Here is a 118159-nt window from a genome sequence, read left to right on the forward strand (position 1 = left end):
TATAAAGAAATATTTCATCTCCTCGAGTGGGATCGAACCCACAACCAGTCAGTTTTACAGTCACACTTTGTGCGCCAAGACTGGCCTCTAAATTATGAGAGATATGTTAAAAATATAAAGTGTTTCAGTTCCGGTCAACTTATTTACACTTTCTTGTCGTTTACTTTGGCGTCCTAAGATGCCTTGACTTAAAAATTTAATAGGAATAGGATAGTAACTCATGCGTATAAGTGGTTGATATGAAGTTCATGTAATCATTTTCGTTTTTAACTAAAAATAAGTGTATTTTGCCTAGTTTCATATAAGGAATATATTTTATATTACTCATTAAAATTATAAAAGTAATAATTTTTAATTGTCAATATTAAGATTTTACAGTGCCTTTTTTTGTTATTCATATACGGTACAATATTTCTTTTTATACCGTCTTATTTTGTTAACTTATATTATAGTCTATGGTTCAAATTGGTGTTGACCAAGTGTTGACGACTGACATATAGCAACGCCAAGCGGCTAAGCGTTTATGCCGGTTGACATTTGACAGTTAATGGCGTCTATGTGAAATAATATTTTCCCGCTAACGAAATACCAAAAATTAATCTGTAATTTCGTTTATAATCATTTCGTAAAGATGGTAAGTTTCAGAGTCTTTTCTCTATATATAGAAAAAGAATTTTATTTGTTGTAATATTTTTTACTTCAGCTTTGTATATTAAAGTTTTATAAATAAATGTAAAGTGTAAAGCGTTTTCTTTAATTATTTTCAGACTATCGGAAAGAATAATAAAATGCAACAGCATATAAATTACCGTGTAAGGGTAATTTTACAAGATTCACGTACGTTTATTGGAACTTTTAAGGCTTTTGACAAACATATGAATTTAATTTTGGGTGACTGTGAAGAATTTAGGAAAATCAAATCAAAAAACAGCAAAACTGCGGATCGTGAAGAAAAACGTACTCTAGGATTTGTGCTTCTTCGTGGAGAAAATATTGTTTCTCTGACGATTGAAGGTCCACCCCCTCCAGAAGAGGGTTTACCCCGAGTTCCTCTGCCCGGCGCTATGGGTGGACCGGGTGCTGGTAGAGCAGCAGGACGCGGTGCAGGAATCGGTGGCGCTCCACCAGGTCTACAGGGCCCTGCGAGAGGCGTTGGTGGACCTTCACAACAGCATATGGCTCCGGGCGCCCGAGGTCAATTATCAGCACCTCCACAAATGCGAGGCGGACCCATGATGGGAGGTCCACCTCCCGGCATGATGGGTGCACCACCAGGAATGGGAAGAGGTGGACCTGGAGGAAGAGGCCCTCCTGGGATGCGTCGCTATTAGTGTATTTGTGTAGATTTAATAAGTGAATTAAACCACAAATTTCTAAAGTTGTGATTTAATATTCCAATAATGTTTCACAAGTTATACTTTGTACTGATTCATTACTAAATATTGTAATATTAAATGTAGTTTCTCATTTTATATTAAAAGGAAATTTACATAACAGAATGAGTGCTTTAGAAATAATATAAGATAAGTATTTTTCATGCAGATGAAAATTGAGCTCAGGTATTATGCCTTACTAAAAATATGTTTTAAACCAAGAGTAAGTATCTGGAATTGATTAAACTTTTAATACACAGAATCTGTTTATACTTTATACCTCACTAAATTAATAATTAAATTAAATAATTTAACTTAATTTAATATTTTTTTGAAAGAATTATTATAACTTTATTACATCAACTAATCTTATAGAAACTTGACAATTTTCTCCATATTATTATCTTTTTAGATTAAACAGATCTTTAATTGTATATGACAATGGAAAATGCTTATTATGCTCAATAATTTCTGCTAAAACTGCATTCTACTATGCTTAATAAATAGCTTTACAAAAAAAATGAAATCTGTCCAGTAATTCTGAAGATGCATGTATACTAACAAATCTCTATAAAATACTACAATTGGACCATGGACCACCCTGTCCTTGCTTAAGGCTGAGCTAATAAATAAAAGCCTATAACATTGAAAAATTTATTAATTAAACAATTTAGAATAAAATAAACATTGAAAGAATTGTACAGTAATATTCTGCACACTTGATATGAAATAGATGAAGAAGAAATATACCAATAATTTAGATGTATAGAGTATTTTTAAGATCTAGTGGCAGTAACCACAAGATGGGTGACATCGTTTCCCATCAACTCCACAACGACAGCCTCCACTAGTGTCACCCTTGCCTCCCGGTCCCCATCGACGACCTTTAGTCACCCAACAGATCTCAGTTTTACATGCGGAGCACTTAATCCAGTCGCAACCCCATTTTTTCATTATAAGTGCTTTACATTCAGGACATTCGAGTGCTTCCCCTCGGTTTATTAAAGACTTCAGTAAGGCCTGTGTTCCTTCATCGGTATTGTTAACTTCCACAGCCGTCATTGCTTCACGCAATTTCGCTTGATATTTTTCACAAGTTTCGCCTTCATGCGCTGCCTATAAATATAAAAAAACCTTTATTTATACAAATAAGATTACGTCAATATAATAAGTCTTCATTCCTGATATTAAAACAAAAATACTAATAGCATTAACATAATAGAAGGTAAATTACAATGGGATGTGATTATATTCCAGTTTTAATTCATTAGACCGGCCTTAGCGGAAACATTCTGCAACTCAAATTTATGTGGAAAGTGAAGTGTGTTGACACAACAGGATTAACTTTCCCGTACGTTAGATTAAACATGTCAAAAAATCGGTTAAATGACACTTTGCAATTTTCTATTTTTTTTGCAGAATGCAAATATTATTGTACCTTATTTATTAGAGATAGATAAAACGTGTTGAGGACTTTTTTTTAGAACTAATTAATTGAATATTTCTGCCATACAATGTACTCATATATATTTAAGTATTTAGGCAGTCTATGCGCTTAAAGAAATTCGATGACGTCCATTATTATTATTTCGTTACTTATGGCTAACAATGACTTACATCGTAATGTTACATAGCCTATAGCACTCATGAAGAATACAGCTTTCATACAAAACAAAAGAAACTAAATCGGACCAGTAGATTCAGAGACCTTAGTGTTTAAACAAACAAACTCTTCTGTTTTATTATATTAGTATAAATAGTAATATAATTTAATAACTGAATACATATGTTATTCTTTATACCTGACATGGCAAGCAATTTGTGTGCTTGCACACTGGGCATGGAAATTTACGGACACCCGGTTCACAGAAGGCCCAACCAGTACAGTCTCGCGTACGGCAGTGAAATGTATTACGAGTACCACTCTCTGCTGCTGCTAAGCCCCGAGCTAACCACTTTTCATATTCCTCGGACGATAGGAGTGCTCGAATTTCTCGTTCCTGCAAAACACCAGGACAGCCGATAGCAGGACACACGACAATAGGCTCTTCACAGTGCCTCACGACATCACGAAGGCATTCTTTACAAAATGTATGTATACATTCTCGAAGAACGACACCCGCTGCGACGGCATATTGTTCAATACAAACGCCACATTCGAAAGCTTCAGTATTATGCACTAGAGCTTGCTGCTCCAATTTAACAAGTTCTGTGTAGAAATCACCAGATTTAATTTTTTCTACTTTGTCTACTTTTGTTGACTCTTTACCATCTTCAGCTGTTTTTGTCTGTTCATTATTATTTGTTTCTAAAAGGAAGAAAAAAATATGAACGGCTGTGATATGACCATTTTAAGCCAATGAAGGTATAAACTTATACATACCAGCTTCTACCAAACATAAATAAAAAGGAGCTACAAGATTGGGACCAGCAAGTGAAGTGAGCGGTGTGTTGTTATTGGAGCACAATGTTTTCCCTATAATCCAACGTTGCAATCGAATTTCCAAACCTAAGGATATTTCAGCTTGTCGTTTTAAATCATTAACTACGGCGTTTCGAGGAACGAGTAAGCGAATAGGACCTCTTGCTGCCTCCTTGTCTTCAACCCAAACTTCAATTCTGAAATCCATAAAAATATTGAACTCTAAAAGCATGGTCATTTCATTTAAAATATATTTTGTTACAAAAATGCTACTAAACTAAAAGTTACCTTTGAGAATGATATACTGATTACAAAAAAAAATAATAAGATATTATAAAATTATATCATAGATTAAAATAACAAAGTATTTAGTACATAATTGAATATACAGATATATATTGTTTCTCTTCTCAAGGAAATCTTAACTTACGGGATAATTATATTAGGTGCAAAATCTTTAGATGTTGATGGAGTTGGACTCGGCGCATTTTCTGCTTTATTAACAGTTGTTGAGGAAGCAGATAATTTCTCGTTATTATTTTCACGCTCACTTATGGTTTTCGATGTTTCCCTCACTTGAATTATATTATGTACTTTTTCTTTTGGTTGTAGAATATCCTTTTTTTGTATATTTTTACCCAGACAATTGACTTTGTCCGAGTTGTTATTTGTTTCGTTTAAAATTTTTGCTGAAATCGTAGGTTCTGAAACGATTTGAGAAGAAAATGACAAAACTGAACACGATAATTTTAACTTGGCAAGTTTGGCAGCCGCTTCAGCTGCGGTTTTCTCGTCTCCTTTAGCAATTGCTTGCTCAAGTTGACCTATTAAATCCCTGCGACGGGCATGGTGATCTAAATTTATTTCTTTTGGCACATTTGGCCGCTCAAGTTCTGTTGATTCTTTTAACAATATGTTCTTATTAGTTTTGATAACCGAAGTGGCTTTTACGTTTTGAGACTCTTTATTGGCTGGCTCTGAAGAAATACTTGGTTTCACAGCTTCTACAACTATTGCATTGAAAGTATTAGATACGGCTACAGGTTTATTAATTATAACTTTCATCTTTTCTGATTCATTCAGTTTCAAATCCGGTTCACTTGCTTGGGAAGCCTTACTGAGACTTTCTGACATTTTCTCTTTAGGACAATATAACGGATTTAATAAAGACGAAATTTTTAGAGGCGTATGCAAGTTACTGCTGTTTTCTGTATTTGCAGGGTCATTTGAATTAGAGTTCATTTTTTTAATATCACTAGTTGAAATCACATCTCCTAAGCGAATACTTTCTATTTTATTTTTTGTCTCTTTTTCCGAACTTTCATTCAAAACATTTACTTCTTTAATAGAATTTAAAATTGTTTGTAGCTTAGATTTATTTTGAGGTACATTACTGTAGTCATCTTTAGAAGAAATTGAAAAGTTTGTTTTCGAAGTATTGATATTTGAACTTATGATACTTGTATTTGTTTCTATAATATTTTTACCTTCTTTTTCCTTAGTATTTAGTTTTACGTCTTGATTTGCTGGACTAAGTATTATATTTGCCACGGTACAATTCTCTTTAACATTTCTATGCTCAAATTCTTTATTTTTTATAATTTCCGTTGCTTTGTCCTTATTTCTTTTTTCGCTATCCATGGCGGTTTTGTTAACTTGACTAGAGTTATTTAATTGTTCTATATGTAATCCGTTTCTAAGCTTCGGTCTATTTAAATTGCTAAGGACAATATCACGCACAATTTGCTTCGACGAAGAAGGTTGTGACAGCAGAAAAGATGTTTTTGCCTGATGAATGCTAGCTTTCGTATTCTTTTCCTTATCATTAATATTTTCCGAGCGTAGAATGTCATCAGATTCTTTTTTCTCTTGTTTTATCGTTGATCCTATTCGTAATGTCGGCGTTTCGGTCGCTGATAAAATATTAGAATTACCCATTGTATCTTGCTTCGATCTTTTTGGCAGTGAATCTTTCATTTCTTTTAGCATTTCCCTTAACTTTTTCTTTTCATCGACATCATTTTTAAGACTTAACTTACATACTTTTTGTTCAGTTTGTGTGCATGTGTTATTAGCAGAACTATTACTTTTTTTTCCCTTTGTAACCTTAGTAATAGCACAATATGAACATGAGGTAAAATTCATTGTATATTTTCTAAAACAAATTGTACATATCCAGCTACCTTCAGAATCCATAATTTTAAAACTATTATTGTTAATACCAGTATACCCACTATTGGCACGCATTGACCTCTTCGTCTCAATTATTTCAGCTGCTTGTTTATCGAGTTCGCTTATACTTGGTAACAGCTTAACGTGGGTTGTATCTATAGCAGAATTTCTTTTTTTACCATCAAAAATTTGCTTAAGAAAACTTTTATCAGATCGTAACTTAACATTTATTTGATCTTGTTTCAGAGGTTTTTCACATTTTAATACAATATTTTTTTGAGATGCCTGTTTATCTTTTATAGATTTTGCGCTCATTTGCAAATCCTTATTTATATCGATGTTTTCTTTATTTTCTTCGCCCAATTTTATAGGTGGCTTTGGAGCTGGTCTCTTTCTCTTATAATTTCGAGGCAGAGAAATAGAAAGATTTGTATTCGGTGGTAATGGAGCACGCCTCTTCCCTGGCACGTATGCAGCTCGTCGTTGTACACCTTCGCTTGTTGCCCGCCGGAGTCTAGTAGAGTCTTTTGGTATCTTTCTCGCTGGTGGTAAACTAAAAGCGTCGTAACCTAAGCCTTCTTCAGTGTATAAGCCGTATTTTCTACGTAACGTGATGTCTCTATCGTTTTGCCTACGTATATTTCGTTCTAGTAATCTCTTTTTATACGTATCGGTAACTGGGTTGTGAGGCAATACAAGAGGCTTGTTGTGGTCCTTATAATGAAGAGGTGCTAAGAAGTCGAAGCTGGCTACAGTGCGATCAGAACCCACACTAGTAATGCTCTCACTGGAAGAAGAGCGGTCTGTGCGTCGCAACCAGGAGAAGAGGGTCCAAATTCCCGCGGACAGGGGACGAGGGCGCGGCGCCTCCACCTCCACGTCGTCATTCATCGCCCCTAAAAGAACACAAATACTTATTTGTTACTTAGTTTTTACTTTATTTCGTTTTACATACGTTATTTTGAGAACAAAAGAATTCCAAGACGACAAGAAGTTGACATGAAAGGTATTTTGAATAACTGAAAAATAAAGTTCTGCTGTTCATTTTATAGTATTTTACTCGTTATTCGCCCTTGTTTGTAGTTAATTCATTTTTATTTTTACTGCTCTTATATATCTTGCAGAGCGATCCTACATCATTCCCCATCTAGTGTACAGACTGTACTAGATAGGAAAATAGGTCAAAATGAAGTCATTATTAAAACCATAAACTAGTCAGTAGTTCATAGTCGTAACTAGTTCATTAAAACATGTAACACATTTCTAAATTTGCTGTTTCAATGTGTATTATGATTAACTAACACTGATTATTAACTGAGGCTAGTGAGGCTCATTGAAAAAAAAACTGGCCATTAAAACATGATAAATATTTACATTATACTCACAAAATGTCGTAAAAATTGAATGTGCGATGATCTCTGTCTAGACTCTACAGCTATGAACACATATTCATCTTTATTTAAAAATACACACTGACAAAAAGTCGTAGGTGTCAGAGTTTAATCACTTCATCTTTACACAAGAATTGTCCACTTTAAACATAAATTCAAGTAAAATAAAGTTTACAATTAGCGGGTTAATTAATGAGAGTATTGTGTACGGAACGACTCGATACGCGGCTCAGAATATAAAGCGAGGTCGCGTTCCAAGTGTCGACTGGCGCTCGCTCTCCGCCCGCCCATCTAAATTTAGCAGAACTTTGCGATACAGAGTTTGCTATTTCTATTCGTTCTCCTGCGCCTGACCTCACATAAATTGGACACCTAATTCTTATATGTTTATGCCTTTGTGTAAATAAAGTTGTGAAAATTATAATTAAAAAATACTTTTAGTTTTAACTTACAGTGATTTCAGAAGGAAGGCGCATTGTCTTTTGTCTATATGTCCTTGTCGGTCACTCGAGTATAGCCAATTGCATCAAATGGACGACTTCCTTTTGCTTGTTAACTATAGGCAACAGAAATCATTGTTTAGCAAAGTGCGGTTACCAATTATTATATTCCAATTTCTTTCTATCTTTTTCGGTTTTTACTAAATATTTTTATACTGAATATACAAAACAAAAGAAAGTGACGCGACAGATGAATCATACCTTCATAAGGTAGATTAATTACACGATGTAATTATAATTCTTTATATACAAAAATAAAACACCAAAAATTCTATATTTTTTATTTACTACGCTATAATAATAAATTATAAATAGTTAACAAATTAAACATTTTGCTCGTCCTTCTTTTGTTTAGCGGCGGCGGTATGTCGTTCGCTAGAACTCTGTATAACGAGGATGGAGGCAGCAACCCGCGCGGTCAGCTCCGCCTGGTTGAGCTCGTGGGCCCACGGAACCCGACCCCAACGGAGTAACTATGAAAAAATATACATAATTTTTTTTATGTTCACGCTATATGTAGTGTGGTAGGTAGATGTTAAGCTTAGGACTCCCCGTTCTCTATTTTTCATTCAATTTTAAAAAAATAGTGCATTGAGTGGCGATACTCTACGCTACGTCTACTTACTAGAGTGAAGAAATGAAAATTATTATTATTATTTATATATTATTAATTATTATAGAACCTGCAACGGTCGTGTTTACAGTCGGACGCTTTGCCGCTGGGACGGGATGGTCTCACAGATCTATCTCGAGGTTTACAAATGTCAACGCAACTATATTGTAAACAAATAAACGTAACATGGATTTTTATACAAATAGTAAATAGCAAATTATTTTGCGCTAAAACTGTTAAAGTAATATTTTTAAAGTTCTCGCATGCAGCAGGACTTAGTCCTCACTTTCCGCAAAATTTCAGAGGTATTAAGTGTTGAGTGACGAAACTCAACGCTGAGCTGTTTGCCAAGACGTGAAATGTATAAAATGTAAATTAATGTATAGTAATTCATTCCCCTAAGTGGGAATCGAACCCTCAACCACCTCAGTGACACGCTTGTGCCCCTGCGCAACGACGGATGTTACCTTTATTTCCGACAAAATTACCTCTATTTATTATAAAAATAAGGCTATTATACTTTTTATTTACTATAGTTTCTGTTTACTTATATTACTGAATTCTTAATTCATAAACATTAATATAATTATAGAATAGATAAAACTGACCTGAAATTCTTCCTCTAGCCTGGCTAACATTACAGCATCTTTTGGCTCTAAATATCTGTCTACACATGATAGCATGAGAATGGGCGATTTTAGAGCTTCTACACCAAAGGAAATAGCTGAAATTAAAAAAAAACACACACACACCAAATACATTATGTCTGTTATACAGTTGTTATAGAGTTGTATCTATGCCTGAGCTAATATAATAATACAGTATGATCAGAGCCATGGACACTCTGAAGTTGGATATAGATGGCTATGCAATTTGATTATAGAATTTTTTGAACATAATCCATACTGTAATAATTTATTGTGCACAAAGTTTACAATTTATATTGGATTATATACACACATGGTACTCTTAAGTTAATATAAATATGCAAAGATGGCTTATCACTAAAAGTGATTTCTTAATTCCAATATTAAAGGTTCTACTTAAAAATAACACACAACAGTGCAAAATGGAAATATTTCCTTGGGATCCATTTTACCATATCCATAGTTAAGTTCAACTGCAGATAATTAAATTTACCCATCCCATACTTATGTTTGTAAAAAGACAACAGTAAGTACAGTAGAGTCAATGAGGTATGGTCAACCTAAAGTTAGCTGTACATGGCTGATTAGATTCAAGTTTATGTTTTTTCTTATTTTTGATTATTTTTTTTGAGTGTAAAATGTGTAAAAGTCCAAAAAGCTTAACTTCTAGGTGTCCACAATACATCAACCATACTGTAAGTAGAGAATGGGGGATGTTAAGATTGGATTTTTTCTGCCTACCTTACTTAATTCAATTTTTTTTTTAGCTCCACACTGTATCCAATATAATAGAATAGGGGTGAAAGTGAACCAAGTGTCAAGACACTTTGTTTTACTCTTTCTGCCCAAATTGGAAACATTACATATTGAGTTAATATCATGTTAAATCTTAATAAGGTAGGCAAATGAAAATAATTCATTATAACAATTGTATTTATAATCACACTCCACTGCACTACAATCTATATGCAAATAAATTGGAATATGTAAACATACAATTATTAAATATGACTAACCATTTAGAGCTGGAAAATCATAAGATAATAAATGTCGAGCCAAAACAGCTCTTGTTTCAGTAGCTATTGGAGGAGGCTCTAAATTTTGAGAAACCTGCTGATTTACACCAAATCTTTTGTTAAACCAATCTAAGACTGGATCCCATTTTTTCTCTTGCAATATTTGAAGTTCTTCCTCCTGGATAAAAAGTTTTTAAATGTTTTTTTTTTTTATATGGAATAGGCTTGCGTTTGACCGCATCAAGTCTGGTGAGCGTTGATGCGGTCTACAGTGGTGCATGCCTGTCTAGAAGATACCTATTCACTCTTTCTTTGAAAACCGGCCAGCAGTGAGTTCCAATCTCTCGCAGTGCGGATAAAGAATGTAGCCTCAAAGCGTTATACATTATACTTATTGTTATATTATAGCTAAATCATATGAAATCTTTAACTTTGAGACTGTTGTGACACAGGGGCACAAGAGTTGTGACTGTAATGCCACAGGTGCGGATTTGATCCCACTCGAGGAAATAAATTATTATTTATTAATATTTTCATTTCTTTTCCCTGGCACCAAGGCAAAAGCTGGGCATTGTGTTTCACCACTCAACGTGCCTAGAAAAATTCGGCAGAAAATCGTGAATGTGGTGTCTTAACACTAGATTCTCTCTGCCTACCTTACTGTGTAGGGAATACAGCATGGAGCTAATTTATTATATAAATTATGGCCTATGGTTGATTCTCATGTATGAGCTATATTATTATAGTTTCATCTAAAATTGTTCAATAGTTTTAATATGACAGTAGAACAAGTATCCTTACAAACTTTCACAGTTATATTATTTTAAATATTTTAATGAATATTAATATTAACTAACCTCCGAATAAAAGAGTAATGTGTCTGTTGCTATAAAGTCAAGTAAATAGCTAACAATATCATGAGAGGTAAGTTTTCCAGGATTATCTAAAGCTGTATTACACAGTGCTGTCTGAAAATAAGATAACGGTTTATTTTATCATTTAAAAAATACAAAAAAATTAGTAATATTAAAATAAAATGAGGTGTACTATGTGCATTGTAGGCTGGGCAATGTGTTCTTCTTGAGCATCCCATTCAGCTGCAATAGCTCTCGCAAGTGGTTCTGTATTAACTGTTAGTACTTTACCATTAGGGGTCTTTAATCTTTTATGATCTAACGTAACCTCCCATTTTTTTTCATTTTGTATAATATCAGTTCGCCGATAAAAACGTTTGTGTGTAGCTAAAAATAATATTGGCAATTTAAAATACAAGTAATCAATTCGGTATATTTAAATTTAATAAAATAACTAAATATTTTTACCATAACATCGAAATTTTACCAAGTTGAATGGTTGTTTATTTAAGAAATTCGGAGTAACTCTATTTAATAAATTGTACATTTGTAAATTCAGTGACATCACTATTTTGTTCATTATTGATATTTATCTAATTTTATCTATAGTAACTAATCTATCATAAAGTATTATATTTAAATTCTGTGCCTTTTTATAAACAACACATTTTTCAATTATTATATTTATCTCATTTAAATTCCCTTCTTCACAAAATATCCAAAATGATAATAGTCTACAAGACCATAACTAATATAAACGATCATTATTTATGGTCTTGTTAATTTGGTATCTCTATTAATAAAATAGCATAGATTCTCTAATAATGTATTCTTTTTTTAATGGACCGATTTCTTACAAGAATAAAATAAAATAATTCCACTGTTTACATCATAAAAGTTACATAAGTACGACGTACCATAGGACTTATGTACTGTCATTTCCATCCTAGAATCGATCCCAATATTTTTTTTCTGTAGTTGATGTTTACATCAATCTAAGTAATTTGCTATCTGTGAATTGTCCTGGGTGACTTATGTATTATCTCGTATTTGTGAATTTGGCTGAGAATATATTGAAAACAACGTTAGTCTTAGATTTCCAAAAATATTGCAGTGTTTTTTTGTATACTTAACGTTTTTAATCATTTTTAACGATGTCTTCTATGGATTTTGACTACTAGCGATAAGTATTGTGTGTGTTTAAGTGCCCTTTCTAGGACAGCTAGTGAACAGACGCGCCATTGTTGTGTTCAAGCCAATTAATAGCTTTAAATATTTTGTTATCAACAACTGCAATTTACAAAGTAAACCTATTCTTCATATTTGTGATGTACCCGCATCCCATCAGCGCGGAAGAAGAACAGAAGACGAATTTGATACCGAGTGTGAACCTTCTTCATTCAAAAAGGAAAGGAATATTCATACACCCCTCTGCTATGTACAGAAGTAGTGCCCCGTGTAAATATACAAGTTTGATATTGATAACGAGAAGTTTTTGTGGGTAACTCATCGGTAAAATATAAAAGAGATTAAAAATGAAACTCTTAGAGAGTGGACGCCTTGAGGCTATTAGTAGTGCACTGTCGATCCTGAATGGCGATAGTGCAGTTCAAGGCCGAGTGGAGAGCTACAGCTGCAAAATGGCAGGTGCTGAAAAAGCTTTTTATAAGCGATTCACAGCAGATGGAGAAACAACTCACGACCTTCAGGCTTTATCTCCACCTGAAGGTATCCTGTACAGGTACTGCCTACTTAAAAATCTATATAATTTCTTTATTTGTTATAGATTTTTATATAATATAGTATTATACATTCCAGCCGTAGCTTTTCTGGTGATGAAGATGGTGTCTTATGTGATACTATATCTCGGAAGACCCTGTTCTATTTGATTGCTACGTTAAATGCTGCTTTTCCAGATTATGATTTTTCAATGGCAAAGGTATTTGTTATGCACTTGTTATTTATGTTCCTTTTGTTAATAAAATTTTTATAATTTGTCAAATTATGTTTATTATCAACATATTCATTGTTATTTAAAAATAAATGTTTATTACTGAGTGTTGTGAGTCATATCTGTAATAACAAGATATACACCTTGTGATTTATGTATAGTGATAAGAGCTGATTATGACATATATATATATATGGACCGTTTATTTTGAGAGTGGTGCAAGTCCATTTTCTTTTGTTTCGAGAAAATTAAAGGTTAGTATGTCGATGATTATGCAATTTCATTCACCGACCGATTTTAAGTTGTTCAAAACATGGTTTTTTTTTGAGAAATTAAACACAGGCTAGTTATATATAAAAAAATTACATTAAATTAAGCATGAATTATGTGATAGCTCATTTTTCTCAAAAATGGACTTACACCACTTTCAAAATAAACGGTCCATATATATCCTGTATATAGAAGAGTAGGCAAAGGAAACCTAGTGTTAAGACACACACTTCTCCACTTTTGGCTCAATTTTCAAGACATTGTAGATTGAGTAGAGGAACTTGTTACTTGTTATCAGAGAAAATAAAATGAAGTTAATTTGTACCTGCTGTGGGAATAAAATGTTTTTTTGTTTGTGTTTATAGTCACACCCTATTCATTTACATGACAATAGCTGCAACATCTTTTTTATATTTAAATTTTTTACTAACAGAGTAGTGAATTCAGTGCCGAGTCTTCACTCACTTGGGTGCAAGGTGCTGTAGATGCAGCACTGTCTGCTGTGGGTGGTGTTCGTTGGAGACAATTGCGGCCAGCCCTATGGGCAGCTATGGAGGAAGAGATACAGTTACCAGAGTGCAGAATATATAGCTACAACCCTGATCTAGCTAGTGACCCGTTTGGCGAACCTGGTTGCCTCTGGACTTTCAATTACTTCTTTTATAACAAAAAGCTTAAAAGAATTGTTTTCTTTACATGTAGAGCTATGAGGTGAGTCAACCAATAAAATTCTTTCAAATTATTAACAATTGAGTGTGTATTTGGATACTGTCTTTGTGCCTTAATGGTACATGTATGGATTGATGTGATGTATTATTATTAAAATATTATTCTTTTTTAGCCCTGTTTATGCAGATTCAGGAGTAAGCTTTGCAATGGATGAAGATGAAGAATATAATTAATTCTAATTATTTTTTTTGCATTATCATTATAATTTGTTTTCTTATTTTATCATATAATTTGATTAGTCGAGCCTTAGTTATTACAATCTTCTAATTTATTAATATTATTGATTTTATTAAGTGAATAGTAAAAGTTAAAGTAAAGGTTCAGTTAGATAGTATATTTTTTGTACCTGTTGACTTTATAATAAATAAACTATTCAATTAATTATTGTCATATTTAAATAAGTATTGCAAACAAAGGTGTTCAAAATTAAAGTATGATTATAATTATTTCATATTAATATCAAAATATTTATGGCAATTTATTAATTGCAATAATAACAATAATTAAACAAAAGCAATGAGGCAAATTATTTGTATTAATTTAAGACAATTAGGTACTTATATAGTTCTGTCGTGTTCTAGCTAAAGAATTATATTTAAAATGTTAGGTTCTGATATGTTTTTTTCAGTTTTCCATTGCAAAAAATATAACACAAATTACAAGACACCGCCTGAATGTGATCTTTCAATGCTACAAATTATTATATTTTTAAAGTAGGTACAAAGATCTCAATATTTTCTTTGCACAAATGTTTTCTCATTTATATAGTAATATGATATAATAATTAAGGATGTTTGTCTTCTTTATATTAGCAGTAAAAAAACATAACACACTAATGTTTAGTAACACTATTATAATACATAAGTTGCACAGCTAGCTATGGTTCCAGAACAGTACATTTTGCACATTTAAAATGCAAATCATTAAATTGTCGGTTATATAGAAAAGTGGTATATTTCAATGGAGATCATTAGATTAATGTCATTTATTTTTATGAATTGAAACTCTCTAGATGATATAAGTGTCATTTCGTTTAATATGGAAAAATAAACATTTATTGCTGCAAATCTTTAACCTTTAATTCTTTCCAAAATATATATTTAAAAAAAACTGGTTGACAAAGTTAAAACATTTAAATTAGTTACAATAGTTACATATATATTTTTCCAAAACTGTTGTTTACAATAAACTTTGTTTTTGTTTTGTGCCACTTTTCTATTTAACTGTCGAAATGCAACTCAAATCACTTATTCATTTTAGTGTTGCCAAACTATCGAAAGTTTTAATCTAAAAAATCCCATGGGATCGTTATTCATTTCGTTCATTGTTGTGAACTATCGATCGCATGCTAAGTTGCGATACTATAGTTTCCTAGACATTCAATAGTATCGATATTTTTCTGACTGGGAGATACGATACTATCGATAGTATTGTACCCTTTTGAACTATCGATAGTTTCGATACTATCAATTATAATATCCAGTCTTTCTGTCGGACAACTATCGATATTCTATCGATAGTCCACTATCGATCGGCAACACTAATTCATTTTGTATTGTGATGTAGTAGAAGTCTCATTGATGATTTATACCTTAGTTTTATGTTTATATTTATATGTTTAGGTGCTTATTATACTTTATTATTTAATTATTTTTCAATGAATTTATTTTGACATCAATTTTAAATTATAAATTAGCTAAATATTTAATAAAAAGAAAAAAATTTTTTAAATGATTATTGTTTGATGATTATAGAAAAAAAATTGTCACTGAAATCCGCCTATTGTTTACGGCGTTACTTTATTATATTTAAATTAGTTTTAGTGGATACACTGAATAAATTTGTTCTGGAGTTCGAAGAAAAGTTTTATTTTACGAAACTTTTTTTCCCTTTAATCAAACTTAAATTATTTAGAAGATGTTGCATTGTCAAAACTAAATATTTCATTTTTAATTTATTTCATTTTCAAGGTTTTTATATTATTATTTTTTTTAAATGATGTCACTTTATGCAAAACTTAATATTTCAATTTAAGATTATTAATTTAGTAGTTTTTGAAGTGATGTGCTGATACTGGACATTACCAATTGCTGGAAGTGTTATTCCTTAACATTTTATTATAACTGGATAACGTAATCTCTATACGCACGCTATAAAAGTAAAAAAAAAATAAGAAACATTTTTTTTTCTGAAAAATATAATAATTAAACAATCAAAATATAATCTTTATGGAACTATACAACAGTAAAAAGGGCTTCTTAAAAAGAACTTACTTTAAGTAAATAACCAAAATCTTTTACAAATTTATGTACATTACGCGCACCACTATACTATGTACAATTCTATATATCGCATACTCTATAGTCAACATGATTTTAACTAAAAATTATAATCAACTAGCCAATGCATTAAAAATTATAAAAAAATATATATATTATATCGGCTTAAAATGTAAACCTGCCATAAGTAAATTCTCACGAGAGAAAAAGCGTTTAAAAAAAAGTGAAATTGGTTTGTATTGTATATAAAATAAAGGATTTTGTTTTTAATTTTACACTTTCGAAAGGTATAACAATGTACGAGGATATAACGACATAAACAGATTTAGCATTTTATACTTTTAGCCGACGTTATATTAATGCATTTATATAGAGAAATAGATTTTTTATACATAAAGTATAATTATGAAGTGCATAAAAGAAAAAAACAAAAAATATATTTATTTTCCTATAAAATTGGTGAGATCACGATAAATATAAATGATTTATTTGTATGGATGGATATTATAATGGCTACATTATAATTTCATGAATTATATATCAAATAACAATAATAGTATAATTTCAGTAAAATATATTTTTTAAATTGTTCTTTGCAGAAATTCATAACTTTGGCGGCAGTTTCTTATTAGAATATTTACTGAAAGACGATAATGAAGAACACATTCTTACAATATAGTTTCAAGCATCTACAGCCACATTGAATATTTTTTTTGTAATCATATTTCTTATGCATATTTAAGTTACAATTTTTCTCATTTATTTACCTTTGAGCTGTTTGTAATAATTTATTTGGTCAAAAAAATACATATGCTACAAGGTTTTGTTAAAAATATTTGGTTTGTCTAAATTATATTATATTTAATTTGCCTTAGCTAACCAGATATGTTACAAAATTACTATAAACAACAAACTAGTTTAAATTATGCTTGTGACCATAAAATTACAAGTACTATCATAAACAATAAATCTGATATATTTTTTCTGTGATATATAAATAAGGAAAATATATATTTTTTTTACTTAACCTGCCAATTGATTAGACAAATAAAAAATGTTAATAGAAGTTGTTCTAGAATTTCATACATTATTAAGAATTGACATGGACATTCATGCTTATGTATACTTAATAATAAACATCGAATATATTTATTGTGTATATAAATATGCTGGGTGGATTTTGAAAATGCTGAAATCAGCTTTGTCATGTAACTTTGTAAATTATTTTTAACTACAGTGGAGACTTGATTATTTGGACCACAATTTTGAAGTATTTACGATTATTTAGAATATTGACAGGCCGACTTTGAAGCAAGCTTCATAAAATAAGAAACGAAAATTTATTAACATCTAGTTCATAATTATACAATTAAAATATTTAAAAAGAAAATATAATAAAAAAATAATTTATAAATGTATATTATATGAAAATTCTTTATTGAAGCTGTAATAGCTTTCTATATTCTAATATCCAGATAATCGACTAGAAAAATTAGTCCGGATAATTTTGTTTCCTCTGTAGTTATAACTATGACCTAGTTGTAATGTGGCTTACCTTACTGTCCTCGTTTATCATTTGTGTGCAGGGAAGACGCCTCTATACATTTGTCGATAGCCATAATAGCACATTCTTAAGCCACTACTAAATGGATGACTTGATTGCGGCCATTACTAGTTTCCACTGCTAACTTATAACAGGTTGGGGCCCTCGTAGAAACGCAAATCTCGGACCCATTTTGAAAGTGGAATTATGAATGATTATTTAGCAGTTGTAAACAGGCCATTTAGAGGCCAGTATTCGTCCAGATTACGTAGCGGCAGTTAGCAGGTCATTTAGGAGCCTCTGTGAAGTTGTGGGCCCTGTGTCTCTTTTTAATAAAGACAGAACTACTGGTCTATACCTCTTTTTTACCTATTGTCGTTTATCAGGTGTCTGCTGGGGGGGGTTTGGAGGGTCATCGGGAGTGTCATCGGCTCTCAGTTTGGCTCGCGGCCGCCAAGCGTCTAATAATGCCTCTACACGCTCGTCAGTTGGTCCCCAACGAGCGAATCCTGCGGCATTCTGTAGCCATACAACAACTGTGCCTCCACCCCAACGGAAATATACCTCATTTCTGAAATTAAAAATAATATAAACTATTCTAAATACGTATGTATATTTATACTTAGTATACTAATGTAAAATAAAATTAATAAAATACTCTTTACGGTTCAATAGAAAGACAAGACACATATACATGTATTAATACATAAAACAGTACAATAGGCGGCCTTATCGCTAAGAGAGTGATCTCTTCTAGGCAACCTTTGGGTAGAGGAGAGAATACATTGTCTGAAAAGGGAAAGGGTGTACAGCGCTGATATCTAGTTTTACATGCACGTACATAAATACATACATAAATATATAAATACATACTACTTTGCTTATATACATAGATTCATAAAATACTCTTTTTTATTATTTATTTGAAGACAGAAACAAGAACAAGAAATAAATACAGAAAAACAATCGAAAAACCTAGGCACTTATAGCATTAAATAATATTTTTTCAGTCTCTGCAATGTAACATAATGCATTATGATTATAAATTCTAATATTTTAAATAAATATATTTTAAATAGAAAGATTTTATTATAAATTTGTTTGTATTTCCTCTTGAATTTTCAGAAGTCACTTTGGAACAATTGAACAGTGCTAGCTCAACCCAGAAATACATTTAAATTGTTTACATTTCTCAATCCTGATAAGTCCAAGTTTGGCGACCCCAAATTAAGATGGAAAGTAGAAGCTCCTTACTATTTTATATAAAACATGAAGCTACATTTAATATTAGTTCATACATATTTATAAAGACGTGCAGTTAAAAATACGTTCGGAACTCACTTTGGCATAACATGTTGAAAACCATGACGATATTCATGTTCAAACGCTGGTATTACAACCTGAAACAGCAATACATTATATCAGTGCTTTAATTTAACGAAAGATATATTTAAAATAAAACAATATTTAAACATTTATTTTGTTCTTTTATTATTTTGTATTGCCCAAAAATAATTATTTACAGTAGGTACTTAGAAAGTACAAAATCTAACATACCACCAATTACCTATAAATTATATATAGCTCGACAATCATATAAAGGAAACAAACATTATTCAATCTCTTAATTAAATACTTTTAAAATTTCAAATTCCAAAAAACAAAACAAACAAGAAAATCGTAAAAGATTCCAATTTGAATGAAAATAAAAATAAACAGATAATAGTTTCTAAATTTTAATTATGAGAAAATTAATTTATATTCTTGCTACTACTACTTATATTGGATATATTATTATTTGTTTATATTAAAGCTGCTTTTGTGAGACTGAGAAGTAAGTATACTAGCAACAGTTATGGGTCCTCAGTGTAATAAGTGCAGTATTCATTTGTACAACATAAAGGTATATAACTCAACAAAATCATGAAAAAATACAAAACATACATTTTTAAAACTAGGTTATATTAGGTAAAATATTAAAATATTTTTAACAAATAAAACATACCTGTTTCCGCTTAAAATGGCTAGCCTGCAACTTGTGTAGGGCATGCGTATGTCTGTCAGGCCACTCTGGCAGTACAACCACAAAACTTAGGGGTTCCGCTGAATCTTGTAACAAACGCTCCATATGCCGTAGTGTAGCCTCGAGTAGTTCTTCACAATATGGCGGGTGGGCTACTAGTGATCCGGCCACGGGTCGCAGTTCTAGAAATGGCCTGGAAATGTTTTGTGTTACATTACATTTAAAATTATATGTAAACAGAATATCTATCTATTGTTAGAACCGTCAAATGAGGAATAATTTAGTCATCAGCTGGTAATTTGGGATTGATCTTAGATCTACTCAGAGAAAAAATAAACTATCAGATTACAATTGATTAGATTAATATCTAAATACGATTGGAGATAAATTATAAGTATCACTTTCTTTACACTATATATCTCTAGTAACTTTACTATGTGAATATAGTGAGATAGATATTTGTTTGATGAAAATTAAATTTTCAATTTGAGCATTATTTATCTATTAACACAAATAAATATATTTGGTGACCATAAAACTTAGTTGTAGATACTTTATTTGAATTAAAGTTGCACAACAAAAAATATTCTCAAATATATTACACATATACAACCTACCCTCTCGAACCGAAATACGAGTCAGTATCAGCAAACGCCGAACAATACTGTCTAAAATAACAGTCTAGGGGACTCGCAAAGCACTCAAAGGTGACTCCGAAGCATCTGTGCAGGCACTCCAGTACAGGCACGGGCAGCGCCATCTGGGAGACGTGTGCGTCCGCCCCCGCACCCGCGCCTGCCCCCGCCCATGCCGAGTACCGCCGCAACACGCACCACACCCGCGAGAGGAACTGCTCGAACTTCTTGTCATCGAAGCAGCTGTATCTATAGAGGTGTTCCTGTGGGTGGAGTTTGAGGTATTTGTAAAGATATACTTTACTATACAGTATGGTCGACGAGCCAAAATTGAAAAATTAAATGTTAAACATATTCATGTTTTTAAAGTATTTTCTTCTATTTAAAAATACTAATACTCACAAGTTTCTGCAAATACGACGCATTGAGGACTTGCGTCTCTCCTAGATACCGTAGTAGCGCTTGGTCGCGATCTAGGAAATGTTCGACGAGGGGCGGTCGCGGCGCAGGAAGCGCGAATTGTACTGGATAGCACCATACTTTACGCAGTGCCGCCTGCTGGAGAGGCGCTGGTAACTCCTAGAATTTGTATTGTATGTATAAGTTCTATATGTAAGTTTCATATATAGATTGAATAGATACATATCCATTATATAAAACTTTTCCGTTACATAATGATTTCTCGAAATTCCATCGGGAATTAGAATACATGAGTTTTACTTACTGCTACTGTGGAACAAATAAAAATACATACATACCGTACATACATCAAAATTATAACCCACCTTTTTGCTTCGCGGTAGTATTAAATATTAAAATTTATATAAAGGATCATAAAATTCACGCAGCATTATGCATTTCGCGCATATAACAGGATTGGTAAAAAGAACCTAGTGTTGAGATATGCCAATCTAAACTTTCCACCAAATTTTGAAACAATGTTAACATACACACATTTAAGTATATCATATCCAACTTTTATATGACCAAGTTTTCAAGTTCTTATATGACTTTTATTAAGTTACACATTTGGTATTGCCTTCAAAACGAAGGTGAAGAATGGAACAAACTTAATTGTTTGTATTTATTGTTTAAATTACTGTAACTAGGATAGACTCTATAAAAAGAATTAATATTAATAACAAATTATTTTAATATTATTCCAAGTAGTGCCTATGCTATCCCATAAAAAATCAAATAATGATAGAAGGAAACGGAAAGGTAGTCCAGCCAAGTGGTTGGGCTAAAAAAATATTTTTAGGTATATTAAATTTGAAAAGTTTTTAAGGAGAAATAAAAGGAAAAGTTAGTACTCTCAAGAAACAATATAATCAAGTACACAGATTTAAATAACTATATAGGAATCCAATAAGAATTATGTGAGAAAATTTAGATCTTACTACAATTTTATAACAAGCTACAACTAATTATGGTGATTACATTGATTACAATGATTGTTCATTTTTTTTTTACTCCATGCTGTATCAGGGTCACCAAGGGAATATGGACCCATATTTATAAATGGCAATTCAATTGTAGATATATAATTTGTTAATGAAAATAGCATCTCATGATCAATTTGAGAGTAGTTTTTAAATACTGGCCCTAGTATTTCGAGACTTTAGTTTCCTACAATATGTTACTATGGTGCCCAATTTTGTATTGAGTGGCAGACTACATAATGCCATGCATAGTGTTGTTACCAGAGCATGACATGAAAATAATTCTTTCCCCTTGATGATAATCAAACACACAACCATTGTGTTTACAGTAAGCTATTAATAAATAATTACTAAAATATTATTTAAAAATTAGTTATTAATTACAAAAAAAACTGTATAGGTATTTTTGAGGCATTCTTATATTTTCATGTTAAATAAACACTAACCTGTATACCATTCTCCTTTAACAATACACTATGTTTTTCCCTTATTTTACGGGCATACTCTGCTGATAAATGATAAATTTTTAAACAAATTCCTTCCACTGATGCTTTTGCAGTTTCAGCTAAATGTGGTTGACATTGTCTCTGTTAAATAAATAAAATAATAAATCTCTCTCTCATAAATAAAAAGTAAATATTGCTTCAAAATAGTCATATTCAAATGCTGTAATACTGCACCATGACAACCTCTCACAGTAGAAAAATATAATGATAATTCAAATTATGTATATAATTTTGAGGCCTTAACTGAAAACATGACTGGTTGTGGGTTCGATCCCTATTTGAGGAAATGTAATATTTAATATTTTCATTTCTTTGGTCTAGAGTCAAGGCAAGGTGCGGAATTGAGTTCTGTCACTCAACATGCAATGCCTCTAAAATTCAGCAAAAAATAGAGAATGGAGTGTCTTAACACTTAGTTCCCTTTGCCTACACTGTTGTGTGCAGGATACAGAGTCAAACTAAAAAAAAACACTATACAAACTTACTCTCAAATGTGCTAATCTGTCTTGGAAATCATCATAATTTGCTCCAACTGTGCGTCTTAGCCATTGAAATGTGTCTTCAGCATTCCATTTAACTACTTTTCGACTCTCTGGTGAAGCATTTCTAGATTCAATCATTTTCTTTGCAGCCTCAGCATATCTCGACAATTGCTTCCTAGCATCACCAGTAAATTTTGGATGTGTCAACTTTATTGGTATATCATTCATAATTTCCTCATACATAGACCTTGAAATTTCTGGAAAACAATGACTCGGAAGTAATGGATCAGATCCACCTTGATCATTTACTTTTCTTTCCATTAACCATCTATTAAATGAATCTTTTGGAGCGTCTATACTTTCTCTTGTGTGGCATAGTTCCTGATAACACTGTCTCAATTTATTTGCTAAAGTAAAGCGAAATCCTTCAATATCTGGATGTGGATGCGGACATATAGTTGGTGGACGTTCATAAATTACAACATTAGTAGGTACTTCAATATCCCATGGCCCAGCCAGAACAAATTTTTTTACTGGAGGGCCATTATCTTCTGAAGGCCGTCTCTTTGTGGCACTCGGAGTAACATTACCAGCATTAGGAGGGCCAGTGTGACATATACCAAGGGGATCAGTAATCGGATCAAAATCTCTTTTAACTGCTGGTAGTTCCCACATAGACTCACCAGATACCTTATTCCAGAAATATGGTCTATTTTCTCGCCTCGACCAATATTTGCGCCAACCTTGTTGTAATAAATCAGGATGTAACTCAGCAGCAAGATGTGGAGCTAAAGGTGCAGGAGCACCAGGTGTCTGTGGAGTCTCACCGCTACCTCCGGGAGATGATTGTATTTCTGGTGAGGAGTCACTCAGGCTTGGCGCAGTCTCCCACGACGAGGATCCAGCAACAACTTTATCACGAACATCATTCATGTTGATACTTTTTACTTTTTAATCAGATCTCGACAATATTCACAAATAGTTATAAAATATGTGCATATACAAATATGAGTTGAAATAAACTAAATACTAATATGCATTAGCTAATAAGTTTCTTATAAGCACAATATTTTTGTTGGTAATCATGATATTGTTACCGCCAACAAATTATATTGGACAAAATTTAACTATTTCTTAAAAACACATAGTGAAAATTATTAAGTAGCATGTTAGTAAAATATTTTTATAAAGAAATAAGAACGATGTATCAAAATAACTAGAAAGTATTAAAACAATCGTATGTTTTACGAAACAAAAAACTTTGCGTAGCTCCCCAAGCACCGCCATCCACAGATTAACTACCACAGATCATTTAAACTTACAGAAACACAGTACAGTAAACAAATAAAACTTAAAATTATAAAGAATCACAAAAAAATAACAGAACACCTTGCATGTGAATGACATGTTGTCATTGAAATATTCACATCTTGTTTTCTATTCGATTTAGAAATTTTATAAAATCACTTTTATATTAATGACTAAAAAATGTGAAATACTTTTTCTAATCATATAGTAATAAAATAAAAAAATGGCCCATCTTAATATTAATCATTTTGAGTGATATAATAAGTGGCTGAACTCAACGTCAACAACACCCTCGTCCCCCTGAGCAAAAACGGCCCCAAATATTTATTAGAGTTTATTAAAAGATGGGAAACTTATTCAGAGCTAAATACACCCATTGAAGAATATTGCGATAAAGAAAAAGAAGATAAATAATTTAATATTTCGTTTTTTTGCAAAATAGCGTACCGACGAAATATGACATGCTTAGGTGTAAGATCAAAACGGGACGTCTGGTCTCCTCGTTAGGTATGGTATCATGATTCATGGTTCTTTGATAATAGCGTTCCGAGCGTGCCAGTTTAGCATGAGCACATATCACTTCGCCAATTTAAACAGAGTAAAACCACCGATAAAGTAACAATGATAACGGAGTGACAGGGGGGAGGAGACAAGCAAATAGCAATGCCTTGCCCTTTGGATATATGTGTTCTGTGGCTTGACAGCGTGTGTCATGCGGCATGTCATCTGTGTGCTGTTTATTTATAAACATATGTCATTCTCCTTTGTGTGTTTTCCATAATTCCATTCAACGTGACCAAATAAATGAAATAAATGAATGAGTAAATGTGTTCTGTAAACGTGACATTGGCGAAGTGATAAGTGCTGAACTGGCACTAAAGACCAACAACATAAACATATGTAATATGTTTATATAATAAAATCTTTTCATTTTCAGTCTTCGTTAAAATTAAAAATCTAAAACAACAAATGATTGAAAACTTTAGTATAGATGTCTATGTTGAAAATAAAGAACTACTAATACACGATTACTCTTTAAATGAAATTAGTACTCTTAATAATGGAGAATTACAGTACGATTATTTTTACAAAAACTATATGTTAAAAAATTTACCTTGTGTTATTAAAAATATATCTTCTAGTTGGCAATGCAATGATCAGTGGGTTAAGAATGATATGATTAATTATGATTGTCTTATAGACAAATATGGGGACATAGATGCACCTATTGCAGATTGCGATAAAATATATTTTAATGCACAATGCAAAAATGATATGAAGGTAAAAGATTATATGACCTATTTGAGAAGCGAAAAGAAAGAAAAACTTTTATATTTAAAGGATTGGCACCTAAAAAAGCTTTTACCAAATGACAATTTTTATGAGGTTCCCAAATTTTTTGCATCAGATTGGTTAAATGAGTATGCGTCAGATCGTAAGGATGACGATTTCATGTTTGTTTACATAGGACCTAAAAATACATGGTATATCGTAATAAATTTATAAACCTGAACATAATAATGTTTTAAAAGATATTACTTTTTAGCAACATTTATATAGTAATTAATAAATTCTAAAATTTAATTACAGGACCCCTTTTCATGTTGATGTTTATACATCTTACAGTTGGTCAGTTAATGTGGTTGGACGAAAGAAATGGATATTGCTCCCTCCAGGAGAAGAAGAAAAGATAAAAGATGCACTAGGAAATTTACCCTTATTATTTGAACCTAAAAATTATGAAAATGTTAAATATTTTGAAATAATTCAAGAAAAGGGTGATGGAATATTTGTTCCGTCTGGATGGCATCACCAAGTTTTTAATTTACTTGATACAATTTCTATTAATCATAATTTCATAAATGCATGCAACATTGAATTTGTGTGGAATTCCCTGAAAAATAATTTGAATTCTGTAGAAAATGAAATCAAAGAGTTTAGTCATACTCCGGAATTCACATCTCAATGTCAGCTTATTCTTAAGTCAGTATTTGGTATGGATTTTGAAGCTTTCATTAAGTTAATTATACACATATCCCAAAAAAGGTTAAACTACATTAAAGGAAACAATTTTTTATTATTTAATAAATATTATTTTAAAGAAAATCATGTACATTTTGACCTTTACCAAATTAATAATTTAATTAATTTAATACAAAACCATCCCCTATACAAAAACAATTCATTATCACATGATTTATTAATAAAATTGCTTGATATTCAGTCAGCTTTACATCAAAATTGCAATTTTTTACAGCTTTGATTTACTGTTAGTATAAACATAGTTATTTTTAACAAATTCTTTTATTTTCTCAACAGAATATCCTAATTCTAGTAAAATATCAATTGTGTGTTGTCCTCCTTCAGCTAATTTTTTTTTGCCACTTGATGAACTGGGTGTAGCTGATAATTTTGGTGCTGGTTCTGGTACAATTAAATTGTCATTATCTATATAAAAAGACTTTCTTGATGAATTACATTCATGTGTGTATGCCATTTTAATGTCTAAAACTGGGGTCACACATGCATCTAAATCTTTGAATATAGAGCACCATTCACTTTGGGTTTTTGTTAAAAATACTTGTGTGAATTTTTCCTTACACAGCTGCATTTCAACTTGAGTGTAAACATCTTCCGAGAGATCTAACCCTTTCAATAAATTATGATAAAATTTTGGTTCTAAAGCTCCAACTGCCATAAATTTATTATCCTTAGTTTTATATGTTGCATAAAATGGTGCACCACCATCTAATATATTAGTACCGGGTTCGCCACTCCAAATTGGCAAAGTCCTCGACTTAAACAGCCATGATGCAACATATGCTGATCCTTCAGTCATACTTGCATCAATTATTTGCCCTTTTCCAGTTTTACTTCTCTCTAACAATGCTAACAAAATTCCTAATGCACAAAGGACACTTCCACCAGAAAAATCAGCTGCAAAATTAATTGGAGGTTGTGGAGGTTCATTATTTTTAGAGAACATAGCAAGTAAGCCAGACATTGCTATGTAATTTATATCATGTCCAGCTTTATCTCTGTACAATCCATGTTGGCCATACCCTGTCAATCTTGCATAAATCAGTCTTTTGTTTTCCTTTAAAAGAACTTCTGGTCCAAGTCCAATTTTTTCTAACACTCCCGGTCTATAAGTGTCAATTAAAACATCTGATGTAGCACAAAGTTTTTTGAATATTTCAATACCATTTTTGCATTTTAAATTTACAGAAATATTTCTTTTTCCATTACACATTGTATTTAAAGCTGATGGACCCAACTGTAAAAAAGAAAATAGTAAGAAAAACCACATGAAACTTTTTGATATAGTAAATATTATTTTTACCATTAGATATATTTTTGTAATAATGTATTTTTTTAATAATTATTTTAATAATACAATAATTCTATTGATTTCTAAAGTAAAATTTTGTATGTTAATGAATATCCATTCATTCTGAGTAGCTATTACTTTGTACATTTGTTATCTTTTGTTACATGGTAATTTAAAGTTATATTAATTATCAATATTAAATACATTCTAGTGTAATATTTTAAATATAGTAAATTGTGATGTAAAAGTAGTACTTTTTTTCTTAAATGCTTATTAGCTGAAAAATTGAGTAAGTGTTCAGAGCATCAGTATGTAATGATATATTATTATATTTGCTTTGGTAATGATTGAATGATGACTTTATTTTTAAACAAAAATAGTGAAAAAAATACCTTTTGAACAACCGTCACAGTTGCTCCAAAATCTGCTAATATTGTTCCACAGAAAGGACCAGGTGCTAGTCCTAACATTTCTATAACTTTTATTCCCTTTAAGGCCATGTTAAATAATTAAGTTATTATTTATTCTTAAAAGAATCTTTTTAACAGCTTTCGTGGGTACAAAGTTCTGATAAGGATCAACATAAACAAATCGAGTACAACAACAACAATATAATCGATTAAAATTATTAATAATTGATTGAGAGTTGAAATTATTAAATATTGTAAGTGTACAAATAAAAATATTTCTTAGTATATATTATATTTTTTTACTAAAGCAGAGTAAATTCAAAAACTGTGACGAACTGAATTACTATTTTGAATTCTTAATTACAATATATTACCGTATGTATGTTTTAATCTTTGCAAATTTAAAATTGAAATGTAGTAACTGGCAACATTTAGAATTCACTTTCCCCCGCTCTTGTAGCGCTGACGCTATCTTTTGTATTTACAATTACAAGTTATAATATAGTGAGTTTAGTAAATTAAGTAATCTGTTCGTCTATTAGAATATGTAATATAATATTGTGCCCATTTTATTGTAGTTTTTTTTATAAGGCCTATAAGAAAATCGAAATATGTCGGTCGCTTTTGCACCTAGAGGCAATCGACCTCAATTGACACCAGCCCAAATTCAGAAAATGCTAGACGAGAATGCTCATCTTATACAGACTATTCAAGAATATCAAGCAAAAGGTCAGCTCATGGAATGTCACCAATACCAGCAAGTGTTACACAGGAATTTAGTATATTTAGCAACGGTGGCCGACACTAATCAGAATCTTAACATACTCTTGCCGGTAAATATAAATTTATTTGATTACAAGAAAATTTGATAAATAAAATATGATAAAACTGATTAACATATGCTTGCAAAATATATTTTATCCATATGATGTAGATTATACTCAATAAAATATAACTTTCTTTCGTATTTGCTACGTTTATGCTAGGAATTGAACAAACTTATATTTTTTTATAAACTACATATGTCTTAATAAGCAGTATTATAAATTAATACATTTAAGCGTTTTGAAATACCCATACCGCCATAAGTAAGGAAACAGGAAAAAGGTTAATTTTTTGAGTGAATTTATTTTATATAATTTCTTGCTGTCACAAAATAATTAAAATGTCTAAGAATAACTTAGAATAAATTAATCAAAAATAACTAAAATTAGCTTCAAGACACAAATTATTTAGAAAATAAGACTATCATGAAATTTACAAAATTTGTTTCAATTGAAACACTTTGTTTTGAAATTTATTACTGCCACGGGCTCTTAATAGAGCTTGAATGCCATTTACTATGCTCTGAATAAATCTGTCAATAATTTCATTATGCAAATTGGAAGAGTTTCTACAAATGCCTATTTCAGTTCTTTAACATTCCTGCGAACTGGATTTAGCTGCCAACTCTTCTTCCCAGAATATTCCAAGCATGTTCTATGGGGTGCATGCTCAGTGATTACGCTGGCCACTTAAGTAAAACTAACCCCATGGAGCTAGCTATTCACAATAAGTGTAGTGTGGGGTTGTACATTGTCATGCATAAAAATAAAAGTTTGGCTTATGAATGGGTCAAATGACATAACATGTGGTTCTAAGATTCCAGTTACATATTGTTGTGCAATGATATATGCCCTCTTTAATTTCTAGAGAGGGTACTAATATATAAAAAACAACTTGTACAGATACCTAAAATTATTCCTTTGTTATGTTCCAATAATTGTACTAGTGTGTGTAGTTCAAATTATATTTAATTATTTTTAGCCACCTCACCAATTAGCTGCTGGAAATGTACAACAAGGCCCTTTGAATCCACCCACTAGCGGAGCAGAGGTGCCAGGTTCACAACAGCCCTACAGACCACCATCAGGTGTTTCTTCTACACCTACAAGACCAACACAGTCATATGGACAAAGGCCTTATCCACAAAACCAATATCAAGGACAATACCAAGGTGCTCCTGGCTATCCTCCTCAGGGTGGATATGGACCACCAGGACAAGGTTATGGACCACCTAATCCACCTCAACAACCTCAGGGCTACCCTCCTAACTCTACATATGGACCACCTATTACTACTGCTCCTAGTAATTACCCTCCTTCCACTCATCCAGGGCCAGGATATCCACCATCATCTAGTCAACAGCCATATGCACCTCCACCAGGCAGTCCAGCTGCAGCAGGGTCACCCTATCCAGTAAGAGGGTCAAGTCAACCAGCATACACGGGGAATTCTGGTTATCCACCTCCACAGTCTGGTCCTAATTATCCTAATGTTGGTGTTAGCTCATACAACTCTACCACATCACAACCACAACCTTATCAGTCACAACCATTTCCAAATACAACACCAACATACAGTGCAACAGCAGTGTCACAACCTAATAGGTCCCCTCAACCACCTCCCAGTGGCTACTCCTCGCAAAATCCTACAAGCACAGGTTATGGTTCTCCTTCAGCCCAGTCTCCAACTTATAACTCTAGTTCTCACGGAAATAATGTCCCACCTTCAACAGTGGCATCGGGTGCACCTCCTCAGAGTGGCCCCCCTGGACAACAATACCCTCCTCCAGGTCAGCCATCGCCCTATCCACCAGCCACTCAGCCCCCCTATTCTAATCCATCATCACAGCCTGGGAGTCCAGCTCCGTCCGTATCGACTGCTCCACCTCCTCAGTCTTCATATCCACAGAATCCTCAAAGCTATGCCCCGGCAGGAGGAGCTTACCCTCCACATGCATATCAACAAGGCTATCCTCCTGCTCAGTATCCCCCGTCACCCTATCCATATGCTAGAGCTCCTGCTCCAGGTGCCCCACCACCAGGAGGCCCACAACCATATCCAGGTTATGGGTTCCAACCACCCAATCAGCAGTAAAGTAATATAGTTTAAGAATACTCTATTAATTGTTGGAGTTATTATAATTATGTGTGCAAGTAAAATTAGCTTGATCTCACATAGTTGAGTCATATATTTAAAAATGGAAATGAAATTTTCAAGTATGAGTGAAAATTTTACATATGAATAGCAATTATGAAACCCGATCTGTAATACTGAAAAATGTATTGACATTGCTTAATTACTTTTAGTATCATACTAATTACAATTAATTAGAATATCATTTTTTGTATTAAATCAAGTATAAGGTTAAGTTATTTAAGTAGATGCTGTAATAATAAATGACATTGTATAAAACAAATTTATTGTTTAACTAGCGACCCTCTTGCGGCTTTGCCCGCTTAAACTACTGGATTATTCATGTAATGTATGTTTGCAAAGCACTTAAGATAATGTGAAAATTAATGAAACCCTAATGCAACCCGCATTTTTGTAGTTTCAATAAGGATTTTCCAATTGTTTTACACAGCAAGGATTTTTTAGTAGGTACCGTAATTTTAAATCTGTGCTACTAATCTTTTCAAGTACTTATTAAAATATATTTAAATGACTATTTTTAGATAGTTAAATGACTATTTTTAAACGTAAGAAATTATAAACAAAAACCTACCTACCAATAACTACTACAAAAAATAAGAAACAAAATATATCGCGCTTAAATAATACATTAAACTCCAATTATCCAATACGTGCAAACGCATCTAACTAAATTTTCGTTGCTATAAAGGCAGGCGGGTTTTTTTTTCGAGCTTGTGGTTAAAGCTGAAGGGGGTATTCTGTCCCTGATGAAAAGCAACCACGACGTGGCTGCCTGTGAGGAAAATTAAATAGAATACATGGGCCGGGGATCGAACCCGGGCCGCCCGCGTGGCAGGCGAGCATTCTACCACTGAACCACCGATGCGTGTAAGGCAGGCGGGCGCGGCGGACGCATGGCGAGTGCCGAGCCGCTTCGCAGCAAGGATTTTTTTTGATATTGTAACAACTTCTAAAGTACTTATTAAAATGAAAAACAGTAAAAGACAGTCTTGGTCTACATTAAATGGCCAACGTAACTAATGTACTTAATTATATACTGAGAGTAAGGGATAAGTAAAACTTGAGTAACATACAGCTGATGTGTCAACGGCGGGATGAGTCAACAATTAAATGCGTTTTTCTGTAAAACTATTCGCAATTTCGAAATATTGTAAAAAGCAAATTTTATCTTCGTTTAACGTAAAAAATTAATAAAGTATTTTAAAGGATAAGGATTGATACCGTTATGGAAAAATATCCCTCACAATAAAAAATATATTGAAATTATTATTTTTAGACAGAAAAATGATCACTACACGTTATTCTTAAAAGATACGAATATGCTCTCGCGGACTTTTTTGTAGATCTTATTAAGAGGAACAATACTCCAGTACATTTTTTTCATGTACTACTTACCATTAGAGCAGCGCATGCGCGAAAGTGTCTAACGGGTAGGACTTTATACACATTTATCGTATTTATGTTAATTTACATAAGAATGTACAAATAATAAACTATATATAAACCTTCTACGAAAAACACCCGACTTAATGGTGAAGACCGCATCAAAATCCGTTGGGTGGCTTAGAAGAAGAAGAGTTAGAAACAACAGACAGACACGAAAAGCGACTTTGTTTTATAAGATATAGGATTTTTTATTTTCAATTTTTTTTTTACATAATATGAAGTAACTAATACTAGAACAGAGATAGCATTTTAAGAATCTTTTTTTAGGGAATTCTAGCAGTTATTATTCTTAAGTTATTATTTTTACACAATATGATGAAAAATTATACAGTAAAGTTATATTTAATAAATAAAATGCCTTTTTTAGACGTATCAAAAAGCAAAATAAAAATATGTCAGTAGTATTACTCTAAATTTCTCTAAGATTCCTCGAAAGTAATTGTAGAGTCTTCAAATGGATGTATTGATTCATCATAATATTCCAAAGGTAAATCATCCATAAGTGGTTGTGTAGGGAATGGAGGAGGCGTTTTTAATTTCTTTAATGGTAAAACTGTATCAAACAAATAACACATAGCTCCAGTCTCACCAGGAATACCTACTCCTAATGTCCAAAGTACATTATACTTTGTATTTATTCTAAGAATTTGTACACCTCGTAGTGTTCGCCATCTAAAAAACATGTAATAAATTATTGCTATATTCATAAATGCTCATAGTTATCGACTGATCGCAGATCATCTAACAAAAAAAAATATATATTCATAAATTCAATTATTTGTAAAACTAGTAAAGCTTTGACTAATTTTGAGGATCAGTTAGAAATTATTTTTATAGAACTTGTTTTTGATACTTGTAAGTAGCATACATTGTACTTTTATCAAAAGCAATTTCAAAAATTTACAAGTACTTACTGCTAGTAAATTTGTATTGCAAATACCAACCTGTTTCCCATAAAACCAGGCATTTTGGTACCAGGCCACACTCTAGCTTTATTTCCTCCAGCACCTATATTTCCTGGACGCCTATGAGTTTTGGTGACACCATGCGACGCAGGCATACCCTTGAAACCCCATCTTTTCATTACTCCTTGGAATCCACGGTCCATTCTAAAAACAATATTAACTATCAACAAACAATCTCAATATAGAAAAGTTAATTTAGTAAAATCTGTATCTATACTAATATAATAAAGCAGAAGAGTTTTTGTCTAAATGCTAAGATCTCAGGATCTACTGGTCCGATTTACTTTCTTTTTATTTTGTATGAAAGGTGCATTCCTTAGAAGTGCTATAAGCTATATTACATTACGGTGTAAGTCGTAGTTAGGCTTAAATAACGAAATAACAATAATAAGGAATGCTATTGAATTGCTTTAAAATTCCTTTAAGCACATGCGCTGCACACATAGTTAATTATGTTTCAGTATGTTGTATGACATAAATATTTAATTTTATTAGAGTTGAAAAAAGTCTGGGACATATTATATATCTATCTCTTATAAATAAGTGACAATAAGGCATTTTGTGACAAAAAAATATTGAAAATTAAAAGGTGATATATATTTCCTCAATTTTTATTTTACATGTATATTGTAAACTTACGAATGAAAGTTATTTCATCATCAACAGTGCTGTAACGAGCTTAACTAGCTCCCGGGGCAGAATACTCTTACAGTACAATTTCATATGTATGTTTAATAGTTTTGCGGATTATTTGACGCCCTTTTATGAGCAGTGCCTGGGGCATGATGCGAATAAGAATACTCACGTTTTGGCTCTGACATCTAAAAAGTCACCAACTCTAAAGTGAGTAGCATGCAAGGGTGTCCCAGTAGCAAGTTGTGAATGAGGTGAGACCATGAATCTGCATAAATGTCTTTTTGGCAACATTCCCACACTGTTGAAGAGTCCGCAATACTCTTTAGTTACTGTGCTGGGGTCAACTGTTTCGGAACCTACTAAAAGGCAGCCTAGTCTGCGTTTTTCCTTCCAGCTAGCTTTAGATATTTTCATTGGTTTAAATTCTTCTGGGGGTATATATTTAATGACATGATTGTCTACTACCTGAAAAAAAGAAATTGTATTGTATTTTATATAAAAAAAATGTTTTTCGTGCAAAATGTAGAGCAAATTCTATGCAATTTTTTTAGCTTTACTTAATTTTGCATGAACCAGAATCTATACCCACCTAGGGTATATATTCTGGAGTATCTTAACACAATTTTCTCTCAGATAGATAGAAAGAAATTTGAATTGATAGAAATTTGTGGCCAAGTAACAATACTCGAGCTGCCTCCAGCAATCAATGCCATGCAATACATTCAAAATGCTATCCTAAAGTACACAGCAATTGTAAGGGAGAAAAAAAAACAATATTAAAACCCACTCATTGGGGATATCAATAAACTGCCCTTTATCGACAGATTTCTTTTACTACAATCAACATAATCGATGACAACAAACAACCAACCCAAGGACAGGGGAGCAGGATTCTAACGCAGTAAATTACCTTCAAATGGACTTTCCTAGCCCTTTAATTACCATAACATTTAATTGAAATTGATGAGGACACTACAAGCCCACATGAACACAAGCTTTTTATTCAATTTTATTGATAGACCAATTGATGTTCACTTTACAGAAACCATTTAGTGATACGGGAATAATACAAAACCTAAACTTTAATACAAACCATCGTATGGTACGCAGCTGCCTTAACGAAAAAGATCCAAAAGCTCTTAGACAAAAAGCAAACAATATGAGCTTTAGGCAAAAAATGAACACACAAAGGGACACAGACAACACAATAGAAGAGCTGATGGAAGCTGTTGATTCTGATATGGATGTAAATGAATAAATTAATTTTTAACAAAAACAAAAACCGACTTCTAACAACGAACTAAAAAGTGAAAAATAATTATATAAAGATTTTATAATTTTCAAGTCGGTGCCAAGTAAAACAAATAGGCTTAGTAATTAGATATTGTAGTAAAGGTGTTGTAGCATTAGTTTGACACCGACTTCAAAATTATAAAATCTTTATATAATTATTTTTCACTTTTTAGTTCGTTGTTAGAAGTCGGTTTTTGTTTTTGTTAAAAATTAATTTATTTTACGATTTTTAGTGATGGGTAGATCTTAAAATGATGCTTCTTGAACGAGTGGTGATGGTGGTGGTAGTGGTTGTCAACGAGTGGTTGTGATTGTTCTATGTAAAACTTCATTTAATTAGCTATTATTTTTGTGCAAAGTTACATTTTGGTATATTGACAAGAACAAACATAAAAAGTATTCGGGTGAATTCGGAATCTCCCTTTTTTGAAGTTGGTTGAAAATGAGAACATCCTCTTTTTTGAGATTGGTTGAAAAGAAATGCAACGATCAGGAATCTCACTTCTGACATCAATTTAAAAAGTTTTTGCTTGTAACTACTACAGTATAATTAATTTTTGACCAAAAAAAACAAACTTTCTCAATTTTCTCCGGATTCCATAATCGAAACCTAACCAAACTTTCACCAAATTATCCTTGAAGTGTAAAAGGATAAGAAAAATAACCAAAAAAAAATATCTCACTTTAGCAAAAAGATTCGTGAAAATATGAGGAAAGATAGAAAAATCAGATGAAATAAAATTCTAGAAAATCACATCAACAAAACGGGAGGCACAAAAAAAGCGCTCAAGGAACTTCGGGAAAAGGGGAAAGTTTGGAAACCCAAGTTAAGAGACAAGGAACTGCTAACTACTACTCGGAGTTCAAAAAATAGCAACAAACTATTATCGCCTATTATATTCAAATCAATCAAGCACAATTACATATGATAGTGGACAAAATCAGAAATATATGAATGATAAAAATGAAGATATACCAGAAATATTAGTATCGGAAGTAGAAAAAGCTATAAAAAGCCAAAAAATGGAAAAAGCCCCTGGCCCAGATAGAATCACGAACGAAATTATGAGAGGAACAATTATAGAACTAAGCCCGATACTAACTAAAATATTTAACGAGATTCTATATACCGGTACCATCCCTAGTCAATGGGCAGAATCCCACATAATACTTCTTCACAAGAAAGGTCCAAAGGATGATATTAGAAACTACAGACCCATATCTCTCATTTCAAATATATATAAAGTGTTTGCCAAACTCATCTTGGACAGAATCTCTATTAAGCTCGATGAAAATCAACCTGTGGAACAAGCAGGTTTCAGGAAAGATTTCAGTACAATAGATCATATACATACTATAAAACAGCTATTACAAAAATATAATGAATACAGAAAAACTATTTACATTGCCTTTATAGACTATGCCAAGGCTTTCAATAGCCTCAGACATGAGGTTGTATGGCAAAGCCTTAAAGAGCAGGGTATTCCAAACACCTACATCAACATCATTAAAAATATTTACAGCAAAAGTAAAGGCAGTATAAGACTGGAATCTACAGGAGATGCTTTTCCAATAAATAGAGGTGTCAGACAGGGTGACCCACTCTCACCAAAGCTGTTTACAGCAGTACTGGAACAAATGTTTAGAAAGTTAGAGTGGGAGCATCTAGGTTTAAGCATAAATGGATCACAATTGAATCATCTTAGATTTGCGGACGACCTAGTCCTATTGGAAGAAGATCCAAAATTACTGGAATCAATGATACAAACCTTAGCTGACAGAAGTAGAGAACTAGGTCTAGAAATGAACTCCGGCAAAACCAAGATGATGACAAATGCAGTGCAGATAGACATAACCGTAAATGGACAGAAACTCGAATATGAAGAGGAATATGTATATCTTGGCCAAATCATATCACCAAGAGACCAAATGTCAAAAGAAATTGATAAAAGAATTGCAACAGGCTGGAAAGCCTTCTGGGCTTTAAAAGAGATCACGAAAAGCAAGGAAATAGGCATTAAAATCAAGAAGAAGACCTTTGATACCTGTATCTTACCCTGCATTACATATGGCTGCGAAACCTGGGCTTTGACAAAATGCCACAGGGAAAAACTTGCAAGATGTCAGAAAAGCATGGAAAGGAGTATGCTAGGATTAAAAGTAAGGGACAAAGTGAGAAGTACAGACATCAGGCAAAAAACGAATATAACAGACATCCTGGCTCGAATTGATAAATTAAAGTGGAGGTGGACTGGACATATGCTCAGGTGTAAAAAGGAGAAATGGAGTAAACAGGTAACAACTTGGTACCCAAGGGATGGCACTAGGAGCCGAGGACGTCAAATGAGAAGATGGGAGGATGACCTGAAAATGACGCTAGGTCCCCTCTGGATAAGAGTGGCGGCAGACAGAAATCAGTGGAAAAAGTTGGAGGAGGCCTATGCCACAAGGGACACCGAACTGAGAGACCTATTATGATTTTATTATAAGTGTTTTTTTAGTTATAAATGTGCAAAATGTCTTAGTTTGGAAATAAAGGCTCTATTATTTATTATTATTTACAGAAACCATAAGTTAATTAAGATAAATGCAAGAACATTTTCTACAATCTGTACATCCACTAAGGGATTTTGAAAAATTTTAACACTAAAGGGATAAAATAGGGGTTGAAAGTTTGCATGATTTTTTTTTATATGTACATCAATTTCTATAAATTTTTAAATTCAATCTTAAAAATATTTCATTGCACATGTGTTTAATGGTTTATTAAAATTCACCCCTAAGGGTGCAAATAAGCAGGCTAATCTGCGCGCTTCTGCAAGTATTAAATAATATCACAAGAATATTTTCAAGTACCTGCAGTAAAGTTGTTTGAAATTTTTTACCATCTTTAGACCATAATGGATAGTTTCCTATTTTACGTGCTATCAAACCAACTCTACGAGTCTGGGGATCCCATTGAACCAATTCTTGTTGGTTGTGTTTCAATATAGGTGATTCTAATTTTTGTTGCAAGCTTAACTTATCTTGCTTCACTTCCTCAATAAAATCTCTATTCTCTTGTGTTAGCATATCCTCACTCATCTATAAACAAATCATTATATTTTCAATGAAATTAAAAAAATACGTATATAAACGATTATGATATTCAAAATATTTTAGCAAATTAATGTCTTGACTTCACAGAAACATATATGATCTCTACTATACATGATATTTTCTATATGATACATACTACGCGTTCTTTTGGTAAATACCAATGTGGAGGTCGAAACTTTGGTTTATAGTAGCATGTCCTTGTTGTCATATGCTCAATTCTGAAAATTATTTAAATAATCATTATGACGGGTACTCTAAGTATATTATGACACACAATAATAGGGTGCACTAGTAAAGAAAAACATTATATTAAAATATTTTTCATTTATAGTAGTATTTGTTTTATTATTTCTATACATATTTGTTTGTAAGTGTGGTTATAAAATACAAACCTCATTTTACTAAGTACATTACATAAAAGTTTCATATTTAAATTAGACATTGTGAAAATTTCAAATAATAAAAAGGCGAGTCTTCCGAGATTGATATATTTTTATATTAAAACTTTTCCATCTCTTTTCTCAACTTAATAGCATGTAAGCATGATAGAAAGCCAAAAATTACTGCACAGAAATAATGTCTGTGTCTAATGTCAACTGTCAACCTTAAAATATTATCTGTTGTGTTAATGTTCATTCGTTCGTTTTTAACGCTAAATTTTGTATTTAATTTCTGCAATAATACAATATATACGGTACCATATTTTAAGATTTTTTTGTAAATATATTTCTTTTAGGTAACGTATATTAACATTTATTAACGCTGTTGGTCACGTGAATATATTTTTAAAAATTGTATAGCAACATTTAAACCCGAATATCATAAACATAACGTCAGTCTCAAAATTAAAAAAAATGTAAACAAATAGAATGTCTACTTGTCGAGTACAAATTTATCAACTATATTATTAAATATTTTATATTTTATATTTAGCGAAACTTTTGAAATGGCTCTTTGCAACTTATTTTTATCATTGTTAATATTATTTTCTTTATCAAATACAATTGTTGGTCACGAAATTAAAATACATGGTCCTGGCTTACAACCTAAAAATATTGTGATGCCGGCGAGATATTTTTTCGTAAATTTCACTACATTTAACGAAAAAACGTAAGATCATATTTTGTATACATTTTAAATGATAATGGCATGTTTATAGCATACTTTTACGTATTGCAGATATTCCACAGAGCTTGCAAGTAAATTTGCTGTAGAAATAAGTGGGAAGTCTTTCATAAATAGTCATTGTAGAATATGGATTAACACTTTGGATCGCAAGGATGGCACGTTTATTGTGCGTTATAAATTATATGAAACTTGTTCTAACCTTGTCATTAGTATTTATTATAAAAACAAGCATATTCACAATTCTCCCTATAAATTTGAAGGTAAGCATTAATTTAAAACTTTAGTGGACAACAATTATTTTATAGTATAAAATTATATTTGGTTAAATTATTTAAAAAAAACTCAGGTCCAATACAACCAGATCAATGTAATTGCCCTCAAGAAGATTTAGATACCTGGCTTGCGAATTATGAATGTCCCAAATCATATGATCAAGTAGAAAATGATTTAAAACCATTCAAAAATGTACAAATTAGTACTGAAATTGATAAAATTATTGAAAAATACCATAAGCCAGAGAGTATAAGTTTCTGTCATTATGTTATAAAAGAAAACCTTATTCATAGAGATTGCTATGGTAAACATGTGGGATTTAATATGTTTGCTGATAATATTTTACTTTCATTAACAAGAAAAGTTATTATACCTGATATGGAACTTGTGATAAATCTTGGAGACTGGCCATTAATACATAAAAGGAGTGAACTATTACCTATATTTTCTTGGTGTGGTAGTGATGGAACAAATGATATTGTGATGCCTACATATGATATCACCGAATCAACATTAGAAAATATGGGAAGGTAAATTGTAATATTGATTTTGTTCCTTATCCTCATCATTAAGCAGGTTGGGCAGACAAGACCTACAAAAAACCTTGATAGGATCAATCATTGCATGAATTTTACAACTGTACAAGGGACTATTGTGATGCAGAGGAGTATTATCTGATTGTAAATGCAATGATTATTTGATCCTTTCTTGAATGATATGAAATATGTAAATTATTTTCATTGACCTGCATTGGTAGGCAAAATGTGGCAAAACTGGATAGCAATATAGCAGCAATAATATTGATAAATTTCTAATGTGTTTTAAATTAAAAAAGTGTTTTAAAATAAAAAAAGTTAAATAAATCTAATTTAGTGTTAATTATATACTTTTAGGGTTACCATAGACACATTGTCAGTACAAGGTAGTATTGAATATAAATGGAGGGATAGAGAAAATCGTGCATTTTGGCGTGGACGCGATTCCCGTGCTGAGAGATTACAATTGATTGATATTGCTCACAAACATCCTGACCTAATTAATGCTTCTCTAACAAACTTTTTCTTCTTTCGAGATAAAGAAGCTGAATATGGTCCAAAACAGCCACATATTTCATTTTTTAAGTTTTTTGATGTATGTTATTTAATATATTGAAATGGTGTTATACATACTGTCAAAGAAATGGGTTATTGGTATATTTCTTAATTTTCAGTACAAATATCAAATCAATATTGATGGGACTGTAGCAGCTTATAGATTTCCCTACCTTCTATCTGGTGGTGGTTTAGTTTTAAAACAAGATTCTTCATACTATGAACATTTCTATAAACAATTAAAACCTTGGGAACATTATATACCTATTAAAGGAGATTTGTCAGACTTAGTAGAAAAAATAAAATGGGCGAGAGAACATGAAGATGAAGCTTACAAAATAGCTAGAAATGCAAAGGAATATGCAAATGAGAATTTGTTGCCTCAACACATAATTTGTTACCATGCCATATTGTTTAAAGTAAGTAATGACGTCACTGTGATAAAGCAACTCAATGTCTGAATTTAAGTGCTAAGGTTGTGGGTTCAATTCCAACTTAGAGGAATTAATTATTTTCATTTCCTTTACGACACTGTAACAAGACAAAGCACGGCATTGAGTTAGCTGGGAAATGAAGAATGGAGTGCTTAACTCTGTTAAGGGGAGTGTGATGCTAAAAAAAGTATTTTAAACCAAAGGTTAATAGTTAGCTGTATAGAAAAAAATTAATTTCACTATATACTTTTTGTCTTTTAGAAATGGAGTAAAAGGAATACTGGTGAAGTGAATGTAAGGGAAGGAATGACTCATGTACCCCAACCAAAGTTTGATTGCCATTGTGATACCAAATATTATAAAGATCATGAAGAGTTGTAGAACCAGTATAAACTAACAATTTTTTCCATAAAAAAAAGATCTGCGTAAATTACTTCATCATATTAATATATTTTAATGTGTTCTTACTTTTTTAGTGTATAAGTTATTTAAGGGACCAATAGCAGTCTATTATTATAGAGATGTTGACTACTCTAAGGATAATATTCTAAGTCATTAATATCATACTGTAGGAATCTCATGTTTTATTTAGGTTCACACTGTATTAGCATATGGCAGTATAGGCAGAGAGGAGAGAGGGAAAAAGAGAGAGAGAGAGTAGACTCTGTCTCGCACTTTCCGTCGCTCAAGGCATTACGTATCGAGTGGCGGAACTCAACGCCGTGCTTTGCCTAATTACCAGAACGAAGAAATTAATATATTAAAAATTTTATTCCCCCAAGTGGGAATTGAATCACAATCACAACCGTTGCACATAGTCACTTGTATGCTTGTGCCTCTGTGTAACGCGTGTCTAAATATTACGCACTTAATTGTACTTTAGTACTAATATAAGGACTTTTAGTAAATTTATGTTAAAAACACTCATTACAGTGACTGTGGTGCATAATATATGAAGTTGTTGTTATATTTGTTTACCAGAGCTTTCTGAACATTACCACAAATACTTTAAAAAAATATATGGTATATAATACAGTATCCATTAAGAACATAGTAGACACATTGAAATACATAACTAATATAAAAGTACATTTTTATTGAATAAGTCAACATTTTATATTAAGTGAACATAATTTAAAGTGTCCACTTTACTGCTATACTTAAAAAGTAATGAGTATATTTTTTATAATAAACTTTAATTTAGATATCTATGTGAATAGTTGCTTTTTAATATTATGTTGTTATATTTAAACAATAAAAGTATTTAAAAAAAACACTTATTAATTTACTTATTAATCATTTAATGAAAAATTAACAATAGTTTAGATATATTTAGATATATTAGATATATAATAGTTTAGAGACTACAAGAAATAAATGAATCTCATTCAATTTAAATTCATTTACTATATTATTAATATAAATAAAATGTAACTTTAAAAAATAATACTTTATTCATAAATTCAAATTCTTATAATCATTTTAAATGAATTTCCTTTAATTATAATTCTATAATCTATGAAACTACATTTGAAATATCGTTATTGTACATTTTTAAATAACAATATAAAAATGTATATGAATTTGGAATGATAATTTCTTAAGCCCAAGAAAACAATTATTGTAGAAAAAGTAACTTTAGATTTAGATATTAATTTATTATAAAGTGGCAATGCAACATTGTGCTGCTCGTAAACGCCATAGTTGTGGATTTGAATATCTTTCGGTAAAATTAATTATTTTTATTTCCTCGTTCTGATTAGAAGACAAATCGTGGCGTTGAGTTCCGCCATTCAGTGAAAGAAAGATTACATTTACGAAATAAAAAGAAGACACTTTATGCAACATGGTTCCTAGCTAAATTTTCTAAGTTTCTAACTACCTACATGTGCTCTCTTGACACTATTAAAAAGTTGTAAGCATGCCCTTATATGCCCATATAGCACATAGGCGACCAAACGATTGCTGAGCTGTTACTGCTACTACCTCGGTGATATTGTAGCTATTGTCATCTCCTAAATACTTATTATTTTAATGTAAAGAAGTATGAGTTCTGATTTTGGTAGTAGACATGTGATTTTTGACTGCACTATATTATCATCTAGGGCACTAAATGTAGAGTAGTGTAAATGCATCCAGAGGGACGATCTAACGGTACATAGCAAGGTCTGGGCTCCTATAGAAGCACATATAGGCATCGGCGAGCAGGCGCTTGGCGGGTGCAGGCAGGTGGCGCTCCAGCGCGGCGGCGTGCAGCGCTCGCCCCTCTGGGCTCAGCCACGCCGCTAGCTCCTCTATCTGCACCACTTCCGGGATGTTGTAGCCGTTGCGTTCACCTGGATACATTCATATACTACATCAATCTATACATTTAATAAATATGTAACTGATTATTGGAGGCAAATATTTCTATGTAATAAACAATGACTTATTAATTCTCGGCATGTTCGTTTGGGCATGCTAATCTCAGCTCAGAACTCATGTCAAATCTGTATAAAGTATTTGACATGAGTTCGAGAAAAATTGTATAAAATATTAGCTTGTTTAATGAATTGACTTAGACAGCAACTTGTTGTGATTTTAGAAATGACTTAAATAAAAGCTAATAAACAAAAATACAATTTTTTGAAGTTGAAGTGGATTATGGCACCGTGACACAGCTTTGATTATAAACAAAGGTGGAATTCGATTCCCTTGATTTCGCCACTAAATAATCAATGTCACTAAAATATGGCGGAAATGTGGAACGGAGTGTCTTAACTATGGGTTTTGATTCAAGATGCGGCGTGAAGATATAATACCTTTTCTATCAGCCATCGAGTCAAAGAAGCACCATGGCGCATCATGTCCTGCCCCCGTCTTCACAAAGGCGACGTAGTGACTCGTCTCTATGCATAGCACCGCAAACAGTTCCATATATACGCGTGGAATGGGACACGACTCTAGAATGTTCGCGTATTCCTCACATATTGACAGCGGGGTTGCCTGTGAATGTTTTGAGATACGTTGATATTTTTAAATATAATGTTAATGAGGCCGTCGCGCTCAGCAGCACAGTTGTGGATTTGATTTTCACTTGGGGGGGGTAATAAATTATTTTCATTTTGTCGCTTTGGTAAGTACAGAAGAAATGAAGCTCAAGATAAACAAAACTATTAAAGCATAAAAGAGTGAAATGATTGGCTTATTTTTTATCTAATTGTACATATTCTTATTAGTTTGAAATTTTAACCGACAATACACGATATATGTAGATATATCTACATACTTACTTGCAATGTCCCCAGAATTCGGCAGAAAGTGGGGGACGGAGTGTCTTGATTCTCTCTACTTGACCCTGCTGTGTACAGGATACAGCGTGACGCTGATTTTATATACTTACTTAAAGTAAAATACTTTTCGATAGTTATGCTTAAAAATTTTCAACTACACATAAAACATGGCGCAACATCTGGCTGTAAACGCGATGGGTCAATCTCCACGCGCAAGAATTTATTACCATTTCCCGCTCTGGTAAAACTAAAGAAACAAAAAACAGAGTTGAGTGCCACCAGTCAACAGCTGAAAGTAGAGAACTTAACTAGGTTAACTCTGCTTACCCTACTAAGCCTAAAAAAAGAATATGATAATTTGGCAATAAACAGTACCTTATGGGAGGGGCGTGTAGAATGCGCCAGTCGTAGACACGCGTTGCAGAGCGCACCTGCGTCCAGTGCGCCCGCCGCGCACGCGCCGCACTCCCAGCGGGCTAGAGCGCCGCACACCGTGCACTGGCGGGGTACTGGAAACAACTTGGATATTTCATTTATTTAGCATATGGTAGGGTAGAATTAGGGAACTTAGTGTTAAAACAGTATCCCACGCACCGTTTAATTTGTGAGACATTGCATCTAAGTGGGGCAACTCAATGCTTGGTCTTGCTACCAGAACGAGGGAATGAAAATAATTCATTGCTCGGAGTGGGGTTCGAGTCAACAATCGTCACGTTTTCAGTCTGACCCTATGCCGATACATCACGACGGCCTCAATAATATTAAACAGTTTTTTTTCCCCCAAATACAATTTAGATAAACAAACTTATTTCTGCAAAGAATTTAATTAGCGTAATTTTCATAATTTTTTCCTATTTTTAATATTTTAAGGTTGTAAAAAAAGTCTGTGGAGAATTAGACAGCTTCTAGGTATTTCATTTTGTTAATATAGTTTTAGCAATTAACAAACTGAAATAAATAGACACAGAGTAAAGGTGTAAACAAGCTCAAATTATTTTTAAAATGCATAAGTTTAAACTCATTTATCATTACAAATTTTTGAAAATAAATCTTTAAGCTCTACTTAAATAATATCGTTTTTTATTTCGTAATAAATGATATATATAATAATACTTTATTGCAATAAAAACGAAGAAATAATAAAATTACAGTTCATGATATTTATAAAAAGAGAGTAAAAAGTGCAATGGCGACCTTATCACTTAAAGCGATTTCTTACAGGCAACCATTTGAAAGGATTTATTACATAAAGATAGAAGAAAGGTGCAAAAAGTAATCATATTATTTTAGAACAAGTATGAAATTATTAAATATAAATAAGTTATTTATCACATAAACATACATACACACATTAACTCTATTAAGTAAGAATTTATACTCACATCCCTCAATGAGGTCAGTGACATCCAAGAGGGGGGATGGTTGTACGCGCTGATATAGCTTATATTGTTTACCAAATCGGGGCATTTGTATTATAAAAGCAGCTGGAACCTGAAATATAAACCAATATTACAATGTGGTCGAAGAATTGTGGTTATCCTGAAGTTAGGTTTTTTGAACTTCTGTATACTGTACACTCAAGATCTAAATAATCTTACGATTATTTACTTACCGAGGGTACCACGGTTGGCCGATAGTCCTGTAAACTAAGCATAAAACATGGCTGGCATATTAAATGATGTTTTTTGTAGAATTTCTTTAGCAAAGCCACACTTCTCAACATATTATAATGATTCTTTTGCCTCTAAGAGATCATTTTTATTAAAAAAAAAGAAAATACATGGTTTTTTTTTAACGTACCTCGAACTATATTTGCTTATACAACCTTTTTAGCACTTTGTTTTTAACTTATTGTGAATCGTACAGTTGTAAAGTTGGTACATTTATTTAAAATAATCTCTAAGTTTTTATATGACATACCTCACTAAGTTTAACACCAGACGTTGCAAAAGACTGTTCCAACAACTGCTGTACTGTTGGCAGTGTTATATGTTCATCTTTCTCCACAAATAGCTGGTAACAGTAGGCCTCTTGTCCTGACGATAGTTTAAGAAAAGGTTCAGCTCTTAGTAGTTGTGCTACGAGACCATTTAAGAATTCTTCTGGGTCCTGTAATATGTAGATAGATTGGAGTAGTTATTTTAGGCAATATTTTTGCTAGCCAAATACTTTAGCACGTGAGTTTAATAAACTTTAATAATAATATTTCAAACATCCTTAAACAAAAAGTTTTATTTAAATAATAATAAAATTATAATTGAAATAGTCACTTAAATCTATATATAATAAGCACTGCACTGTTAGAAAATGTTATTCATAGTCTTGTCTGTCTCAGCTCAATGCTGCTGCTTAATAAGAATTATTACATACAATTTATTTAATGTTTGTAGTTTGTATAGACAAAATTGTTGTTGTAAGCTTGATGTATTTATCTATCTATATATATAAAATCGAAAGGTCACTCATCATGAAATCTCAGAAACTACATGTGATAGGAATCTCAAATTTTGCATAGGAGCTACTTATAGGACGTAGGTACTCGCTAAGACGGGAATTTTCAATATTCGACTTCTAAGGGGTTGTTTTTGGAGTAGAAAGTTTGTATGAAACTTCGTTACTACAAATGCTAGGAGTCTCAAATTTTGCATGGACGTCACTTATAGGACCTAGGTACTCATGGAGACAGAAATTAATAATAACGTAGTTCACGCAGGCGAAGCCGCGGGCGGGCCGCTAGTTATTATATATATATATACTATAAGTTTGAGGTGTATTTGTGTTTGTGGCATCCTAGCTTCCAAACGGATAACCTGCATTTGTTTTTTTTTATTTAATTTTTATAGTTCAATTTGTGGCTTAATCATTCAAGAAAATATGTTCAGCTGCTTAAGGATTATCATAACTTTTCTAGACGTTTGTTTTCTTTTTAGAACTTTTTGTTCCGTGGGTTTTAAAATTATGAATTATTTGAAAGAATAGGTGTGCTGGACGGTAGCAAGGGCACGAAGTATACCTTTTCCTCGGTGGTGAGTCCGGGCACGTCGGAAAGGCGCTCGAGCAGCGTGCGTAGCTTCATGACGCGGTCGGCGCGCACGTAGCCGTGGCGCCGCAGCGGGTTCACCACCTCTTCGCGCAGCACGCGCTGCACCTCCCCGTAGTGCGGCGAGTCCTGACACACCGACACAATGGCCTCAGTAATACTACTTAACAGAAATATTAAAAAAAAAACTAATCTTTTTATCCTCAAATAAAAAATATTTAAAAATAGATTATTCTGACAAAAAATTAAGCTTACCTACTACAAATAGAATAATCAATACATGAACGTAACGTAAGTAAACTCTTCTTTGTTGCGACCTTATCACTTGTCTGACTTGTTGGTCTACTGACTGACTGACTGACTGATTCGTTGGACTACTGAGACTTAGTGTTTCTGAATGCTACATTAGAAGCACTATGTTCAATTTTAGAATTAAAATTTATTTAAATATTAAGCATATATTTAAAAGGACATCATATATATGTACTTTTGTTTAATGATACTTAAATAGAATATTTTAATCATCTCCCTCACGTTGAATCATAGCATAAACAATGGTACCTTAACTCAATTTATAACAAACGCCATGTTTCAGTTGTACAACCAGAAAAAATATGTAATTTAATTATAGATAAAACAAACAAATTTAGATTAAAAAAAAATAAAAAAATAAAAAACAATACCTCAGGTTCAGGCGGCCGATACAAGAGGGCATCAAACACACTTGTAAAAGTGAACATGGCGAAGAGTGTAGCGTCCAAGTAGCAAGAGTTATGGTGTCCCTGAATACCGCGATTTTTTCCGGCGAGTTCACCAAGAGAGCTTAGAGGCGGTACTATTCCTGGTACTACAGGACAATCTGGCTGAAAATAAAAATACATTTTACTTTTTGTTTTTGGATTACGGAGATTTTTAATTTGTAAAATAGTAACAAGGAGACAATTTGACTGTAAATAAAAGTAACAATTATATCCACTTTCCATTTGTTTACTACCATCCTATAAGTGATTATCTAAAAATGCCATCTAAACAAACCTGATCACTATGATCGACATGTTGCAGCTCCAACGGTGGCGTGTCCCGAAACCTAGCATCCCTTCTACACAATGGCAGCGGTACAAAGAGAGCGCGCCCCGAACCGCAAGTAAATAGACGGCCGCCCTTGTGGGTACCGTCGCCGAGCCCGCATACACTTTGTTCTAGCTCCACGCCAGCCGTTGCTATATCTGGCGAGAGAAAAGAAGAAACTACTTAGGCTTCCATAGGGTCCCCATGTTGCAAGATAAAGAGCTCAGAGCAGTGTTTGGACAGACAGACCCCCCTAACCCGGAATGGGTTAGGGGGGTATAGTATGGTCAGCGAGTCGTGGCCGCTCTGACTTGTTGTGGTTTACAGAACTTCTGGGCATTGTTTAGTCAGGAAGAAATTAATCAAATAAAAATCAAGTCTATCGTCTAGATATAAGCTGAAGTAGGAAAATTTATTATTAAATATATATTTTAATAATCGAATTATCGTTAATTCGCTAGTTAAGAATTTAGATTAAATAACCCTCATATTTTTTTGTGTACAATATATTTATAGAGTATTTAAAAAAAATATTATATAATTACAAAATAATTTAAAACCAATTCTCGTCTAACCTCTTCCAATTTAACAAAGTATATTGTTAATTTAATACCATTCTTTCTTTTAACAATTTACTATAAATATTTAGGTCTCTAAATAATGTAAATATATAATTTTATATTTCCTTAAATCATTTGGACGTAAAAGTCTATGACAACAATTTTTATTCCTGTACCAATTATTGCTTTTGTCACTATTAAAATTATATACTACCCGCACATATATTTTTTAAGGTCGTCATCAATTGATTATCGGCACAAACTTTGAAATAATATGTAAAAAATAAAAGTAATCCAAATTATATTTACCATCAATTAGGCCAATCCACCTGACCACTCCATAATAGTTTTGATCGACATCAGTGGCCACTTCAACAAGTGAGCCGACGCCAATATCATCTTGCAAGTGATCTTGCAAATGCGGAGAATTCGAAGACTTCGGAGGGATCGCACGAGGGGACCCTAATGAAGGAGAATCGTAAAACTCTTCCGGTGCTTCCCCACTGCAGACATCTACGAATAAAAAACACTAAACTACAAAATTTTGATCATTTCCTATATTACGCTAACGGTTTCGACATACTCTGCTCATATTGAAGAACGCACAATGGTATTTCATCTATAGGGAGCTCTCGGATATAATACGTGTGAGACATGTCGAAGTAAACTACATTGTAACAGCCGATCACTTACCGCGGCCGTATGCCTAAAATTAGAAAATAGGAAAGCTAAAATAGAACACATGTATGCAATCTGTGCCACTTGGGACTTAATGTTTGTATTTATATCTCAGGATGTGATAATTGTTAATTAGCTGTTAGTTTGTTTTTTAATAATAATGAGTGAAGTGCACAAAAGAATGGAAATGGTAAGCAAAAAATTTTTTTTCATATTTATAAGTTTTATTATTAGGTTTTTCTAAACTTATTGAATATGTCACGACTTTAATATTTATAGAGGTCATGATATATTTAGAGTCGTGGATGTTACATATAAAACAGCAAATAGTATATAAATATTATACTTCTAAATAATTTTCTTATTTTAAGTTTCAAGATCAATGACAAAATAGTTGAACAGTATTAAGTTTATTAACAGTATTATTATTCTAATAAGCACAGGTGCAAATTTAAATTACATACCTACTAATAAGCCAGTATCAATTTTTTTTGTATCCTGAACCATTTTGCTGATAGATACTGTGTCGCCACTACTTGTAGTATTAACAGATGTTGTAGGCCTATTTTTACGTCTTTCTGGCGCTAAATGATTTATTAGGTTCATTGACTTTATTCGTTCATTGCTTGTACGCTGCATATTGCATCTAGAATTCTTGGGCACTGACCCATACTCAGGGTTCTCAGGCTCCTTCGGGGCTGGTGGCCAACTTCCTCCAATTAGGTTAAATAAATGAATCTGTTAAAACATTTTTGCACAATTAAAAATTAAATATCAATTTAATATGAACCAACATGAACTTGCAAAATAAAGTAACTAAACATAAAATATTCTAAATCATAATCATATAAAATTCACCCACACACAATATAAGGCACAGTACATATTTTCAATTATTTATTTATAAATCAACCACCATATTAAAAATTTAATAAATTTAATGTGCAAAAATCACTTCATAGTTAGTAGCATAATAATATTTTAATAATTATAACAGAATAATTTAATTTGGACACATAGTATAGTTCTTACTTATTCATTATTACAATGGTTAAAACAATTTAATAAATAAACATGCTTCAATAAATCTGATGTGCAACATAACATTCATATATTATGGTTAGTTATTAATATCACAGTAAAAGATATATCCTTGAAACCTGAGCATCTCTGCTGCTAGTATTTTCAACATCCTGTTGCTGATGAAGATTATTATTCATTTCTGTTGGTGTAATATAATGTCAGAATTTAGATACATTTACTTTAAACATGACCTTATCTTAAATTTAATTGTTGATTAAGATTACAACATACATTATCTCTTACCTATAAATTAAATGTACAAAGTTTATTAGCAATCGAAACGGTACGAGAAGACCATTACGAGAATCACGATTTTACTGCACCTAATTAATAAACAACAAGTAATCACTATTGCACTATTGTTTATTTTTTTCATATTGCAAACACAGATGACAGATTATTATAAAAACATAACTTTCTAGTTGAAAATAAAAATGACATATAAATTAAAATTTAAATAAATTATACTATACAGAGCAAGGAACATATACTAGATACGAAGTTAAGTTGAATATTTAAAGTGATCTACCGTAAGTAAACAATTTAGGTCGGTATAAAAATCTACATATTTGGCAGAATAATTCCGAAAATATACCTAATTTTATAATATGATTTAGTTATAAATAGGTACATTTTAAACAACTTCTTTTTATTATAATTTATGATACCATAATAAATATTTTATGATAAATAGATACAGTACGGTGCAGTTACCTGTACAATGAAAATTCTCATACATAATGAAAATTACCATTATAATTAATTATAGCTGTTTTTTTATTATATCTTGTATACTTTTTGACTTTTGACATTGACGTTCTAATGTTGTTATTTATTCAACCTTGGATTTGACCTCTTCAATTTTTTTAAAATTAAGTACATACATATTACATAAATAAATATATAGATATTCTATGTGTGCTATATTACAGTGAAGCTGAAATAAACTTTAATTTATATTAAAAAAATATATTTGAAAAATATACAAGTTGTTATAGTAGAAAACAGTACTTACAGATATGTAATAAAGTAACAATAATTAACCTGTTTTATAATTTATGTGGGTTATGATTATTACATAATTTTGATTTTAAATTTTATTATTTATTTCAATTAAACGATAACTTAAATGTACATTTTTACATTTAGGCTTTCCCCGATACAATGATCCGACAAGGGAGTATTGATGACATAAATGCTCAACAGTTCCTAAAGATCTCAAACTATGAAGATACAGTGAGACAGTTAGATATTTATTATGCCATTGGTTTGTTTAATTTTATGTAGTTTTTAATTTTATTATTTTATTTTAAATTATTTAATTGCTTGTTTTTTTCTAAATTGCAGTAAAAAGACAGTTATTGAGATTTCAAAGTCCCATAACTGGATTGTTTCCAGTCCTTTCATCTGATTTACACATAGGTAGTGTAAGAGACAGTATATATTGTGCTGCTGCAGTGTGGGGTCTGTATCAAGCCTATAGGTAATACAAAAAAGTAACCTACATATATTGTTACTTATAATATAAGATGCTACCCTTAATATTTACAAAATGTACTTTTATAAAGAAATATATTTAACTGAAGCCATCATGATGCAGTGGCAAAGCTTCTGACTGTAAGCACAATAATTGTGGGTTTAATTCTCACTTGGGGGAATGAAATAATTTTATTTCCTGCATCTGGTAACAACATAAAACATGGCATACAGTTACACCACTCAATATCTCATAAATTGTGTAGAAATTGGGGAACGCAGTGTCTTAGGAGGTTCACCTACCCTGCTATACACCATATACAGTGTGAAATCAATTTTTAGGAGAATAGACGATGACAGAGGAAAGTCACATGAACTTGGACAAAGTACCGTTAAATGTATGCGAGGTATCCTCGAATGTTGGATTAAGCAGTCATCCAGAGTGGAAGCTTTTAAAACAAGACAAAGTGCAGCCCACGCTCTTCATGTAAAGTTTCATTTGACAACTGGAGAACCGGTTCTAAGTGATGAACAGTACCATCATTTGCAAATTGATGTCATTTCACTTTATCTCCTGTTTCTTGTTCAAATGATTACATCTGGACTTCAAATTATTTATACACAGGTATTCATTTGCACAAAAATTTTATGAGATATATTAAAGGAAACATAAAAGTACATAGGTCAATATACAGGTTTATTTAACATTATACTTTTCCCCTGTATATAGCAGGATAAGCAGAGAGAAACTAATGTTAAAACACTTATGTGTGAATTTGAAACACTGCATTTTGAGCAATGGAAATTCAGTTTCACATATTATCTTCCAGAGCAGGTAAATGAAAATATTTCATTCTTCTGAGTGGGGATCAAACCTACAGCCATTAGGCTTGTAATCATCATTCAGTAGATATATGTATATATATAACAAAATATATAACTATAATTAAATATTTTATGAATATATGAATAGAGGTATCATATTTAATTACTATTTATTTTTAGGATGAAGTAGCTTTTATACAAAACTTAGTGTATTATGTGGAACGAGCTTATAGGACTCCTGATTATGGTATGTGGGAAAGAGGCACCAAGTATAATGATGGCAAACCGGAGATACATGCTTCTTCTATAGGTATATATATTTATATTGTTTTTATCGTTTCTTTGTACCTTTATACGGTATCTGTATATAGCAAGGCTTATTATTGTTAGGACAACTGTGTAGGGAATTGTCCCCACTTTCCGCTTAATTTTCGAATCATTGTTTTTAAAGTGATGGAACTCAAGCCACACTTTATTACCAGAGCGGGGACAAGAAAATAAATTCCTCCGACTCACATCCATAAACATATTATTATTATATTTTTAATTAAATATACATTTGCAACTACTTTGTATATAGTGATCTGACTGACTGATCTAACTGATCTGACTAAATTGCTCCTAATTCCTAATTTTTTTAACCATATTTGAGCCAAAAAGTGTAAATATTTGTAGTATTAAACATATTATGTATTTATGTATGTAAGGTATGGCAAAAGCAGCTTTAGAAGCTATCAATGGATGCAATTTATTTGGTGATAAAGGGGCATCATGGAGTGTTGTGTACGTGGATATCGACGCTCACAATCGTAACAGAAGCATCTTCGAGACTATGCTTCCTAGGGAATCTAGCTCAAAGGTGAGCTATATTACTATATAATAAATCAGCTATCATAATCAGCAACGCTTTTTTGCGCATGCTGAGAAGATCCCATCTTCTCAATGGGAATCGAATCCACAACCGTCGCGTTGAATCCACCACAGTCATTACTTTCAGACAGACAAATTCTTTCTGATTTATGAAGAGACAACTACTTTTGATTTACAATATTGATTAACTAGCAAAAAGAAAATATTTTGTATACTAATGAATATTATTAGTTACAATTTCGTATGAATTTAATTTATATGGATAAACTATTTTCAACAGGGCGTAGATGCGGCACTACTCCCTACCATATCATTCCCAGCATTTGCCACCCATGAGGAACTGTTACTGCAATTAACTAAAAACAATATTTTAAATCGTCTGCAAGGCAGGTATGGTTTCAAAAGATTCAGCCGAGATGGTTACAAATGCGTTTTAGAAGATCCTAACAGGAGATATTATAATGAAGGCGAACTTAAAGAGTTTGAAGGTATAGAATCAGAATGGCCGCTCTTTTATGTAATGATGATCATAGATGGTGTATTCCGCACGCTGCCAGATCAAGTAGAAGAGTATCAGAGATTGCTTAAATCTCGCATCTATATGGACGAATATGGGGGTATGTTAATTGTTTTAAAGATCATTAACAATTTAAAGCTTTTATTTAATTTCTTTTCGGTTTCATATTGAAAATGAAAGAATTATTTTATTTTGATATTTAAATAGATAGATTATAGTCAGTTTTTATTATAAAATAATTGTATTTGAAAATTCGTGTAAAATGTTTATTTTTCTATTATTTAACAGATCCTGTTATTCCATGGTACTACTATGTTCCGCGTGAGGGAATTGATAATGAACGCAGCGAATCATATTCAGTACGCAGAATTCCAGCTAGTATGTATATTTATCAAAAATATTAAAATAACTGAAAAATATTATTAAAAAAACTTTTTTTCAGTTGCTTTACATATTTTTATTATAGTTATACACATTAAATAAAATGCATGAGGAAATTTTTTTTCAAAGCAACAATATGTTACAGACCAACCAGGTGATGAAGACGGCAAAGGTAAAATCGTGTCATACTTAAGTATGCTCTGATATAATCTGTGCTAATTTTCTGTTTCTTTCTAGCTTAACTTTCTTAATTATTAGTTATTTTTTTTATATGCCTAAAAAGGTATTTTATACCTTTTTATTTTACGCTTTTTTGTATATTTATGATTTCTAGAACAGTAGTGGAACATTAGAAAACTATAACTTCCTGTTTGTTTTGGTGTAAAATCTACTAAAATATTGTCTACCCTTTTTGCATGCTACTCTATTGGTTTTTGGTATTATTTTAATAGTTTACTTAATTAATTGTACTAATGCATCCATGTACTATTAAATGTAATGTAATTATAATATTTAATATTGAAATCTCATGTAAGTTTAAATTTTACCTATTTGAAATTTAAATTAAACTTTGTTTCATGACGAAACTAAATATGTAATATTTTTGCAAATGAAAAATCTTTCAACGTCTTTCAGTTTGTATTTTGAAATGCATTATATTAAAATGTCGCCAGCCACATTGAATTTTAAAAAATTGTTAATTATTTATGAAATTATTATTGTAAAAATATAACTTTTATTTTATATATTTTCTGTAAGGTACAGAAATTAAGAGGAGATACACTTCTTCTAGTGAACTACACTAGATGTAGAGTAGCGTGGATCCATGCCTTAGGGATGTATTGACCTAGGCTATTATAAGAAAGTGTTATTATTTTAAAAATAAAAGTATAATTTTGTGTGTCAACACACCGTTCTATATCCACTACAATTGTTCAGACACAGGAGGCCTTTTCCTCTGGGCGCAGTCATTATTCGTGCTGGCCCAGTTACTTACTGGTGGCTTGTTGCACGTTAACGAACTGGATCCTATACGGAGGTACCTGCCTTCGTACAATCGGCCCCGACGTGCGGGGAGGTATTCTGCCTTTCAGGTGGGCTTCTATGTTTATTTAATAAAATTTATATATTTTAATTTTTATATTTTTAGCTTCATGTATCCCTTATAAAGCAGGGAAGACGGGGGGAACCTAATGTTAAAATACTCCGCTCCCCACCATCCGCCTAATTTTAGTCCTTTTATGCTAAGTGACGGAACAACACTATACTCTTGCTTCTTACCACAACGACGAATGAAAATAATTCACTCTCTTGTGGGAATCGAAGCCACAATCGTCGCATTGATAGTCAGACGATGTCCTACTGCCGAATTTAAAATTTATATTTATTTTAATATATGGCTATATATATTATAGAAATAATATATTACTATTAATATTTATTTGAATATTAATTACATAGAATTGTGTTTTCTATGCTGTCATGTAATTAGAGTCAAAAGTTTTTTTTTAAGAATGTGTTCTTGTTTTCTTTAAATATTTTGTAATAAAAAAGTTTATCGAAATGAAGAACTAAATCAAATATAAGCTTTTTAAATAATTATTCTTGGTAGTTATAACGAAATGGTATGGGAATTGTCATCTATGACAACAAAGTCTTTTTTTCATGCGTGCATAAAGGCTAAACCGGCGTTTGTAAGTATTGAAAATAAATTAACCCTTAATTTAAGCATATTTTAATGCATATAAATATATTTTTAGATGAAAAACATCTGACTAGCTTTATTCGACATTGTCAATATTATGCTGTAATTTAAAAGTAATAGTTTGATACATTTCACAATACCGACTTAGGCAAGGCATAGTAAGCTTCACTAGTCGATGTTCTATAAGCTTTAGTACAACGTAATTTCACACAAGTAATACCTATTATATTTTGTTTTTTTAGGGCATAGCTACTGATTTAGTAGTTCAAGTAGTATTAATCGCGGAGTCGATGCGACTTCAAGCTATGATGGGTACTTATGGTATCCAAACACAAACCCCACACGAAGTTGAACCTGTCCAAGTAAGTAACAGTGAAGGTAAATTTTGTGAAAATTCAATAAAATTAGAGTCCTGATGAATAATATTTAAAAATTGTGATCTCATCGTAACTTCAGCTATTTAAACTTAAATAAATAACATTGATTTACATTTTCTTTATAAATATTATACCTATACATATATTTCAGATATGCAGTTCAACTCAATTAGTTCATGTGTATAGAGAATTAGGAGTGTGCAATAAATTAAAGTTAACGGGAAGGCCCATAAGACCAGTTGGTTCATTAGGTACAAGTAAGGTAAGTTTTTTTTCCTCCAAACATCAAGTTAATGCTGGTAGTCTTATTGGGTTTTACACCGGGCGAGGAGGAAAGAAATTACTATGTCCCTGAGATATTGCAAGCACTACGTGGCTGCTTGGATGGGTGGCAAGGGTCCTTCTGCGGGAATCGAACTAGGCTTTGCTTTTGGCAGGGTAGACGTAGACAGTGAAAACCCGATGTCCAAACATTCCATTTGTCGCTCTCTTAGTGTCTCAACACTCCCCGTTTAATGATTTGAATGTTGTACTTTTAGAGTCTAATTATTATAAATCATCTTTTTCTTTCAGTAAAATGTAATTATAAATTGTTAAATTTTTTATTCTATGCATGGATAATAATTAATTATAATTTACAGATTTACAGAGTGTGTGGTATGACGGTGCTCTGTTATCCTCTTATATTTGAAGTGTCAGAGTTCTACTTATATCGAGATATGGCGTTGTTAATAGATGATATTAAAACTGAATTGCAATTCGTTGGAAAGTAAGTAACATTTTACTAAATTTAGAAATGATTAATATATTAATACGTATATATACATATTATAATTTTGATAATTTTGAACCTATTGAAATTCTTGAAAATCATCTAACAAATACCATATATGCTTAGTTACTTTTTTCATGAACTAAACTAGACATTATACTACAATATGTTATTTATAACTTAAATATTTATTGTTTGCATTAAAGATACTGGCGTTTGTCGGGAAGGCCGACGGTATGTCTTTTGGTTCGAGAGGAGCATATGAGAGATCCACATTTTAAACAAATGCTGGATCTATTTGCGATGCTTAAGAAAGGACATTGTGATGGAGTTAAAGTGCGTCTGGGAAGATTGCAAAACCTTATTTCAAGTTCTTGTATTGGTATGATCTATTTTCGTTAAAAAATAAAACCTATACCTACTCTACCTTCTTTTATCTTGTTTAGCAAGAAAACTAATAATATTTTTTTCCTAATAAAAAGCGTGGCGTTGAGTTCCGTCACTCAACGCCTCCATTATTATATAACTATTCAATGAACAGAACACCTGGACTTCATGAGCCAAGGCGACTTCCCGTCAGAAATGTTCACACAGTTCAAGCAGCTACAGCATGATTACATCGGCTACCAGTCGCTGACGGACGTACCGCGCACCCTCACAGCGCGCGAGCTGGCGCCCGACTGCGGCGCGCTGCGCGGGCGCCCCTCGGCCGACGTGGTGGCGGCGCTGCGCGACACCGACAACCTGTACGCACAGGCGCAGCTGTGGGGCATCCTGCTGGAGCGCGAGGGGCCTATGTATGAGGTGCGTTCGTATTGTCCATGACTCGTCGTGACCGTATTGTGCGGGATCCACTTCGGAAGTAGAGTACATGGCAGCATTTAAAGACACAGTTAATACACGTAAATGCAGCTAAGAGTGAGTGAACTAAATATTTTCTTATATTTATCTTAGCAGCTGTTTATATTCTATTTATATATATTTAGTGCCAGAAAATAAATAAAAAAATATTATTACTATATGTTTTTCATATTCTAACTACGTTTATCACGCAGAAACAAATAAGTATATAAATGTTTGCCCAACATTACCGCACAACAGGTGAACGGCACAAGTGCCCTGGAGGCCCTGAAGGGACTGTACGGCAGCGCGGGCGTGCTGCGGCACTGGCGCGCCGTGCGCTACTGCTCGTCGCTGCTCAACCACACCGTGGACTCTATCAGCCCCTTCATCACCACCGTACTTGTTAGTGGGAAACAGGTATAGGCATATTAATACTTAAACTCTGCTAACATTTACACCTACATACATTATGTAAAAACAACCTTTTGGAAATCGTCCAAGAGCCACAGGTTAAGTCACGCTACTATTGTTTTTTTATAATTATTACATTTAACCGAATTTATATTACCTTTTATTAAAATTATTTCATTAATATTTTTTCTTTTATAGTTAACAGTGGGAGTGATCGGCCATAAGGAAACAGTATTCGACAAGCCCATGACTCCCGGCGAAATTCAATCTGTCATGTACTCCACGATACAACCGTATGACATAATTGGCGCTGTTTTACAACAGGTACAGTGAAGCCGACGAGTCGTGGCTGTCCTGAAGTTAGCTGTAGATGGTTAACGGACAAATTAATTTTCTTCCTGAATGACATTGGGTGAAAGTTTGGAAATCCTAACTTCAGGACGGCAACGAATATTTAGCCGTACTTTGTACGTTATTTAGCGTACGCACGAATTCAATTCAATGCATTATTATTAATTTGTCTATATCGTGTTTAATGACAAGATTCAATTGTTACATATTTAATTGACTAGCACTACCAATCAACGCCTATTTTGTTTATTTTAATTACTTTTTTTATAACACTATAATTTAAAATTAAACAAAAAAAAATATTCAATATTAATTTGATTTTTTTTTGTCCCAACAGGAAATCGTTCTCTACTGTGGACGTCTTATAGGCACCAACCCGGATATGTTCCGTGGAATTCTCAAAATTCGAGTGGGATGGGTTCTAGAAGCGATTCGTATTTATTTGGAAATATTTCCTCAGGAGAAACGCCAAGACGCTACTATCGAGAGCCTCTCGCCTTATAAGTTGAGGACTTTGTTGCAGAAAGTACTTACTGTGTCAGATTGGGCGGAGGAAAAAGGGTAATATTTTTTTTGCCAACTGTTGTTATGATATACTCCCCGTGCCGTTACGTTTAAAAAGGTAAATGTTTATATTTTTCGTTAAATATTTTATTTTTATAATTTTAAGATTGACGCCTCTCCAACGTCGAAGATTAGAAGGATGCTTATGTCGGGTACCGAAACATTTCTACGTTCAAGTATGGGATATATTACTACGGACACCTGAAGGATTAATAATAGAGGTAAACAAAAACTAGAAAATTCGAAATTTTAAATAATATATTGGGTTAATATTAATATATGTATATTTAACATCTCGCATTTATTGTAATTTTACTTTTCTTGCTCTGGTAAGGGAGTCAAAAGTGCAACGTTAAGTTCTGCCATTGAACACGCAATTAAATATATACATACGAACATATTTATGTATCATATACTTACACATGGAAATAAAAACGAATTACTTATATATTGTATAACATTTTATAGGGTCACCTTCTACCAGCGCAGCCGACCCTTGTCAACATGTCGCGATCGGAATTGTCATTTGCCTTGTTAGTAGAAGAAGCGCTAGTGCGCGTGCCCTCCGCTGAACGGCGACAGCTGTGTGTGGAGCTGCTATGTGTTTTGGCCACCATATTGAGAAGAAACCCTGAATTGTATTTACAACATGCGTTACATCTGGACAGATTGCTGGATGACGCAAATGCGACTCATAGAGAGGTATGTTTCTTTTTTGTGAGCTTCACGCTGTTTCCCGCATGTAACAGTTTGGGCAGATGGAATCTAGTCTTTATCTGAGGGACTGAGGGAACCAGTGCTCATTAGATATCGTTGAATTATGTCTTGTTACCAGAGTGAGGAAAAGAACATAATTATTCCCTCAAGTGAAAATGGAACTTGCAGCCATTATGTTTATAGTACAGTTAAACGCTATGCCGATGAGACATGATTATGGTTAATTATATTTTGGTGAATTATTTTAAAAGTTGTGCTTGTGAAACGTAAAATTTAATATCCTGTTGAATAAAATATTAATTTTGATATTTATTATTATCAATAAACCACAACCATCGCGTTTACAATCAGACGCTGCCCCCTTCTCCACGACCACCTCGATAATAATAAAGTTGATTATTAATGCTTTAAACCGGAACCACACTATAATATCAGTCACGGGTCGTTCTCGGTCCGAACTCAATCTGTTAAAATATTTTTATATGAGAAAAAATTATATTGCGTGATTAGACCGAAACTTGATTGGTATTATAGTATGAATGCTCTCATTGTTTGTATAAGAATATTTGAACCGATTGATATCTGACCGGGAACCTTATGATACAGGATAGCGGCGGCGCTGCGGGCTCCCTGGGCGCGGCGGCCCCGGGCGTGTCGCTGGGCTACCTGGCGCGCGCCGTCGTCAACTCCGTGCTGCACGCCGCCTCGCCGCACGACCACGACTCCTGTCTTGTTTCTTAGTTTATTTTTAATAATATTATGTTATTTATTTTTGTGCCGAGCCATAAATTACGTCACACGTTAAATGGGAGGCTCTTATGAGACGTTTAAGTATTATGTCGAGCAATTTTTACGTATTTTGATGCACATTCACACCTTGTATAACCTGATTCTGTTAAGATCCTGCATAAGATCCTGATCCAAGAATACTCTGGTGCACAGTCCAGAATTTTTCTTTAAAAAAAATGAAATGAAGGTTGAAAAATAAAAAAAACTTTATACAAAACGGATATTTTTAAGGTAAAGTTGGGAAAATTGACTTTTTTACTAATTTCATTTTGCTATTTAACTTCGTAATAATATGTACATCAGCTCGAATTTTTTCACGTCATCACCACTTTTCAGTTGCGCTACATTATAAAATAATTTAAGTGGAAATTTTTATTTCGTACATTAAGCGTTACTCGGCTGTCATAGGATTACTGCAGGCTAAGGGAACCCAAGGAAAATATTAAACTACTATATTTGATACGCCCATGGCCGTCTCTTCCTTATTTGTCACATAGTACTTACGTCCCGTGGAATCTACCCACCTAAGCAGAAATAACCTGGGATAGTGGAGTCTTCAGAGTCATGAGACTCTGAAGACTCCACTATCCCTTTTTCCAATTATGAGTGAGATCTTTCATATCGCATGAGACTTTCTTTAAAAAGCAGGAGAAATGATAATATTATAATTTTTTAATATGTGAAACTCGCTGGGATTATATATAATATAGATTTATTATTGTTATATACAGCTGTGTCTACATGTGCGTGGTTAATCACATAAAAAGACATTTATTGATAACATATCTATTAAGAAGTTGTGCCAACAGTTATTGTTAAGAGATGCATACTTTTTAAATAAGTATAAATTAATCAACTCCATCCAATTTGCGCAACTTTCTTGTTCCTTTTAGTTATAAATTGAATTATAAGATATGTTTATGAATCTTAAATCTTAATGCATATGTTTTAATTATATTTAAGGAGAGAAATTCTCATCACACCTTTTTGGTATTATGTTATTAATAACTTTAGTTTATCGTTTTTATGTATTTATATTAAATAATTTATATATTTTATTTAAATTGTAGTTGTAGAAAAAGATATTGAAACGAAAGTATTAAACAATTTAAATAACATAATGCATACAATGTTCATAATCTAAACACCTTTCGTTCATGGTTTGTTTATTTGCATGCAAGGCTGAATATGAAACATATTTCATTGTATATAAAATTAATATTGAATAAATATTATGGAAAAGTAAAAATTCTACCTTTAACCACTGATGCCAATTCTGAATTTTGAAACTTAAGTAAAAGTAAAAATATTTTATAGTTAAGGAATTATACTTGTGTTAAATATTTTATAATATCTTAAATATTTTATAGTTTATAGTTATACATATGTAAATGATTTATTTACAATTTTTTTTAATATGATTAAAAAGTCGTAATCAAATAAGTGTTTTAGTTTATAAAAACTTTAATCACCCCCAAGTAGAACATTATCTTATTTCCACATTCAACATTGTTCATGACATAACACACATTTCACTACTTATAATAAATATAATTGGCAGTAAGTATTACTAGAGTCCATTATACACTTTGTTGTTAGGTGACTGCTGTAGTAATTTTCTCAAAGCTGCAACACAAAACATAATCATTAATTATTAAACAATATTTATATTCTGAAACTTTTGCGGCAGAGTGGCACAGCATCTGAAGTAAAAACAACAGTAGTGGGTCCAATTTCCATTTTAAAGAGTGATTAAATTTAAACTAATTTCATTCATTCACTCAGGTAAACAAAACAATGTGCTAAATTCAGTCACTCTTTAAAACTAGTAAAATTAGTAAAACTTTGAAAATGTCACAGAACTGTCTAATCTGCAAGACAGTGCAAAGCCAAAAAAAAATTAAAATATTAATTAATATCGCTCAAATGTTACCTTCTTTTTCTTCATCAGTGAAATCTTTCTTCGGAAATTCAATGTCAAATGTAATATACAGATTTCCATGTAAGTTGTTATTTTCAAAGTTGGGCATGCCCTCACCCTTCTTGCGCACACGTGCTCCTGCCCATGTCACTTTGTCCCGGGACACGCTTACTTTGTGTCCATCCAAATGTACAATTTCTAATGTGAAACCAGTCAAAGCATCCTGTTCAAAAATAAATATTATTAAAGTGAAAATTCCAATGCAATTTATTTATGCAGCACAATGATAAACCTGGAAATACTGTGAAAAAATAAATATTGTGAAAGTCACTTAATATAAGACAGCTTAAAATAATATTTATTTAGTTATGAAATACATTCTGTTCAAATAACATTACCTGTAATGATATTGTTACATTTGTATACAAGTCATCTCCCTTGCGTGTAAATTGTGGGTGTTTCTCTGTTTTAAATACAAATATTAAGTCTCCTGGATCTCCATCCATGTGAGGTTCTCCTTCACCCCTCAATTTTGATTTGTGATTGTCTGGCGCTCCTACCTCTACCTATGATAAATAATTAATATACATAAAATTAATAGAATCTTGTTGAACAGGGCACATGCATTACATGCATAAGGCAGAGGAAACCTAGTATATATTTCCTCTGCCTACTTTTCCCAATATAAGGTGAAATATAAGATGAAATGATAAATATAAAAAACATATACAAATAAAAATAAGTTTATACAATATTTTATTCATACAAATTTTAATAAAAGATGTGAATGGATGAAGGTTAAATACTTATTTGGAAAACATATTAAAATTTGAACATAGTGGGACTCGAACCCGCACCTCCTGGAAACCAACCAGGCACTCTGACTAAGACATAGATTCTCATCAAGCTACGTCAAAATTCTTATACATTTGTTAAATACCTACTTAACATAAATGAATAATACTCTGTTTAGTTACTATTATTAAATGACAATTAAGTAACTGCTTTAAACAGGATTGTAAACCTATTGATAAGCATTATCAATAAAATGAACAATAATAAATTTTAGATATGATAACATATTTTTATATAAAATTATTATATATTTTAAATGTTTAATTTGTGTAATAAAATATACATACCTCAACTTCTAGAAGTCTTTCTTCATTGACTAGTTTAACATTAGGGCACTCATCACAAACAGTTTGTTGCATCATTTGGAACCGACCTGGGCCTAAGTTTCGTGTTACCATTTCTTGTCTGCAATTACATTTTCTTGTACCAGATGCTGGTTTTATTACAGGTTTGTTGCGAGTAATCTATAAAATGTTATAATATACATATAAGTTTTTGATAGTTAAGTTTAATTTTTATTAGAAATAAAAAATACTATAAAATAAAGATTCATTTCATTTAATAATGATACTTGAGCTCTCCTGGCACAGGGGCACAAGGGTGTGACTGTAATGGCATGCTTGTGGGTTCAATTCCCACTTGAGAATGAATTATTATTTAGTAATATTTTTATTCCTTCGCTCTGGCACCAAGGCAAAAGCCCGGCGTTGAGTTGCGCCAATCAATATTGCCTCGAAAAATTCTGCCTACTCTTCTGTGTGCAGGATATAGTGTGAAGGTGATTTATTTGATCAAATTTTTACTTAATAATATTACTCACTTCAATAAAGTTTCCGTTGTAAAGTTCTTCTAAAGAAACACTAAGTTCCATAATAACATCGGCACCTTTTGGAGTTTCATGATGTTGTTGATCACCACCGAAATGAAAACCAAAATCTCCAAAGAAACTTGCAAATGGATCATTATTATTCATCATACCATCTTTTTTGAGGCACTCCTCCCCACACCTATCATACATTTCTCTTTTTTCGGGATCAGACAAAGCCTCGTACGCTGCTCCTAGGTCTTGAAATTTTTGAGAAGCATCTGGATCGTCTTGATTTTTGTCTGGATGAAGTGCTTTTGCCAGTTTTCTGTAAGCTTTTTTAATTTCGTTCGTGTTGGCTGAACGCGACACGCCGAGAATTTGATAAAAATCTCGACTGGCAAGCGTTAAAAATATTGTGGATAAGAAATATATGAAGCACACAAGTGCACTATTAATTAACATTTTGGAGAAGTCTATCTAGGAACTATTTTAACCTATAAGGAATAAATAACAAGGATTACGGGCCGTTTATCGTATCATATGTGTGATACATTTTCTTCGTCTTTGACAATTTACTGTTGACAGTTCGATGAAAGCAATTCGTCCTTCTCTGATTGGTTAGCATCAATTTTAAAAGATGCAACCTAAGTACTATATTTTTGTCGATGCTTTTTTAAGTTTTAACTTATCTTCATAAGGCTTACTTTGGCTTATATCTTACAAGATCCAATCGGGAATAGCCTCGTACAAACTAAAATACGTTAAAAATAATTTATATATATGTACTTAAAAATATATACTTAAAAAAGGATTCGTTGATAATGTTAAAATAATCTTCATTACAGAAACGCAAAAGCTAAAAAACAATATGACAAATAAAATTTAAATAGATCCTTTTATACTAAATAAGTCATGTTCTGCAAATTAGGATGGACAGGAATGAATAAACAAACAATCAGAAAATTCTTTATAAATATCCAATGCTTTTTATGAATAAATCTACTATTTTATTTCTTTATTTTAAATAAAAACATTATTAATGCAAGACTGTATTTATATGAAGTTAATGAAAAGTAAAATAAATATATTTGTTTGTTTATTCATAGTCGGTGGAACAGTACACAGTTTAATAAAAACAAACTGTTAATTAAATATCTGAAAATGCAAATATTTGTACACAATTTTACCATTTATTTGGGGTTATCTTAGACTACTACTTCTACTTAGACTAAAAGAGGTAAATAGACACGCCTTTTGGGGTGAATAAAAACATAGTATTAATTTGGTTTGATAGAAACGAGAATCTTTATATAGAAAAACTGTTATTAGTATTTATGATTAACACAAGCTGATGTTTCGTTGTTACAGAATTTTTATTATGTGTTCTCAAATACTTTTTGCTCAACACTGTTTTCAAAAAAACTCGTTATGTGTAATATGTCTTTGTTTTAAATTTTAGTGCCTATTGTATGGGAATATTCATAGACTTTTAAAATAGATATGAAGACTTAATTTTTACTTAACTGCAGGTAATCAAAGCTACAACAAAGCAGGCAAACGCCGCTGGCGGATCGCTACTAATAAATATGATAAAAAAATCATAGCGGAAGCAATTGTAGCGTGTAGAGAAAGTAATAATTATGATGACTTATGTTGTATTTTATATATAATATATTATGATTACAATTTTTATTGCGAAGTAAATGTAAAATGAGTATTAGCTCAATAATATTTATGATTTTTTTATTAGTTCGTTCATTTGTTGTCAAAGTCAAAAAGTATTTGACTATGACTATATTTATGAACGCCGTTTCATCTGTCACTTCCAATTCTGTAAACTCACTTAGAATTAGTTTGTAATTTCATAAAAATTTAAAAGGAGTACTTAATTGTTTCCTGTTGGATTTATACTATTATTAATTATGGCTTCAGTACTGGTTCCAGATGTCCCCGCTCCAGGTTTTTCTTTCGAAAACTGCCAAAGGTGTGTATCCAGGATTACGTTTTGTGGCTATATTACTATTACTTTTAACTAATTAAAATATTATGTTATTTATGTCATAGAAATGCATTTCTGGCACAAAAGGGATTTCCAGCACCAAAAGCAACAAAGACCGGTACCACTATTGTTGGTATAATTTATGCTGACGGTGTAATTTTGGGTGCTGATACCAGAGCAACAGAAAATACTGTAGTTTCGGATAAGAACTGTGAAAAAATACACTACTTGGCGGGTAACATGTATTGCTGTGGAGCCGGAACGGCTGCTGACACTGAAATGACAACACAAACAGTAGCTTCTCAACTAGAGTTGCAGCGTCTGCACACTGGTCGCACAGTTGCAGTTGAAACTGCTGCAACATTGCTAAAACGTATGCTGTTCCGCTACCAAGGTCATGTTGGAGCTGCTCTTGTTCTTGGAGGTGTTGACAGTACTGGCCCTCATATTTATTGTATTTATCCTCATGGATCTGTTGATAAACTTCCTTATGCTACAATGGGTGAGAATCTGCAACTTATAAATAATTATAGGTAATTTTTTATTACTCTTTTGTTAAAAAAAATACTTTTATTAGGTTCTGGTTCTCTAGCAGCTATGGCTGTTTTTGAATCAAACTGGAAACCAAATATGAGTGAAGAAGAGGGCAAAAAACTAGTGAGAGATGCTATTGCAGCTGGTATTTTCAATGACCTTGGTTCTGGTTCTAATGTGGATCTATGTGTTATTCGTAATACTGGACCGGCACAGTATTTGAGAACTTTTGAAGAAGCTAATGTTAAGGTTAGTGAAGAGGTGGAAATAAAAATAAAATTTATTGAAATGAATTTGGGTAAAAAATTAAATTAATGTTTACAGGGTAAAAAACAAGGTTCATACAGATATCCCTTGGGAACAACAGCAGTTTTGAAGCAGCGTGTAATTCCATTAGAAGTTGAATCTGTGTCAATTCGCTCAGTGCAACCAATGGAAGTGTAACACTAAATCATCATTGATTAATTTCTTAACAATAAATAATTTTATATGATATTTTTTCCTTTTTTCTCCACATACAAAAACTTGTTTAAAAACTTAAACCTCCCCTATAACACTGTAGCCTAAGATTCCAGGGTACCCAGACTTACGTAATTTTTAGATATCTGAAATTTTAAGGATTATTAGCCTAATATGTATTTAACTCGGCGTGTATATTTACTACCTTGAAAGAGGGGCCCTTTCAGAGGTAGCGCAACTAAAAGTACATATCCAAGCTCATATACTTTAAAGTAAAAACACTCATAATTAAATAAGTTTTTAAGAATAATGTTAAAGGTTATTTAAAATTGAGGCAAATTACAATAATGTAAGGAAAATTTCAATTTCAATATATGTAAAATTTCAAGTTTGCTAGTGTACACTAGATTAAATTTTACATATAGTATTTATGGTACGGTGAAAAACTACCACTATCTTTGAACTACTAAGAGGTGTAAGAGGTGTAGTTTTTTTTTAATTAAAAAAAACCTTTTACTTTTTACTTTTGATGTTGCATTGTTTAACACTTAAATTTGAAGCAAATCTGTTTATTGTATTTTAAAGATGATGTTGACTCAGTGGTGTAAAATATAAATGGAGTAAAAATAAAACAATAAAGCTTAATATACACTTTTATTTAACTCATTTATGAGTTTTCTTGGACGGCAGTATTTTAACATCAGTCTAATAATGTAAATTCTTATAAAAATATTACATATAAAAATCTTAATTATAATACTAAGAATTAAAATAATATATAATTTTACATAACTAAAATGGCAGCTGAGTAGAGTTATGCTGACCTTATAATATATTAATTTAGAGTACATATTGATTGTTATTTTAAAACAATATGATACAAAAATATAAAGCCATTGTCATTTTATATAGTAAATAATATAAAAATCTAACTTACAACATCAAGAGTATTTAAAACTTATTGCTCATTTAATGTGTGACTAATATAAATTTAATTTTTCTTATGAAGTATAAAATCCCATGTGTCTTTCCACCTAAGGTTCAAAAGGTCTGATTCAGTTAAATCAACATTACCATAGCTGAGTGCACAAAACTTTTTGAAAGTAATAATAACATACGCCAGCCATATTGTGACACACAGTATGAATATATGAGTGAATGACTTTATATTTTCTCTAACACATAGGACATAATATATGTGATCTATGACGTGAGCCAAGAGGAGTATTTTAAATATATAGGCAGGTAAATAGTGGTGTAAGAATAGAGTGCGGTCCATAAAGAAATAAGGTAAGAAATGTAGCCAATATCCTAGGTAAAGTATGCAACCAGCGTCGTAGAATTTTTGTGATACGTAAGGAGGTAAGTCGGTGTGTGTACGTCTTTGTCGTATCGCGTAAACACAGAGTAAGACTCCGTAGAGCAATACTGAGAAGGTGCCGGCATACCACGTAACTAAATTACCTATTAAATGTACTTGAGCCTGAAATAAAAAAAAAATATATTTAATATGATAAAGCACATTATTAATTTAATAGCGCATATTTTTTTTGCTTCTTTAAATATTCAGTCTAAAAATAGAATATACGTGAAAAAGCTACTTTGAAGCCTTTAAAGTAGTAGACCTGGTCTCCGACTTCATTCTCCAATTTCTTGGTTTGCCTGAATTCGAGACATTGAGTGCCGCAAATGAAAATAATTTAAATATGATAAATTCAATTTGTGGGGATTGAACCCACAACAATCCCAGTTACTGACTGACACTATCCAACTGCGCCACCATGTCCTCATATAGTTAAATTAATGCTAACTGCACTATATCCCATTTTACTGAAAATAAAGAGCTTAAAATTTTAAATGATTCACAAAATTAGGAATTAAATATGCAAGGTAAACATAAGACCAAATCTAAAAAAACCCAAATGTATGTGTTGCAAATCACTTTGTAGCTATTATTAAGGATAATAAAAACATACATATTAATAAGATTGATAATCAATTTGACTCATGAACATTCACAAAGTATCTGAAGATTAACCACGAAATTATCACCTCGTTTCGAAGTTAGGCGGTGCGTAGGGAACGGAGTGTCTTAACATTAGTTTCTCCCACATATAGCAGGGTAGGCCTGCTATATGAGGGAAACAGCGGGATGTTAAAAAAGAAAGGAACTAACATTAGAATTAGGTGATAACCAGTACGCAATAGAGCGGGTAAGTAACGGCCATTCAGCCGGTTCACTCGCAAACATATGTCCATGAGGCGCGTCGGAAGCGTGCGCCGCCATCTTGTACTGAAGTTCCAAGAATTTGTCCCAAAAGGAGAGCTGAGTCACTGCAGTGGGGATCATCTCAGCTGACACGAGCTCACGTTCACGCTCACGTCTATCTTCAGCTGTTAAATATATATATTATTATTAGTAGTGTTTTTTTACATTCATTATTTCTTACACTATACTTACTTACTGACTCGTGATCCCTGCCTTTCGTTTGTTAATACATGTATTGTATAGTCATTATTAATACATACATAAAAATATAGCTTTAGCATTACTTAAAATTAGTCTTATATGAATATATACATAGTTATAATTTTTATATTTATATAGAGGTATACCCATAAAACAGTCCAATCAGTTTAATGTTTTCTAGATATTTTTAATTTCACGCTACGGTGTCTCGCTTGTAGGGGGAAGGCAGAGGGATCCTGGGAATCGTAAAGGGAAATGTAAAGATACGAACGGATTGCGCTATTAAGACACCATTCACCACTTTCCGCCTGATTTTTGAGGCATTGTGTGTTGAATGGAAACTCAATGCCGCGCTTTGCCTCGTTACCAGAGCGTGCAAATGAAAATATAAAATATTTCATTACCAAATCCCACGAGTGGGACCCGACTGACAGCCCTCGCGATTACAGTCGCATGCTAGTGCCCATGCTCGACGACGGCCTCGGTATGATAATATTTAAATTATTTTTAATTTTTGATAAAGTTGTCTATCTTGTATAGTAAACAGCGTCAAGCTCGTTATGGTTATGTTTAAAGTTAATAAATAATTAACACACACCTTTTGTATACCGATGTTCCTCAACATTCCATATAGTATCTTGATGCGTAACCACTTTGTCGGCAACGACTTCATGTTGGTGGAAGCCCCATGACGGTAATTGTCGACCACTGAACCGTAGAGCAGACCCTGATTCCACGTGGATAAGTCTTACGAGAGACCTTATACTGTCCCAAGTGGAATCATCACTTTCGCGGTTTACAATGTCCACTCGCCATAAATTCTGTGCCGGCATTGATACGTTGTAGTCGATGTAGCAAGATACTTCCTAAAATATATTTATTTTTTAGAATAATAATGTCATATAATTGTATTCTTGTGGTTGTGATCATTGTTTAAAATTAACATATAAAAACTACTAAAAGTCTTCAAATAATAATATTGTAAGTGGACAATTATTGTTTAATTTGCAGCTTTATAATTGTTTATTTTTTTAATACTAAGTATAGGTATATATTATTAAAAAAACCCTAAAATATCCAAAATTCTGTCCAGAATTTTAGAAATATTTATGTTGCGCGAAGGTAGTAGGCTTAAATTCCACTTGTTTAATATTTATTTGTAAGTTGCCAAAGCATTTTCATTCACAATTTCGCTACTCAACATAGAAATAGACATTAACTTTTAAGTATATAATTTACAATTACTTTCTACAAAACTCTCACAATTGAATACACACCTGCGATTGCGGCGATACAGGAGCAGCTACATCATGAGAATTCAACGCCCGACTGGTAATACCATGGAGTAAATGAACAGTGTCGCCATGGCGTATCACATCCGGCGGGTGGGAGACGGCTAAAGAGGAGTGTTCTGGACGTTTCACTATCCACCAGTTGTTAACATCTTTGAAACTGTAACATGTTACTTGTTGCTGGTGGGAGGACCCTCGTCCGTCTGTGTAGCGTACTGGGTATACGTGCGCGTGGGAGTGTAGCCAGCATGTTCGGCCATGGGAATGTCTGTGTATAATATTTTTTTTTGTATATTGGTAAAAATTATAAAATAGTAAAAATATGTAAATCTATATCTATACATCATAAATAGCCTAGCCTTATTTCCACAACACTACCCTTATAATGAGAATTTACTAGTAGATACATGTCATATATAATATTAACATTAAATTTACAATTATTTTGAAAAATAATTAAAAGTTTACTGTTTATTTTATGTTTGACACTATTGTAGTGTAGAAGGGTAGTGTCTGTCTGTAAATAATACTTTTATGTTAATTAGATTGGATTCCCAAATGAAGAAAATTTATAATTAAAATTCTCTAGTCTTTCTATTTCTTAAGGCTTTTCGTTTTCAAGTTTTCAAAAACTATTTTTATACTCGAAATTATATGAAAAACATATAAATTGGATAAAATCATGCTTGGATACATAACATTAGACTTGTCTGTAGCAGGATTTGAAGCCCACTGTCTCATGGAAAGTTTGCAAGAGGTGCTGGTTCAAATACCGTTATTTCCAAATTTTAATGTCTGTTGTAATTTTCTAACCTTTCTTTCCTTAACCATACATACCTAAGAGTAATTTGAGATCCATGTGAGACATGTAACGGTTGTCCTTTAGTTATACTTGCTAAGCCTCCTTTTAGTGATGCCTGGAAAGCACTAGTCATCACACTGTCATGTGGACCAGCCTTAGGCAACATCGAAAGATGAGCATAAAATACACTTATATAGACAATCAATGGGACTAATATAAGGATAGCATATCTCCATATTACTGAATAACAAAGTTTTAGAACAGATTCGGTTTTCCCTATGTACCTCCACATTTGACGTCCAATTAAAAATATTGCTAAATAATATGTATATAGTCCTGAGTATTTAACACTGAAAAAAAAAGAAAAATATTTTAATTATGGAATAGAATTATAATTATTTTAATATAGAAAAAATATATCAATGGAATAAACAAGTGTCTTTTAAGGTGACAAATCAAAACACACCAAATAGATTAACAAAGGAAAATTATTTATTGAATTCAAATATGAAGTATTTAAATCAGATACACACTCTATCCTGCACACAGCAGGGTTGGCACAGGGAACCTGGTAGTAAGACACTGTTCCCCACAGAATATTGAATATCATAGTCAAATAATCTTAGGTAATTACTGATTCTTGTCTCAAGACTCTTGATTTTTGTCCCTACTACCAAAGGGCAGTATTTATATACATATACCACATCCAATATTGATAAAAGTAAGTAGGTAGTGGTTTTAAGTATAAATATTTGTATTTTAAACATATTTTCTTTTTTTATTCTATCTGATCTTATTAGATCCATTCTATCCATCCTGTTTCATTAGAAAAATGGAATAAATAATCTTGTTATTTAACTTTGATTATGTATAGTAATATTTTTTTTTCACTTACGAGAAACAACAACCGAGGGCAACAGCACCAACACTAAGTAGCACCACTGAGATAGCTCCAGTTTTACGGGTACTCTTTAGAACACATATAATACCTATTAATCCAAATAATATTTGAATACTCTCAAGCAGCATAAATCTGGACTGTGCCAGAAAACAATTCTCTGTAAAAAAACATTTCAAGTAATTTATAACGTTGTTGGTAGATTTATGGCTAATTGAATATCCAAATAACCAAATGAGTAAAGAAATAGTTTTGAAAGATCTTGTTATTTTATTAATCAAATGACTTAAGTAACTTACCAAATAAAACTAAAAGAGCAGCTAGTATTGCTGTCCATTGATAAGTAGATATTTCCAACATTAACTGATAAGTCATAGGTACAATCAAGCTTCCACTTATAGCTGGAACTAAGCGCAATGCTTTAATAGGGACTGAATCACTATATGGAGAACCTATTCTGTCAAAAGTGAAATTGCCATCATAACCAGCCAGATGCCCTGCTAAATATAACAACTGTTTTCCTAATGGTGGATGAGCATCAAAAAAGAATACACCTTTGGTATACAGAGAAACATATCTTCCGTAATGCAGTTCATCAAATCTACAAGTGTAACAAAAAATAAATCCAGAAATATTATAAGAATGATAATATAAGATAGCTACAATGTCTAATTTAAAAGCATTCACTATCAAATCAGATGTAAAGATACTTACACAATATATTTTGGTTCTTCCAAGTTATAAAGTCTAGTACCAAGTGCCAATATCCATAATCCAATAAAAACTATATCAATTTCCACTCGTAGATATATGCTCGAAATTGCATGATATATATCTCTAGTGTTTTGTATGTTTTCTTTAGATTCAACTTCATTTTCAGCTGGTGCTCCGTCTCCCTTAAATATAAAATGAACTTTTATAGACGTAAATATAATGTAAAAATAAATAAAACATTTGAATTACATACCACTTCTCTCTGACAAATTTTTAGGGTTTTATTCGTAAAACATTTTTCGGATTCAGAAGGTTCGGTGACCTCGTTTAAGTTTTTGGAAGGTTTACGATTCTTCAAAGATTTTTTTGTTTCCATTATGACTATCAATTACTTTTACTGTTAAAAGCTCTTCATTAGGATAACAATTTATAATAGAGCTATCATTTGAGCTTAGTCATTGAACCAAAACATATAATAAAATTACGTTACGATGAAAAACATATTTCGTGGAACTTTCTAAGTACCGCAATGTGTAAACGTAACTTTGACAGCATACCGCACGTAAGCGGTAGTAGTAAAAGCACTACCTGCAGAACTTGAATGAATTGAATTGAATACTGACGTGACGTCTGCGGTCTGACACTGACAGCAAGTACGGATTTAATGAAATTAAAAAAACAACAATAAACATTTTGCTTACCTAATTGAATTATATTTTTAGAAATACAAAGTAGAATTCCTGTAAAAAAATGTATAAATAACAATAAATGTTATGGTATTATTTAATTTTTAAATATAACATATATTAAATAAATATAAAAAATATTTTACTTTAAATTTTTTAAATTTATTGCTAAATAATCCGTTGATCATTAATTATTGTTTATTTCGTTGTTAAATTTAGCGGGTTTTGTGTAATTTGGTTATTTATCATACAACTAAATGTCAATTAAGTAATCAAATATAATTGTAAACGTTTTATTTGTATTTAAATGGAATATCAATGTGAAAACCTATTTTATTTAAAAAAATAAAATATTGCGCAGTATAAAATATATAAAAGTAAATTGCTAATTTGAATATTAAATACTTATTTGATAATTGAATAGTTCTAAATATGAATGAAAACAATAATATATTGCTTTGTCCTGTATGCGAAAAAGAATTTGAAACGGGAGTAATAGAACAACATGTAAATAAGTGTCTTTTTCTTAATTCTTTGTCGGAAAATAAAACTAAAAGAGATAGTTCTCATTTAGAAGAAACCTCTCAGAACAAAAGATCCAAATTTGATACAAGTCCTATTAGTAGCACATCAACATCTAAGGTAAATGAAGCAATTTAATGTAATACATATAATTTAATATAATTACATAATATATTACGTATAGTTCCAGGCTTCCCCACAAATACAACGTAAATCATCATTTAAAAATAAAACAAATACTCCCGTTTTAAATGAAAAAAAAAGTATTCCACTAGCAGAATCTATGAGACCTAACTGTCTGGATGATATTGTTGGCCAGAGAGAGTCATTTGGAGTGGGATCAATGTTACATTCTATGTTATTGAAGAAAAAAATACCCAACATGATATTGTGGGGGCCTCCTGGGTGTGGAAAGGTCTGGACTCTTTATTATTTAAATGTGACAATGAACACTCTTATGTACAGCATAAAATATTCATAAAATGTTCAGATTAATGAACTTCTTTTATTATAAAAAAATTGCAATTATTTATTTTAGACATCCATAGCAAATGTAATATCAAATATTTGCAAAGATGAAAATAACATGCGCTTTGTGAAATTATCTGCTACAATGTCTGGTATAAATGATGTTAAAGAAGCTGTAAAAATAGCTAAAAATGAAGCTCAATTCCAAAGACAAACTGTTATGTTTATGGATGAAATTCATAGGTGAAATTTTTACTTTATTTATTTCAAAATGTCTATCAGCACTGTAACCATTTGCATACAGTAGAATAGGCAGAGAAGGCCTTGTGTTAACTAACTTCTTTTCCCTCTTGCTCCCTGAATTTGGGACATTGTGTTTTGAGTGGTCAAATTCAGTGTTAAACTGTTTCGTATCTGAGCGGGAAAATTAATTATAATCAATGGGAATCAATCAACTTAGGAAGACATCCAAAATCATGTTTACAGTCATAGAATATGTTTTTTTACATTTTTAAAATACCAATATTTTGTAATATTATAAAAAGCTTAATATTTTTATTTAAGATTTAACAAGTTACAACAAGATACATTTCTTCCTCATGTGGAGAATGGAACAATAACTTTAATAGGTGCCACTACAGAAAATCCATCATTCAGCTTGAACAATGCTCTTCTAAGTCGATGTAGAGTTATTGTACTCAGTAAGCTTGCTATAGATGAAGTATGGCAGATTTTAGAAAGAGCTGTCTTAAGAAACAATTTAGCTCAAATAGTTGACAGTTTTGATGAAAAATTGGATACTAATTATGATAAGGAAAAGTAAGTTGGTTAGATTACAAAAAAACTTTTTTATGTGTAACAGTGTAGGCAGAAGAAACTTATTGTTCAAATACTTCATTTGCACTACCTGATTTTCCAGACATTATTTCTTGAGTGTTACTGTTACTTGGAACTCAAACCTACATAGCCACAAGACTATATATAAATTGTAGATTTTGATTTTTTTCATTGTATTATTATTTATTGTATATTTTTCATAGTATTATTATTTTCATTTAAGATATATAATAGAAAGGAAATCAATTCGATGGTTAGCTGAAGTTTGCGATGGGGACGCGCGGGTCGCCCTCGGTGCTTTAGAACTTGTACTGAATGCTGGTTCTACTTCATTAACAAAAAATAACTCAAAGTTTATTGGTTTGGAAGATTTGAAGAATGGCATCAAGGTAAAATGCATATTAATTATATATCTATTTGTTTCAAATATCAGAAAAAATCTGTATAAGTTTTAATACATTGCAGATTTCTAAAGAATCTAATAAAAAAAACGTATTAGAGTGGGATACAATTAATGGTGGTAAAATTAATTTTAAGAACATTTTTAATGTGTTATTGACCAGTGACAAATGTTAACAAAAATTATGACTCTAAATCCAACTTCAATGATTTGTTGTAACAATCGGCCATCGTGTATAGGGGTCGTCATGGCGCTGTGGAACAGCGTCCGCGCGACAGTTATGGGTTCAAGCCCCGTTCAATCAGAATAAAGAAGTATTTTGTTTTCATCACTCTATTAGGAAGAGTAAAACACGGCGTTAAGCTCTGTCTCGCAACGTCTCGAAAATTGTGTAGAAAATGGGGTATGTTTTCTTGTGAATAAGTTCCCTTTGCCACTCACCTTGCTACATACGGCATTCCTAACTATCGTCTTTATATGACTCCCAGCGTTCCCACGTCCTCTACGATCGCCAGGGCGAGGAGCACTACAACGTGGTGTCCGCCATCCACAAGTCGATCCGCGCGGGGGATGACAACGCGGCGCTGTACTGGACCACGCGCGCGCTGCACTCAGGGGAGGACCCGCTGTTTGTGGCGAGACGGCTTGTCAGGGCCGCTGCCGAGGATATCGGTACGATAGTGCTCTCTTCTTTTACTTGAGATATATGCCTCCACAAGCGTGGCATTATAGCGGAACGGAACGTTGAGATTTTTGTTTTCTAAAAAGTATTATTCTTTCCTAAGTTTGGCAGAAGTGATAATTACACTTTAAAAATGTAAAAAATACGAAAGCAAAAGATTTTATCTCGAGAGTTGGAGGTAGCACGTAGAACCATGTTGCGTATTTTAAAACATGATTTAGGACTAGCAGCCTGTTTTAAATTATCGGTTATTTCTTAACTGATAATTTAAAAGGAATAGAGTGGTAACATAAAAACAACTATTTAAGCGATACGCAAAGGGATGTCACAGAAAAACATTGTTTACGGATGAGATATTTTTTTTCTCACTTCAGTAACCATAACCGAGAATGGCCCTTCCAGCAAGACTTGGCGTAGGGTCATAAAACTCGAGGACATGGGTGGACCCAATCTTGTTAGAAACCAACGAGTCCCTAAAACATACGATTGGCAGTAGAATTTTCCCATAGAAAGAGTACATACAAACTACACACTTTAAAAATAATTACTGCTAAATAGTAGGAACAGGAACCGAATATCTTAACACCAGGCTTCCTCTGTCTACTGGTATATGGGATACAGATTGAAATTAAAATAATTTGTAGGGTTAGCCGACCCTAGCGCACTGGTGGAGGCAGTGGCGTGCTTGCAGGGCTGCCAGCATGTGGGCATGCCCGAGTGCGACGTGCTGCTGGCGCAGTGCGCCGTGCGCCTCGCGCGCGCGGACAAGAGCACGCAGGTGTACCGAGCTATGAGGCGCGTGCAGAAGTCACTGACCGACGCCAAGGGACCCTTGCCATCTGTTCCCTTACACTTGCGAAATGCGCCTACTAGATTAATGAAGGATTTGGGTGAGTACATTGAGTTATCTTTTGTCGTTTTAGATTTCTAGCTTAAATCATATTCACTGAAATTGTCATAAGGAATAATTATAACTCCATGGGAAAGGTTTAATTTTTCTTTTTTAATAGAATACACTTGCTCAATTTAAATAAATATTGTGACACTTTCTTTCACGTCCAGCAATGCTTGTATTACACAAGTACTTGTAAACACTCTTTGTAAGTGGGAGGCACATACAAAAAGATTATATTAATCTGTAATTTAAAAAGCAATGTGTAAAAACTTTAAGTAAAGTACACTACCTTTCAATAACAAGTGCTAAAGTTACAATTTCTAAACATATGAGTAATCTTGAGATCTTTACTAATCTTTCTTTGTAAAATATGTTCTGACAATACAATTTAATGTCAATTTTTTCTCAATGAAAAAATATTTTAGGATATGGAAAAGGATATAATATGCGACATCGTGAACAATCTGGACTCACATACATGCCTGAAGGACTTGAAAACATGAATTATTTCGATGAAGACGACAAGAGATAGTTAACAATGATGATGATGATATGTGATGTAAGACTTATTGTTATTGTTCGATAATTGTTATATTTGTAATGATAATAAATAAAATAATAAAATACGTAGATTCTAATGTCAATGTTTTAATTGGGATAATCTCATTTCACAATATGACATGGTAAAAATTGACTATTTACAAGATGCACACATCACTGTAACAATACAAATTTTACCTATGTTGTACCTTCGTAACACTGACGGCTTCACGTTGCCATAATTTTCGGTCCTATATTTATAAAAATAAAATAACATTATCTTAATTTACAACATTTGCTACTGCACATTGTGCACAAAAATACATATAAATTTACATTATTCTAGTCGTTCGAGCCTGAGACATTGCGATTTGCGTACGATCTTAGATTAAACAGAGATCGTATTTAGGACCATCCATGAACAACAGACAACCACACAATATATATACAAATTAAATTGATATTCGATTACCAAAATGACTATTTTGATCTTAATATTACTCAGCACTGTCATTTGTGTAATGTAGAAATAAAAATATTTATATTAGCTTATAATGTAAAAAAATATGAATGGGTGTCTACTACAATTGTTGAAAGTCCGCTTAATTAAAATGTGCCATTACTTACGCAAACAATTGTAAAATTTGTACAATCTTATACTAAATGTTGCAAGTAATACTAACTTTAACTTAACACTAAGCCTGAATCAACAAAACAAATAGCCTAAAATAAATTAGAATCAGACTTCTAATTTGGATCCTAAAGATGTAAGGAACAGATTTTTTGTCTAAATAATCAAGAATGTAAAAAAATTAATCAATTAATACATGTATTTTAAAACGTTGGTCAGAAATTCATAAATCAATAAATAACAGAAAGTATAGACAAATATATAAAGTGGAACGTATGCAGATATGAAAATAGTATACAATATATAAAGTATAGCTAATGCTACAATTGAACTTAAAAAACGTAGTCGGGTCCGGCCATGTCGATCGCCCATCTAAATTTATCCCGCTGAGTTTTGTTGTAGATCTTTTCGATTGGTACACCATGCTTTTTGCACCTAAAGAAACAACAAATGTCATTAATAAACAAAATTAGCAAATTCATTTATATCTTAAATTAAAGTATTAAAAGTATTTTAATAAAAGAGAAGGCCAAGTGTGTAGTGAGTTACATTGTGGGTTTATTCACTACTCACTTCAATGTTCAAGTTCAAATATTTTCATTTTATCACTAGTAACACAAAATGAGTCATTGAGATCAGCACTCTACACACCCCCAGTGTCCTCTGTTATATGTAGTACATAGTATGAAACTATAAAATACACTAAACTCACCAAGCAACAGAAATACGTGGGTCGAGATAATTAAGTTTTGAGGTGCCGAGAGCAATTGTTTTGTTTTCATCACGATCAGTCTCTTGTAATTCTAATTTCTTTAATTGATCTTTAAGACGTTCTAATGCCTTCTTTTTCTTATCACATGCTAATTTTTCTTTAACTGAGCCTCTTTTGGCAGCTTTGGCTGCATCTCTAAGGTCTTCTTCGGCCTCATCCACTTGATCTCGTTTTGTTTGAATTTTCTCTTTTAGTGCCTCCATAGACTTAGAATGACCTGTGGAATGCATTTTATGAGTGTAAAATTATATTTGTCAATGCTAGGTAATAAGGAATATAAATATAAATAACTTTGCAAACAAAATAAACTACACAAAGAAAAAATGATTAAAATATACACAGTGGAAGCGTCAGTTCCACCGTGAAGTCGTCAGTCCTTTTACGGGAACAGCATATAGGACAAAATATTTTAAACCCATACCCATTTTACAACGATAATTTTTACTCTTTATTTTGTTTGAAAAAATAACTTTCATTTTTGGGAAAAATATATATTTTTTTATTGTATTAGGCTTTTGTAGAATAGTTAAAACTGTGGTTTCATTTAAAGTTGTGCTAACAAAAACTCTGTATAAATAACAGCGGTACTCAGATAGAGAAAAACAAAAATATTTCAAACATCTTAATAATTTTACCTATATTTGTATATAGTCAGCTTAGAGTGCAAGACTGCTAAATCTATGTATTGTTTTTATATCATTTGAAAGTGTAAAAAAATACAAAATTTACCTTTATTTTATTTTATATAGTAGAGAAATCAAATTAATTTTTGAAAATGTAAAAACCTTCTGATCATACATATATATGCTCATATAGTTATTTAGAAATATGTTGTCTCTTAATAATTTACTAAATAGGCTGATGGCTGGGTTTACACTCTAAGCTGGCTATGTGCGATTTGCTGTTAATATCTATTACATATTTCATTAAAAAATCAAAACTTATTTCAATTTATGGATGATTAACAGTAAATATCTTTAGCTTTTCTTTATAATTGCAAATGCTATTTTAGTAAAATATTTTAATGTTGTAGTTCTTACCTTTAGGGACGGCCCTTTGATGGTTGCAAAGGATAGCGACTGCCCGATTTGCTCTGTTATATGCTAAAATTTTTTCTGGTACTGAAGCATCTGGATCCGTAAGTTCATCCAATTGCATTTGTAAAGTTATAGATGCATTGTATGTACGGAAGACTTTAGCAGTCAGTCCCGGCATCAACTCTTTCAAATGTTCATTTAGTGTTTGTGTATTTAGTCTATCAAATAGGTCATCACTTCCTTTTTTGTTTTCCATAAATAACTCGAGATTCTTGAACACCCTTTTCTCCACTGGCACTTCATTGTAATATCTAATGGAATCTTTACCCAGAAAATCAAACACTACAACATATTCTTTTCCATCTTTCTCCTTGTGCAATTCAATATGTTCAACTCGAAGGGAACAGCAACCAACTGTATCTGCTTGATCATCGTCTTTTTCATTACCAGCTCTCAAAGCTAACTTATCAATGAAGTACAACGCCACTGCTCGTTGACGGACACGCATTTCTTTAGCTTTCCAATCTGCCTTGTATGTTGCTCTAATTTTGTCTATACTCTTATGTAAACTTCTAGCAATTTCATATTTTTGCCAATCTTTTTCACCTTTAAGCTTAGAACTAGGATTTAACATAACATACTTGGATTGACCTTGAACATTTTCAGTCCAGGAAGCTAACCATGTGACAGTATTGTCATGCCTAACTTCTTTCCACTTGTGACCAGCAGGAGGTTTAGGTACTTTGCTATCCTTTGAACAATTAATTAGAACATCTTCAGGCATTACACGTCTTTTAAGCATTCCCATTTTTGGATGCTCTCCTCTTCCTCTAAAAAGTCCTGGTGGTTCTATTCTAAAGTTACCAATTTTTTCTTTATGTCCATCTATTATACAAAAACCATACTCTTTTTGAATTTCTTCATTTTTTGCTTTGAGTTCTGCCTTCTCTTCTTTTGTACGATTTTTATTTTTTTCTGATACACTTAGGAAATATGCTTGCATTTCCTTAAAGTCACATTTTGAAAGATCTTTTATAAGTTTTGTTTCTTCATGTGTCATAACTTTCCGCCAGTCACTAAAGAAATTATTGTTAAATGTTGATTTGGTAGTGTAATCATGATCTAACATTCGCGCGTAGAACCCTGCAACTTCTTCAGTGTCCTGAGACAGTTTAATTACTTTACCATCATAGCGGAATTTGACATTTTCAGGTAATAGTTCGTAAGGAGGTGCAAACAGTGGGCCTTTATGTTCTAGGAAATACCATTTAGTACCATCTTCTTTTTTAGACTCTTCCCACCTATAAAATTTCATACGTTAGCTTAGTATATTTTTAAGATAAGAGTATCTTAATGAAAAAAGTATTTTTTTCATAATATAATTTGGAAAATATTTACACTTTTCGAAAATGTCGTAGTTGTCTCACTGTTTGAATATTTTTGGAAGCTACTTTCAATATTGACTTAAATTGAATGAACGTAATTCTAACACTGACAATCATTTTAATGAGTGCCAGATATAACCTAAAGCTTATGGCATTTGAGGTTAGAGCATCACAGTACTGTAGCGCCATCTAGTCATAATTTGAACATACTATGACATTATTGCTATAACAAAAATATAGTAGCAGTAAATTATAAACCCAAAAATGGTTACCCTAAAAACTTTATTTCGAGTTTTGCAGTATACATAGGAGGAACTTACTTGATTTTCGACTCTTCACCGCTCAATAGATTTTTTTTTTTAGTTTCACACTATGGACATAGTATATACATACAGGTAAAGCAGAGAGGAATCTAGTGTTGAGACTCATTTCCTACTTTAGTAACTCAACTTTCGAGAAATAGTGGGTTGAGTGGCAAAACTCAATGACACTTTGTTTATTTACCAGAGTCGTCTTTATGTTTAGTCGTGTTTACTGTCTGACGCTGTACTGCTGCACCAAGGCAAGCTTTCATGAGAGGTCGTGAACTTTCAAATACATAACACATTCTGCTCAATAGTTTATAGTGACTTTCAACCTAATTAATATATAATTAGGTTGAAAATCTTGACATAATTAATTTATTTACCATTTCCAAACTTCTTGTTCTTCTTCTTCCTTTTTCTTACGTTTTGTAGGACTAGGACCATTTTCGGTTTCAGATTTCATACTTTTACTAGATTTAGTTTTTTCGGCTTTCTTTTTCTTCTTCTTAGGTGCTTCTTCTTCATCATAATCATCATATGATTCTAAAAAAATTTAAATGTTCTTTATATTAAAAGATTTTATGAATCATATAAAATAATTAGAAATATATTTTGTAATAAGGAATAAAGAATTATTTGTTGTTTATTCAAAGAAAACTTTAATATTAGAAATGTAAACAAAAGAAAAAAAATATAATTCAAAATAATAGTGTTCAACTATACACTTGGAAAACTCAACACAAGAGAGTTTAAGTTACCTTTTTTAATTTTCTTTTTTGATTTTTGGCGTTGAAGTAAGGGAATGTCTTCTTCCCCTCCACTTTCACTGGCTGCTCTCTTTTTCTTAGATGAAATACGATCCAACTAAATGAAAATAGTGAAAAATATTACGAAAAGTGAATATTACCATATGACATTGGTAATATTCACTTTTATTTTTTATAATAAATAAAAATTATTAATGATGTTATTTGTGTGTTAACTATGAATATGCCAATTTAAATACTTTAATTATAATGCAATATCATTTATATATCAACTGTGTGGTAATTTGAATCAAACTAAGTAGATTTGTTACAAGTTTACTTACTAGTGGTATATTTTCTTCTTCACCAGACATACTTTCATCATCAGCAGGAAGTTCTGACAGAGGTTCATCTTTGAACTGGGACATTGAATAGTCACAAGAGGACATAGTAGTGTTGGCACCGGCATAACCATCATATTCCACATCCACTTTGATTTCCTCTTTAACTTTAACTTCTTCTACCTACAACCAGAATAAGATGTGTGAATGAATGAAAAATGTAAGTGATGTAAATATAAGTAGCACATATAGTATATAAATATGTATAATAAGTATATGAAGTGAGAGTTGCAGGTTTTGAAATCCACTTAGGGGGATAAATTATTTTTATTTACTCACTTTAGTAAGAAAGCAATTCGCTGCATTAAGTTTCATTACTGAAAATGCAATGTCTCGAAAATTAGAAAGTCTTGATACTAAGTTCCCTCTGCCCACTACGTGTGTAATTAATAAATTTGTCTATGTAATATTTTAATTACCTCCATAGGTTCATGTTTAACAGGGTACTCTTCACTGTCTTCACTTTTAATTTTTAAATGTTTTTCACTGCTACTTTTTTCCTTACTTTTACTAGAGCTGTATAGAAAAAAATATATAAATATTGTTATCTTGTAGAACATTGCAAATTTAGAAATATATTAAATAAATTATAAAATAATTTGATTAAATGTTCTGCCCATTTATTAGTTAAAAGTAATTGTTTTTGGGTTTTGTTATATTGGTTGGTTGGTTGATATGTTAATAAATGCCACCAATAACATTTTTTCTTTATATATTTTCCATGTACAGACACTAATCTGTTACAATATTATTATAAGTATAGAAGATATAGATTATAGTAAAGATATTTTAATTATTATACTTTATAAATTTTATTAAATATAATATTATATAAATTTGTATGTAACAATAATTATAGAACTTTTAATAATAAATGTATATATTTACTAGCGACTCATTTGCAGCATTGCCCGCTTGAACCACATGATTCCATAATAATCAGAACTTCGTTTATGTTAATTCTATAAAGTGATTTGCATAAAACAAAACAACGTTATAGGAAGTTTGACAAAATACAATAGTGAAAACTGTATTTAAATAGGTTAAGCAGTTTCTGAGATTCACCTTAGTTACATTGATAAAAAATTGCCTATAATAATAGATTTTGTCATATTTCTTCCACATTCCTACAATGATCAGTGTCAATTTTATGAAATGTGTAGATTTGACTTTTACCTGTGTTTATCTTTAGAACTGGAGTGTCTATCCTTATCACTGCGGTGTTTATCCTTATCGCTTCTGTGCCTATCTTTCTCATCTCTTTCTCTGTCACGATCCTTGGATTTGTGTTCCTTGTCTTTTGAAGAAGAATTTGATGATGATTTCTTTTCCCCATCATTTGATCTATGTTTGTCTCGATCACTCCTGTCTTTCTCCTTATGTTTGTCTTTATCACTTTTGTGTCTATCCCTGTCCTTGTCGCTACGATCTTTTTCTTTTTCAGAACGATCTTTATCCTTGTGCCTATCTCTGTCTTTGTGGTCCCTTTCCCGTTCCTTATCCTTACTTGAAGACTTATGAGAGCTGCTATGATTTTTGCTGCTTGAATGTTTGTCTTTTTCTTTATCCCTGGTAAAATAAAAATGATTACCAACTTGCACAGTATTAAATTTAAATTTCAATTCCTGATAAAAACTATGACTAAATATACAAAATCAAGAATACTATATAAATGTGAGAATAAAAATAAAAAGAAATTTCTAGAACATCTAACCTGCTCGAACTGCTACTATGTTTCGAGGAGCTCTTATGCTCTCTGTCACGATCTTTATCACGATGTTTGTCCTTGCTCGAAGACTTGTGACTACTTTTATGTTTTTCGGAGCTGCTGTACCCGTTGTGGATGCCGTTCACGTGTTCACTTTTGTTTCCATTTACCTTTCCCTGTGAATAGCATATAATCGGGATTTTTAGTTGAGGATATTATATTTATTTATACCGCAGAATTACTTCAATATGAGCTTTATTTAAATAATAAATAAGTAAAACATTAGTATTTCAAAAAATCGCAACGAAATGACGCTTAGCTTCTTCTTATGCGAGAACTATAGTAGACGCCATATTGGGACTTAGAAAATTTTCGCTTTGTAGTCTGGACGACCACCAGTAAACAGAAAGATATACACGTTGCATTATCATAAATGATTAATAAAAGAAAGTAACAATTAAAATCACAATTATTTAAATACTCACTGAATCGAAATCATTATCACTGGCTGGATTTTCAACGCTCATTTTGCCTACGTATAACGTCGTTTGTTAGAGATTACATGAGGCCGGTCGACCGAACGCAATTTTTCTAAGTGCCGCGATATGACGAGTGCGCATGCGGCGTTCGTAAATCGCAGCAACTTCAAGTGAAGCAGTTCAATGCTCGCATAAGTTGCTAACTTCGCCTCATGTGACAAAGTCATTTGGAACGTTTTTAATGCTTATAAAATTAAAAATAAATTGAAATATCTATTTTTATAAATAATTAGATAGATATATTTTAAAAAAGATTCACGTTGGTTCTATTGTATGAAATAAAGATAAAACTGAACATTTTAAATATGTTAACTGGCAAACTTGGAGACATGAGTTGCTGACATTTGATATTTTTTTTGTTATTCGTTTAATCATTTTAGCTTGATATTAGCGTTTCGAAGTTCGAACTCAGGGACTTCGATTATTTTTCTGATTTTCTCCTCTTTTATAGTGGTAACTAGAAACAATATACAATTAACAATTCTGTAGTAGTACAATGCTGTCAAAGACTACTGTAGTATAATATTATAAAAAGATTAAAGTTCCATTCTAATAAGGCGATTTGTTATAGTAAGTATTTGTGCTATTCTTTAGGTTAAATTGATTTTATTTTCATAATTATAGTTAGAAAAAGAAACTCATCTCTACCTTATCGCCCTGCCCCTGGTATGTAACCTCTTGTTTTTAAGACGAGGCAATCCCCGTCTAGGAAAAGACATCGTCTAATCCAAAAATAAACAATAAAAAAATAGTATTCACCGCTACTCCGTCAATTCCAAATGCTTACGTCAACTTATCCATGTTTAAAATGCCAAAATCTTATATTGACTAAAGGAAAGTCATTTTTGTGTAAATTTCAAAGAAAATCCGATCCTGCCAGAAAGGCAAGGATGTCCCAGATGTAGCAGGGTAGGAGGGAATAGTATTATGAAATAGTGCCCCCACAATCTGCCCAACTTTTAAGGCATTATGTGACAAGTTGCAGGACTCAACAGTTTTGCTGCCAGTGTGAAAATTAAAATATCTCATTTCCCTGAATGGGAAACAAACTGCAAACAAAGCACTGTTGCACCACAATGGCCTCATTCATGTTCAATTGTTCTTCCTCATAAAGTCTTCTCTTTTATTAATATTACTTTTGTCATAGATAATGTTTAATTCTTTATGTAATTTTAATGTGTTTAAGGGGTTGTTTTAAGTATATTAATAATAATGAAGCCTATTTTTCAAAATCTAATTTAACAATTCAAACGTTGTTAGTAGTATTTATATAAAGTTAACGTATTAGTAGTGTTTGAATTTTTATATATGGACCTCTCTTTGGGTGTAGGCCCCCTTCAGCTTGTTCCATTCAACTCTGTTCTGAGCCTTCTTAGCCTTTTTCCACCACCAGCATCAGCTATGTCATCTAACCATGTTTTGTAGGGTTGTCCAACTTTGTATTTCCCTATTTGACCTTTTTATTTGGCTAATAGTATCCATGTCATCTGTACTATGGGCTATGGGACCGGCCCATCTCCATATCAGTCTGACAGCCTCTGTGAGTGCATTCATTATGATTGTTTGTATGTGCTTACTTCTTTATTTTTTTCAGTTTACTTTATTCTGAGTATACTTTTTTCTATTGGTTTTCAAGTGGCTCTTATCGTATGTTTTGCTTCATTGGTCCTTATATAATCGGTCCAACCCTATTTATAATCTATATAAATGATTTGTGTCAGCTCCCTATGGTCAACGGTAAAATCGTTACGTTTGCTGATGATACAGCCCTTATCTTCAAGGCTAACTCATGGGCTGAAGTCTTTTATCATGCTCAAGAGGGTATCAATAAGGTCAAGAAGTGGCGTTGCGATCATCTCCTAACACTAAACTTTGAAAAAACTAAATATCTTACCTTCTCCATTCATAAGTCACCGATTCCATCAAATCTTCATCTATTAGCACATACCTGTAACATCTCGATAAATTCTCTCTGTTTTTGTAGCCCACTCCAGCGGGCTGAGGTGGTCAAATATTTGGGAGTAGATTTTGACAACAATTTAAGTTTTGAAACGCATACCAATAACCTCTCAACTAAATTACGCAAGCTTATTGTGATTTTCAAAAACTTGCGCCACATTGCTGACCGTGATATAATTAGAACTGTATATTTCGCTATTTGTCAATCCGTTATTGATTATTGTATTACTTCATGCGGTGGATCATACAAGTCCCAAATGATAAAAGTAGAAAGAGCTCAAAGAGCCATTTTAAAAGTGAGTGCATTTCTCCCGAGTCTATTTCCAACAAAAGATCTTTATAATTTATGGGAGGTGCTAACTGTGAGACAAATTTTTATCTTGCATACAATATTAAAAAAGCATAGCGAATTGACATATAGTCCGAGCCTAGTTGCAACAAAACGTAGAAAAGGTACAGTGTGCCCTATACCTACCTATAGAACACAATTTGCTTGTAAATTCTATTGTTATCTCGGTAATTTCGTATATAATAAATTAAACACTAAATTATTATTTTACGGCCTCACTAAATCGAAAATAAAAAAGTACTCTTCAAATGGCTTCAAGCTATGTCGTATAGCTCCACAGAAAAAATATTAAATCCCTGAGAATTATAATATATATAAAAATATAATAAATAAAGCTAAATTTAAATTCTTCTCCTAGTCTATGTTGTACAATAAATGTCAGCACACACACACCAACGCACACACTCGCACACACACACACACACACACACACACACACACACACACATACACACACACACCCACACACACGCGCAACATAGCACACACTTATTCTCCACACCTTCCTAAATATTCATACTCGTACTTACGTATGTAATCGCTAGCAATAACTTTTTAGTAATTTTTAGCAAGTAGTTATTGTACCTCCAAATGGTCATGTATTTTCTATATGTATCTATTTTCTCCTATGAATGCAGTTGCTATCCTGTAATCCTCCTTGAACTATACATACAACTTGAACTATCCATATTGGTATACATCAATTTTTTAATCCCCTACCACAAGTGAGAACCTGGCGACTAGTGACACAGGCCTAGCTTAGTACAAGCGTCAGTCTCACATAATTGTAAGTTGTATTATATGTACCTACAGATAAATGTAACTTTTTGTAAATTTGTATCGTGTGAGAAATAAAGTTATTATTATTATTATTAATAATCCAGTGCATATCTGCATAGAGTGAGAACCTGGCAACTAGTAGCACAAGCTCAGAGCTTAGTACAAGCGTCAGTCTCACATGATTGTAAAAAAAAAAAAATTCTATGTACCTAAATATACACAACAAATTTATTGTACACTTTACATTGTGTGGAGAAATAAATTATTTTTATTTTATATATGTAAAGAGTCCATGTTTTGTAGCCTTATAGTAAGCTAAGTAAAAGATGTGTATCAATGACAATCTTCTTAAGTTTTAGGTTATAGCTTCTACCTTCTATGAACTTAATTTTATCAGCATTTATTTGTAAACCCACTATAATAGTAATATCCTTAAAAGGAGGGCAAAATTTGGTATTACAGCCGATAGTTCAAGTGAGGTATCAGATGAAAGGGCTCTGGCTGGAATGTCATGCTGAAACCTGTTCACAAGCCAGCTTGTTCTCTTGGTTGTGACACATTGTTCATCTATGTAAATTATTACTACTTTCTAAATTGGTATAAAATTATTGTTGATTACTATTGTGTATATAGATATTTTTTTATTTTGTTACAGGAGCAGACTGTATTTTTACTGGACCTCTTTATAATATCTATTATTGTGTAACTTATCTCTTTACTTTTAGTTTTTAATCTTCCTTGTGTCTTGTTCATATAATGTGCCTTTGACAAAGTAAATTGTAACCATCATCTGAAGAGCTAAGAAGGTGAATAAACCTCTAACTCTCGTCTATATATTACTGTACACCAATTATAATTATTAAGTTTTTAGTAAATGAATAGACTTCTTAAAATTTTAAATAATAGGTCACATTAATATAAAAAAGTTTTTTCTAAGTAAAAAAATGTCTAATGTATCAAAAAATGCACAAAACTCTGCTACTGGTGATAATTCAGATGGTTGCATAAATCCACATAAAAATTTAAAAAGGCCTGCATCTGACAGAGATGATAATGATATACCTAATAAAGTACAAGTTTCACATGCAAATATTGTTGCTGCGCACTATAATCATATAATAGAAAAAGACTTGAAAGAAAGATTTAATTCACCTATTTTTTATCTTAGAAATTTTAATAATTGGGTAAAAAGTGTACTCATTCAAGAGTATACTGACAAAATACGACAGAAAGATTATGGAAGACGTTTGAAAATATTAGATATATGTTGTGGCAAAGGAGGTGATTTAAGTAAATGGCAAAAAGCTCATGTAGATCATCTTATTTGTGCTGATATTGCAGAAGTCTCAGTAGAGCAATGTAAAAGTCGATATGAAGACTTACGTCGTCGTTCTGGGCGTTTATTCACAGCTGAATTTATTGCAACGGACTGTACAAGAAATAGTTTACGTGATAAATATAATGATCCTTCAATAAAATTTGATGTAGTAAGCTGCCAATTTGGGTTGCATTACAGTTTTGAAAGTTTAAGTCAGGCTCGTTGTATGTTGTCTAATATATCAGAATGTTTAAAACCAGGTGGTTATTTCATTGGAACAACCACAGATGCATATGAAATAATTACTCGATCAAAAAAGTCACCTGATGGCACATTTGGAAACAGGATTTTCAACATTGAGCTATTTTTCAATCCTAAGGAAAATTGTCCTCTCTTTGGAGGAAAATATAATTTTCACTTAGAAGGGGTAGTGGATTGTCCTGAATTTATAGTTAATTTTGAATTATTAGAATTGCTGGCTAAAGAATATGGTTTGGAATGTGTATATAAAGCTAGTTTTGCAGAATTTTATAATGAATTTTCTGGAAAATACAGAGATTTGTTACATAAGATTAAATGCTTTGAAAGCTATCCTGCTACTTCAGAGAAAGAACTAATTGCAGAAGAAAAAGAATATGATCATGCAAAAAAGTATTATGAAAATATGGAAAATAAAAATGGTTCACTTGGGACTATGAGCCAGTGTGAATGGGATGTGGCCAGTAAGTAGAAAAATATGTAATATTTTTTGGTTTCATGCTTTATCCTGCAAATATGGACCACTTGGGTCACAGCACCACAAAAGATTAAATATGTGTGTTACTAAATTTTAATTAAATAAGTAGTTTATAATTTTCAATGCTAAAAACTTAGCATTGACATAATATATTTTTTATTAATAATATCTATTTTTTTTTATTCCAGCAATATATTTAACATTTGCCTTTAAGAAATGCAAGTCAACATGGGACGTAAATGGCAAGCCTGTTTTCATAACCTCAGACAAGGAGATGTCAACTGCGAAACAATAATAGTTATAAGATTTTTTTGTACATAATTAATTTACTGTGCATTTATACAAAATAAAAACTAAACAACTTAGCCACATATTTATAAGGCACTGTCAGCTCAGTGGTTTATACATACGGGCCTGACAATTGTTATATTAAATGGGCCTTTTGCCTAAACCAAATAGCCTTAATGTTAAGAGTATTACTGCAAATCATTTAAAAGTATGTATCTTATATTGTACAAGACAGTTGATGTTGATGATAATTTTTTTAACAGAGAAATGAAATTATAAGTATTTATAACAAAAAATAACGATAGTTTAATTGAATTAATCTTAATTTTATGGTTATCAACATAGACCTAAAATATAATAGATATGCAAGTCTAATTTAGCAATGCTACTCTGATATAACGCAAATCTTTAATTTCATATAGGTACAGTCAATCTGAGTAACTGACAGATACGAACGACATTTTACACTTAACACTATATCTTAAAATTTAAAGCATATTGCAAGATTGTCTTTGTTTTATTACTTCTCTTATATTTGAAATTCACATAAACCAAAGATTTATGTGCATTTCTAAGTACTATGAGAGATATTTGAAAAAATACATCATAGAAGAAAATCAGAATTTTTTAGTCTGTCACCTTCACCAAATGGGACTCTGACACAAAGAACCATTTATAAAAAAAATAGTCATAATTATTCTTCTTATTAATGTAGGTAACATTGGTTCATGTTTTTATTAAATAACTAGTGGACCCGAACGCAGCTATGCCCGCTTGAACTATAAGAATATTTATTAAATATATTTATGACATTATTTTCAGTTTTCAATAGAGAGATACGTTAAGCAAGCTCATTTTGGGTGACGTTTTCTAACAACAAACTTTGCAAATCGTTGCTTAGCAACGGCGACATAGCGATGGTTGTTATCAACATGGCAGAATAAATTGCATGTCAAATTAATATGTATTTTAATATATTGGTATATATCGAAAATATTACAAATATGAGAAAAAAAAGTATCCTATGTTCACCCCGAGACCCTCAAGTATCTCTATATGAGTATTTTATCACAATTAAATTAGCGGCTTGGCCCTGATTGCGTAAAAGACAGACAGACAGACAGTTACTTTCGAATTTATAATATAAGTATGGATGGATATAACTAAAATAATTCCACAGTTTTGTCTTAAATTACAAAAAATATAGAATCAGTCTAGAGCGTTTGGTATTTCTATACTATATATCTATTTTAATCAGCATAATAAATACTTAAAAACACGTTCAATAGAAAATTCAGGCAAATTTAAAAGAAAACAAGGCAAAATAATTCCTACAAAAACCCAGGCACTTTTATACTAATTTCACTGGTATCTACTGTAGATACAATACGGGTGGAAGCGTCAGCGCTCCTTTTACAGGAACAGCGTATAGGGTAAAATATTTCAAACCCATACCTAAAGAAATTAATCAAGATACCACAAGTTTAGACGTAGGATTTTTTTTTCATTTCACGATGTTTATTCATACCTGTATTTCGTGTGACGCAATTACGCATAGATAGTAGATACCAATAACGTAAATAATAATAACTACAACAAACAAACAAACTACAAAAATACTATTTAAGGTTAAATAACTTTGAACTTTATCGCCAATACCTCCGACTCGATTTCGGAATGAGGTGTGTGCGGCGGTGTCCTTAACAAATGGCGTTTTATTTTACAACGATCATTTTATTATTTCTTTTGTGTGAAAAAAAAATTTGAAAAAAAAAATTGTATTAGGCTTTTAAAGAGTAGTTAAAAGTGTGGTTTCATTTAAAAAGGTGATGATGAAAACACTCTGTACATGTCTGTCTACCTTGGTACCAAATATAAAGTTTGTTAGTATTTTGATGAGTGAGGCAGTCACAAAATTGCAAGAATGTTAATTTTATACACAACATAGGTTTTAACAAATGTGCTAAATTTCATTAAAAAAAATAAAGCTGTACCCCGCACATAGCACGGTAGGCAGTGGGAACCTAGTGTTAAGACAATCCGTTCCCATTTTCCGCCGAATTCTGGACGTAATAAATTCTGGAGAAAGTATGACAGGTTGTGTGTTCGATTCCCACTCGAGGAAATAAAATATTGAATATTTTCATTTCTTCACTCTGGTGTCGAGGCAAGCAAGGAGGTGTTAGAAATGGGGAACGGAGTGTCTCAACACCAAGTTCCCTCTGCCTACCTTGCTATATGCGGGATAACAACGAGACTCTAAAAAAATTCTGTGGGCATTGCCTATACTGTGGACATTGCCTACATTATCTAAATGATGTATAAAATGAGCTCAATCCAAGCTAGTATAAATAATACAATAAAAATATAACAATTAAAAAAATAAATGTACATACGGTTATTATTTATATAAATTTAAAATCAGAATAGAATGATAAAATCTGAATGAAACGTCTATTCAGCGAAATAAAACTTAGTATAAGTAATATCGATACTTAGTTGGTATTTTTTTATTCAGTACAAAAACTATATGAAAGAAATCGGTTTGCGTGTGGCATCCTGCGTTGTGATTCGTTAGCCTTAGCAAGTGTGCAGTCGCGAGCGCAGTCGGGGCTGGCTCGGAGGTCTGGGGATGCGGGGACGTGGCGGGGGCTCTGTGCCGTTACGTGCACGCGCGACGGCGGCGCTGCCACGAAGCGGACGTGCTTCACTCACTTCGTGCGCGAAACTCATTACCTACGTTATACGATCGCATTTCTTTCACACGAGAACAATATTCTGTACGATTGTGTGAATCGAATTGGTTTACGAGCGAAGACGATTCGACTTTGTTGATAAGTGAGCGTCTTTACAAATTGCGGAAAGTGTTGTGATACGAATGCAATACAACCTTGTGGTGCGAGAAAGCGCGTGACGTCATAGGGACCGGCCGGAGCGATCATATGTTGAACACGGATGCAGTGATGGAATGTGGCCTATTGTGGTGACGTGCAATGGTACAGTGCCTTTATTTACCTGGTCTGCTGTAGCGCCGCAGCGGCGCGAGTCCTTTACGGGAACCATGCGTAGAAAAAGATGAGCCAGGATGCGGAGAGCTTGGTAATATCACTTTTGTTTAATATCATTTTATTATTTCTCTACCTAAATCACAATTCGTACACTTGCAATCTTGTGATAGCTACACAATGATATTGCTATAACTTTTTACTTATTGCCGACTGTCTACGGCGAATGTTGAATCACTATTGACAAAATGTTTAAACTCGAAGGCGTTTTCTGTTTAAGCTATTTATAATGATGATATTGTTGACTTGAATGTATTTTATCCACGCGTTCAAGATCAGTAAATTGAAGATTACAATTTATTTTATATTTTTGAAATAATAAGAATAATATATAAAGAAAGTAAAAAGTTGTTAAAGTTTTTGCCATTTTATATTAGAATAACACTTTGTATATTATATGACACATTAATATTTTATGAACACAATAATATAATTATGTAAATAGACTTTTTCCTCTTTCAAACTCTATTGCTACTAGGTATTTAGTTATTTACATAATATGCGAAATTTATAAATGACAGAACGTATACCATATGTTAGTTTTATGATTAATAATATACTTATCTATACAAATACGTAAAATTATTAATAACATTGTACTATTATTTACAAATTAAAAAGCTAGCCAAGTTAAAAAGCTGGAAACGCGCAATGTGTATTTTCCACAAAACATTTCAAGCTACTTTTGAGCTCTTCATAACTTGTAAACCAATTAACAAATTTTAAAACATCCTAGCTTGTGATGTACTTATATAAAATTTCTACAATTTAACTCATTCACTTACTCACTCATCAAAAACCTAACGCACTTCTAGGTGACCCAGAAATATGATATTTGGTAAACACATTGACTATTATACATAATATATACCGAAAAAGATCTGAAAAATAATAACATCATCAGACACCAAAACAAATATCAACCTCAGACAGAAGTGGAATATGAGTACACTACTTGCAGAAAAACGGTTCTTATTTAGGATATCCCATTCTTTTGTCGGTGAAGTCGAGCATTTAACTTGGCTTTTATTTCACATTTATTTTTTTGATGGGATCTTGATAACAACAACATTGCTTCATTATAGCTGCAATGCATTATCAATAATAATTTAGCCAAATTAAATAATAATTTAATTATAGCAAGCTTTTTACAAAATAGTGTAAGTAGAAAACATCATCACGATAATCCCTTATCACAGCCACTGCCAAGTACAAATATCTAGTAAAAGTTTCAGTCATTATATTATGCACTTATACAGTAACAACGGTGTATGCTATTTGATCTAACATAAAAAACACACTTTATTAAAAAAAATAGTCATAATAGTCCACCTCAATAGAGCCTAATAGAAAAACAAACATTGGCCTTATGGCCGTATCGAAGAGTAATTTGCTCTAGCAATGTACCAACTAACTAAATATATTTTGTTTGTACAAAGATGCTGACAAAAAATTTGGATAACAAAATATTTTCAAAATTTGACAGTTATTGGATCTCTTTTCATGCAATTTTTTTTCTTTTTCATTTGTTGACCTGAGATGGCAATACTCATTTTACGTTAGGTACATTGAGGGAATCCTACAACATATAAATGTACATAAAAATACTAAAAAAATATGTTTTAAAGCATTAAATATAAAGGTATAGTACAATAGCTATTAAAATTGAATTGCGCCACTTTTTAAGTTATTCCGAGAAAATCGAGTGTTGAAACAATTCGTGGGACCTGCGTGTTGCTCCACGGTACTCAATCATCGAATAATACCTTGTTGCTACTGGTTAAGTAAATTGTATACAATAATATGAAATATAGTCCTAATAGGATTTTTAAATGCAACCTATCGAAGTATTGTCCTTTTTTACGTTTAATAAAAGTTTATTATTTGCCATATTATATCCTTGCTTGTTAATAAAATAGAAGAATTTTAAAAACACCGAATAGTTAGGCTATTTATTGAATAAAGACGTTTTACATTTCATTTTTCATTTCTATAGTTGTAAATAATTTCAACTTAAAATTTAAAATAAAGTTATTTTTTTGTGTCAAATCTATATCGCCCCCTTACAATGTGTATAAATTATAAGTATTAATTATAGGGCTGTTCTGCTGTGTGGGAAAAAAATTAACTGATTTATACTTCATAGAAGTATGAAGTATAGTATGAATCTTAAATTCAAATAATAGCGTAGTCAAAAACTAGGGGTCTTCGCCCCTCGCTTCACTTTGCTCTATGAAATACAATGAAAAACTCATTGACGTACAATATTTGCACTCTAGTAGAGTACTAAAAATCACTCTCACTGAAGATGAGTCTATTAGGACTGAATCATAGACACAAAACATAAAAAAAATATTAAGTTGCATATATTTTGGAAGTAAATGTTTATGTCATAGTGTAACGCAAAGTATTTATAGTTATACATATAAATATTTTAAAATAAAGGTTGTCACCATTTTATTGAAACAATCATCAAGTGATCTTAAACTTAAAACTTTAACAAGATTTGTTATTAAAAAAAATATTTCGTTTCAAACAAAATATAACACACAATTTAAATATTTATAAAAATAGAAATTTATAACGTTTTATAAAAGACATATGATATAGTTATACAAAATTCACACGCACAAGTCATTTTCGTAGGGAACTTCGAAACGTTATATAATTCGAGAACGCATTTTTGTGTAGAAAGTATGAGTGAATGGAATAGACCTTCAATATTTGCCGCGCACGCAACGCAACTTAAATCTTGAATTAATAATGTTATAACGACAAACTGTTTTACGCCTCTATGATTATGTAAACGGCGATGATAAAGAAAAATGAAAGTTTTAATGTAGTACTAGTGAGTTAGATTGCACTATAGTATTACATTTATTTTAAAACAAATAGTTTTTAATGTAAATGTATATTTAAGCAATAAAGAATATCGCTTTTTATTGGTCCCCTACAATATCTAAAATTGTGTTATTTTTGGTATTTATTGCTTATAATAAATAAAAATACTTCTTCCCTATTTCCAAATTTTTATGTTTGATATGGCATATTTTTTATGGAATTATATTTTTATTTCATTCTTCTTCTGTAATACCTACGTTTCGCTTCCATGTTACAGCGTCATTACTAGCCCGGCACTGTGAAGTATTAAAAGGGCAGTTACACCATTAACTCACTCTTAGCATAGTTTTATTTCTTAAAATAGCAATATTATTTTTAAAATTCATAACAAAGTTTTCAAAATCCTAATAACGTCTATTATATAACGTCTGACGTCTTGTAAACAAAGTGTTCAATGCAAAGTTTGTTTCGTTGGTTATTTTATCTCGTTATTTAATGAAAAATCAAATGTCTGATAATGTAAGCTTTTCAAGAGGTCTGTTTATGTAAGAAACTCAAGGAAAAAATAAATTGAAAATAAAGAAAAAATACAATTATGGATTGAGTTTTAAATAGTGATTACACTTTCTGTTTTAAATAGTGATTACGGTCTCCTTTTTTGTTTGAAATATATAATATATTATCATTTTTAAATAATTAATATTTTAATATGTGAAGTGGAGGACGGAGCTGCAAATAGCTACGTGGAACGTTAGAGGAGGGATGGGACAGAAGGGATGGTGCCCTTGTGCTCTCTTTCTTTTGTTATAACTAACGACATTGAGCATTAGGGCGCGTCCTAACTATATCTCCACTAAAACGTGGACATTTGTAATGAAGAGGGAGACAGGAAGCGCTCTTAGCTTTTCTTTGAAAGAGTTTTGAATAATATCACCCCAAGGTTTTGGAAATTTTAATAACCTTCTGATGGCAAATATCTTATTGAAAAGATATTTTCTAATGGCTTAATATAAAATTAATATGTTCTTAACAGTGTTACCTCTGAATTTCTAAAAGATCGTGGACACAACTAGCAACTACATTGTAATGTATACTTCTTCATCTTCTTACTTCTTCTACTACATTGTAAAGCAAAATTTCTTTAAAATTATTAACCTTAGCAAAGATGTTAATAAAAATATTGTAAAGACCAAAAAAAATAAAAGTGTATTTAGTCCTTATGTATGACAGTATGAGTATATTAGCGGCTTCCTTCTGAAAATGTTATAATGTAAATATTATAACGTACAACACACAGCACACACACTGTAGACTAAGTATTGATTAAAATGATCTTACGAGGTGGATAAGATCACGTCACGGCTTATCATCAGTGTCTCTGTCTGGATAAATATTACATTATTATACGGACGTAGTAGTAATGTGACATCATTGATGACTCGGAAAAGCCTTGTTGTGCACATGCGTATATTCCATGTCGCTTCGACGCCGTGCGACAGAGAGGAACTACGTGCCGTCGTCGGAGCAGTGTCAAACCGCAGACGTCGCGCACCGGCCGGCGGGCATGGTCTACGAGAGGCCTTAGTTGTGAAATAAATTATATAAAACGCAGTTTTCTGGTAATCATGACATAAAAATTGTATATTAAACAAATTTATTTTAGAATAACGAATTGAGAAACATTGCGCGCAGTGCGTTTAAGTGATATCGAATAAGTAAATCAAATTGTGATTGTGGGATTGTTTTCATACATACGGCGATTTTATAAAAATATTTAGTGTATTATGCCAATGTCAAGTTTAAAAAGTGTTCACAATCTTGTCAGAAAAGTGTCAATAATCAGAGTGATAAATGTTCAGGTATTACCGGTTTACATACGTCGCGTTGCTAACACAACACTGCTAGACAGGGTTCGTTTGTAAAACCAATTTGATTTAGGAATTTATCTTAATATGTTTTTGCGGAATCAGAATCTTTATTTTCTTAAAATACAAAAATGAATATCAAAATTACGTAATATATTTAGTATTCAAATGTTCATGATGACTTTCTATCGAATTAGTATTGGAGTCAACATTGAATAATGAATGTGCAAAATATAATGTTAACTTAAAATATTTAAATTGGGCACAACAGTTTTATATGTGTATTCGCCAAATAAATCTATTTATATATTGGAAAAAGGAAAAAAAACAAACTAGATTATACCTTACATAGCGAATAATTTGTTGTCTAAATCTATTTAATCGTATAAAATTAGTTGAAGATGCAGGCATAAGATTTAGGAAGAATACGGGCGTAAACAAAAAATACTCACCTGACAAATGGCCTGCACCACCTGTCCGAACGTTATAACTTTACTAAATGAACTGTTTTATAATGCATTACGATCCAAAATTGTTTGACAGTTATTTGGGACAGTTAAATTATATGCATCTGTCACGCCAGGTGGGTCTTTATCTGTTAAAAATATGTTATTTAAGTTTAACTTTGTTTTCGTTTGAAGTGCATATGTAATATATATTTTTTTATTTTGAGAAAATAATTAAAGGTTACCAAAAATTAAATCTTCATTTTCTTTTTTTTTAATATATCATTAAAATAATTTTATATTGAACAGTACCTATTCTGTTATTTTTTCTGTTATTTTGTTTCTGTTCTGTTCTTCTTCTATGTTAAACACATATTGTACTGTCTGACTATCAGATCGATAGACAAATTGGAACAGATGGTATAGGATATAGGACGTCATTATCAAATATTTGTACCATATACATATACATCATTATAATGGTCTGCAATTTTAGGGTTTTCGAAATATTGGGCTATACTTAGATCATTTTTTTTTTCCAAATATTTAAATAAAAATATTTAAATAAAAAAAAGTTTGAGAACAATAGTTTTGTATGTTAGACGATTTTTGTAGTTAGACGATTTGTTACACTTCATTACAAAATCTATATAAACATATAAACAAACATACATGTGTATTTAATTCGATTAGAATTACTAAATTTATTACTAAACTAAATAGATAAGTCCGTATAAGACGCAAGGTAACTCGTGTACACTGCACCACTCCCTTCCTCAATTGCCCAATTTCCTCTTTTAGATGTCGACCCACTTCTTGTTATTTGGATATTTCTGCAAATATTTTTTTACTTTTTATTATTATTCGAATACACAATTAATTATTCAATGCAGAACTGCTATCTGATATCTTATAGTGTTGTGTAAATCCTATGCGGTTATGATTAAAGAGACAAGCTAGTAGCTCTTCAATGAGGATATCCCCTTTATTGTAACTGTACACATGCACGTAGTACCTATGTATTTACGTGTTAATATATTATATTTCTGAATAAGGATTTAGTTATCTAGTTACAAAACTTAAATATGTATTAGTTAGTCTGTTAAATATAACGCAGTTTTTATTCATTTAAATGGCTAACCTTGGTGTGATTGCTTTACTCGAGTGTAGGTTATCAAACTATGATAGTCTATCATCTTAAACATGGTATTTCCAACCTTATCACCGACTCCTGGCCTAGACCTTGTAGTTTGGAGTTGTATTTTTGTACAATACTTATTACGTTAAATAAATTAAGCTCTTTATTGTCTTAAAACATGTAAAGTTTATTCAATATTAACTTTTTCAAACAACTAAAAAACGAAAAACTGCAATGATTATTCTTCGTTTAATGTGAGAAAATAATTAAAATCGCTATACAATTCAGATAATTAACAAAATACCTATATGATTTAAAACACGTTTTAAACTTGGCTGCGGTGTTCTGGTTATTATAGTTAGCAATCAAGTGAGAAATATTGGAATATGATGTGTCACACAGTTCTCGAGACGATTAGTCCGCGTTAGTGTAGTTAAGCGATGTTAGTCCGGGGGTGTACGGGGGGAGAGTTCCGACACTCGCTGGCGGAGCGCACCAAGGCGCTGGCGGCCAAGTGCCACGCGCTGCGCTCGCCAGCCCACCAGCGCGACTCTCGCAGCCTGGACCGCAGACGCACCAGAAATCGCAAGTCGCAAACGCGATGGTACGTCAAGGTTAGTTGCGATCCTGGTCAAAGAAAACCTATTACTATTACAATGATTAACAATGGTGTACGAATGGTGACTTTAAAGAGGTAAAAAGTTATATTTAGTTAGCTTTGAGAATTTGTTTATAGACTTTTAATTTAAATTACCTATAATGAAATATTACATATATGTATGTATGACAATTTTACTTCTGTATTTACTATTTTTTGTATCAATAAAGGAAATTGATGTATCATATTCATCCATATTACATGAGGATGAATCAATGCCATTTGTGCTTACAATTTTAATGTTCAATTTATTTATAATTTAATTGAAAGAGATTATAAAACCGTAAATGGCATGTAATTAGAAAGATTTGGCAATTTATATACGACATAGTTTTTTTGCAATGTAATAATTCATATTTACTATTCTCCTATATATTTTTAATTGGAAATAACGAATAATCGATAATCTCTTTATATATCACCAGCATATTTATTTAATAAATGCACATTTGCCGATTGTTGGACGCGTCCTAAAGGTATCTTCTATACTGTTAGCAATGCAGGTCAAGGCTTTAGATAATGTATACGTTTAACCATTTGTACCTTTAAGAATGTCTACCATAAATCACAAGGTTCGCGTTTACACACTTTCACAACGCAATACGATATCTAATTAATAATTATATTACGTATATTATTTAAAAAATATATTTAAATAATGTAGAGCATTGTAATTATACTTTAATACATAAAAATCGTGAAGGACAGTGAAAAGTGATTTAGCAATTACTGGCCTCTGCACGTAGAGCGACTAAGTAGGATAGGTCGCGTTCCTCTAGACATGAGGTCGTGCTCAAGAGCCGCAGTCTACGGCACGGCGCTACTGACTTGAGAGCCTACCGACGTCATTAATTACTTACTTAATATCTTTATAGCGATTAAGAAATCATTAGAGTTACTTTTGCAAATTAATAACTCTAAAAATACATTTCAACAAATTTCTATGTTAGTCATTTATATTATTCTTATTTATTTCATCTAAGATTTGATAATTTTCACTGTTCATTTTGAATTTTCTATAACCTCTTTGTTAATGATTGTAGAAAATAAATAAATTATATTTTACTCTATTCTTTATATACTTCTGGGGCTATGTATATTATGGGAATATGCATAAATAATGGATGCTTAGGTTTTAAAATTCATGATTCAACATTTCAATACTGAAATGAAAACAGTGTTCAAAAACCGCCGCAAAATCCGCATTTCATAGTTAAATAGTACTAAATTTACGCAGAATTCACTTGTATATAGAATTTGAAAAAAAATTTTTTTATCAAGAGCACTCTTTAAACAATGAAGTAGACATTGTAAACATTTTCGTTGTTCTAAACACAACGTATGAATCATCGTGCCGTGTCATCCGTGAAACAAGGTAGATTCCTACTAATTACGTACCGCAATTACTGTGTCAGACACAGTGGCTTAAAGGAAATACATATGATATGTGTTCAATGAACATAGATTTATTATAATATTACCATAAATATTTAAAATAAAAAATATAACCTTGTATTAACCTAATAACAAAGATTAAATGCATAATAAGATTGTGATAAGAGGCCAGACGTGGCGCAGAGGCAGAAGCGTAAACTGTAAACGCGATAGCTTGTGGGTTCGATTTCGACTCGAGGTAATGAAATAATTTAATTTCTCCGCTCTGGTGTCAAGGCAAAGCGCGGTGTTGTGTTCCGCCGTTCAACACACAGTGCCTCCAGAATACGGCGAAAAGTAGGATGTCTAACACTATGGTCCCCCTGCGTATCCTGCTACTTGCGGGGTACAGCGTGAAGCTGAAAAAAATTAGTAGATATACTATTGGCTAATAGTTATTACAAGCAACTGACGTTTCTAAGTAAGTTTTACTGTCAATGACTTTAATCACTTTGGTATTTACGTATTTTGGTATTACGAGCAATTAAAGGACTATTGATTTAAATATAGAAACATATAATAATTAAATTAATAAGCCTGCATTGTTTATTGTCTTAGAATGAACTTGACGTTACGGTTATTCCTATACACGGGACGACGATCTCCGCGCTATCGATTGCGAGTGTGGAGGGCGACGACCTCAGTCCAGCTTCTGCTCAGCTGATTTTATTGTTTGCACCAAAACTTTATGCTGTGCAATGTATGGCTAGTTTTTATATATATACAATTTAACAAATCGTACATTATTTATTATATTGAAATAAAATCTAAGAAAGATAATATTGGATTTTAATTACCTAGTTAAAATACAACTATATCTATTCTATGTGCAATTTATCTTTATTTTATTAACTTTTTTTCTTAAAAGCAATATTAGAGTTTTTTAGAAATTTAACTGTGTTTTCTTTAGCTTTTTATTTTGTAAGCCAACATTTAAATGTAAAGTGTGTAGTTAGCGAGAAAGCGGATTACTAGATTTCCTCGTCGCGTCAAGTATTAAGTATTAACTTGTTATAGTAGTTGGTTAGTTACCGAGTTGTAGTGAGTGAAATCGTGTTGCTACCTTTAATGATACCTATGGAGATTTATAACACAAATTTATAATAGTTAATTATCAAAATTGCAAGGGCTAATTTAAAAAAAAAGGCCATTGTAGTCCAATTCGAAAGAGCTCTTACCACGTTTCCCCTGTACACCTCGTTGAGTGGGAAATGCTTAAAGACAAGAAAATCTTAACGCCATTGGAAAATATTTTTTAAATAAGCTTATGTTTTGTAAATTATTTTAAACGTTAGTGGGAAGCCACTGCCTTTAATTACTGGAAAACAATATTCAATACATTAATACAGATATCAGTACTAATAAGTATAACATATAAAAATGATTGTCGTCAAAAGTAAGGTCATGTCAGTTTAACGTCGTCGCTAACTCACCACGCAGGGCTCGTCGAGCTGACCGAGCGCGTCGGTCACGCTTGTGACCACTTGAGTGCCTACAGTCTACACTATCACCAGATTGTATGGTAATATAAATATTGTAATGTCGATCTCTACATTAATTGCAATGATAATGTTATTAAAAGTGTTTAATTATAATAGTCTTATCGTAAAAATAATTAACTAACAGTAGTATATGTATACTACAAACTACTAACTTTAGACTTAGTTTAGATGCAATAAAAACCAAACATTATAATCTTACATCAAAAATCGATATTTTCAATAATTAAAATTATAATATGTGATGTATTTTTTAAAAATATTTTCATTTTTATGTTTTTATTCTTGTTTCTTAAAAATGATGTGTCAACATTATTTTTAAGAAAACCTGTTATTAAAATTTTCTTATCTTATAGATATTCTTATTTTTATCATATATTTATTTATTCATGACTATTTTATCTTCGCATAGCAAATATTTATATCAGTGAGTCAGATAAATTATCATAGATTTAAAAAAAAGTCATAGCTAACAGCAATTGTTCTTTTATTACTCCTTGTTAAATTACAACAAAATATCATAGAAATAATAATTACCTATTGAATTACTCTTTATTGTATTTAAGAAAGACAATGATTTATGTGAAACAAAGAACATTTTATTTGGTTATTTCCAACATGGCGAATGTGCAAACTTTCATTGCAAACCACTAAAGCAATTTCGTGCAGTAACTGCGACAGCGGGCCCTTATAAACGTTGTTATGGAGGAACGGGGTGTTATGGGTGGAGACTGCCATTCGTAGAATCTGCTTTTTATAGAACTACAGTACCGCTTATTACTGATCGATATTCATCCTTGTCATGGAAAGCTCCCAATAGCTATTGACCTTTAAATTAACCTTTAAACAGGTTGCATTTTATAAATAGTTATAAAGAAAAAAGGCTTTCACGTGGTTTGTTCAGAAATACTTCATATAATATTATGTATTTATATGTACTTGAATATAGATAAAATTTGAGTAGGTATATGTAATAGCAGCAAATTGAGTTAATTCGACCTTGTTTTCAGTATACTAATTAAAAAAATTATTAAGCGTGACATGCCATAATAGTTATTATTACAGTATACTTACTAACTCTAGCTACCTAACTGAGTTAATGATATTTTAGCTTTGAAACTGCTATATTGATGTTTCGTTGGACTCGAGATTTTGTGTTTACAATAAGAAGATATTTAGCAATAACTTCTATAACATAAAATTATAAACATAATTGTTTATGAACAGCTTCAAGCCGTATTCTGCTCACAACAGGGTAGGCAAAGAGAACCTAGCGTGAAAAAGGAAAAAGACATTTCGTTCCCCATTTTGTGTTGAGTAGCAGAACTCAACACCGGGCTTGCTTCGACACCAGAGCGAAGAAATGAAAGTATAAATTGAATACTTAATTTGCTCGAGTCGACCCCTCGATTTGTACCCCTGCACCACCATTGGCCTTGTTTATGAACTGTATTTGACGATGCAGGTGACTAGACTATCGTCTGTATTTAATGTCTATCAATGTCGTCAAAGGCCGCGGTAGGTACGAGGTTTCCGCGTCGCTATTGTGACATTCGCCGGCGTGTATTTTACTCGCCATAAATGAAGTTGACCTTGCTATAATTTGCTAACTGCTATCGTGCTCTGCTGTTTATAATGGTAATTATAACAGTCTATATCGGTTTTGGATACTTGGTCTGACAGCTGGATAATATAGTTTATAATTTTATATTAATCGTAATTTTTTTTTAAGCTGTTGTGGCCCAGTGGCACAAGGGGTTGCTGTAACGCGACGGTTGTGAGTTCAATCTCCTTTTTCCATTTCCCATTTCTTCGCTCTGGCACCAAGGCAAAAACCCAGAGCTGAGTTCAGCTACTCAACACGCAAAACTTAGAAAAATTTAGCGGAAAGTGGGGAACGGGGAGTCTTAACACGAAATTACCTCTGCTACTCTGTTATACGTGGGATACAGCGTAAAGCTGTTTATTTTTTTATCTTTCCTATATCCATGTATATGTAGGTATATAGGTTATAAGGAATTTGTAACTGGAAAAAACTTTCGCATTATAACTGTTTAAGTATTAAAACCAGTTGCAAAAGTTGTTAGAAAGTTTTGATGATAAAGCTTGATTTTATGTTGTTTTGAAATTTATTTGAATAATTAATTATTAATTTATTCAATATTAGCGACGCAAAATCTTTGGTTATACATTTGAAGAGCAAGGTGTTATAATTAAAAATTTGTGACGAAAAAATTAATGTACGTAAATAGATTACTTGAAATGTGATTAAGTGTTACTTCTTTCACGTGAAAATAATTAAAATTATATTGTCATATTTTTAGAAACTAGAAACTAGCGTATATTTAGGAATCACTATTAAAATATATAACTATACAAATTACAGCATCGACTGACGATACAAAAGTGGAATAGTATGTCGATTGCTTTAATCAATTAGATATGATGGGATTGCTGGAGTTCATAATTAGTCGAAGCAATATAAATGCAACTGGCATATATCTCTACATGGTTCTTTTTGTATTCAGGTACAATAGATAATAAATATACTTAGGTACTTAAATAAAAAAACTAATATATGTACTTATTTATTATTATTGGTTAATATTTTAATATCAATAATTTATTTACGACATGAGTGTCAGAAATTCGTCGTATTTAAACAGAAAACTAAAATATATTTAAACATTACTGTGTAAGAGTCGATCTCATAGTTATAAGGAACTACTTGGGAATTAACTGTAAGATACACTTCTCAGTTAAGTCACGATAGCGGCGTTTGCTGATTCCGCTCATACGCAGTTATATAAAAATAAATAATTAGGCTACACTTAATTGGGGTAATACTATTTTTTTTTGCAACTAGGTCGTGAAATGATACAAATAAAGCTATTTTTGATGAAAACGGAAACAAGAAGGAAATAAACCGGTGCGCGGAGAGGCTACACAGCTGCGGCCGGCCCCATTTCATACTCGACCCGTTTCTCTTTTGACGAATGTACTAGGTCAGCTATCACGTACATGAGGTGTACAAACACTTTTCATGTTGTTTAGGGGTGCAGATGACATTTCAAATTTATGTTTGTAAATTTCGCGACAGTTGTAGGTTCGATTCTCACTCGAGGAAATTAAATATTTCATATCTTCAATTCTTCGCTTTGGAGTCGAGTTGACTTCCGCAACTCAACACGGCTCCAGAATTCGTTCGAATCAAAATTTGGGGAGCGGAAGGTCTTAACACTAGGCTCCCTTTGTCTACGCTGTTATATGCGGGATTCATCGGGAAGCTGAAAAATAGGAAAAAAGAGGAATGCGCGTTGTTTATTTTTATTTCCCGCTTTACTGGTTTTCAAATTTGTTAGTAGCATTAAGCGTATCGTAATTCCATCTTGCATTGGAACACGATATTTTAAAGTCTAAATATGTAAGGTATTATATTCAAACTCTTTGTTCTTATGCAAGTAGCAAAAAAATGATAACGATCGTCCGATATGATTACACTAAAACGTGGATAAATATTTATGCAAAAAGTATATATAGGTACATATAATACATCATATTTATATAATATGGTATGTCATTAGTATGTGTATGTTAAAAAAATGTCTTAGTAATATATATTTATGTAGATCGATAAGTAATGTATAAGATTTTCTTAAGTATGACGGAATGATGATTTAATACACGCACACTAGCTTTGTTTCCTTTCATAGTCATGGTTGCCACCTTCGAGATGCAAGCGTCATTCATGTGTTCCATCGGAGTTTTTCACGCGATCTCTCCACTAGAGAGCAGTCGTCTGCGTTCACGCTTTGCGTCGCGCCGCGCTACCATACTTATGTGCTCGATTTCTTATTTCCAAAGTATTTATAAACAAAATTGGATTTTAAAGAATGTTATAGTGTATGTGTTATTTAACAAACAAATGTTGAAAGTGTCTTAAGTATGACGTTTACTGTGTTGTTATAATAACGATGGATAATGGAATTTACAATATATAATATATACCTTACAAATTCAGTTATATAAGAGTGTAAATGTTTATTCTAATAATAACGAATGGACAGTGTTGATGAAAATAAGAAATGAATGATAATGATCGAGTTAACTAGGAAATAAACTGTGCCGGCTAGTTTTAGCAAGTGTGCCACGCGAGTACGATTTCACCCGCGTCACGCACATTCGTGTTCGCGAAGCAGTTTACTTAGTAGACGTTTGAACCAAATAGAATGAGATTAGCATGAACAGCTATAGGTATTGTATGATAGTGATGTGGTGTGTGATAGTGAAAGTGATGGCGATGCCCGCGCTCAGCTGAGCGGTGAGCGCTGACGTCGCGTGACGTCGCGCCATGGGCCATGTGGAGGATATGCGGCGTCAGTAAGGCTCAGCCTGTGCTATTCTCCAGTTGCTTTGATGATGATTATGTAAGGATTGAATCACATAATATACCTACTTACTTTACTTACATATTCAACACTCGTTGTTAATGGCATGTGACATATTTTTATTATTTGTTATAGATAAGTGGGGATTTTATAAAGATTTTACCTTTCAGAAAGTAAATTAATGGAATTATATATAGGTCAACGTTTATTTGTAAATTTTTAAGTATCTATATATTTTGAGGCTGTCGTGGCGCAGCCGCACAAACTTGTCTGTTGTAAAGGCGATGGTTGTGGGTTCGTTTCCCATTCGGGGAATAAATAACTCATACTGGCTAATATTTTAATTTCTTCGCTCTGGTATCAAGGCAAGGCGCGGCGTAGAGTTCCCTCACTCATTAAGCAATGCCTGAAAAATTCTGCAGAAAGTGGGGACCGGAGTGTATTAATACTACGTAGGTTCCTTCGTATACTAGCCTTGATGAATACTAATAATTATAACTTAAGTGGTATTTAGCAACTGATAATATGTTCCAGCAGCCGACATGGCGATTGTGGGGCGAAGAGCGGGTGGACGGTGCAATATTTACAGTCTACCTCAAGAAGGTGCGCTACCATCGGCCGACGCGCTCTGCTTCTAGTGTGAGTTTCTTTAATCCATCATATACCTATTACGAAATATTTATACTCAAAATTAAAACATAATAAAAAAAAATTTTGCACCTTAACTTTTAGAAAGCGTGAGATACGTGGTTAGTAGAAATTCTGTAATAGCCGGCTTTAAGCCACTTGAGACACTACTAAGATGGGCATTACACGAAGTGCTCAGACTGCCTTTTATGTCTGATTGTCGTAAAGCAATTTTGTTTTAATTATGTCTAAAATGTTTTTAATTATATTTTAGTAAGTAATTGAAATTAATAGTAATTGAATTTAATAGTGTTGATGCTTACTAAAAATGTGTTTTGTTTATTAAATCGATTTTACTCATATCTTACGATATTAGATATATTTGAGTTACTTTACGACAATTTCAACTAGCGTTTTACTAACTTCTGATTACTTAATTTGTAGTGAAAAGAATAATCATGAATAGATAGATGACATTAATGTGGAATTAATATTTAAAAGATATTAAATTCAATAATAAAAAATAAAAAAAATCGCCTACAACTCATTTAGAATTAGCGGAAAATATTTATGACTAACGGCATGGCTACTTAATGGTAAAATAGTTGAATAACGTCGATGATTCAGTCAATTTCGATAACATTGTTTGTGGTTACGATGTTGGCTATAGTCATATTCGAATTAAAGCTACTACTGTGTTTTTCTTATCTGTGGAACTAATATCAAAAACAATGCAGTGGTTGAGGAAATATTATAAAAAGCTGATTCGAATTGTTTTTATTTATTATTATTTTTGTTATTGGAAGTAATTTGTAATAGGAAAATTTATGTATTGTGTGTATCATGTTATTCTTCTTTTAATTAAAATATAATGAAAGTATAAAGGGGATTAATTCTCGTTAAATTTCACGATTTTGATATCATAAATAAATTTTGAACTACTTTTTTTTCTCGAAAATCCATGCATCTGGCCAAGATCAGGGACCATTCACAATATGAATGTGATCTTTATAAAAATATTATTTCTAATATTCTTTTTCATCTGTTCTTCCTACTTAATAATATGATACCTTTCCTGATAAAGTGGTACGCTAGTTAATTTTTAGTGTTTTGATAATGTTTAGTCATTTACGTAAACATTTGTGTAAATTTGATAAATAAACGTATTTGTAATATCTTAATATATTATTTTAAAACATATATTTATAGTGTAATTACATATAAAGTGGATGTAATTGTTCTGTTATTCTCGAAACGATTTAGCAGATGGATCTCAGACTAAATGTAGTATTTACATACAAACGAGATTCTCTTTTGAACTTTGATAACTGCAATATCATTTAAAATGCAATATTAAATTGCGTTATATCTTTAAACTCGTAATTCAATCCATTGAGTCTTTTTGTAGACTATAAGTACATACTCTATATAATAGAGGCATTACTAATATTTCCTTTTATGCTCCACTAAAGCGTAAAGTTTATGAAAACAAATAGGTACGACAATAGATTTAAGGGAAATGTAGAAATGACTATATTCTTATACTTACTTAAGCATAAAGATAATTTAACTTTGCCATTTTGTTTATTTTATGCATATAAAAAAGAAAAAAAAGTATTATTACGATATTTTATATCGATTCAGTAATGTACATTAAACATGGTGCTCTTTTACGAGATAAATAGAAAATAAGTACTGAACCAGACCCATAGGTCAATATTAGGCCGAATGCCATTTACCTGTTACGGTTAGTTTCAGTATAATTAATATCAAAGTATTAGTATGTAATTAAAATTAAAAGAGATTATTATAACTAAACGATGCACGAAGTAAACATGATTAATATTATATACGGTTACTAATCTTTGTAAGTTGAAATTTTTGTAAGCTGTTTATAATTGAACACATGTATATAATTTATCGTTTACAAACTTGGCTTTAGATTGTAATTTTTAAAGTAAATTATTTATTTATTTAATAAACAAATACTTATAATATTTTATAAATTAAATTTCAGGAATCCGACGATGAGATTTCTCACTTAGAGTGGGAAACGGTGCGTGTGCGTTTTGTAAAAGCGGGGACAGTAGAGAGGCTGGTAGAGGCTCTAGCTACCGACGATGGCGAGCTTGAGTCCACTTATGTCAACGTGTTCCTTGCTACGTATCGGTAAGTGTCACTTGTTCATTAAACTAGATGCATGCACGAAGCTCTTGAAAAGAAAAGAGATTTTTTGCATACGAAAGTGCAGAAAAGTATTAGATATTTTTAGCGTTTTATCTTAGTGGATAAATTTATGACGTACTGTGAAAAAAAAAAAAAAATAAGTTCAAAATAATTGTAAGCGAGGCGTTGAGGATAGTAGTTTGTGTATACAGATAAAATAAGGAAATTTTACGCACGCCCTAATATTTGTTAAAATTATTTGAAGAACAACAACTAGAAAAGCTAAAATACAAGTTTCACCTTAAATTTATAGGCCTTTTTTCACCTCTAAGAAATGGAGCCTTGTAGATTTATTATAATTCCTTACTGAGTATTATTGTTAGTGTAGGTATGTTTGTGTACACAATAAGAGTAATATTCTAATTATCTTTTATTATCCCTTTTTATATGATTCTTATTATTTTATATTCCTTTTTTAATTGATGCAGCTCGTTTGCGGAATGTAGTCAAGTATTGGATCTGCTCTTGCGACGATACGAAGCTCTGGCCGCAGAAGATGTGCTCCCCGCAACCGTCGATACCTCACAACAACATAGAAAGTTAGTACACGTCCACGCTTTTCATACTTTATTGCACTTTCTTTCCGCTCATTGCTTAGACAGCTCATAATAGCGTACAAAAGTGTTATGTAAAATACGGCGTTACAGTTTATAAATTAAATATGTTTATTTCGTTTTAATGAAAATAATATTAAGAAATAAATAATATTAATAAAAATATTAAATGATTCCCATCTGCGGGGCAGTTTTTGAATATATGAATAATGTTTTAAAATAGATATCCAGGAATATCTTTGTTAAACAAGCTCTTACAAAGTCCATTCAGATAGAAGATAGTAGATGTTTTACATCCATTTTTATATAACTAGCGGCTTCGCCCGCTTTATCTTATTTTAATAACAACAAAATTTTATATTTATAATATTTGATTAATAATATGAAGTAGGAAATAGGATATAACAATACGGTAATGTTGTAGGACTCTGGTGGCATGTCTCCACGTATGGTTGGACACCTACCCGGAGGACTTTCGTCAACCACCGCACCACCCCGCACTGCAGCAGCTTCTCGCCTTCACACAGCTTCATTTGCCTGGTTCTGAGCTACATTCGAAGGTTATTTCTTACATTTAATTATTTTGTAATAGTTATAATTTTCTATTTGGGACAGCGTCTAACTGACTAAACACGATCGTTGTTGGTACTATTCCCACTCAGGGGCATGAATAATTTTGATTTCCTTGTTCTGTTACAACATGTTATTACTACAAATGATAATATATACTTGACATTGCTAAAACATTTATATTTGTCGTGTTCCACAGGTGTTGCAGAAGCTAGCAGTATTCAGTGCGGAACGAAATGGGTCGACAGCGGGCGGAGTGTGCTTGGCGGCCGGCATGCGCGTGCCGGCGCATCATACCAGCACGTACCGCCTGCCGCACGTGCCGCACCGGCACTTCGCCGAGCAGCTCACCCGCATGGACATGGAGCTGTTCAAGAAGCTCGTCCCCCACCAGTGCCTCGGCGCCGTGTGGTCTCGGCGCGACAAGGACCGCTCGCACGACGCCGCCACCGTGCTGGCCACAGTCAACCAGTTCAATGCCGTGTCCTTCCGCGTCATATCCACAGTCCTGGTCGAGCCCCAGCTCCGCCCCTCAGACCGCGCCGACATTCTCGCCGCCTGGCTCGATATCGCTAGGGAACTGAGGGTGCTCAAGAACTTTTCTTCTCTAAAAGCTATAATTTCGGGGTTGCAGAGTAACAACGTGTACAGACTTAAAAAGACGTGGGCTCTCCTGTCGAAAGAGAAGACGGAACTGTTCGACGAGCTCGCGAGGATATTTAGCGAGGACAATAATAGATGGGCTCAGCGCGAGTTGTTAATGAGGGAAGGGACGGCCAAGTTTGCGGACACCGTCGGTGAAAATGATAGGCATTTGCAAAAACTTTTACACGAGCGGGGTTCACCAGGCGTCAGTCACGGCACGATTCCCTACTTGGGTACATTTCTAACTGATCTCACGATGATCGACACTGCCATTCACGACACCGTTGCCGATGGGTTAATAAATTTTGATAAAAGACGAAAAGAGTTTGAGGTTCTCGCGCAAATTAAGTTGTTACAGGGTGCTGCGAATGCTTATCATTTACCACCTGACCCTATGTTTGATCGATGGTTTGATTCGGTCATCGTGTTGGATGATAGAGAGGCGTACCACTTGTCGTGTCAGATCGAGCCGGACCCACCTAAGGATCGACGACAGAAAAAAGTGAACGAAAATAATAATCATGGTCACAGGAAAAACGATTCTATAGCCAGTACTGGTTCTAGCAATAGCTCTCAATTTTATTGTGAGACCGACGGTGCTACGCATGCTTGGAAACGGGATAGCTTGGAGCGGAGGATTTCACCGACAAGGCTATCTCACGGATCATCTTCATCTTCTCTACCTTCATTGGACGTGTCCTTGTCGAGTGCCAACAGTGGCCAGAAGCAGTCAAACGGCAAAGTGGTGGCCAACAGTCCGGCTCACGCGAATACGCGAAGTGGACCCGATTTTTATATAATTCGAGTAACTTACGAGTCCGACAACGTGGAAACAGACGGAGTAGTGTTGTATAAATCTATTATGTTGAGTAATAACGAGCGCACGCCGCAAGTAATACGCAATGCGATGCTCAAGTTGAATCTCGACGGTGATCCTGATGGATATACATTAGCTCAAGTTTTGCCGGAAAGAGGTACATATATATTTTTATTATGCGTTTTATATATAACGAGCGTCCCACACGCGGCTTTGCCCACTCATACAACAGTTTTAACTTTTTACACAACTTGTAACGTTTGTGTCGTTCAGAAGTATTACTGTAAAATTTCATCTAAATTCATTCTGTAGTTTTTACGCAAATCTGGAACATTCGATGATTTTTAAAGTCGGTTTTTATTCTTGTTATAAAATAATTTATAACTATATATAGAGCATATATAAATGGCAATTAAACTGTTTCAATTTATTTTATCACTATAAGTAGGGTAGGCGGAGAGAATAGAGTGCCAAACGCTACGGCAATAAAAAATATAATTAGCTTTTAAGCTTTTCGGAACCTCTTTTACATAACACTGGTATTATTTATTTTACAGAAATGGTTCTACCAGCGAACGCAAACGTTTATTATGCAGTAAACACTGCTTATAATTTAAACTTTATTCTACGACCTCGCAAGAGCCAACAAGAAGAGTTAATTATCAACGGCAAAGCCAGAAACAAAAGAACCTGATTATACCTCAACATCCCTTCAATATGCTGTTGCCCATTAAAGTTATAAAGTGCTATCCGTGGTTTCTAGAAGGGAATAAATGGACTGAAACACTCATTGCTTGTACAAAATCATTCATTAATCTCATTATATAGAGTTAATAAATATGTGCCTGCCTTGTAATAATTAAATCGCATAACGCAGTCACATGTAAATTATATGTATGTGTGTTTGTTCTTTTTTTTAAATTAATTAATTTAGATACTGTGATGTATACTCAAATTTTCTCTTTAGAAAATTGTTTATTGATATGTATTTATAATTTATATAGATTTGTTTCAATGCTACTTAATATTTAGTAATATTAATTTATATGGGTCATTTCATGACATTTTTATGCTTAAAAATATTTTTCTTAATGTTTGGCATGTTGTATGTGACTGAGCGAGAGATGCGATGTTTGTGTGTTCTTAGAATAGAAAAAAGTGTTTTGGACACTCTTAATATAATAATAATAAAAATGTACCTAAATGTAAATATCATGCTCTCAATGCCACCTGTAATTTAAGTGTTATAAAAGTATACTTTGGACTTTTGTGATTGTCAATATATGTATATATTGGATATATATTTAATTAATAAGAATCTCGTTAACTAAGGTTATTCTAGTAAAGCTAATACTAAGCCAAAGGCGAATAATTTAATGTAATAGCAAGGTGCTGTCTCCCTCTTGTATTATATATAAATTTAGAAGCTTTAAAATTTAACATCTTTAAACCGAATTTTGAATGATACTTAATAACGTAACGTTTTCTACTCATTGTTATATTATATTGGAGGGGATGAAGTCGAATATAGGGTAGTCTATTTATAATGAAACTAAATGAAAAGACTAATATAACCTGCTAAATTATTTGTACACTTGTTGTGTACCTTTTACATTACATTAACTGCATTTTGAAATATACAATGTGCCTATACTACTGTTAATATTTTATATATCTATCTCTCTCTGTTTTTGGGACATATTGATAATACTCTTTTAGAATAATAAGTGTTCATGTTACCCGCAGATGTAATAGTTTGGAGGTATTGCAATGGTGGTTTAACCTATTTTAACTATATTCATGAAAATTCTAATATAACTGTGTCATATTTAAATCAATTGTATTGCCATATTATGAATGAAAGTATTCTAAACATATTTCGGTTTTGCCACTATTGTAAACAAATTCTTTGAGGTTCTGTAAATAATTGTAGTTTCTGCGTAATGTCGTAGCTGACCAGTGTCCCCACGTAATGTGTTATACGGTTATATATTTTGTATAATAAAATATAATGATAATATAAATTTAGATTTTCATTGAAGGAAATTCCTTAGAAATTAAAAAAAACTTAAACTACTTTTGACCAGTTATTTATTAGATATTGATATGTATAAATATTTAATCAACAACCTCCATTATTTTACGTTATATATATATTTGGGTTCTGAGTTCTGCCACAGAAAGTCTTACTCACATTAGCGATAAGCGATAGTGTAAAATATAATCGGATATTATTTGCAAGGTGCTAATAAGGGGTAAAATTTTTGTTTCTTCTTTCTCTTTACTTGGCTGTCACTTTTCTCCTGGCTGATATGATGATGATAAACTATTATATATTTTTTAGATTCCCGCTGTATATGGCGAAGGGAATTTAGTGTTAAGACACTCCGTTTTCCACTTATTCCATCTATTTGCGAAACTCAACGATATTCTTTTTCTCCATATTTCAGCTAAGAAATAAAAGTTTTAATAAATAATAATTCATTCCCCCGATTCGGAATCCAACTCGCAACCGTCGCGTTTGCAGTCACACGCCTGTACCCCTTCGCAATGACAGTGTTATATCTTATAGTACACGATTATTTACAAACACCAACTAAAATCAGATATAGGTGGCAAATTGTAAAAGTGACAAGAATAGAAAAAATTAAGAATGTGACTGCATGGTGGCTTCAAGCGTAACGAAAGAGATAAAGAATTCACAAACACATAGAACTCGTCGTAAAATCGCAGATGTGTTTATTTATTCATAGAGATAATGTTGATATGATAATGTTTAATAATGCTCGCCATCTACCGGTAAATATTTTAACTAGAACAAAAATCTAGTTTTCGCGACTTTCCTTCTTATACCTTAACTTGGGAATAGTTAGTAGGTACTGAGTGGTAATATATGACTTAGTCAAATTTTATTATCTTAATACGATAAAAGTAAGGTAGATAAAGTAGGCACAGAAAATGTGGTTAAAAATAAAAGAAATAAGTATTAATTATAAATAAGCTCCGTCGTTACTAAATATTACTACCATTTTAGTTGCGCTATTTCTTATTATCACTTAAATATAAACTAATATTTCATTTAATATAATAAGTACATATATAATACATAG

The 118159-nt window shown here is 32.2% G+C and overlaps 19 protein-coding genes across 38 annotated transcripts; 10 read left to right on the forward strand and 9 right to left on the reverse strand.

The window, feature by feature from the left end:
• Positions 1-473: 473 nt before the first annotated feature.
• On the forward strand, positions 474-1635 carry SmB (small ribonucleoprotein particle protein SmB). Its single transcript, XM_085193372.1, has 2 exons — positions 474-634; positions 768-1635. Exons 1-2 carry the CDS (start codon positions 632-634, stop codon positions 1329-1331), a joined length of 567 nt encoding a protein of 188 aa, XP_085049498.1. The 5' UTR covers positions 474-631; the 3' UTR covers positions 1332-1635.
• Positions 1636-2013: 378 nt separating this feature from the next.
• Positions 2014-7987, reverse strand: LOC146541209 (uncharacterized). 2 transcript variants are annotated; one of them, XM_085193049.1, is made up of 5 exons: positions 7811-7987; positions 4226-6863; positions 3757-3992; positions 3176-3681; positions 2014-2489 (listed from the first exon to the last, which is right to left on the reverse strand). In XM_085193049.1, the coding sequence occupies exons 2-5, from the start codon at positions 6856-6858 to the stop codon at positions 2157-2159; spliced, it is 3708 nt and encodes a 1235-aa protein (XP_085049175.1). In that variant the 5' UTR covers positions 6859-6863; positions 7811-7987; the 3' UTR covers positions 2014-2156. The 2 variants fall into 2 exon arrangements, with proteins under 2 accessions (XP_085049175.1, XP_085049168.1); XM_085193042.1 differs by lacking the exon at positions 7811-7987 and adding an exon at positions 7353-7645.
• Positions 7988-8125: 138 nt separating this feature from the next.
• On the reverse strand, positions 8126-11725 carry l(2)k14505 (ATP synthase mitochondrial F1 complex assembly factor 2 homolog l(2)k14505). Its single transcript, XM_085193350.1, has 6 exons — positions 11457-11725; positions 11182-11375; positions 10992-11102; positions 10135-10312; positions 9080-9195; positions 8126-8331 (listed from the first exon to the last, which is right to left on the reverse strand). The coding sequence occupies exons 1-6, from the start codon at positions 11566-11568 to the stop codon at positions 8182-8184; spliced, it is 861 nt and encodes a 286-aa protein (XP_085049476.1). The 5' UTR covers positions 11569-11725; the 3' UTR covers positions 8126-8181.
• A 248-nt stretch (positions 11726-11973) lies between these two features.
• On the forward strand, positions 11974-19238 carry Maf1 (repressor of RNA polymerase III transcription Maf1). Its single transcript, XM_085193363.1, has 6 exons — positions 11974-12729; positions 12807-12927; positions 13643-13920; positions 14051-14651; positions 18147-18366; positions 18886-19238. The coding sequence occupies exons 1-4, from the start codon at positions 12524-12526 to the stop codon at positions 14109-14111; spliced, it is 666 nt and encodes a 221-aa protein (XP_085049489.1). The 5' UTR covers positions 11974-12523; the 3' UTR covers positions 14112-14651; positions 18147-18366; positions 18886-19238.
• On the reverse strand, positions 13643-24180 carry Pcif1 (Phosphorylated CTD-interacting factor 1). The gene is made up of 7 exons (XM_085193190.1): positions 22852-24180; positions 22307-22447; positions 20821-20997; positions 20401-20681; positions 19766-19976; positions 19102-19160; positions 13643-18331 (listed from the first exon to the last, which is right to left on the reverse strand). Exons 1-7 carry the CDS (start codon positions 23779-23781, stop codon positions 18130-18132), a joined length of 2001 nt encoding a protein of 666 aa, XP_085049316.1. The 5' UTR covers positions 23782-24180; the 3' UTR covers positions 13643-18129.
• Positions 24181-24787: 607 nt separating this feature from the next.
• On the forward strand, positions 24788-26455 carry JMJD4 (jumonji domain containing 4). The gene is made up of 2 exons (XM_085193308.1): positions 24788-25640; positions 25747-26455. Exons 1-2 carry the CDS (start codon positions 25126-25128, stop codon positions 26417-26419), a joined length of 1188 nt encoding a protein of 395 aa, XP_085049434.1. The 5' UTR covers positions 24788-25125; the 3' UTR covers positions 26420-26455.
• LOC146541214 (alpha-methylacyl-CoA racemase-like) lies at positions 26338-28021 on the reverse strand. Its single transcript, XM_085193320.1, has 2 exons — positions 27880-28021; positions 26338-27433 (listed from the first exon to the last, which is right to left on the reverse strand). Exons 1-2 carry the CDS (start codon positions 27985-27987, stop codon positions 26408-26410), a joined length of 1134 nt encoding a protein of 377 aa, XP_085049446.1. The 5' UTR covers positions 27988-28021; the 3' UTR covers positions 26338-26407.
• A 295-nt stretch (positions 28022-28316) lies between these two features.
• Positions 28317-31138, forward strand: LOC146541215 (uncharacterized). The gene is made up of 3 exons (XM_085193259.1): positions 28317-28401; positions 28476-28730; positions 29704-31138. Exons 2-3 carry the CDS (start codon positions 28509-28511, stop codon positions 30814-30816), a joined length of 1335 nt encoding a protein of 444 aa, XP_085049385.1. The 5' UTR covers positions 28317-28401; positions 28476-28508; the 3' UTR covers positions 30817-31138.
• A 1347-nt stretch (positions 31139-32485) lies between these two features.
• mRpL3 (mitochondrial ribosomal protein L3) lies at positions 32486-38906 on the reverse strand. The gene is made up of 6 exons (XM_085193333.1): positions 38708-38906; positions 38452-38533; positions 38073-38300; positions 34093-34388; positions 33267-33431; positions 32486-32994 (listed from the first exon to the last, which is right to left on the reverse strand). The coding sequence occupies exons 1-6, from the start codon at positions 38755-38757 to the stop codon at positions 32742-32744; spliced, it is 1074 nt and encodes a 357-aa protein (XP_085049459.1). The 5' UTR covers positions 38758-38906; the 3' UTR covers positions 32486-32741.
• Positions 38907-39135: 229 nt separating this feature from the next.
• LOC146541217 (protein O-glucosyltransferase 2-like) lies at positions 39136-43136 on the forward strand. Its single transcript, XM_085193255.1, has 6 exons — positions 39136-39425; positions 39495-39703; positions 39790-40246; positions 40610-40847; positions 40927-41226; positions 41503-43136. Exons 1-6 carry the CDS (start codon positions 39262-39264, stop codon positions 41620-41622), a joined length of 1488 nt encoding a protein of 495 aa, XP_085049381.1. The 5' UTR covers positions 39136-39261; the 3' UTR covers positions 41623-43136.
• CYLD (ubiquitin carboxyl-terminal hydrolase CYLD) lies at positions 42522-51372 on the reverse strand. 5 transcript variants are annotated; one of them, XR_014878442.1, is made up of 12 exons: positions 51186-51356; positions 51020-51081; positions 50324-50597; positions 49491-49694; positions 48589-48779; positions 48237-48416; positions 47527-47682; positions 46434-46622; positions 45896-46004; positions 44889-45032; positions 44043-44226; positions 42522-43577 (listed from the first exon to the last, which is right to left on the reverse strand). XR_014878442.1 is itself a non-coding variant. In XM_085193204.1 (12 exons), the coding sequence occupies exons 2-12, from the start codon at positions 51077-51079 to the stop codon at positions 43390-43392; spliced, it is 1869 nt and encodes a 622-aa protein (XP_085049330.1). In that variant the 5' UTR covers positions 51080-51081; positions 51186-51353; the 3' UTR covers positions 42522-43389. The 5 variants fall into 5 exon arrangements, 4 of the variants coding, with proteins under 4 accessions (XP_085049330.1, XP_085049337.1, XP_085049346.1 ...); XM_085193204.1 differs by having other exon boundaries at positions 44889-45022; positions 51186-51353; XM_085193211.1 differs by lacking the exon at positions 51020-51081 and having other exon boundaries at positions 44889-45022; positions 51186-51372.
• On the forward strand, positions 49891-63082 carry LOC146541219 (putative phosphorylase b kinase regulatory subunit beta). Of its 4 annotated transcripts, none has more exons than XM_085193061.1 (22): positions 49891-50049; positions 52092-52209; positions 52290-52425; positions 52761-53043; positions 53424-53553; positions 53951-54102; positions 54394-54730; positions 54919-55008; positions 55157-55183; positions 55951-56105; positions 56691-56705; positions 56959-57078; positions 57245-57355; positions 57735-57862; positions 58072-58247; positions 58407-58669; positions 58967-59125; positions 59318-59443; positions 59808-60031; positions 60141-60255; positions 60503-60736; positions 61358-63082. In XM_085193061.1, exons 1-22 carry the CDS (start codon positions 50020-50022, stop codon positions 61490-61492), a joined length of 3264 nt encoding a protein of 1087 aa, XP_085049187.1. In that variant the 5' UTR covers positions 49891-50019; the 3' UTR covers positions 61493-63082. The 4 variants fall into 4 exon arrangements, with proteins under 4 accessions (XP_085049187.1, XP_085049193.1, XP_085049203.1 ...); XM_085193085.1 differs by lacking the exon at positions 49891-50049 and adding an exon at positions 51780-52002; XM_085193067.1 differs by lacking the exon at positions 56691-56705.
• Positions 62987-65708, reverse strand: shv (DnaJ heat shock protein family member shriveled). The gene is made up of 5 exons (XM_085193343.1): positions 65137-65708; positions 64604-64780; positions 63860-64027; positions 63474-63684; positions 62987-63166 (listed from the first exon to the last, which is right to left on the reverse strand). Exons 1-5 carry the CDS (start codon positions 65584-65586, stop codon positions 63111-63113), a joined length of 1062 nt encoding a protein of 353 aa, XP_085049469.1. The 5' UTR covers positions 65587-65708; the 3' UTR covers positions 62987-63110.
• A 1202-nt stretch (positions 65709-66910) lies between these two features.
• Prosbeta2 (Proteasome beta2 subunit) lies at positions 66911-68152 on the forward strand. Its single transcript, XM_085193357.1, has 4 exons — positions 66911-67108; positions 67189-67625; positions 67701-67906; positions 67982-68152. Exons 1-4 carry the CDS (start codon positions 67047-67049, stop codon positions 68099-68101), a joined length of 825 nt encoding a protein of 274 aa, XP_085049483.1. The 5' UTR covers positions 66911-67046; the 3' UTR covers positions 68102-68152.
• Positions 68153-68756: 604 nt separating this feature from the next.
• On the reverse strand, positions 68757-74900 carry rt (Protein O-mannosyltransferase rt). The gene is made up of 9 exons (XM_085193109.1): positions 74546-74900; positions 74293-74474; positions 73878-74179; positions 73576-73738; positions 72716-73030; positions 71864-72146; positions 71185-71452; positions 70293-70510; positions 68757-69599 (listed from the first exon to the last, which is right to left on the reverse strand). The coding sequence occupies exons 1-9, from the start codon at positions 74666-74668 to the stop codon at positions 69108-69110; spliced, it is 2346 nt and encodes a 781-aa protein (XP_085049235.1). The 5' UTR covers positions 74669-74900; the 3' UTR covers positions 68757-69107.
• Positions 74901-74988: 88 nt separating this feature from the next.
• On the forward strand, positions 74989-79420 carry LOC146541223 (ATPase WRNIP1-like). Its single transcript, XM_085193245.1, has 8 exons — positions 74989-75620; positions 75685-75915; positions 76039-76211; positions 76533-76787; positions 77029-77194; positions 77694-77877; positions 78532-78777; positions 79208-79420. Exons 1-8 carry the CDS (start codon positions 75411-75413, stop codon positions 79312-79314), a joined length of 1572 nt encoding a protein of 523 aa, XP_085049371.1. The 5' UTR covers positions 74989-75410; the 3' UTR covers positions 79315-79420.
• On the reverse strand, positions 79415-86952 carry Top1 (DNA topoisomerase 1). Its single transcript, XM_085193097.1, has 10 exons — positions 86793-86952; positions 86314-86483; positions 85776-86168; positions 85019-85115; positions 84543-84722; positions 84211-84316; positions 83836-83995; positions 81766-83063; positions 80666-80942; positions 79415-80388 (listed from the first exon to the last, which is right to left on the reverse strand). The coding sequence occupies exons 1-10, from the start codon at positions 86832-86834 to the stop codon at positions 80286-80288; spliced, it is 2826 nt and encodes a 941-aa protein (XP_085049223.1). The 5' UTR covers positions 86835-86952; the 3' UTR covers positions 79415-80285.
• A 233-nt stretch (positions 86953-87185) lies between these two features.
• Positions 87186-93237, forward strand: Rnmt (RNA guanine-7 methyltransferase). Of its 5 annotated transcripts, none has more exons than XM_085193273.1 (4): positions 87190-87416; positions 89793-90505; positions 90590-91974; positions 92177-93237. In XM_085193273.1, exons 3-4 carry the CDS (start codon positions 90879-90881, stop codon positions 92281-92283), a joined length of 1203 nt encoding a protein of 400 aa, XP_085049399.1. In that variant the 5' UTR covers positions 87190-87416; positions 89793-90505; positions 90590-90878; the 3' UTR covers positions 92284-93237. The 5 variants fall into 5 exon arrangements, with proteins under 5 accessions (XP_085049391.1, XP_085049399.1, XP_085049421.1 ...); XM_085193295.1 differs by having other exon boundaries at positions 89793-89941; XM_085193281.1 differs by having other exon boundaries at positions 90288-90505.
• A 1661-nt stretch (positions 93238-94898) lies between these two features.
• On the forward strand, positions 94899-117073 carry Rgl (Ral guanine nucleotide dissociation stimulator-like). 8 transcript variants are annotated; one of them, XM_085193137.1, is made up of 8 exons: positions 99688-99801; positions 101990-102245; positions 110145-110249; positions 112255-112406; positions 112892-113002; positions 113442-113577; positions 113787-115206; positions 115607-117073. In XM_085193137.1, the coding sequence occupies exons 2-8, from the start codon at positions 102072-102074 to the stop codon at positions 115741-115743; spliced, it is 2235 nt and encodes a 744-aa protein (XP_085049263.1). In that variant the 5' UTR covers positions 99688-99801; positions 101990-102071; the 3' UTR covers positions 115744-117073. The 8 variants fall into 8 exon arrangements, with proteins under 8 accessions (XP_085049298.1, XP_085049306.1, XP_085049263.1 ...); XM_085193129.1 differs by having other exon boundaries at positions 99716-100041; positions 101920-102245; XM_085193120.1 differs by having other exon boundaries at positions 99716-100041.
• Positions 117074-118159: the final 1086 nt, after the last annotated feature.

This window comes from Heliconius melpomene, chromosome 1 (assembly GCF_056956725.1).
Source record: "Heliconius melpomene rosina isolate 202511_hmr_F chromosome 1, ASM5695672v1, whole genome shotgun sequence".
Taxonomy (NCBI): domain Eukaryota; kingdom Metazoa; phylum Arthropoda; class Insecta; order Lepidoptera; family Nymphalidae; genus Heliconius; species Heliconius melpomene.

What these genes read in the sequence shown, in the direction of transcription:
- LOC146541209 (XM_085193049.1), bottom strand. Translation starts at nt 6,858, where the DNA reads ATGAATGACGACGTGGAGGTGGAGGCGCCGCGCCCTCGTCCCCTGTCC. An exon ending in TTTATGTTTGGTAGAAGCTG is followed by an intron (nt 3,682 to 3,756) that starts GTATGTATAAGT and finishes TCTTCCTTTTAG; the next exon opens with AAACAAATAATAATGAACAG. An exon ending in CAAATTGCTTGCCATGTCAG is followed by an intron (nt 2,490 to 3,175) that starts GTATAAAGAATA and finishes TTATATTTATAG; the next exon opens with GCAGCGCATGAAGGCGAAAC.
- Maf1 (XM_085193363.1), top strand. Translation starts at nt 12,524, where the DNA reads ATGAAACTCTTAGAGAGTGGACGCCTTGAGGCTATTAGTAGTGCACTG. An exon ending in CCTGAAGGTATCCTGTACAG is followed by an intron (nt 12,730 to 12,806) that starts GTACTGCCTACT and finishes TATACATTCCAG; the next exon opens with CCGTAGCTTTTCTGGTGATG. An exon ending in TTTACATGTAGAGCTATGAG is followed by an intron (nt 13,921 to 14,050) that starts GTGAGTCAACCA and finishes ATTCTTTTTTAG; the next exon opens with CCCTGTTTATGCAGATTCAG.
- Pcif1 (XM_085193190.1), bottom strand. Translation starts at nt 23,781, where the DNA reads ATGAATGATGTTCGTGATAAAGTTGTTGCTGGATCCTCGTCGTGGGAG. An exon ending in TAAAGGAGAATGGTATACAG is followed by an intron (nt 20,998 to 22,306) that starts GTTAGTGTTTAT and finishes TACAAATTCTAG; the next exon opens with GAGTTACCAGCGCCTCTCCA. An exon ending in CGTCGTATTTGCAGAAACTT is followed by an intron (nt 20,682 to 20,820) that starts GTGAGTATTAGT and finishes CTCCACCCACAG; the next exon opens with GAACACCTCTATAGATACAG.
- JMJD4 (XM_085193308.1), top strand. Translation starts at nt 25,126, where the DNA reads ATGATTGAAAACTTTAGTATAGATGTCTATGTTGAAAATAAAGAACTA. An exon ending in ATAGGACCTAAAAATACATG is followed by an intron (nt 25,641 to 25,746) that starts GTATATCGTAAT and finishes ATTTAATTACAG; the next exon opens with GACCCCTTTTCATGTTGATG.
- LOC146541214 (XM_085193320.1), bottom strand. Translation starts at nt 27,987, where the DNA reads ATGGCCTTAAAGGGAATAAAAGTTATAGAAATGTTAGGACTAGCACCT. An exon ending in CTGTGACGGTTGTTCAAAAG is followed by an intron (nt 27,434 to 27,879) that starts GTATTTTTTTCA and finishes TCTTTTTTACAG; the next exon opens with TTGGGTCCATCAGCTTTAAA.
- LOC146541215 (XM_085193259.1), top strand. Translation starts at nt 28,509, where the DNA reads ATGTCGGTCGCTTTTGCACCTAGAGGCAATCGACCTCAATTGACACCA. An exon ending in ATCTTAACATACTCTTGCCG is followed by an intron (nt 28,731 to 29,703) that starts GTAAATATAAAT and finishes AATTATTTTTAG; the next exon opens with CCACCTCACCAATTAGCTGC.
- mRpL3 (XM_085193333.1), bottom strand. Translation starts at nt 38,757, where the DNA reads ATGTCTAATTTAAATATGAAACTTTTATGTAATGTACTTAGTAAAATG. An exon ending in TTCAAACAACTTTACTGCAG is followed by an intron (nt 34,389 to 38,072) that starts GTACTTGAAAAT and finishes TCTTTTTTTCAG; the next exon opens with GTAGTAGACAATCATGTCAT. An exon ending in TTAGATGTCAGAGCCAAAAC is followed by an intron (nt 33,432 to 34,092) that starts GTGAGTATTCTT and finishes TATTGTTTTTAG; the next exon opens with AATGGACCGTGGATTCCAAG.
- LOC146541217 (XM_085193255.1), top strand. Translation starts at nt 39,262, where the DNA reads ATGGCTCTTTGCAACTTATTTTTATCATTGTTAATATTATTTTCTTTA. An exon ending in ACTACATTTAACGAAAAAAC is followed by an intron (nt 39,426 to 39,494) that starts GTAAGATCATAT and finishes TACGTATTGCAG; the next exon opens with ATATTCCACAGAGCTTGCAA. An exon ending in CATTTTTTAAGTTTTTTGAT is followed by an intron (nt 40,848 to 40,926) that starts GTATGTTATTTA and finishes CTTAATTTTCAG; the next exon opens with TACAAATATCAAATCAATAT.
- LOC146541219 (XM_085193061.1), top strand. Translation starts at nt 50,020, where the DNA reads ATGAGTGAAGTGCACAAAAGAATGGAAATG. An exon ending in CTATATGGACGAATATGGGG is followed by an intron (nt 54,731 to 54,918) that starts GTATGTTAATTG and finishes ATTATTTAACAG; the next exon opens with ATCCTGTTATTCCATGGTAC. An exon ending in CTGAAGGATTAATAATAGAG is followed by an intron (nt 60,256 to 60,502) that starts GTAAACAAAAAC and finishes AACATTTTATAG; the next exon opens with GGTCACCTTCTACCAGCGCA.
- CYLD (XM_085193204.1), bottom strand. Translation starts at nt 51,079, where the DNA reads ATGAATAATAATCTTCATCAGCAACAGGATGTTGAAAATACTAGCAGC. An exon ending in CTACACGCCCCTCCCATAAG is followed by an intron (nt 44,227 to 44,888) that starts GTACTGTTTATT and finishes AAACATTCACAG; the next exon opens with GCAACCCCGCTGTCAATATG. An exon ending in CTCGATGGCTGATAGAAAAG is followed by an intron (nt 43,578 to 44,042) that starts GTATTATATCTT and finishes GAATGTATCCAG; the next exon opens with GTGAACGCAACGGCTACAAC.
- shv (XM_085193343.1), bottom strand. Translation starts at nt 65,586, where the DNA reads ATGTTAATTAATAGTGCACTTGTGTGCTTCATATATTTCTTATCCACA. An exon ending in AAAGACTTCTAGAAGTTGAG is followed by an intron (nt 64,028 to 64,603) that starts GTATGTATATTT and finishes TATTTATCATAG; the next exon opens with GTAGAGGTAGGAGCGCCAGA. An exon ending in ATGTAACAATATCATTACAG is followed by an intron (nt 63,685 to 63,859) that starts GTAATGTTATTT and finishes ATTTTTGAACAG; the next exon opens with GATGCTTTGACTGGTTTCAC.
- Prosbeta2 (XM_085193357.1), top strand. Translation starts at nt 67,047, where the DNA reads ATGGCTTCAGTACTGGTTCCAGATGTCCCCGCTCCAGGTTTTTCTTTC. An exon ending in TCTTTCGAAAACTGCCAAAG is followed by an intron (nt 67,109 to 67,188) that starts GTGTGTATCCAG and finishes TTTATGTCATAG; the next exon opens with AAATGCATTTCTGGCACAAA. An exon ending in ACTTCCTTATGCTACAATGG is followed by an intron (nt 67,626 to 67,700) that starts GTGAGAATCTGC and finishes TACTTTTATTAG; the next exon opens with GTTCTGGTTCTCTAGCAGCT.
- rt (XM_085193109.1), bottom strand. Translation starts at nt 74,668, where the DNA reads ATGGAAACAAAAAAATCTTTGAAGAATCGTAAACCTTCCAAAAACTTA. An exon ending in TGCTCTTTTAGTTTTATTTG is followed by an intron (nt 73,739 to 73,877) that starts GTAAGTTACTTA and finishes GTTTTTTTACAG; the next exon opens with AGAATTGTTTTCTGGCACAG. An exon ending in GCCCTCGGTTGTTGTTTCTC is followed by an intron (nt 73,031 to 73,575) that starts GTAAGTGAAAAA and finishes TTTTTTTTTCAG; the next exon opens with TGTTAAATACTCAGGACTAT.
- LOC146541223 (XM_085193245.1), top strand. Translation starts at nt 75,411, where the DNA reads ATGAATGAAAACAATAATATATTGCTTTGTCCTGTATGCGAAAAAGAA. An exon ending in GGCCTCCTGGGTGTGGAAAG is followed by an intron (nt 75,916 to 76,038) that starts GTCTGGACTCTT and finishes TATTTATTTTAG; the next exon opens with ACATCCATAGCAAATGTAAT. An exon ending in GGCCGCTGCCGAGGATATCG is followed by an intron (nt 77,878 to 78,531) that starts GTACGATAGTGC and finishes AATAATTTGTAG; the next exon opens with GGTTAGCCGACCCTAGCGCA.
- Top1 (XM_085193097.1), bottom strand. Translation starts at nt 86,834, where the DNA reads ATGAGCGTTGAAAATCCAGCCAGTGATAATGATTTCGATTCA. An exon ending in AGTTCTAAAGATAAACACAG is followed by an intron (nt 85,116 to 85,775) that starts GTAAAAGTCAAA and finishes TTTTCTATACAG; the next exon opens with CTCTAGTAAAAGTAAGGAAA. An exon ending in TCAAAGGGCCGTCCCTAAAG is followed by an intron (nt 80,943 to 81,765) that starts GTAAGAACTACA and finishes TGCATTCCACAG; the next exon opens with GTCATTCTAAGTCTATGGAG.
- Rnmt (XM_085193265.1), top strand. Translation starts at nt 90,879, where the DNA reads ATGTCTAATGTATCAAAAAATGCACAAAACTCTGCTACTGGTGATAAT. An exon ending in GTGTGAATGGGATGTGGCCA is followed by an intron (nt 91,975 to 92,176) that starts GTAAGTAGAAAA and finishes TTTTTATTCCAG; the next exon opens with CAATATATTTAACATTTGCC.
- Rgl (XM_085193137.1), top strand. Translation starts at nt 102,072, where the DNA reads ATGTTAGTCCGGGGGTGTACGGGGGGAGAGTTCCGACACTCGCTGGCG. An exon ending in CGACGCGCTCTGCTTCTAGT is followed by an intron (nt 110,250 to 112,254) that starts GTGAGTTTCTTT and finishes ATTAAATTTCAG; the next exon opens with GAATCCGACGATGAGATTTC. An exon ending in GTGTTCCTTGCTACGTATCG is followed by an intron (nt 112,407 to 112,891) that starts GTAAGTGTCACT and finishes TAATTGATGCAG; the next exon opens with CTCGTTTGCGGAATGTAGTC.